Genomic DNA, 137,059 nt, shown 5'->3' with positions numbered 1-137,059 from the left:
TATCAGAGGAAAATAAATACTTCCAGTTCCTCCCGGTGTTTGCTTGTACGACCAGAGAAAGGATTTCTGAGACTTTGTGTTTTGTACCAAAAAGACAGATGTGTCCTTTTGTTAGCTGTCTTTGACACTTTGTCTTAGAGTGTCACATGGTTGTGGTAAATGTCCTTAAGACGGGGTGTGTGTGTGTGTGTATGTGTGTGACTGTCATCAGTGGGCACAAAATGAACTGATGCCTCAGCAGCAGATAAACATGAAGGGATATTTCAGGATTTTTGAAGTGAATTTCTGTTAAAAGGCCTGGAGAAGCTAATGCAGCGCTTCTACCCAGATTATTTGATCCCTGAGGCTGAATCTATAGCAGCTGGTTTGAGGGAAGCCATTTTGGTTAAAAGCTAAAACCTTCACGAATTATATAAAGTAACTTGATGACCTATGTAACTTTTTAATATACTTGCACCAAATGAAAAATGTACATGCCAACTTGAATCAGTGTTTTCTTTGGTTCTGGCCAGTGGTTTTCCACCTACGTTGCCCAACTTGCAAGTCTCATGAGGGTTTCTGCGTCACACCATCAAACTGGGTGCTGCCACACTAGCAGCGTAGACAATGTAAACGAATAGGCACTCCAGTTATCAGCAGAAGTCTGTCGTCTTGTGCCCAACAAATAATGCTAAATTAATTTGGTCAAAATCCTTCTGGTTGTGCAAAAACATTGACATTTAACAAACTACCAAAATAAAACAATATTTGGTGTTCTGCAAGCCGAGAGGAAAGGGAAAGGAGAAGTTTGTGGCTAGCTCAGCTGGATCAAAACGTCTCGGGGAAAAACTTAAATCTTTTGCCTTGTGTTTCGTACGTTTTGTGACCAGTAGGTGTAATTACTCACTACCCAGCAGTTTTGTTGATTATTATGTTATTATTTCATGGCTTTTTAAACCAGGACTCATGTTGCCATCTTGACTGCTCTGTTCGTTCTGCAGCACCCAGGTCTGCAATAAGGTCCTGATTCATAATGTGTCCTTCATGTTTTGTTTTTTTTTTCCTACTGCAGCACATGTTCAGGCGTTTATTAAAACAGTTTGTTTCTGTGCTCGTTTTCCTCGTATCTCCCTGTGCCGTGCTGGCTTCATGCATGCTCCCGAGTTTTACTCTGACGGCATCTTTGCGTTGCATTTCTGTTTTGCTTGTTTATAATTTATCTGATTTCCAAGCATTTAAAGGGCACCAGGTCCCCTGAGTTGCAGTGACTTGACAGGAAGAAGACCAAATAGTTAACCGGATAAGTAAGAAACATTACAATCAACGGCCTCTTTGTGACGGCCGCATATTATTGATTACATTTAGTTTTTTGTTTTTTCTTCACTCCTTCTTCCTTTTCTCAAACTGTCTCTATACATATCAGTATGAATGTATGCCCGTTATGGTCACAGATCCTGTACTTTCCGAATTTGATTTCGGTTGAAACGTAACAGGGTTTAACTAAATATTAAATATTCATTTATCCATGATCATGGCGCTTATAGAAGGTAAAGTAACCCAAGGATTGCGATTTTTAATTGACTAAACATAAAATGAGCCACGATTCTCTCACAGTTTGCGGGGAAGGATGCGCATCCAGGAATAAATGGCGTCCAACGGGGCTTTTTGCTACTGCGTAATAAAACCCCAATTCCAAAAACAAAACTATAAATCTAATGAAACTAATAAAACTGAAAACAAATCAAAATCAGTCACTGCAATTTAATGCCACTAGCTCGCTTCTGACAAACGAAACACCCCCCAAAGCAATAAATTAATCCTGAGACCTGGGATTTGACCAAATTATATTTAGTGTGTTAAATTGGCTTAATTTTCTAATTATTTTAGTGAATTTTATTTTGTTCCATCTTACTTTGCGTCAGACTCTGACCAGAAATGCTTTTTAACGTTCAGTTCTCTGTAAGCGTTTCTCACAGGAAGATCGTTCTTGAGAAACTCCCCTTTTTTCCTCCGTTTTCTGTGGAAATAATCTCCCATTTTGTAAATTACTGTGGATGCGAACGTGAAAATTGCACAAATGTTTGTAAAATGACTTGTGAAACGAAACCTGACTTATTTGAAACTGCTGCCGTTGAACACGCAAGAAGAATTGGATAATCTGTTGTTTTGTTTTTTTTATTCTACTAAATGTGGACTCCAGGAGTCTGTTGGTAAGAAATGAAAGGTTTATAACCTTCTAACAGAGCCTCACTTTTTTTAAAATCCCAAACTAGCCCTTTAAGTTCAGCTTATCAAAGTCCGTTTGTCATCTGCATTATTTAAAAGGACACCTTATCAGTGAGGACCAGCTTGTCTTAGCCTCCTGCGCCGCGTGCACAACACAATAATGTTCTATGCTGTTCCACATTAGCCCTGGTGTCTGTTTCAGCAGCTCTCTATCCATGTATTGATGCATGTCTTCCATCGATCCCAGCAATGATTTGCCATGCAATCCATTATCCATCTGTCTGCTTCGGCTGCCTCTTAAATGATCCATCAGCTTGAGCTATTAACAGGAGTAGTGGTGAAGTCCAAAGGTTGTTGGTGGCCCACATTTAAGGAGAGCCGCCTGTTTTGTGGCGGCTTGCATTTTAATTTGGAGGACATTCACGGAGCAACAGCACTCGGTGTTTATTTTAAATGCTGTAATTACGGTGGTAGAAATGCTGGTGTTCAGCCATTAGCGGCGGCGCTTGAGCCAACAAATTAAGCAATAAAATCATATTTTTGCAAATCCCACATCATTTAAAATGAAGCTTTAAGCCTTTTGGTAGCTGTCTGTTTTGCTTTTTATGTGCTATCATTACTGAATCAATCAGTCAACAACATGACTGGGCATTTTTTCTTTTTTTCCTTCTAGCTGGAATGAAAGTGCACTGATGACGGTCTCCAGCAGAGGCCAGAGATGGGACTAATGTGAGCATTCACAAACCCAGAACACTGATTCAGGCGAAAATGTGGGAAAAAATCTCAGATATCTACAACGCAGTTTAAAATGCTGTAAAAAGTATTTGCCCCTTTCACAAAGTTTTCTTTTTTTTTTTTCTCTCATTTTCATATAGCAGATTAACAAACATTTGTATATAACACAGAGACAGTGTAGGTAATTAAAAATTTGTTTAGATGGTTTCATTTAATGAGAAAAAGTAGTCCAAACCAACGTATGGGAAAAAAAACAAAATAAAAAAATTGTTCCCTAACCCTAATAACTAGCTGTGCCACTGCAGGAAGCAACATTAGCCACCAGACGTTTGTGATTATTTGTTCCCACTGCAGAAATTAAAATAAACATAGGTCCACCACAGTTTGCTACTGTTGATGCGAGGAGCGGCCATATTGAAACGCAGAGTCGACCTTCCAAGTCGTAACTGGGGGTAGTCGGAGTTGCATCCACTTTCCCAGTTCCAACTGCAACTGGGACGCAGCATGACGTTCCCTCAAAGTAAACTCGTTCGCTTATGCTAGCAGTAGCCTGTTGGCTGTTAAGTAGTTAGTGCAAGTTAGCAGGAGCTAGCTATGTTCAACAGTAAAACAGAGACTTGGTTATAAAGTAAATACAGACAGGATAGGGTTCACTCAGTGTAATTGGTTCTATTTTGGTGGGACCCAAATGTACACAGACCTGAAGTAGGTGAATGAGAGAAAAACTTTTTTTTTAAGACGAGCACAAACTTTGCAGAAATGACACGGAGGACAGGACGTCAAATCAGGGTGTTTTTACACCCTTTTTATCACAGAATGAAACTTCACACAAAAATCATTCATTTTATCCAAATATTACCATTTGAAATACTGGATCATAGACTGCTCTTTTCACCCCACTGTTTGGTATGTTCAGTGTCAGACCTTCTCCTTGTGAGGTCACCCACACAATCGACTCGCTGCTGTGGATGTCACAAGCATTCTACGATGTTTCTCCATATTTTGGGATCCATTTTGTTTCCCTTAAACAAGACGTCGACTTTAGGTTGTCCTCACTTGCTTCATTGGTGCATCGCTTTCCACTGCATGCTGCTGCTCTATGGTTTCTGCTAATATGCTTTTCTCCCTGCGTGGATAAGACGGTACGGATAATGGATGGATTGTACTCTTTGGACCGCATATTCAAAAAGTAATACGAATGATTTAGTAAATAGTCACCCTTTCACATTTGTCTTTGCTTTCTGTTTTCAAAGCCACAACAGTGAAAGAAGCAATTTTTGTATTTTCTTTCCCTGCATGTCATTCTCTGTCTTTACTCTATTTTCATTAACACTTCATACATGAGGAGGAAAAATAAATAAAGGTAAATAGTATCAATAGAAAAATAAGGCTGCTTTGTGGAGATTTGTTGCCGTGGTAAGTCCTTTATCCAGAGCCAGAGACTTCCTTTTAACTTCCTTTTGATGTTGATTTTGACACTACTGCCACCTACTGACGTAGGTATTACATCATTTCTGAATCCAGAGGCTGTGCAGAAGCACTTTTTTTTTCTCTGAAATTGAGAATAGCTGACAGTATCTCAGAGATCACAGTAAAATAGACGATATATGTAAATTCACAACAAAAAAAAAGATGAAAAATGCTTGGTCATCAATCTGAAACAAGTCGAGGTTCCTGTGACATTTTGCAGTTGTCACCTGACCACAGCAATAAACAGAGAAATCCACCACACACAACTTTACTATAAAATTTCTGAAATACATTTGAATTTTTTATTTTTTTTAATCCACACCAGCAAAAGTATGCAGAGATTTATTTATTTTTTTTAATGCTTCATTATTTGAGAAGCATGCGGGTTGGGCTTTTTTGGGGTAATGCTTGCGTCTTACTGTGAGAACACACTTTTGAAGAAACAAAGAAAATACCACCAGGCAAACACAGATGCGACACATTCAAGACGGGCGAGAAGGAGCGGAGGGAAGGAGGAGAAGAGGGGGAGTTCAGATTGAGATGCAAGATGGATTCATATGTATTCATGAATTCAGTCAGAAAAGTCAAACGGAAGCAGTATGATAATCTCGCAGTAATTGCATTTTCCCTCCAACAGTTTCTTTTCTTTCTTTCTTTCTGTTTTTGGGGAGGAAAGCTGAGAGCCACATCCTGAGACATGCGACGGGGGAAAAGAAGCGGCATAGAGGAAAAGTCGCAGCATGTAATGGCGGTCAATCCTCACCAGGGTCAAGTGGCGGTTCCACCAAATGCAGTGGCGTCACGGAACAGGATGATGGCTATCCTTAGTTATTGGGTGGCCACTTATATCTTTAATTGCAAAGCAGACAGCAGATAATGGCAGTATTGACTAACCACGCTGAGTCACAATCAATCAATCAATCAATCAATCAAATTTTATTTGTATAGCACATTTCAGCAGCAAGGCATTTCAAAGTGCTTTACATCATATCAAACACAGAAACACAATGCAACATAGAATCAATAATCAAAACACGACATTAAGTCAAGTTCCATCATTAAATTTGTAATTGATTACATTTCTAATACAATCCTAAACAGGTGGGTTTTTAGTCGAGTTTGCATCCATAGAAGGTTTACCTGTTACACTCCTACTGTGTTATATGGAACAAAATACCTGTTGCTATTTTTATTCCCACTCACACTCACAATCACACAGTTTAAAATGATGTAGACAGCATTTTACTGGGCTTCTGGCACCAGGCTCTGTACACCACTTTCATGGAATTTCGCTCTGGGACTCCGCCGTCCCTCACGGATTTTTATGCAATTTCAACATAGAATCAACAATCAAAACATGACATTAAGTCAAGTTCCATCATTAAATTTGTAATTGATTACATTTCAAATACAATTCTAAACAGGTGGGTTTTCAGTTGAGATTTAAAAGAAGTCAGTGTTTCAGCTGTTTTACAGTTTTCTGGAAGTTTGTTCCAAATTTGTGGTGCATAGATGCTGAAAGCTGCTTCTCCTCGTTTGGTTCTGGTTCTGGGGATGCAGAGCAGAACCAGAACCGGAAGACCTGAGAGGTCTGGAAGGTTGATACAACAACAGCAGATCTTTAATGTATTGTGGTGCTAAGCCGTTCAGTGATTTGTAAACTAACAACAGTATTTTAAAGTCTATTCTTTGAGCTACAGGGAGCCAGTGGAGGGACTTTAAAACTGGTGTTATGTGCTCTATCTTCCTGGTTTTAGTGAGAACACGAGCAGCAGCATTCTGGATCAGCTTTGATTGATTTGTTGGACAGACCTGTGAAGACGCTGTTGCAATAATCAATGCGACTGAAAATAAATGCATGGATGAGTTTCTCTAGATCTGGCTGAGACATTAGTCCACATTTATCTTCTGCTACAGTGAGGACAAAGAGGTAGATTTAGTAAGAGTTACTGTATAATATCCTGATGAGACAAGAAACATACACTCACCATCCAGTTTACTGGGTACACTTTGACTTCAGAACCGCATTAACTCTTCGTGGTGTAGACTTAACAAGTTTACGCCGAAATGTGTACGAAAACATTTTGGTTCATATTGACATGATGGCATCCCACTGAGGCCACAGATTTGGTGGCTGCACATCCGTGATGATGTTCCTGTTCCTGCACTGACAGGTCTAAAGAAGGTGTCCCCCAAAACCCTCGCACCACCAACAGCATCCTGAACGATTGATTTAAGACACGAGGGATCTATCTCGACATGTTTACCCCAAGTTCTGACATTACAATCTGAACAGTGTAGCTGAGGTCAAGACTCAAGGGCACATTCAACATTTTCCAAGCTGGCATCAGGGTTTTCTGCAGATTACACCGGCTCAAATTTCAGACTTTTTAAAACCGTTAAGAGTGCAATTTAAGACCTGCATCTCCACAGAAATGTACAAACCTTGTCCAGCCAACTGGCGATTAAATTTGGATATCCTAGCTATTTAGCTAGCAAAGGTATGCTAACATTGAGTTACAGGTAGTCAACCGCACAGAACCCAATGAAGATGTTTGTGTGTCATGCAAACTTTTGGCTGAGGGAAAGGTTCCACGAGAAAAAAAAAACATTGGATATACAAGATTAAATAGTCGTGTCAAGACAAAATGTAAAGGCCTGCACCTCTTTGACCTTTGACATCAACAGGGCATTTACAACTGGTTCTCGGTGGATATTTTCACTTTGTGAGACCACTTGATGTAACCCTAAAAGAAACCCCCAGCAAATACTCAGACCAGCTCATCCGTGTTAAACCGGTTTTTCTTCCACGACGCCTGGGCGCGCGCGTGTCGTGTGCAGCCGTGTGATTGGTCGATGCACTATTTAAGCTAACAAGCAAAACTTTCACTTATTCGACAGTTTGATCTCATGTCCAGACCTCTGACTTAAGCGAACATATTTTTTTTTTTGTAGAGTTTTCCGACTCTGCTCACGTTTCCCCCCCGCGGGGCTTTGAGGGACACCATTTTCAGTTTCCAGGGCTTCAAAAAAAAAAAAAAGAGAGAAACATCCAGAGGACCTTTTTTTTATTTAAAACATACTGTCAGGCCTGTGTCATACATGTCAGTCCACTGAATACATGTCAGCATCCTCTCGTCTGAAAAGTGCTGACACCGCTGCCCTGCTGTCCAGCGGCGCGCTTCAGCTGCGTGAACTTGGATTTAGCTCAAGGGTATAGCCACCCTGCTAATGCGATGTAGCCCGGAGAAGGAAACAAATTGGCCTGACGTCTCATACGCTGCCTTGTCTTGATTGTGTGATGGCTTCTGCTGCTAATGTGTTACGATGGGTAGACCTGTGCGTGGAGGGAGACAGATGTGTGTGTGTGTCTCTCTCTCTGTGTGTGTGTGTGTGTGTTAGAGAGGGGGAGATAGAGAAAGAGAGGGAGGATGGGGGGAAGGGGCTCAGTCTGCAAGATCAGCACAAGTGGAATTGCATTGATTCAGTTAACTGCAGAGTTGGAGCGTGATGTGGAATTCTGTTTATCAAGGGTGGAGTTTACACGCTCGCCTCCATTTTGATCCCATTTTCTTCACCGTATTCATAATCAGTCCCGGCTGTCTTACTCTAAGCACCAAAACAGTAGATCAGCTTTATGCATATCGCTTAGCTCCACCTGGAGGTTCAATAAAATTAGCAAAAAACAAAAAACAAACATGTTTCTTACTAATTTGACAGCTCGGATTAAACGTCTACTTAATATGATGCATTGTGTGTATGCATTACTCTGCTGTAAAGCAAATAAAAGGAGTGCTGGCACGAGTCGCCGTATATGTGATAGCACTGGCAGATCCACACTGCAAACATCATCATAATCTGTATTAATCTTCGAGATCAGAGGCAAACAAGCAACATGGCGCTCTGTAAATCACCGGGAAGTGCGCTGCAGCGCCGCTCCAAGTAAACACCGGCTCGTATTTCACATTCAAACCCAAGGCCAGAAACGACATCTGCTGAATCTTAACAAACCGCTAAAAACGCTGTATTGATTTAAAGGAACAAAGCTCAAAAAATCGCACTGCTAAGTGGCAGAAAACGTGGAGAGAGGGGGGGGGGAGAATGGAAAAAAAAAAAAAAAGGTGTGGGCCTGCTTCATTTGTTACACAGACGCTGAGTGATGTTCACATGTAATAATTCAAATCAGATCATAGTTTTTGTTTTTTCTTTTGGTTTATTTGAAAGACAAATCCTTCTGCTTGTTGTTGTTTTTTTTATATCTGTAGAAAAGTCGTGCAGGTGCAGCCTGCTCAGTTTTCTTTTTTTTTCTTTCTCGGCTCTGAGGGGATACATGTATTTTAAATTAATGAGTGTCTATTTTAAACATTCATTTAAACCGGGCACGCGAGGAGACGACGTATATTTTCTTTTCCCTCTGTTCCACCACCACCACCACCACCTTTCGCCGCCGCTCCTCATTTCTCCGTCTGTAGCTGTGGGGAATTTGTCTCCAAGGGTTTATCATGACTGCCTCATATCCCCCCCCTCCACCCAACCCCTTCCTCCACCCACCACCACCAGCACCTCCCCGAGTCCTGGTTTGTCATTTTGCTGATCCCGACGCTTTTTCATATTTCAGCATTCTTATCATCCACGGGCAGTAAGATGATCCATTTCACTTATTTCTCAGAAGTGTGACTGTAGCCTAAGTCAATATCTACAGAGCGAATTCGGAGAAAGACGACGCAGCCAGCTGAGGATGGGGGCGGCTAGTTAGTGGTGGACCCTCTTCGTCTTTTTTTTCTATCTAGTCAGCAAGGGTAAAATGTCAAGCATTTCTTAGGGAAGCGGCTCCATAGGATTCCATTCGAAGCTTTAATCTTAATTGAGAGCATCGCACATTGATATTCCATAGGCTTCTTTGCCCTTCGCCTCTCAGCTACTTTCATTTAGAGGACAGCCGTACTGCGCTACAGCATGGGGATTGCTTTGTCAGACAGCCAAGAGGCCAAAGGCAAGGTCACCCTCTCTTTGTGACGGTGGCTCACTGTGGACTGAAGGCGTCACCTCTTTTTGTGCTTGTCAGAGAGAAAAGAAAAAAAAGATACTTCAAGTTTTCTCTCAAAGTGAAATTCAGATTTCTCTCTGACTTTTCAGCCTAAAATTTCACTTTTGTGCGTTTCTACAGGTCGAGCATTCAGATTGTTTGGCACATTTACAAAAGTATTCAAACTCCATCTACCTTTTTGTTGAATTATGTGTGACGGAACGACGCAAGTAAAAGCATGTTGATGTTAAAAACTGCGGGCCGGGGGCCATTTGTGGCTCGCTGGAGGATTTTGCCCACAATTCACGAATGTAGCGAATTCGGGATTATTTCTAGATTTTCAGACACGATCTTCTTAAAAAGAAATACTTTGTGTTGTTTTGGCAATGTCTTTAAAAAAAACCCCAATTGGAATAATACTCCCCCCACCCCCATACACACACACAAACAAAAAAGTTGTAAAAACTTTTTATTATTTTGGACTGACAATAATTTACAGAACATTTTCTACAACAATTTGGCTACTTTGCTTTATTAAAATATCTATTTAGTATATTATTGTAGAGATGACAATTTGTCAGTTTTAATTAAGAAAAAAAAAAAAGTGGCCCTCGATTCCTCTCAGCTTGACATTTTTGGTCCTTATGGAAAAATGTCAAAAAATCAAACTACAGTTCTATGAAAGAACAAATCAGAGCTGCTCCAACAACAACTGTTTTACTGAACCAGTTTTAACATTTTACTTCGTTTGCTGGTTGGAGTCCCTCAGCCTGAAAAATATGAAAAATGAAAAGTCTTATAAGAACCATAAGTTATCCTTAATGACCCAAATTATCCCCTTTACTATAGTTACAGTTGGGATATTTTGTGATAAAGTGTAGTACAAAAAACTACAAATGTTCATTTGTCCCGGTTAGAGTCCCTCATTAATAATTGACCTGATTGGCCCAAATAGAGACTACAGTAGCTTACGACTGTATCCTGGTTGAATCATGTATGTTCTATCAATTGTAAAAAAAAACATTTCAGCTGCCTGCAAAACAAATTGCCCTTTGGGGGAGAATAAAGTTTTTCTTTATCTTGACCTGCTGTATTCCAAGGTTCGCTCTCTGTCTTAATTCTTGTTCTGCCTCTTAAGAGGTTTTCCTCCAGGACTGCTCTGTAATTAACTTCATCATTTCCTAACCCTGCTGAGAAAAAGCATTATCCTTCTTTCAAGGTGCGGATGTTGTGCTAATGACGATGTACGTTTCCCCCTCATTTGGTTTCCTACAGGCCAGATTTGTGGGAGGAATGTCTAATAGTTGCTCTCTTCTGGACCGATTAATCGGATTGATCGCGATTTAATTGATTATTTAAATAGTTGTAAACTAATTCAGTAATCGACTAATCGTTAACTGGAGTATTCGGACTCAAAAAGGGCCAGTTGCTGAGAGAACATATTCTGAGTAATTATTAACTCAAAACTGTACAAACATGTGCATTTTGCATTTAATATAAAAAAAACCTGCCTGTAAATATGCTTTACATATGATTCACCTGGTTCAAATTCTGTGGGGGAAAAAAACATCAACAAAAAAACCAACAAACAAAAAAAACCCTTTTATTAAGCACATTTTGTTATCCAATTATTAGTCAGTTAATCCAAAAAATAATAAACACATTCACTCTACACTTTATTGATGTCAAGCAGAAACATCTGAGCTTTTCACATGTCAATGTTAGGATTTTATTTAGCTGCAGATGTATCCCTTGCTACAAATTTTAGTCAATAAAATGATTGAATTATTTATTTATTTGCATCTCTTAATATATTTTTATTTTGTATAAAAGAGGCTTAAATGAAAAATCTGCAGAACGTGCCATTTTTTTGTCAAAATAACTGATAAAATAATCATTTATTGAAATAATCATTAGTTGCTGCTATAGTTCTTTTGAAAGTATTTGCCCACCTGAGCTGTAAGTCTTCTTACACTAACGTTGCACAAAGTTAAGAAAATACAAAACCACAATATTCTTATTCAATGTTGCGCTCTGATTGGGTTAATTCTAGTTGCTGAATACAGTGGGCCAAATACAAATTCATTCCACACCTTTCAGATTTATAGTTGCAAAATGCTCTGTAATACAAAATCTCAACTAAACACGGTAAGTTTGAGGTTGGTGGGTGAAAAAAGCTGAAGGGGTCTGAATACTTTTGTCAGACACTCCAGTTAAAAACGTAGCAGTCGGAGGTGAGTCGAGAAATTCAGCATTCTGCACTTTCCTGCACATGATGTAAAATAACGCCTCGATTCTAATTAAGTCACTTCATTGAGGAGGAAAACTGTGTCGGAGAGCTCCAAATTTAGCTCCCTGTGTCTCACAATGAGCGCACTTAATCCCTAAACAATGGAGGAGGGCGAAGGAGGGGGGGTGTAAGTGGCAGAGCAGATGCAGCGATAAGGCCCTCGTCATCAGGCATGGAGAGGAGGACGGTGCGGGACACCAGCGCTTCCAGCACTGCCACACCCCTGTGGGAAGACTCGTCATGCCACCTTTCCAGGGGAGACGAAAACGGACGAAACTGGAAACTTTCACAGAAACTGTTTACATCTGGGCACACGGCCCATATCCACGAAACTGAGGACCGAGCTCGCCCCCATTTCTCATGCTGCTGCTGCTGCTGACACAGACCGAATGCAAGCAAAGAGATGGCGGCGCAGATATGTGTGTGAGCGTGGCAGGGTAGCCGTAGGGGTGAAAGCACAACGAGCAAAAAGATGAAGGCTGATAAACCTGCTCTATTTCTCTCATCAGTCTGAAAACACTGCTGGGAGCTCCAAGGTTTTCTGGGACCCAGAGCTAACCATAAACTGACTTTGGGCAGAAATGCCGACTTCAGTTTGAGACAGAAACTCCAATCACACTTAAGTTGCGAGAATTAAAGATTTGAGACTTGACTTAAGGTGTTTAGTCCGGTAGACTCGGCTCGACTGCCAAAATTGCGATATTTGTTAGGTTTTCAGCTGCTGCCGTTTGCTTTCACACTGCATTATGCCAAATGAACCAAAGCCTTTGAAAAAGCTGTTGACCTCCCCGCCTGTGGTGGCGCTACAACAAGAATCACTGAAGCAGTTGTAGCAGGATTTCTCTAGTCTTTGGCTAAAAACCACAAGCTTTTTCTCCTGCTAGTGCTAGCATTAGCACACATGTTTGTCTAGGTTGTTTGACTAAACAGGACTGGTGTGAACGCACCTTTAGCCTCCAGGTCTGAGACTCGAGTCTTGGTGAATAGTGAAGGGAAGCCGGTACGTGAGCTGAAGATTCCTGTCTTTTTAAAAGAATGCGCTTCTTTATTAGCCAGTAACGTTAGCAAATTACGTTACTGGCTTCTTTATTAGCCAGTAACGTTAGCAAATTACGTTACTGGCTTCCTTATTAGCCAGTAACGTTAGCAAATTACGTTACTGGCTTCTTTATTAGCCAGTAACGTTAGCAAATGACGGTACTGGCTTCTTTATTAGCCAGTAACGTTAGCAAATGCCGGTACTGGCTTCTTTATTAGCCAGTAACGTTAGCAAATTATGTTATTGGCTTCTTTATTAGCCAGTAACGTTAGCAAATGACGGTACTGGCTTCTTTATTAGCCAGTAACGTTAGCAAATTATGTTACTGGCTTCCTTATTAGCCAGTAACGTTAGCAAATTATGTTATTGGCTTCTTTATTAGCCAGTAACGTTAGCAAATGACGGTACTGGCTTCTTTATTAGCCAGTAACATTAGCAAATGACGGTACTGGTTTCTTTATTAGCCAGTAACGTTAGCAAATGACGGTACTGGTTTCTTTATTAGCCAGTAATGTTAGCAAATTATAGGACGTTCACGTTAGCTGTAGCTTCATAACAATAAATTCATGAACGTCTCTTCAACTGGACGCTGCAATAAATGACTTTTGATCATTTAGGAAGTAAACGTAGCTTACCTTCAACATTCTCCTGCTGTTAAGCTAGCTACGACATTAGGGGGACACTTCCTGCTGAAAATCTAAAAATAAAAGCACGTCGTGTTCCACTCATCCAGAAGTCAACACATCGGTTTACTTGCCACACTTTGCCTGGTTCATTATGTTGTAAAGTAAGTATAGCTTTGGTTTGATATGAGTGGCTTTATGCTTTAGAAGTGAGAACAAAGGTTGTAAATGTGGATATTATTAAAATATCAGCGTGAGGAGAAAAAACCCCTCCAAATTATTTTTAGAGCACTATGTTATTGAGTGGAAATTTGATATTATTTGGTTTTAACGCCTTTCTTTTCTTAAAACATAAATGTTTTTTGTAAATATAATTAAGTATAACTACAATTAACCAATTTTCAAAAATAAAGAGCAATTTTTAGCAGATTTTTGGATAATAATTTTATTTACAGAGTTAGAGATGGACTAGGTGTCATGGATTTGATGTAAAAATGTTTATCTTCAGTCATTAGAGGCTTGAGATTATTGACTCTGAGATTTCACTTGGAGACAGAAATGACTTGTAAACGTGTCTGACGTCTTCTTATGGGAACAACCCACATACTAAACTTACAAATGCATCTTGCTTATAAATGTGGCCCATTTAAAGGGAAATAAACAGGCTTTGAAATGGTATATTTTGTGCCAGGACTCTATAACACAAACTTTCAGTTTTTTTGTTGTAACCCCTCCTAGCTTAGTTCACTAATGCTTTGGGCTGGCTAAAGAGTCATTTTAACCGTATTTTAGACAGTTTCCTGAAGGCCACATGTTTAGGTCCAACACCGCAGCTGAGCTTCTTCATCTCCACATGAAGACTCGGCACCACAATTAAAAGTTTAGTACTTCTTTTCTTTCTTTTTCTGTACAGAAGGTGCAACATCTGACAGGTTTTTCAGGTAATCAGTGTTTGACAAAGCTTCAGAGAAGCTGCTCCCGTTTCAAAGTCCTCTCCCCTGGTGGGAAAACTCAGTGCTCCTGCTTTCCACCGTCTCGTCCAATCAGAGCCCAGCCGGCGTCCGGATCCATCCAGACAACAAAGCTGCCGAAGTCCTCAGCAGGACTTTATAGAAGAATCTTTAAAGAAAGAGGTCACTTTTTTTAAACACGGATCAATAAAATCTATTCCCCCATGCGCAGCGATCCTCCTCTCCTTCCAATAAACCCGCTTTGTAACTTATCAGCAAAATTGGGCACACTATCCGAGTTATGATCCACTTTTTATATGTACATGTGGTCACATTTCCCTTTTCTTTCAATGATAAGTGCTTGCTAATCAGTAAAATTTCACAATGACTTTCTTAAAATAATTTGGTGTCATTAGGTCATAAGGATGCCTGGCAGTGTTTATTTAACTGTGGGAGGATCCAGAGTCTGTTCTGTTTTTTTTTTTTGTGGAAAAAACTGTAGCATCGCTGGTCTCGTGAGTCAAGGCTGCAGCTCGAGTCTTCAGGATTTAAATATAACCTCACTCCCCGTTAACGCCGTCACTCACAGGCTGACCGTAACTGTTTGACCTCTGCAGAGTCCTGCAAAAGTATTCACACCCACTCAACCTTTATTTTTTTTTAAAAAAACAACCTTTTATCACTTTACAACCACAAATTTAAATGCACCTTATTTGGATTGTAAGTAAGCCTGTCACAATAAGCAAACAATTAATCGCATAAGTTCAAATGAGCTCCATAATTTCCATTCTGATGAGGTTTTTTTTGTTTGTTTTTTTTTTTTTGTAGGACAGTTTTGTTGATTTAACATTTCTGGTTGGTGTTTTATTTTGGATATTTAAAATATCTTCAGTACAGTTTATTGGTCTTTGAAAGGGCAAACTTGCATTGTTACGCCTTTATCAACATATTACTTGAAAATGATCCTAAAACAACGACATTATCGTTTCTCGCTGTAACTTCTGGGACAATTTATCGACTAGCAAAATTCGCTCTCCTGACACGCCTGATTGTATGTGATAAGCCAGAGTAGTGTCTGCTTGTGAAGTGGAAGGCAAATTATACTTTAGAATTATCTATTTAAATTTTTTTTGGTCAAATGAAAATCTGAAAAGTGTGGTGTGGATTTGTATTCAGCTATCCTGAGCAAATGCTTTATAGAAGTACATTTCAAACGAGCCTGGACTGAAAGGTTCTGCCAATTTTTCTGCGCAAAACGTAACGAGGTCGGCTGCATGTTTAGTTTTCGTACTGCTTAAGTTGAACCAAGTTTCTGGTTTTTACTTCCATCTTCTACCAACCAGCCCCCTGTCTCAGCTGAAGTAAATAATCCCCTCAGCAGTACGCTGCCGCCACCGTGTTCCAATGTGAGGATGCCAGTGATGGACAGCGTTGCTTGTCTTCTGAATAAAATCAGAGACAGTTCAGGCTTGACTTTTATCTCATTAGTATACATATGTTCACTGTGCCCTTTACATATTTTGAGGCAAACTGAAAACAGTTTATTTAGTTTTCTATGGATTTCTTCCAATAGTAGTTTTCTTTGTTCCATTCTGTCAAGAAGGCCAGAGTAGTGGAGCGCACGGCTCATGATAGTTGTTCCTGTCCCTTTTTATGAAATATATGAATTCTTAAAGATCAATTATATTAAAAAAAGTTTTGGACTGTTGCCTTGTTTAAAAAAATAAAATAAAATAAAAACATTTCCTAATTTTTGAAGGTGCTTTATCATGTTTTACTTGTGGTCGAGTGCTGGAGGCACAAATGGCCCCAGGGTCACACTTTGGACACCCCTGGCTTAAGGGGTGTGAATGATTTTGCAACAGAGTAGCAAAAGTTTTACTAAAATATAATCATGCCCCCCCCCCCTTCCTCTCCGGAGATTATCTGGAAATTAGTCATGTTTTTTTTTTTTGTCTCTTGTTTGTCTGAGGTTTCATTTGCGCTCCAGAAGACGCCATGAAGAGCCAGAGCCGTAACCGACGGGGCGTTCCCGCCGCTAGTTAAACGGGTTAACCATTCCCAGCACACGATGGCTTCCAGGTGGGTTTGGTTGGAAGTCAGACGCGGCCCACTCCTGTTGGACGGAGTGGTTTCTGCAGACCTCTGCTCGGCCACGTGCGGGTCGTAAGGTTCTTTACACCCTTCGCTTACGATCTGCAATTTCACCTCACTGTGATCATATGAGCGGCACTATATTGGCCTGTAAAGTTATTTAACGGTCATCTGCAGCGCATGATGGACAGTAAAAGACGGTACAGTCCGGCGCACAGTCTCAGCCTTTAGAGGTTTTTGTCCGTGGTAAAGTTTTAATAACTGACTGGACTGGAACATGTCATCATGTTGGACTGATGATGATGTTACAGAGTCACGACTCGTCTTGTGTGAATGACGACGTTTGTCGTTTATTGTGTCTCGTTCAAATGAAACTGGACTAACTGGGAATCCCATGATGGTTCAGCTTTAACAGTGACGCCCAAAACAGAGTTGGAATAGTACACATATTTGATCAAAAGCCCGTGCTTCTGTATCTGCGGCACTGCTGCCGATTGAGTACCAGTAATGGCAACCTAAGAATAATTTTAGCGTCAACTATTGTTGGGTTTAAAAAAAGAAAAAGCTGAGTAGTTTGCGAAAATGGCCTCTGCTACAAACAGATATTACTCAAAGGGGAAGTGCAGCAGAGAATGTTGTGAGAACGCCCTCGCTGAAAGTGAAGGAGACGACGGTGAACCAGGAACATGTGCTGGTGCTGATGACGCAGTGACCTCTGAACTCTGAACCTGGATCTGGGAATGACGGGAAACCCAACCTAACCGTGTACTAGCTAGCTGCAAGTCAGAAAACCAGTAGTTTACTAATTGTTGTTCTCAACTACAAGCTGCTACTAGTGTCTGTCTGCAGGCATTTTAGACATTCAACAACCAACGCAGTGGTGCTCAGACTTTCTGCCACGAAAGCCAAAATTGTTGAGATGAAAGCAAACATATTTTTTAAGTTTACATTTGTTTGGCATTTGTAATTCAATCTGCTCAATAAACTAAAGTAAATGCGCAAGAGTTTATAGAAATGACAGGATCTGTAAGTCATTGTTGATCCAAAACATACAAAGTGTCTTGAACAAACATGTTATTAAAATGCAGGCATACTGCTTATTAATTTTTGGGGGATTGATTGTGGGATAGAATTTTTTTTTGTTTTTTTTGGCCTAGGTTCACTAACAACAATGGGACGTGGGTAACTCTTTCTTCTAAAGTGCTTGCTATTTTAACCAATGGACCTGGTTAATAAATTAGAAATGATTTTTGTTTTGTCCAGTATTGCAGTTAGGGGCCACACAATCATCCAGAGGACCACAAATAGGCCCCGAGCTGCACTTTGGACATCCCTGAACTAAGGGAACATGCTTACAATCCCAAAAGTGGAAAACGACAACAACAAAAAAGTATTATTGTTGTGGTACAGCAGCCATATTGGATTTTGATGTTAGATTTTATGTAGCATTTCAGGCTTTCTACACAGAGGATGTTTTCTTTTTTTTTTGTTAAATAAAAAATAAAACAGTGAAAGTTTAGCCATTTGTGTCTCACGTCCACATGGAAACTGTGTTTTTGGGGAGCCAGAATGTAAATTTTTTTTAAAGGGGTTCCAAAGTGAAACCTGGCCCCCGGGCCTCTGGTTTGACACATGTGGCTTACAGGATAGTGGTTTCTCTCTCTCTGTTTCACTTTTCATTGCTCAGAACTGTCTTACTGCTCGCTAGCCTCATAAGTGACAGACTGCGCTTGCTTGTTAACAGGGTAGTCGCCCCACATTTAACCACTATCCTTACTGCTGTTTCATTCGGTTTGGTCTTCTTTTATGTTTGACTGAAACGAGGCTTAGAAAATGTTTCCATTTCTATGGAAACACATTTCCTGTATGTCCAGACCGCCGGCCTGAGCGTCGGTACGTGCAGGTTGGGAGTCGGAACGGGTCGGACTCTGGGGACGGGCTTTAAAAGTGTTGCTTTCGCTTACTCACCAGCGTGGTGAGTAAGCGAAAGAAGGGCCTCTCTGGTGTGATTCAACTCTCATTCTGACTCCCCAACAAAACGTCTGGATTCTTCAAGTCGTTGCTTTGGTTTCCATGCAATCATGCGCTCGCTTGCAACATTTTCACATTACATGTTTCTGCTGCCACTTGTTCCACATGTTCCAAAAAGCAAGCAGATTTTAACGCGTCCCATGAGAAGAGCTTAATGAACAAACTGGTGCAAAAAAGGAAAAACACAATCATGTAGTCGCTGACATCATCAGTGGAAATGCATCCAGAACAGAGATACATGAAATTATATTTTGCTGTTGCGTAGTAATATTTTTTTGTCTTCCAAAAAAATAATGCATAAAATTACATCTGGCAAAGCAAAAGCAAGGTTATGATGGACCAATGAGGATTTCATTGATTGATTAATTTATTTTTAGGTCTGAGGGACGGATTCTGATTATTGTCCATCCCAAATTTCTCTCTCTAAGGACTGCAACAAACTCCAGGTCCTCTTTGTTGATTATTTTTCAAACACAAACCGACCACGAACGTAAAAATGAACGGCACATTTGTTTTGAATCAGACAGAAAATTACTATTTTTAAAAGATTTCCTCCATTTATGCTTCATATCAAATATCAACAACCTTTTATGAATTTATTTTATTTTATTTTATTTTTTTTAGGAAACTCAAAAAAGTACCTGGAAATTCTGTTTGTTGACGTGTTTGCTGACAAAAAAGGTAGACATTTTTAGTTTTGATGCTTTTAAGAAGAAAATATTTTTTATTTCAGAATTTTACTAAAAGATTGTTGGTCAGAATTACCGATTATTATTATTATTATTATTGGGCCGCAACAATAATTTAAAGCTACTGAAAGTCAGTGTAAATTATAGTTTTTAATGAAAAGCGACTACTGTTACTCCACTAAGTTTGGTTTTCCAGATATTTGAAGTCATCCAGAACATGTGATGTCTGAGTCAATTTTCCTTTACGGCCCTGCAGAGATATGCTGTGATTGATTTAAGCAATAAGACACTGAGTGAGTGGGGCTCTGAACTGACCAAAGGTTGAAGTCAAGCAAACATCTGTCCCTTTGTTTGAGGATTTGCTGTTTAAAAAAATTTAATTAAATAAAATACGAAGCAAGAGGCTCTTGAGTAGAAGGAAAAAGCAACGTTTGTATTTGTAGTCTTACAAATGACCCGAATCCTTAATTCAAATATCGGATATTGCGATGGCTCAAATTACAAGATGCAACTCTTTTTATATTTGTGGTGCCTGTAAGAAAAAATTTACTTTGCTAAACCACCTTGAGATTTTTATTATTATTATTATTATTATTATTATTATTATTAATAATAATAAAATCTTAACCAATTAAACTCTCCTGCCAGTCTTGGTCAGGATTCTTGCAACAAGAAATGTTTCATCTCAATGAGATTTTCCTGGTGTAATAAAGGTTAACAATAAATAATAATAATAATTTCATAATAATAATTAATAATAGTTTTTGCCTGTAAAGATAAGTTGAGTAGACAGGAATAATACGTTTTCAATCAGAACGCCATTGGGAGCAGAATGCAGAAGCATTCAGTGACTAAACTCACGCAGCAGTTTCCAGATTCCTGCAGCTTCACTTCTCTGATTGGAAATTAAAGAAAATGAAAGAACTACAAGGTGAACTGATGAACTTGATAGTTTTAAAAGCGACTGGTTTTAAATCAGTCGAGAAGCAAACGTGGCGCGCCAACCCATGTGGAGTGACCTCTGCTGATTTATTCATTTATTGTTAAATAAAAGCACCTTTCTTCTTAAGCTTTTACTACTGCATCTAATTTCCAGACTAAAAGCTGCAAAAATGTGTCTTAAAAACATTTGACGCCATACGCTTTCTTTGTAGCTTGTGCATAAGTGACTGTATGCTGGGACAGGGAGACAACTTGCTGTCAGGCTGCTGTGAATAAACTGCATGAAGCTGATTTATGAGAGTCTGAAACAACAGCCCGTCTGAAACTCAAAGCAAACCACCATCACACCCTCGATAAGCCCTTGTTTGTTTGCACGTAACCTTTCATTTAAATCTTTTTGAGAAGTCTCCTTTTTTTCCATTAAAGAAGCCAGAACAAAGTACTTCCTGTATCTCAGCCACAAGTAGAACAAACAAGTACTTGGGTTCACTATAGGATAAAGGCCTGCGTCCTCCTAAATAGATCCCTTTTGACAACCGCAGTCATCTGACCGCACCAAACACTGTTTTTTTTTCTCTCCCTTTTATTCCGTTCGCCGGTTATTTTAACGGAGGCTGCACACACGACGCGTAATCGCAGGGACCGGCGGACGGCAGGCGGCTGTGAGAGGCAGAGTGACAAAAGCCTCGAATCAGCCGGAGCCAGAGGCCTTCTGAGAAACCTCAAGAACGAGTTACGACACAAGATGGACGCCGGCATGACGCACAAGTGGGAGAGGGACACACCCGGTTCCAAGGAGGCCTCGCTAGACTTTGACCAAAACACATGACTCCGCTTCCATATTCGACTGTAAGCGACGCCCACCGAAAGTCAGCGGGCCGAGGGTTGCTGCCGTGCAAAAACTATTCGCACCCCTCAGGTTTTCACTCGCGTTTCGTCGCGTTGGGAAACTCGGGCCTTTTGGTGGATTTCGCCGAGATTACGTAACGGAGACTGCGGGCGATTATAAAGTGGCCCTTGTCAAAGTGCTTTCCTTGTAAACGTCTGAAAAAGTATTCGTACCTCTTCGTTTGATGCCCCAAAATAAAACTGAGATGCAGAGTGAGCAATAATCGCACCACGAATTAAAACGAGCTCAGTAATTTCCATTTGCACGATTGGTGCATGTCTTCGGTCTGGTGCTTCGGTCTCAGCTAGTCACTTTTTTTTTGAAGGACAATTTCGCTAAGGGAGACCTCAGTCTCCATTTTCTGTGTTGTTTTGGGTGTGTTCCTTATTCATTTTGCATATTTACAATGTCTTCCTGTTCCGATGTTACAATGGTCATGAAACAACGTCATCGTTTACTGCGATATCTTCTGAGACAATTTATCGTCCATCAAAATGAGTTAAATAGCCGTATATTATCCTCAGTAAAAGCAACTGTTCTGTTAACTACACCGAAAAACTGACACTGCACATCACCCATCTACACGGTGATGGCCGACTCATGCCGTGGGAATGCAAGAGGCTGCAAAAGCCTCAGTGATTGGGTTGTTGCTTCACTTTCCAGCTAAATGTAAAGCCAGAGCTACAATCGAGGCGTATTCATGTGGCAGGATGGGCCCAGTCAAAGTCCAGATCCGATCTGGACTTGAAAACTGAGGCGCGTCGATGCTCGTCGTCACACAATCTGACTGAGCCGCTGGAATTGTTGCAAAGAAGAAAAAGCAGAAATTTCACTCTTCACAAGTACAGCAGAACACTTGGAGGTGAAATTGCAGTAGAAGGTGATTGTACATGCAAGGTCTTCTCGATTTTCATTTTGAAAACCTTATTGGAAACATTTATAATTGTCACATGCATCCACGTCTCGGAACATTGAGCTGTTTATTTTCTCTGCCTCACTGTTCCCGAAAAACCAGAGAGCTTTCCTCTCCTTCCCCCCCCACCTTTTTTTTTTTTTACTTTTCCTGGACGAAAGCATGTTACAGATACAAACTGTCCCAGGGGAATTGGTCTTTTCCAGCTTTCCAGGTTTCGCCAGATCACACATGGTGACAGAGCTGACCCTTAATCAGCCGAGCTTTGTCAACAACAACTGAGAGCCACAATTATCTGCCCTATAGATAGGTAGGCTGCGCTACGGGATCCGGGGGCTGTGGAAAGGGAAGACGCTGTCAGATTGCAGTGGGGGTGGAGAGAGGAGAGAGAGTCTGCCTTAACCTCTGTGGCTCGTGTTTCTACTGCGTACTAATGGACCCCTGTCATCATTATGGACAGAAACAGGAGGGCGCCTGCCAGCTGTATGACCCCCATAAAACAGGACAGGAAATCCTCACTGGGAATGAAAGGGAAAAGACTCTCTTCTCTTCTCTTCTCTCACACTTATGAAATCAGAGAGCATCGCTTGCCCCCGTAGAATGAAGGAAAGCTGAAGGTGTTGACATTATTGGAATGTATTTTGCTACTTCAAAATCTGGCTTCTTGTCCTTCAGTCATTTTGTAGCTGATCTGGTGGTACGCTTAAAGTTTTGTTTTTTTTTTACCCGAGCATTACCTTTATGACTAGAATTGCTCCTTCAATTTTTCTTATTTTTTTTTAACGATGTCCTTTCCTCACAACCGTTTTGTGAAGTGCAACATCATAGTTGACATGGTGTTTGAGTTTCCCCCTTCTTCCTCCAAATGTAACCATGGTCATTACGGCCAAACGCTTCCATGTTTAGTTTCATCAAGCCTCGGTGGAAGTCTCTGAAAAATTGCTCCCGAGTCCATTTGCAAACTGCAACATGACATAATAGGTTTATTTTTGGTGTAGTGGATTCTTCGGCCATTTAGCCCAGAACTGATTTTACTTTGGGTAAAAACACTCTCCTAGCGTTTTCACGAGAGTTTTTGCTTTTCTTTGAAGACTGATGCCATTTTTGACCAAAACGCCTCTAGGCCACCGAGCCCGTCTTCTTTCTGAACTTTACGACGGCAGGGCAGTTTGTACGTAGCTTCGTGGCGCATTAAAGCGTCTGGAAATCGTAGTTGAAGATGAACCAGACTTGCGAAGGTCTGCAACTATCTTCTTGACTGACTTCTTTTGGTCTTTTCATTATGTTATACAAGGGTTTGTTTTAAAATACATCCACATTCAAATGATTTGTTTTTTAAAAAGCATGAAATTGACATCAGGCTCTCTCAAATTTCTTAAAAGCATACTAATCTCGGTGTGTGTAAATGTAATTTTTAAATAAAGTGTGACGCCTGAATTTCAGTCTAATCTAATGTTTATAAATCACTGAATGGTTTATCACCACAATACATTAATGACCTGTGTTTGTTGTACCAACCTTCCAGAACCTCTTAGGTGTTCTGGTTCTGGGAATGCAGAACCAGAACCAAACATGGAGAAGCAGCATTCAGCTTCTACTGTATGTACCACAAATCTGGAACAAACTTCCAGAAAACTGCAAAAAAAACAACAACCCGGAACACTGAGTTCCTTTAAATCCAGACTAAAGACTCAGCTGCTTAGAGTTGCTTTTGAAACCTAATCATGAAACACTGATCAATAATCTGATGTGCAAAATGTAATGTTGTCGACTTTGTAATTTTGTGTTTTTATGACGTCAAGCACTTTTTAAACAGTGCATGTACATTTCTGGTTCCAGGCGTGTGTTGAGACTGTGAAGCAGTTGCTCTTCCACACGGTGAGAACCCTGTATAATTATTACATACAGTGGATCACCCTTTGCTCTGTTACTAAAGTCCAACAGCCTGTAATGGGACAGGACTTTGTCACACTCCTCTTTAGCAGCGTCCACTGAAACGTGACAGCCTGTTTATCAAGAGGTCCTTCCTATCAGATCCTCAGGAGTTTGTCCGTGGAAAAAACAACAACCCGGAACATGTTGTCCCCAGGAAGTCAGGTTCCTTATTACAGCCAATAAGATAGTGAGCTTTATTGTAGTTTGGAGGCTACACATTAATCCACTTCGTTGAATCCTCCACAGCCCATCATGTGATTACTTTAGTCATTACCAGTAGTGCAGTCATAATTACTCTCTAGTCTGTCAGGGTTCGGTGACAGGGGAAAATATGGCATCATGATTTATGCAAGAGGTCCCAATTCCAGTCTCAACCAGAAAAGGAGATGCAAAAAACACACAAAAAAAATCACGATCACATGATTTTATATTAAAAAAAGAAACGCTGCACTCGCCTTGTTTCGTGAGCAAGCATGAAAGTGCACACGCGTGAAAGCTTGGGATTGCAAATGCATGTCTGAGTTCTCGTGTGTGTTCATCTGCGTGTGTGTGCATGTGTTTGTGCGAGCCGCGTCCATGGAGACGTCTGTGTGCGTGTGTGACGGCTGCATGATTCACAGTGTCACAACTGTGAGCAGAAAGGACTGGACATCCTGAGCGGAAACCACAGCGATCGAAGCTGCGTTTCCCTGCGACATCCCAACCTAACACTCTCAACAAGAGTCACTTGACTGGACCCGCATTTAGGAAGTGAAAGAGGAAGCCCCACTCGTCCATCCTGTCCTCCATCCCGGTCTCTGCTCTGCCGCTTCACGTGAAACGCGCTTGTAGGCCCGCCGCAGAGGGTGTGAGAGTCTTACGGTTGCAAAACAAGAGAGGAAGAACCGGCTGAGGCTGGAAACGGTTTGCTGCCGAGGGTCAAATGTCTGGTCAGTTGACTTTTAGCCACACAAAGAGAGAGGGAGAGAGAGTGAGGGGGTCAGTGTCTATCATTACTGTGAAAGCAGAATGTGGTGATTTGAATGTCAAATGGTAAAGGGTAAATGGACTTATGTAGCGCTTGATCAAGTCCAGAAGACCACAAACGCTTCACACTACATTCAGTCATTCACCCATTCACTTGCTGACGGTGGCAAGATACCGCCAGATTCTGCCCCAAGGTGCTTTGACAGAGGCGAGGCTGCCATGCACTGGCGCCACTGGGCCCTCTGACCATCATCAGCAGGCAAGACGGGTGAAGTGTATAACCCCAAGGACACAACGACAAACCGACTGATTCGGGCAACCCATCGATTGCTGGACAAACTCCTACCACAATCGCCACCGTCATCGGTAACGGCTGCTCAGCTCATCACATAACTCTGATTTCTAACAGAGCTCTTGAAGTTATGTCTTGCCCAAGGACACAATGACAGTGGCGGATGTAGTGGGGACTGAACCAGCAGCTCTCAGATTTCGAGACAAATTTCTACCATCTACCGTTTTTGATATATATGGTTGTCAACATCAAAAATGGCTACTCGGTTCATCAAATAACTCGTTTATGTATGACAGTCAAGTAAAGACCATGGAGCTTGTCCAAACCAGACATGGGAGGATTGATCCAAAATATTGATATTATATATATTAGATCAAAGTCAGTATCAGTTTCATATTTTTTGTTTGAATTCCATCTTGAAATGTAATTTTATTCTTGTATTGTAATTTCTGAACTAAAGATCTTGCTTTGAATTGTTCTCAAGATTTTTTTTTTTACACTTTAAGATGCAATACCTCAAGGTCAAAAGTTTGATGATATATCAAACGTAAATAATAAGTATTGGTATCGGCGATACTGGCCCTATTGTTAACTGGTATCGGGTCGACACTGAAACACGCCGTATCGCACACCTCCAGTCCAAACCCCCAGTGTTGAGGGGGCTGATAAAGCAGCTGGAGGTGGTGAGTGGTGGTTGGCTGTGGGGTCGTTTGGCCCCGGCTTTAGCCCCGGTGGCTCGTGGCCTCTGGCTGTGTTCATTGGTGTTAGTGTGCGTAGCCTGGCAGCCTGCATTCCTCTGCCTCTCCCCACACAATGGTGAGTATCTGCAGCATTCCTCTGTCTGTGTCCGCTGTCTGAGACGCGGCCGGGCCTCGGCGGACCGCCGCCGCCCAGCTGAGTGGCTGGCACCACGCTCTGCTCAAAACTGAACTTTCTGGCCAACACGCAAAAGTCCTGTGTGGCTGAAATCTAACACTGAATATCCCCCTAAACACACCGTCCGCAGTAAGAAACATGATCATGGTGCCATTGTGCAGGGAGGATGCTTTTCTCTGTCATGGATATGGAAGCTGGTCAGAGAGGATTGGAAAATGTATGCAGGTAAATACAAGGCAGATATGGAAGGAAAACCAGGTAAATGCGTGCTTTAGAAGGGCCCAGTCAAAGCCTAGACCTAAATCTGGATGAGATTCCTTGCGAAGACTTGAAGCACAGGAAATACGTCAAATCAGACTGAACTTGAGCCATTTTATTTCTGCGGACGTGGAAAGCTGGTGAAGAGATAACCTACGGTTGCAATGGAGGGGGCCGATTGCAAACGCCTGCCACACTTTTCGCATTTTTCACCTCAAAAAGGTTTGAAAGCCACCTATGATTTTCTTCCACTTCATGAATACGTGGCACTATGTCCTGGTCAACTTCAACAGTAAAGTCCATGGAAGTTGGTGCTTGCTTAAGGGACTAAAATGCGTAAAAGTCGAAGGGGTTTGAACACTTTTGAGAAGCACCGTAGTCTCGCCTTGTTTTGGTGCAGTTTTTTCCCTCCTCTCTTTGTCTCGTTCCTCTCCACAGAAGCATGTTTATCCTGGACCATTTTCCCCTGCTCTCCAGTCGCCTTTCTCTTGTTCTGATGCCACGGCCGTGCAGACACCTATCCCTCCTGCTGACTCAGTAGCCAGCCTGAGGCACTGTGGGCTCAGGGTGTTGGTGGCAGCGATGGAGGGAGGGTGGGAAGACGAGAAGGGAGGGAGGGGAGAGCGAGGCTCCCACATCAGGTCCCACCAGCCTATCACGTGAAAGAGAAAAGAGCTGGCTAATCGTTTCTACAATGGCAAACTGTCACACAGCGCCACAAAACCGCTCTCCTCGCCAACACTTCTACAGTATTATTCCACTGTTCCTTAGAAAGCCCCATGTGATGCGTTCGAGTGCGCAAGCACCCGGTGGAAGGGGGGGATGTGAGGGAAACGGCGTGTTCAGAAAACCGCAGAGATACACCAAAAGATGTGACTTTGTGCACAGAGGCTTGCAAATTAGTTTTGATTTTTCTCTACGTTGCAAACGTGAAACCTGGAGTTTTGTGCATGCGTGTCAAACTGTCACTTTTAGGCACAATGTAACAGAATTTAAAAAGCAATTATGTAATTCACAATCAACCGGACAAAATTCAGTTTATGGCCTCTCAGCAAACGGCTACCTGAGTGGCTTTACAGGCGATAAATAAGATTTAAAAGAGAGGCAGCAGGCGTTTGGTAGAACAGACGCAGGTTTATGAACCTTCCACTGGTCACGTTAAGATAAGGTTTCCTGGTGTGTTTTTTTTTTTTTCCTGCTACGTCACAGCAAGCAGACCTTAGCAGATCTGGCCAGTTTTTTTTTTGCTTTTGTTTTTCTTTTTCTAGAAAAGCAGAACTGCTTTCCGTTGAACGGACAGATGAGCTAAGCGCCGTCCACCGGGGTCATCCGTATTCCAGCAAATTCCTGTCAACTGAACCACCTCGCTCCCAGTTGGGCTCTCGCTGGCAGGAGAGGAGTTACAAAGTATCCTGTGACAGCCAAAAAAAAAAAAACCACTCTCTAAGATTCTCATAGAGGAGGTTATAAACTCCCTTTTACAATGTGACCACTTATCAACCATTATCACCCTGGCCTTGGGACTATTACGGTCATCCAAATATTGTTGTAGTGTTGCACTGGGAATGATCTTCAGTCCGGAACTTTGCTGTTAAGTTTTCACACACACACACACACACGCACATATGTTAAAAAAAGAGAGAGGGAAAAACAACAAAACGACGTATCGAGTGAGAAAATTCCTCCAGAGCGGGGCCAGCTGCGCCGTGTGCTGCTTGTTTCTCTCTTCCTCTGGCGATGAATGCAGAGGTGATGTGTTTGTCTGAGGAAGAGAGTCGAGGGGAAGCCTGATTTCCACTCTGTTTTATCTGTGCCCCGCAGCCCACCACCCCCGCCCGATACCCCGCCGCGCTTTCACAGGCCTAGGGGTCCCACAGGAAGCAGCACTGCGCAGAGGGCAAAGGTCAGGGAACGACCATTCGCCGATGCACAACGCCAAGCGGGTCCGCCGAACCGCTCCGGCTCAAAAATAAAAACTAAGAATTGAGTTTCGTTGCAGGGAATTATTTTAAAGTGGCAGAATATTGAGGAAGCGACGTCTGCGCCGGCACACATCTGTTTCCTTTTCGTGTTTATGTCCGTCGTGCTGCGCTTTCCTGCTGCAAGCTCATCTATGCAGTATGGCTGTGTCTTTCTCTCTCCTTTTTTCTTTGCTTTAGTCCAATTTGACATGATTAATATCACTAAGACAAAAGTGTTTGACAAGGTTCCTGTAAATGTAAAGCATTATCTAGAGATGCACCGATCAATCAGCCAGAACTTGAAAAGAGCCGATGAAAACACTGGAAAATCAGATTTTCAGCCATGTTCACCGAAGGCATCAGCGTTCAAACCTTCCCTACTTTCAGTCCATAAACGCATCCATTAACGCTATCGTCTTTAATTGCACCTTTAATAAAAAGATTAGAGGTGTAAAGATTTGATGCATGAATGGAGATAATCCTGTGACAAAACAAAACCCTAAAAAGAAATGTAACTGGCAGCTTTATTGCACCAAAACTAGAAACTCCCACCAGTTTTGGTCCATCAACACATCGATTAACAACGTGCTCTTGGACGAACTGCACTTGGGTTTATTAAAATCAGCATAAATAGGAGCTAATCTTGCAACTTGTTAGTCTTTTCATGCTATCAAAAAGGACTCCAATACATTTATTTTATGAGTAGTAGTTCTTAGTGGAAAATAATCAATAAGCAACAGCTGAAACACTAAAAAGAAACTACATCCTGCATCATTTCTGCTCCATAAAAGCATCGACCAGCAGCTTCTCTTTTCTTTCATGCACTTTTTGCGTGGAATAAAACTTACTCAGTCGTGTTGTAGCGGCCGGAGAGACTGCAATATTGGCAGATCAGACCTCAAAGGAAAACTGGAAGTTGGTATCGGCAAAAAAAAAAAAAAAAACACAAATCGGTGCATCTCTGTGACAAACTAATCTGACAAGATGACGAAGATGACGAAGAGTGTGAGGTGATGTTGCACGGTAGCGATGGTTCGTAGCAGGAAAATGATTTGTCTGCAGATAAGACTCAAAGTTAAACTGTCGGATTAGGTTTATTGATCCAAATAAATGCAAAAAAAACAAACAAACAAACAAAAAAAAAACAGCCAAAAAACAGATATTAGATGGAAAAAAAACTACATATATATTTTGTATAATTAGATATTTTTTGGAAGAAAGGCTGATGCTGTCCAGCAGAATCCAATTCACAAGGAGTGTGACTTGTTTAAGTAATTCATTCTCTCCCACCCAAACCCACTCACAAATAAAAAAAACAAGCATAAACACAAACCATGATTTGAGCAATAAAAAGAAAAGCAGAGTGGAAAAAAAAAATCACCTCAATAAAAATTAACCATTAACTAAATGATTACATGGATGCTAATAAAAGCAAATCTGATTTCAAGTATTTCCTTTCAGACAAAATACAGCTAAGCTATGGCAGTATAAAATAAAAACATCTCATACATGACCAGCATGCATGCATCACTGCAATCCGCCCCACTCATTTTCATTAGTTGTTTTTTTTTTGTTTTGTTTTGTTTTTTAAACTATTATTTCAGTCAATGATGGGGATGAATTTTGTTGCTGCTGTTGTTTTAAATGACTAACTCACATTAAATACTCTGGTGAGGAAGGGTTGTCGCTGGTGGAGCCGGTTTCGTGGTAGCAGTTCGCACCGGACAGCTTCTCGCATTTAAGTTTGTACGCGTCCCTCTCCCGGACCAGCCTGCTCAGTTCGTGCTTCAGCTGCTCCACCTGCGTCACCAGGCTCGTCTTCTCGTGCTCCAGGATGTGCTTCTGCTGCACGCGCTTGAAGCGGCACGACTGCGCGTAGCCCCTGTTCTTCAGGGTCCGGCGCTTCTGCTTCAGCCGCATCACCTCCTCCTTGCTCAGGCCCCGCAGCAGCCGGTTGAGCTCCCTGACGGACATGGAGACCAGCTGCTCGTCCGAGAAGTGCATCTCCGCGTTGGACCGCCGGTCGTGGCGGCCGTGCTGCGGCTGCTGGAGCTGGTGGTGAGCCCCGAGGACCTGCTGGGCCTCCGGCGACTCCGGGGACTCGCTCCCCATTTCGTCTTTCAGATAGGGGTCTTGGCAGTGGCTGCCCGGGATGCCCTGCATGTCGGGGTGACCCGGGAGTCCCGGGTAGTGCTGGACGGGGTCGCTCAGGGGGCCGTAGCCGTCGTAGTCCGGCTGGTAGGACTGCGGGTGGTGGCCGTGGGGCGCAGACGGGTGTCCCTGCTGCGTCGTGGTCCCTATTAGGGCCTCCATCGCGTCCTCGGGCGTCAGGCCGAAGGCTTGGGGGTACATCTGATGAGGGTACCCGCCGTTGTTGTTGGGTATCCAGAACTGGTCGCTCCCGGGGTTGGTTCTCAGCTCGTTCGGGTTGACGTTTGGCGACGAGGGGACCGAGTTGCAAGGCGTGCTGCCCGGGGTGGAAGAGACAGAGTCCGGTCTCTGCATCTGGCCGCACGGCCCGATGAAGGAGCGGTCCAGGCTCTGCATGGTCTCCTTCTTGACGCCGAACTTCATGAAGTCAAAGTCGTTGGCGAAATCCATGGGGAGTATTGTGCAGACCCCCCACCACCACCACCACCACTCCAAGTTAGGGTGTGATATAGAACAAGGTGGCCTCGTCACGCAGCTCCAAGCGGCCACATATATTTCATGCAGTGAGAGGAGGAAAAAAGGGGCCTCACTTGCAAAAAGAAAAATGGAAAGTACCTCCAAACTTTAAAATCAAATATTTAAAAAAAAAAAAAAAAAAAAAAAAAAAAAAAAGGAAAAAAAAAAAGTATCTTCCACACCTAATGAGCGCTGCCTGCCCGGGTGGAGAAACCTCCAATCTGAGAGTTGTGAGGACTCCTGAACGCTGGACGCACCTCTGTGAGCTCAGGAGAAGCGCACTTTCTTCATAAAGCAGAACTGACACGAAGTCACGCCTTCCAGACTACACCTCCACGCTGCTCTCCAATGGAAACATGCTGAACAGGCTGATTTGCATAAAAGCTATTCCGTGTCTCCCCCTCCTACAGTCCACGGGAGGTTTTTTTTTATTAAAAAAAAACAAAACATCAGTATGTAAAGATTATTGTTCTACCAATTTTAATTTAAATTTGCTTCTGACTCATAGTGGTGTGTGCTGTCAGACTGAAGAGAGCAGGGGGGCATTATTAATCCTTTACCACTGAATAAATCTAATCTAAATTGAGTCTGAAATACCCTACTTTTTCACATTATTTATTTATTTATTTATTTATCATGAAATAAAATAAAAAAATACTGAGACAAAAAGAGAGCAGCGAGTCAGGTCATTTAAAACAACACTGGTTTATGTTGTCTTCCGAGTTGTACTTTTGTGAATACTGACATCTTGTGGACAAAAGTTCACACTGCAGGTGCAAGATGAGGGATTTCCCAAACTTAAAACTGTGACGTGCCGAGACCACGTTCAGTGCAGCCTGTCTGCTTTTTTAAATCAACAATAAAACGGTGCTGATTTTAGATCAAGTCAAAAATTTAAAAAATACACTATGGAAAACATAATACTGACAAAATAAATGCTGGCAATAAGAATATTGACAATATTTTTGCATGTGCCTTCCTAGAAACTTCATTAGCAGTTTCTAATAAAGTTGCTGATTTGATTTGATTTATTAATTTTTTTTGAAACACATTCATGAGGCGGATGAAAAAGGACGTGGTTACAAAATTGTTCGGTTTTGCACGTTTGTTGTGTTCCAAACCGTTTTCCTGTTTGTAAGACAACAAGCTCGGCCAGGTTGGATAGATAAAGTCCGTGACCATCAGTTTTCAGGTTTTACCACTAATTCTCAATGTATTTTTGGTTTGGACTTTGACTGGGACACTTAATCACACACACACATGCATTGTTTTAAACCATTCTGCTGTAGTTCTGGCTATATGTTTGGACTGATTGTCCCGTGACCACCACCATGTTCCACAGTGGCAAAGTAGTAAAGTGAAGCCTGGTGGTCTGCCAGGTTTATGACACACTGGGGGAAACCCTGATGTCGACAACAAAACATTGTTTTGTGTTTTCTAGCCACAAGCTAATTTGCCAACCCAGTCCTTGGTTTGAACTTTTGGTTTTAAAAGACTTTTAATTAATACATTCCCCTCACACACACATACATTAAATTACTGTGACTATTAACAAGAAAAACACGAAAATGCACATTCGTGAATACTAATTCTCCTCATCAAAGTAAGCAAGACTTCTAACAATTTGCTTCATACCAGGTTTTCTATGTTCTTGACTATTAGGCGTCTTGACGTCAAATTAAGCAGTGGATCTTCTTCACCTCCTCCAGAGTTACCATGGAGATCTTAGCTGCTTCTCTTATTTGATGTCACCTTGTCCAGCCTGTCAGTTTAGGTGGAAGGCCGTGTCTAGGTTGTTTGTGGTCGAGCCGTGCTCTCTCCATTGTCAGATGATGGGGATAGTGTTTTCCTTTACGCTATCACAGCTTTAAACTTCTCCACTATGTCCGCCCTGGCCTGTCAGCTGTGTTCCTTGGCATTCATGATGCTGTTTGTTCACTAATGTCCTCTAGCCAGCCTCCACAGAAAGCCCCAAAAACAGACTAAAACCTGAGTGATTACACACACGTGTCAACATGTATTCCTATTGCAAAGGATCTCAAAGGGTTACGGAGCGCGCCCTGAGGTGACCCTCTGTCAACGCTTACTACCAGTGAAAATCTCACTGACAAAACCTAAAGGACTCGAGCCAAAACCAATAAAAATTACTGCAAAAGAATGGCCTGGCATTGTTTAAGCTAGTTTGATTTTCTGGGAATTGAGGAAAAAGAGGAGACAGTGTGACTGAGTAAGGATTTCTCAGGGACGCATACCAGGACATGTGCCAAGAGACCCGAGTGATTGTATAAGTTATGGGAAACATAGGACTATAAAAGCCAAACAGTGCATATAGTAATTACTATGCATGAAAACATGAAGCCCTCTGAAAACGTATTCCGAGCACGCAAAGCAAACCGCCAATTCCTAATATATCCATCCCGCTTTTGCACATTTTGTCACATTAGAACCACAAAACTTAGTGGAATTTATTGGGATTTTATACAAAAGAGCAACACAAAGTGGTACAAAATTGTGAAGGAAAATGATACATGGTTCCTATTTCTTTTCCCAAAAAGAATGCGGGATGCATTTATGTTCACGCCTCTGTACTATAATACCACCAAATCAAATCCAGTACACTCAACTGCCTTCAAAATCGTTAAATAAAATCACTTTGGGTGAAATGTCTTCTCAGTATTAATGGAGCTTTTCTGAGAAGGATCCAAACCTAGCAAGACTTTGGCCTAAACTAAAGAGAAGCAACCAAGTGACCCACAGGACACTTATGAGTCTTGCTCTCCACAAATCTGTTCATTATGGGAAGTCATATTCATAAGAAAGCCATAGAAAGTTATGTTTGCCACAAGTGAGGTAAAGGTCACAGCAAACACGTGGAAGAAGGCGCTCTGGTCAGATAACACCAAAATGTATCATGTTGGCCTACATCAAAAAAGGTTATTTAGCAGAAAACTATCGGTTCACATCACCCTGAATGAAAGAGGCCCTTAAAACATCACGGAGTGGAGCTGTCCCAGTTTTCAGCAGGGACAGAGAAGCTGATCAGAGTTGATGAGAAAGACCAGAGCAAAACAGGAAGAAAACCTGCAAAAATTTGAAATCCAGAAACCTAATCTCTACGCAGACATACTAAAGAAACCTGGCAGTTACCATCCATCCATCCATTTTCTAACACACTTGTCCCTTAGTGGGGTCGGGAGGTGCTGGTTCCTATCTCCAGCTAACGTTCCGGGCGAGAGGTGGGGTCACCCTAGACAGACTGCATGGAGTCTGTCGCAGGGCAACACAGAGGCAGACAGGACAAACAACCACACACACACTCACACCTAGGGAGAATTTAGAGAGACCAATTAACCTGACTGTCATGTTTTTGGATTGTGGGAGGAAGCCGGGGAACCTGGAGAAAACCCACCATGCACAGGGAGAACATGCAAACTCCATACAGAAAGACCCCGGGCCTGGAATCGAACCCAGGACCTTGCTGCAAGGCAACAGCTCTACCAACTGCGCTACTGTGCAGCCCCTGGCAGTTACTAAAGAGAGTAAATTATTAAACTGTCAGTATCATGTGAAATCAACTTTTATGAGCTTTACATCGTGTTATTCCCTCATCAAAAATATACCTAGAGTGTTGCCTTGATTCTTTCATGCATGTTTGAGAAATGCTTGAGTCTCCATGGCAACCACTCAGCTGTACAAAAGGCTTGGATGGACTTAGCGCCGCCTTGGAGACGCAGCTCCTCCTCCGCAGCTCCAGTTTCCAAGTTTCTGTCTCACAGAGCAGCCCTCCCCTGCAACTCCCAAACGCAGCTCCTTCAGACTAGCCAGCAGCAATTAGCAAAGACCTGGTGGAGCTGCTGAGCTCATTATAGGAGCTACTTCTCAGTGTAATGTTGTTAAAGACGATGTTAAAGGGTTAATAGAGGAGCGATGTTTTGATGACTTACTGAAGGTTTCAGAAAGAGCAGGAGCTTTTAAAGAAACACAGGCCCAATTTCAACAAGATCACATTTCATTTAAGTCATATTTGATATATACAGCATGTTTGTAACAACTGAAGGGAACACAGTTAATTGTGCTCTAAGATGATACTTTATGGCTGGGAAAATACTTAATACTGCTCCTTTAATCATCATTTCTTTTTTCTTTTTCATGAAAGCGCACATCAGAAATAGGGGTTATTGGCCAAATTTGAACACAAGCATGAATTTTCACTTTAGTCCTACTTTGCTCTCCATGTACAAATATTTTAAATATACATCTGTACATTTAGTGAAAAATAAAAAAGTTTTTTTTGTGTGTATTTTATTATAGATGTACAGTACAGACCAAAAGTTTGGACACACCTTTTAATTCAATGAGTTTCCTTTATTTTCATGACTATTTACATTGTAGATTCACACTGAAGGCATCAAAACTATGAATAACACATGTGGAAATATGCACTAAACAAAAAAGTGTAAAACAACTGAAAATACCCCTTATATTCTAGTTTCTTCAAAGTAGCAACCTTTTGCTGTGATTACTGCTTTGCACACACTCTGCATTTTCTTGATGAGCTTCAACAGGTAGTCACCTGAAATGGTTTTCACTTCATAGGTGAGCCCTGTCAGGTTAATAAGTGGGATTTCTTGCCTTATAAATAGTCATGAAAATAAAGAAAACCCATTGAATTAGAAGGTGTGGTCTGTACTATATATATATATATATATATATATATATATATATATATATATATATATATATATATATATATATAAGTTTATTTATTTATTTTTTTGACAAAAGAGCCTCATTACAAGGCATATTTTTATTTATTGAATATGACTGTACATGTTAGAATGGCCCAGTCAAAGTCTAGAACTACTGTAAATTCAATTGAGGATGTGTATCATTCTATGAAAACTACAAACCATTTCCATCCTATCTGACTGGGCTTGTGCTATTTTCACACTATTTACTAATTCGGCAGCGCCCGCAGGAACATATTTTCACTGCATTTCAATCTGAGGCCTCAGAATAGAAGCCCTTGAAGCCCTTGAAGACACCTTCAACACTATTCATGTCTTTATTTATAAAAAAAAATAATAATTCAAAAACCACTTATTGTTTCACCACTTCCCAAAATTGCACTATTTTGTGTTCAGTTTATTGCATAGTTCCAAATAAAACATATTAAATACATGTGAACGCTCTGCAAGGCTCTGCATGTTTATGAGTCACCATGGCGACGCCTTATCTGCATCTGCAGGCGTCTACAAGAAATGGGTCACAGCTCACTTCACTGGGTTGCTGCTTTACAGACGATGAGGCTTGAAGGATGAACACTTTCATTTTCCACGGACCGTGATTGGTCTTCCAGGACCTGGTGGCCCGTTTTTCAGGTTTTTGGGTTTCCAGACAACCATAAGACGACCTTTGAAATGTAGCTAGTTTAAACTCATCCCGTAACACCAGGACGGTGCATACCAGCATGTCTTCCAGCAAACGACAATAACCATCACAAAGTTCTTTTTTCCCCCTTCCTAGTTCATTGTTGAGTCATTGCTAAGTGATACTCTACGCTACATAGAAACAAGCTTGGACGAAAACACAGTGACAAGGTGGATAGAAGTACTTTTCTGTAAATATTGTTTCAGTTATTCGTTTCAAATTGAAGCCACAATTCATTTAAAATGTTTATCTGTTAACATCTGAGAATCTCTGTTTAAAAAAAAACAAGCAACACATTGGAGGATCATTTTAACACCTCAACGCCACGTCTTTGCCTTTCTGCCTTAACTGTACACACAACGTCTACGCCTCGGGGCAATGCTTCGTCTCTTCAGCTATTTTATAAACACAAAAGTCTATAATGAAAGGTGAGCTTCATTTACTGCTCAGTCCAGGTATAGCAAACATGGAGCGAACAAGCAGCATAAGGAGAAAGACCATAGTGAGACAACATAAGACGGAAGTCATGATTGCGGGAGAACAGCTCAGGTACGGTGGGAAGATGGGGGGGCGAGAGTACATTATGTGGGTTTACGGCTCAGATAAAGTTCAAAACTCATCGATGACTTGAACGTGGATTTAAGGTTGAGGCTTCACGACGGAAAACTGATCAAGGATCGGCGGTACCACCTGCGGACGTATCCGAATTGCTTTGTGGCGCAGGAGCTGATCGACTGGCTGGTGAGTCACAAGGAGGCTTTGGATCGGGCGACGGCTGTTTGTCTCATGCAGCACCTCATGGACCATGACATCGTTCATCACGGTGAGAGAGGTGTTGATCCTGGACACTTTATTGGTGGTACCCATGTCAACCATATAACCCAAATAGTGGATCAGCAAATCACGTCAGAAACTTAAAGGGGAATTATTATGTATTTTCCAGACCCATAGTGTCATTTTATAGTACAATCCAGTAACTATGTCACCCTCAGTTGTTGTACAAATGCTGCGTATGTCAAACATGACTTAAAGGAAATACGACTTGAAATTAGGCCTCTGTCTCTTTAAGATGCTCCTACTCTTTCCAACTTCCGACATCAAGACGTCGTCACAATCCTTCTCATTATGCTGTTTACAACTGTTCTTACGCGCCTTTCACTGAGAATTCATGTGATGAGCTCAGCAGACGTGCAGTTCCACCAGGTGTTTGTTAATTGCTGCTGCCGCTAGTCTGAAGGATAGTGGGAGTGGGGTGCTCTGTGAGGCGGAAGCTTGGAAACTGCAGCTTTGTGGAAGCAGGCGGAGCTTTGTGAGAGCAAGCTTTTAGGCAAAACATATGGTTGACATGGGAGATTAAAGGACTTTTTAAGAATCGAATCAACACTCCAGGTATGTTTTTTGATGAGGGAATAACATTATACCATGATATAAAACTAAAAAAAGTCAATTTTACACAATATCCTCCCTACCCTTTTAATGCATATGAACATCTGGATATGCTAATGTTCTAACCAAGGTTGGGTGAAGAGCGGGGATTTAAGGGACTGCAAACATGAGACAGTCGTTTGGATTTTCACACACAGTCATCTCCTGGGTTTACTGTGAACGATGTGAAAAGATTAAAATAAAAAAAAATCCATGTAGCAGCAGACGTGTGGACAAAAGTACCATGTTGGTGTCAAAGGTCAGAGGAGGGTGGGAGCTTCCAATCATGGTTGTTGCAGCAACAGCACCAAAATATCTGAGGATGTTTCTGACACTTTGATGAATCTGTATCACAAAGAATCAAGGCAGTCCTGAAGTAGGAAGGGGGTCCGACCTGTTACTAGCAATGTGCTTGTAATAAAGTGGCCAGTCAGGGTGAGCAAGTGTAATGTTAGTAGACATTAGATGTTTCTGAAGCACTCTCTGCGCATGTTAAACCGTGTGCTGCTTTTTCTCCTTAGTCTGTGACAAGAGACCTGAATTCAAGGACGCCAAACTGTTGTATCGTTTTCGCAAGGATGACGGCACATTTCCCTTCAACACTGAGGTGAAAATCTTCATGCGAGGACAAAGCCTGTATGAAAAGTAAGAACTCAATACAAAAAAAACAAAGTTTGTCGACTGAAAATAGCTTGGTCGTGTGACTGGGAGGAGTACCGAAGACAATGCAATGCTTTGCGAAAAATTTCAAATATCCACTATCATTTTTAAATAAAAGTTCTTGAATTTGATTCAAGTTGTTGTGGAAAAGTTGGCAAAGCGGCATGTTTACCACTGTGTTGCATCACCTCTTTTCCAACAATTCTTTGTAGACGTTTCTGAGGTAGAAAATTAGAAAAAGAAGAAGAAGAAGAAGATATGTTTCTGAAATCTCCATTCAGAGAACTCTTTCCTGTTACAGTTGGCTGCTTCGTTTGCATGGCACCACAACTCTAAATACAAATCCATGTAGACTTAGCTTTAAAATTAAGGAAGTTTGTACTTGGTTGGTTTCCTTTGCTGTGATGATGCCTCTGGTAATATATAGAGAAATATATATATTATAGAGAGAAATATATATATATTTGTGCCATGTTTGTTCAAAAATGCATTTGGTTGAGCAGCAGAGTTTAGTCCGTGAAAATCTTACAGAATGATGAAAGTATTCACAGTGCTTCACTTTTTTTGGACATTTTATCATGCTACAGCCTTCTTCCAAATTGTATTAAATCACTAGCAGAACTCCACTGGACACTGGCAGGGAAAACTATGGTAATTGTTTTATGGACATAAACCACATAATCTGCTTGCCACTCAACCAAATGCATCTTTGCCAGAGTTATGGCAAAATCAAAAGGGAACAAGCAGGGGTTGTTTTTTTTTTTGAAGATTTATTTTAAAACAGCACATTTTTAAATGTAATATTATGCCTCTGTCAAGGAAGATGAATTACTTTTAGCACATCTAAGGGGATAAATAACTGAATTATTATACAAACTAATGATCTACGTATTTCCTTTCTCAAATTTCCAGAACGTTGTTCTGAGAGAATTTGTTTTGTGATTTCAATCACCGGTTCGTTTCAGTCTCGTCGCCGACAAAAACTCCATCCTGCTGCAGCTGAGGGAGGAGCACGGGGTTTTGTATCAGCGCTCGTTTCCGGGCTACCAGCTGATTGACTGGCTCCTGCAGAACGGGGAGGTGGAGAGCAGGCGTCAGGGAGTGGAGTTGAGTCGGGCGTTGCAGGAGCATGGCATCATTCAACACGGTGAGCACAGAGCTCGTTTGTACTCTTGTAAAGGGTAAGCAGCGGCTGCCGGCGGTGAGTGGCCACTGGGGACTTTTGGCAATCAAAAGCAAACACACACACACACACCTTCGTTCTTAAAACATGTTCCAATGTTATTTAACGCATGCATTCCATTCCCATCACCAGTGACAAAGAAGCGTGACTTCTTCGACAGTGGGCTCCTCTATCAGTTTTGCATCAATTTCCGTCGCCGCCGGCGCCTATCTGAGCTGTTGAACGAAAGGGAGCAGGAGAATGATGGGGCTTCCATCCAAGAGGAAAACAATCTCGACAGTCCATGTTTTCTACGCAAAGACCCCATCCAGGAGCATAACAGTGCTTTTCAATCTAGTTAATATCACATTTTCTGTTTTCTAGTTGGAAAAATCCACTTTGATTCGAATGTTGGCTTCTGAATACACTTTTTTCCCCCTTGCAGTTGGGTCGAGTAAAGACATAAAACAGATCACAGGCGGCCGGAGATCCAGTCTGAATTCGCTTCAGCTTCATTCTGGCGGATTTCAAACTCTCGGTCAACTCTCTTCAAACTCAGTCGTGAGGTCCAATCCTAAATCAGGCAGGTGGAACAATTGCATTCAGAACCCAGATAAATGAAATGTGATGTTTTAGAGGTAGAAAGCCCAAAAGTCTTAAAAACATAGAAAGTTGGAAAAAAAAACAAAATCAGTTTCCCTGGTTTTTCAAAGAGATAGATAGATAGATAGATAGATAGATAGATAGATAGATAGATAGATAGATAGATAGATAGATAGATAGATAGATAGATAGATAGATAGATAGATAGATAGATAGATAGATAGATAGATAGATAGATAAAATTATTTAATCCTAAGAAAATTTATATTTTTTAAATTTATTTAAAGTAAAGATAGATTAAATATTTTAAATTTTTATCAGTTTTTGGACTTTTTAAACTTTGAAATTGTGGCACGTGTGGCTTTCCGTACATGCTTCTTCTTGTGTGACATGTTTACATTTGGCCGAGCTTTTCTTTTACAGTCGCGCCTGTGCAGCAGTATCTTCATTTCATTAATGGTTGCTCATCTCCACCGTCCAGCCCGTTTATAGCCGATAAGAACACGCCCGTTAATCTAATGATAATCTAGCGGAAGTCTTGAAACATCGAAGCCATTAGCATTTACCTATTTACCTATAGCATTTACCTGTTACCTATCGGGTGTGTTGTAGTTCTTACCTCCAGATACGCAACAGGTCTCTGACAGAAAGTGCTCAGTTTGCTAGTGCCATCAGATCAGAGGACACAGATGTGGTGCAGGGAAGCTTTACCTGCAGAATGAAAGGTGAAAGTCATGGTGACATTTTCTTTGGACCCTGCCCGGCCCAGAGTGGAGGGACAGTTTAAGGCTCCATATTGTAATAGAGCAGCTTAATCAACTCAAAGTGTCGCCCAAACCATTGTGTATTTGGGATGAGGGAATGGGGTTATTTTCATGGTAGGACAATTTGAAAGAAAAATAATAGAAAAGGTTTTTATAGAACTTAAATTTGTATTTTTCTTCAACAACAGGCCTATCTTTAAAACAACATTCTTGACCATAAATTGATAGTTCTGGGCCTCCTCCACCCTTCGATGTATATACACCATGTTTCAAATTATTATGTAAATTGGATTAAATTCTCATAAAGATTACATTTTTTGTTGTGCTATTAAATTTATAGATGGTATTGTGTGTCAGGGCTCTGAATCACTATAATTAATTTCAGAGAGCTGGGTTGATTAGTTTGTCTGGTGAGCTCAATTAAAGGAAATCTATTAAAGAAGGATGTTCCACATTATTAAACAGGCCACAGGTTTCAAGAAATATGGGAAAGAGAAAGGATCTCTGATGCTGAAAATCATCAGATAGTGTAGTGCTGTATGACAAGATATGAAAACATTAGATATTTAATAAAACTGAGGCGTTATTGTACTGTGAAGAGATTTGTGGCTGATTCAGAACAAAGAAGGTTTGTATAGATAAAGGCTTAATGAGGAAGGTTTCTGTTAGACAAATTCATCGGATTAAGAGAGCAGCTGTTAAAATGCCCTTACAAAGCAGCAAACGGTTATTTGAAGCTGCTGGTGCCTCTGGAACCTCAAGGTGACAGTGGGCCCAGCCGTACATGAAGATTAATTTTCAAACAGACTTGTTCACTGATGACTGCTGTGCAACCCTAGATGGTCCAGATGGACGCAGTCGTGGATTGATGGTGGACGGCCACCACGTCCCAACACGGCTGTGACGTCAGCAAGGAGGTGGTGGAGTCATATTTTGGGCAGAAATCATGGGGAGAGAATCATTGGTCGGCCCCTTCAGAGTCCATGAAGGTCTGAAAATGACCTCAGCAAAGCATATGGACTTTCTGACTGATCACTTTATTTCATGGTTCAAACAGAAGTGCATTCACTTCTTTCAGAAAGTGTATTCAAGCAGAAACTTTCCACAAACTCACAAGTTCAATGGATGTAAGAATTGTGCTGTGATATCAAAGAAGGGATTCTATGTTAACATGTAACTCTGTCTGTTAAGATGTTTCTGATTGAAATAGCTTCTGATTTTAGTACACGTGACCATTTAATGCTGCACATTCAAAGAAGGACTGTTTGCAGTTCTTTATAATCCATAAAATGTTTAGAAAATCTGCTGTGCATAATAATTTGGAACAGTGCATTTTGAGTTTTTTATTTTTGAAAAAAATACTGTTGTCCTGGGGAGCTTTGTTCAGTAAAATTTGATGTATGCTGTAATAGTTCATGACTTGAAAATTATACTGACCATCGTTTGCATTGACCATTTATGAAAATCTGAGAAAATATCACTAATAATTTGGAACACGGTGTATAAAGATACAGTTTTATATTTCTGCATATAGTGCTGCTCCCTTACTAGACAAAATTACACATACATTTTCATTTTATGAACTCGGATTCAAACTTCAGAGTCGTTATCACTACTTTCCTCATGGATGGCCATGGAAACCTTGTAAATGATGGTGTATGCCCTCTAGTATAGCATAGCATAGCATAGCGCCATATTCTTTTCAATAAAAACCTTATAAACCTAATCATCTTTTCTGGCTCTACAGTTTTAAAAAGACATGTCACATGTGAGGAGTTACTGGCCCCTGGAGCACCCTTCATCAAGAAAGTGCTTACGGTGAGTGATTGTATGTGAGAAATCATATTTAGTTTACATATCACACACATGATTGTAATGCTTGTAATATTGTGATTTTTTTTTTTTTATTATAACGCTTCTGGTGTGTGGACCAGAATAGTGGAATACTTTATGGTGGGGACTAATGGGTGTCCTTAAAGCTCAGTCATTTTTATGAAAAATATTTTTGAAACTGTCACCATGTCTTGACAGTATGTTATGAGACAAATATTCTGTGAAAAATATTGGTTGTTTCCAGTTAGCACTGGAAGAAGGCAATCAGAGCCAGGAGGCGGGTCAATCACAATCTCCCTCCCTTGCTCCCTGCTAGCAGAGAATATTGTGAATGCTAAGGCTAGTCAGCATGGATACCGATTACGGTGGATAAAGGGTTTTCCTGTAGCAGGGAGTTGTTTTTCTGCCATTAGCTCATTAAGCAGCATTGATTGGCAGCGCTAAGACCCGTCCCCTGGCTCTGATTGGTTGTTTTTGGTCGGGAGCGGTGCATTTCTTCACACAGCAGTAGTAGCTCAAGGAGGAGTTGGACGATTATTATTATTATATGTGTCTCATATAATAGTGTCAGGACATGGTGACAGTTTTAACAAATATAAAAAAAACCCCGCTGCCTATAAAAGTTACATTCTGCAGCTTTAAAATGAACTACACTGTGCCAGACTTGTTAGTCACCCTCAAGTCCGTCCTTGAAAAACAACGATTATAGCTCAGTGCTAACTGTAAGTTTGCATTTCCCCCAACTGTAAAATGTATTTTAATTCACCGTGACCCCAGGTGATCGGGGACGCCCTGGGTTGGGGCATCGTGGTCAGAGGCAGGGCTCCCTGCTACGTTCAAGCCGTGGATCCTGGCAGCCCTGCGGCAGCTGCTGGAGTTAAGGTGAGAGAGAAAAAAAAATGGACAAATAAATCACATGACACAGTAAAACGTTAAGTGTTTAGACAGAAGTGAGATCCATGAATGTAACCAATCTCCATAGATACGGCAGTTTGTGTGCCAGGTGAATGGCAGGTGTGTTCTTTACCTGGACTACAAGACAGTGACCAGGCTGGTGATGACTGGACCTCGTGTTGTTGTGCTGGAGGTTATGGAGCAACTGGAATGAAAACAACGTCTGAACAACAATAATAATAATAAATCTTGAATAGGAACAAAACAAATGATTGTGAATTTAAAAAAAAAAAAAAAAAAAAAACGGGGTTAGGAGGAGTACAAATACCTCGCTGTGCACCTGAACAACAGACGGGACTGGAGTGAAGCCTTCTACCAGAACGGACAGGGCAGAATGTGCTTCTTACGGAAGCTTATGTTCTCCAGAGTTTGCAACACGATGCTGCAGATCATCTATAAACAGTGATGGCATAGTTACTTTGGAAAAGTAACTTTAATTGGATTACTGATTACTCCTTGAAAAAGTAACTTGGTTAGATTACTGACTACTTGATTTGGAAAGTAACTAAGTTACATTAAAAGTAACTTTTTAGTTACTTTCAGCAGCTGCTAACAACAACGCTCTGCCTCCTGTGAAAATTACATTGATCTTTGCCAACACTCAATTATAAGCTATTTTATAATGGTAACATCAACAATGTGTCTCCACTTATAAGGTTGAACTGAAGAGGAGATTGTTTAATAGTTACAACAGTACAAATAAAAGACGTGATTAATTTGTTTTCCACTGTTGTCTGGAAAACTCTAAGAAGGATTTTAAAGCCCCCATGTTTCCCCCCAGCCTCCAGGTTCTGCGTTACGGCCCTGCGTTTGGTGTCAAAGCGCAGCGCACAGAGCTCCTCCTGCAGCTCCACAACTCAGATGGCTGCACAGATTTGTGACACTTATATTAATATTAATAGTTATAATGGCGTTAAGTTGCCATTATTATTGGCAACTACAGACACGTTTATTCGTGGCTGTTTTCACGTTTATTGCGCTGTTCAAATTAGTCTCGATGTTTGCAGTTTTCTGGAGCGCAACGCGAAGCTCGACGTCATTCAGAGGTAATATATTAACTTGACATTAACAAAGACACAGCGGGACGGATCATCCGGGAAATGATGGACAGGGAGAGCCTGACTAAAACTACCTTAATGACGGACCTATTTTTGATTTATTATGAGTCTCTGTTTATTTCCAAGCCCAAATGAGCAACTTCACGTTCAAAAACGAGCCCAAAAAGGCGCAACCCGCCACTCATTAAGTTTGCAAGCGACTTAAAAAACAAAAAAAAAAATCCCAAAGCGGCTTATAATAATTGGACTTGGCGACAGAAACTCAAAATAGTTCCAGATTTTCCACCAACAAAATGCGCATCTCCCTCCATTGTTTACATTTATGTAGCATAGAGAGATCGGTCACTCGACAAGACGCGTAGAGGAAATACGATTAAATAACAAAAGAAAATAGTAACGCACAGTAACGCAAAGTGATTTCGATGAGTAACTGTAGTCTGACTACTGGATTTGAAATAGCAACGCGTTAGATTACTCGTTACGTGGTCCGTCAGTAACGCGTTACTGACATCACTGTCTATAAATCTGTTTGGGACAGTGTAATATCTTCTGCCATCATCTGTTGGGGTAGCAAGTGACTGGAAAAAGGCTAAAGCCGAAAAAAATAAGGCTGGTTCTGTTCTGGGGACTCCTCTTGAACCTCGAGAGGTAATTGTGCAAAGGATTCTTCATAAAATAAAAAAAACATTATGGACAACCATGAGCATCCTCTGCATGACATTGTCATACAATAAAAGTGTCTTCAGTCAGAGGACTCTTCAGATTTGGTGTAACAGACTGCTACAGGACATCCTTCCTGCCCAAACCCATCAGCATTTACGACAATTCTTTGAAGTAAGCTTGCCACCCGTCCTGTAAAATACGGAACCGTCCCGTATTGAACCAATACCAGACGCGATTTGGTCCATATTTCTATAAATGTCTGATAAGAACCCAACTCCTTATTGTATAAATATTTTTGGTATTGGTCTTTAAAATACCAGAAGTTGCACAGAACTTACTTTTGGCTGTCTGAGATTAATTTAAAAAATATTAAATCACGCGCTATGATCAGTTACTCAGTACTTCAGTACTTTACTTTTTACCAAATACCTTTTGCACCTGTTTAATTAAAGCTTAATCTACTCTGCTTAACATGTTTAAGTTATACTACTCTGATTGGAGTCATGATTGCCCTCTGTAATGATTGGTCTATTGATACTTTAGTTTTACAAAAGACAGCCATAAAGTGAAGTGCACCACTTCTGTGGGCACCAAACCGTGGTGGGCGTCCCTTGTTTTCATTATTTCATATCTACTTTGAAGATAATATGAGTTTATAAAGCATTCTGAATTGAATTGAAAAATAATATTTTTCTGAAAGTCTACAAAACATATTTGATTGACATTTAAACTGTGAAGCTGTTAATAAAAATCATTGGAGCCTTTTACGCCATCAATAAAACCACATCAAACAGTCTCTTCTCAACACTAAAACGCCACTTCCGTCTTTTCCTGGTCGCCATTTTGGATTTTATGTAAAGCACTTGAAATATAGAATGCTGCTAACAGGCTAGCCTCGGGACTGAAACGAGCTAAAGAGATAGCGAGGGGGAATGTTGGGCCTGGGGGACGTACGTAGTGTGCTAGACTATTAAAACGAACACTGTCATATTTAGTGCGTTGTCTAAGCCGCTTGTTGCTGCAGATGCGGCAGCTAACTAGATAGCTAGCGTTTAGCCAGTTAACGGTGAAGGAGCTAATAGCATTAGCATTTCGGCGTCAGAACAGAGTGAGAACATCACCAGTCAATTCGTCCCGATTCACAGAGTTTACTCCTTTGTTACCAGTTTATGTCAGTGAGGCGAACTGTATAGTCCGGAAACACATTGTGAGGTAAGTCACCCTCCGTTTTCATATTACCACAAAATTATAAAAAGTCTGGCTAAATGACCCCAGTTTTTAGATGTGGACCCTGCTGCAAGAAGCAGCTAGCAGTGCTAACGGAACAAAGCTAACGCCATTTAGCGGGTTTCAGGGTAAAAAGCATCATTAGGCCTGTCTGATGAGGCGATCTCTCATGCATGGGGTCAGTCAGTTTGTAGCATATTCACAACAACACAAGCTAGCTGCAGCAGTGCTATTGTATTGAGATATCCATCCATGTTGCATGTTGTCCACTGAGATGAGTTAAGGGGTCGCGCCCTCCCATGTCAAATCTGTCCGGTTTAGTCGTTGCACTGATTATTAATACTCGTTTAAAAGTTTTTGCAATTCAAAGTGTCTGTTGTGATTTGTCTGAAATCAAAGGCTGAATCAGGGATTTTCTTTTTCAAAAGTGCTACACTGCTGTATTATCCAGCGGTGTAGAACTAGCCAAGGAGAATCCCTGCAGATGCACTTTAACCAGCTTCAAGGACTCTTAGTATTTCTCTTTTCTCCCAGGAGTTAACCAGATTCAAGGACTCTTAGTATTTCTCTTTTCTCCCAGGAGTTAACCAGATTTAAGGACTCTTAGTATTTCTCTTTTCTCCCAGGAGCCATGTACCAGCTCCCTGTGAACAATCTGACAAGAATCCGGAAAGCTAGAAAACAAGTGAAGAAAAACCTAGAAGACATAGGACTCGAGCTCTGCAAGGAGGTAGCAGAGGTGAGTGGGGTTTTTTAGTTGTATTGTATTTGTCTACGTTTTTTTTAAATAAGTGGTATCAGAATATCGACTCGACTTCAGCTCAGCTGCCTATGTCAGTGGGTGAAATGTTGAAAACATAATTAGCTTACACACAAGAAGAACAGATTTGTAGCATATTGTCAAAAACAATAATGGCTAGCAGCCTAGCATGCATCTACAACACTGGACAATCAGTTGGAATGTTAACTTTTTATTTTTACCTTTAAATGGCAGTAAACAGCATATCTTGACAAACGCTGTCCTCTTCAGGTCCATGTCAATAGATTAAAATATTATCAAAGTTTAGCTTTTTTAATAAATCATTTAAAATAAATATTGCTAAAGAAACTGTATCCCCAATTATATTACCGTATTTTCCGCACTATTAGACGCACCTAAAAACCTTCAATTTTCTCAAAAGCCGAGAGTGCGCCTTATAATCCCGTGCGCCTTATATATGGACCAATATTGAGCCACAACAGATCTCGCAACTACGGTAAGCAGCCGCCGACTTCATTTTCCCCCGTAGAAGAAGAAGCACGCGGTGCACGCTGGGTTTTGTGTAAAGACCCCAAAATGGCTCCTATCAAGAGACACGCTTACAACGCAGAGTTTAAGCTCAAGGTGATCAGTCACGCAGTAGAACACGGGAACAGAGCAGCAGCGGGAGAATTTAACATGAACGAATCAATGGTGCGGAAGTGGATATATATTGTGATTGCACTAACGTTTGATTTACCGTAACAGCATCAGACTGTTTTTTACGTGTTTATTGAATCGAGGAAAAGTTCCCCTCCACTATATGTTATGCCTTGCTGTTGTTAAAAGATAAACTGTGTCACGAAAATACCACGTCACTTACTTTACCTCGGGGAAAATAATAAAACAGCTGTTCATTCATTTTGGGGATGAACGGAGTTTTCAGAACGCTGGTTTGTAATCTATTAATAAAGTTTGACTGACCTATCTGACTGTTTTGTTGACATTCCCTTTAGCACAGCTCCATCTAATGGACGCATAACGTAACCCCACCCTCTACTGTAGCGTCTATTCTATGTGTCTTATAGTGTGGTGCGCCTTATAGTGCGGAAAATACGGTAATAGAACATTGAGTGGAAGAAAAAACTCAAGTAGGACGGAAGTACACAAAGATAGGGACGACTGCAGCCCTGCGGATTGTGAAGAAAACAACACTCAAGTGTTTAAGGGAACTTTATGAACCAGGAGTCCCAACACAGATTTGTTCTGGACATGGACTCCAATTTTCTAATTTCTTGTGGTAAACAACTTCTGGGACAGAGGCGAGGTCAGGAATATTTTGTCTCGACTCAGGAGAAAAAGGTCTGCACTGCTGCTCAGTGATGGAAAGTAATGTTTTTTGCATTAAAGTAAATTTTATATGGAATTTCCACATTTATTCCACTCGGACCGTAATGTGGAAATTAAGGTCTGTGGGGAGAGTGGAGAGGCATGTAGCGGAAGAATGGAATGCCACACTGAAACAAACGTTTCAGTAGCTGGTAAATTTATTGACCATTGTGTCACTGTGCCCGATTTGCTAGCAAACTGACCATATTCTGGCCTTACCAGAATAGGGAATGTATGTAGAGTATCAGTGAGGTATAGATGAGCAATGTAGACCATAGTCATTTAAATTGACAGAACTAAAACCTTGAAATTTAACACTTTTTGTGTAATCATTTTTTGTAAATAATTTTTTGTATTTAATTACTGAAACATTTTTTGATTTTTTTTGTATTTATTTTTATTTAGCAACCTTCTGTATCTTATTTTCCTATTTTCAACTGCTTTTGATCTTAATCTGTCTTGTAATACGAAGCTTTTTGGAGCTAAGTTAGACACTTCAGAGAAATCAAGACCTTTGGTAATGCATAATTAATTTGGTATCAACACTGTCGATCAAAACTGAGACCCGAGTAAAGAATATAAAGCTCTCACCAATGTCCAATCTGTCTTATATCTGTTAAGAATGTATAAATTTGATGCTGTGCTTACTTAATTATGCTTAGTTGTCTTCTTAATTGTCCCATTAACTCTACAGGAGTTTAAGGAGTTTTGCCCAGATGAACAAACTGTAAAGGAGACTGCAGGCTATGACATCTGCACATGGGATCCGTCTCACTCTAAAACACAGGTAAATTCTCTTCCAGCTCGAACTTTTATGAATAAATCACCTCATTTTCTAAGACCACTGTTTCTTTCCTGGGTGTTTTTATTTTAAATTTTTTTTTTAGGGGTACCGATCGAAGCAGTTTTGCTGTACAGAGTGCCGATTTTCTTCCAAATACTACTCTGGCTACAAAAATCACTTCCGCAATGTGCACCGGAAAACATTGGAGAGTCAACTTCTGCTCAACTGTCCCTACTGTGCTTTCAGTGCAAACAGGAGGACCCTGGAGACGCATGTCAAAATATTCCACATAACCAACTCATTCCAGCTGAACTATGGCAACCCACGTGCTTCCGTTTTGGGAAACAGCGCCGTACAGGGAAACAGACTGGAGAAACCAATGTACTTCTGCAAGAAGTGCAAATTCCGAGACGCACTCTACAATGTTGTCAGGAGGCATATTTATAGAGAACATTTCCAGCATATTGTTTCACCGTATCATGGCAGGGTCACTGGATCTGTTAAAAACGGTGCGTGTTCCCTCAGCGGCAACAACATTTACTGCAAACAGTGTCCGTTTTCCACACGGAGCTACGAGGCTTTGGTGCAGCATGTTGTCGAGTACCACGAACGCATCGGTTCCCAAGTTACAACCATGATTGGACATGCTAATGTCATGATGTCAAAGCCTCAACCAACCATGAACGAGAAAGCTGCTCTGATTATTAACAGGGGAAAAGCTCCTAGACCTGAGCCAACAACGCAACCGGTAATTGGCTACCTGAAGCCCACTGTTAAGAGTCCGCTCAGTGTCCCGGTCAATCCGAAGCAGGTCAAGGTTAATGCCAATGGTGCTGTGGCTGAAAATAATCAAACTGGTGTAAACACGGCCCAAACACAGAAGTGGAAGATATGCACCGTTTGCAATGAGCTCTTTCCTGAAAACCTGTACAGTGCTCATTTCGAGTGTGCTCACAAGGCTAAAAAGGTCTGGGCACTGGCCAAGTACATCATGAAAATCCACAACTTCACCAGCAAGTGTTTGCTTTGCAACCGCTATCTTCCCAGCAGCACATTATTGAACCACATGCTGATTCATGGCTTAACCTGTCCACAGTGCCACTCTGCTTTCCACAGTATTGAGAAAATCATGGAGCACACAGCCAAGACCCACCCAGATGAGTTTGTTGGACCCTCTGGTGCATCCCCTCTAACCTTTGATCTGACTATTAAACAAACCAAACCCACTAACATTCAGCTCGCTGTCCTCACTTTCAACATGAAGGAGTCGCCCAATGGTCAAGATCAATCTCCACCGCCGCTGCAGTACGTTCAGCTGCCTGGAAAATTACAGCCGGTTAGAATTGTGGAAAAGCAAAACGAACCAAGAAATGTAGCTTCACTTATCCAGAACAGTGACGTTGGAAAGACTGTTTGTCCGCTGTGCTTCTCCATCCTCAAAGGCCCCATCTCTGACGCCTTGTCCATGCACCTGAGACAACGACATCAAGTGATCCAAACCATGCATCCTGTCGAAAATAAGATGACATACAAGTGCATTCATTGTTTAGGGGTGTACACTAGTAACATGGTAGCTTCCACAATCACGCTGCACCTTGTGCAATGCAGAGCCGTTGGTAGGAGTCAGTCGAGTCAGGGCTTCAAATCCGCCTTGACTCTCAACTCGGCAGGTGCCGGTATTCTCAAGAGACAGTTGCCAACACAATCTCCTTCAAGTCCCAAGAAAATCAAAATGAGCAAAAAAACAGATCCCTTCCGCGGAAGCACCGCTCCATTTGACGGCCTGGTTCTGGATCCGTCGGGTTGCGAGCACAAGACACACGAGGCCAGGAAAGAGTTCTTGACAGCATACTTCAATCGACGGCCATACCCAACTTCTCAAGAAGTGGAGAAGCTGGCCGCGAGTCTGTGGCTGTGGAAATCTGAAGTTGCTAGTCACTTTGCGTTGAAGCGAAAGCTGTGTTTAAAGGCTTGTGAAACCAAGAAGGTTTTGGTCCAAGTTGGCCTTGACATGAACGCTGTGCGCAAGCTGAAACATTACCTGATCTTTGATAAGGGGAGGTTGGTCGGCACCACCTCTGGTAGGTCTACAGGCTTAAAGTCACATGTGCCACACTCAAAACCAAAACGACGTCCACACACACCCAACCACACAGTGGAACAGACTGGTTTGCACATAGAAATCATTTCAATAGACTCAGACAACGAAGAAGAAACAGAGGATCCTGTCCAGATTGAAGAAGTTGACACAAACCTAGGCAAAAAGGTTGACACAAACCCTGGAGACGATGCAGACTACAAGTGCCTGGAGAACCTGACAGAAGAGAGAGAACGTGTGGAAGCGACTGATCGTTCAGAAGAAAAGAGCAGTAGCCCAGATGGCAAAGAAGATGACCTGATCCAAGACGTGTCTGTCTTATCTGAAAATGAAAAAGTTGAGCCAAACCAAAAAGAGGAAGTCTTGTCAGAGAATGAAAAAGTTGGTATAGAAGTAAAGGTTTTGCCAGAGAACGACACGTCTGATGTACAACAAGAAGGGGAGGTCTTGGAGAATGAAAAAGCTGACCCCAAACAAGAAGAAGAGGTCTTTACAGAGAATGAAAAGGCTGAGCAAAACCAAGAAGAGGTCTTGGAGAATGAAAACGAAAAGGTGGAGTCCAAGTCCCCACAGAACCTGACAAAAGAGGGAAACCATGAGGGCATGGATGAGCCTTCCATGGAAACCAGCTCTATTGTCGATGGGAAAGAAAATGCTGACATGCCCTCATGTTAGTGTTCTTTTGTTCTGGTTGAAAATTAGCGGAGTTTCACAAGTGAACGAGTTGTGCTGCTCCAAAAGTGGTTGTATCTCGAAGGGCTGTTATTAACTTGGCCTGGGGTACATGAGTTCATCCATTTTTAATGTGTTACTCTTAACCAGACCTGGACAAAGGAAAAACTGTTACCTTAACCTGCATTGTATAATTACCGATGCATTTAATATATATAGACGGTTCTTCTTTGCCTACATTGTGGTTCTGTTTCAAACTGTATTACTTTTCCTAGCTGCCACGACACATAAAATGTTTTTTTCAAGTTTCCCTACTTTTTGTTTACTTCTGTCTTAGTTGTTTCTGTGTACCCTCTTCATCTTATCCCAGACTTAGACGATTTAAGATGCATTTAAAGTTTATGTACCTGTTTCAATAAAAATGTTAATTAAAAGGTTTGTTGGGATTCAGTCTACCTGTTCATAAAAAACTTTCAAAAACAGCCAAAAATGAAAGCAGTTTAAAGATAAAATATGAAGTAAAATACACACATTGCAGCATTTTCATAATGTTAATTATTGTGAATTATTTAGATAAAAGGTTCAGCTATAAAGGTATTTTTCTAGGAAGAGGCTTTCATTCAAATATCATCTTATAAATATGCATTTATAGAGTGTTGGAGTAATAGAATAGACTAGAATATACTTTATTGATCCCAAGGGGAAATTGCTTATTCGCTGGTAATCGACTCCATCCAAGGTGTAAATACTAGCAAGCGCAAATATAAACGATGTACAAATTATGAAAATGACTAAATATAAAATTAAAATAAGAATGCGCGTGGAAATATATTGGTCTATACTAAACGCTACGGATCAGATCTCTAAGTTTCCGGGGTGTCTCGATTGTTGATTGGCGCAGGAGCGTGAAAAGGCGGGACTTTTCACGGCATCAGCGACGCAATTGGCCAACAGCCTGCATACGTCACTGAACGGGCCCCTGTCAGTTGCAAAAATGTTGTCTGCAATTCCATCCACTTTTACCTTCAAACCTGCTTTCTTAGCGGAATAATTAGACTTCCGGGAGCTGTAAGTATAACTGCCAGACACAACTGACTATTAAAAGCACATCGTATGTACTTTTTTGCTCTTCCCTCCCGCCCCCCCTTCTTTTCTGGAGCGTATCTTGTAGGCAGTTTAGCAGCTAGTTAGCATGCAAGGCTAACCCAGTTATTTCCAAACTACGTGACTTGATGGAGCTGTCAGAGATGGCTCGTTTTCTCTGAGAGAGACGCTTAGGTTAGTCAGCAATTCACATCGATGTGGTTCCGTGAACGGCGATCACGACGAGTTGTGCCGTGTTGTGGCTAAATCTAGATCCCGTTAATTCGTATTTATACTGATGATCTGCACTGCTGCAATATGTGTCTCCAATCAACGCAGTTGAACATGTCAAGTAACCTGTCTAAAAATAATGCAGGCTGCCAAGCATTGCACCCGCTATTTAATTGGGATTTTATGTGACAAAAAGTAGTGCATAGTTGTGAGGTGGAAGAAAACTGATACACGATTTTCATTTTTGCTTCTAGCAAAACAAAACATTTATCTAAGCAGTGTAGCTTTAATGTGTGTCCAGCAGAAAAGGAAAGACACAATATAACCGATTTTCAAAGAAATTACAGCTGTATATTATTTTGAGACATGTCTGTACCTGCGTTACGTGTCTAGACACTGATTTTTTTTTTTTAAGTTTTGATGTGCAGCATTGGTTTTGTACTGCACAGAGAGTTGCATATGTAGTTCAGTTTCGGTCTTCAACCTCTTTCAGTCTCCACAAAATGAGTTTTTGCAAACTACAAACAGGACTTCTTATGGTTTTCCTCCAGCAATTGCTTATTCCCGAAGGCATGTTTGGACAGCTGCAGATGTAGCTGGAAGAATTTATTGCTCTGTTTTACGCATTTATTCCTGTTACTTTTGCACAGTTGCTGTGATGCACAAACATGCTGTGCGCAACTGGGAGCAGCTGGTTAACATCTCAAAAACTCAAATAATTACCAGAACTAAAACCCCGAATCCCAGAGGAGTTGAAGAGGAAACTTTCGTGGATGCAGGAGGAAGTTCAAAGTGTGTCTTCCATCGATTGCGATGCCCGCAGCCAGACAGAAATTTAAAAATGAGCAGTAAAAGCAGTTGAGGTTGATTGGCAGAGCTTCCCAAAAAACTGATGGTATCATGTAGGACAATGCTACTGTGAAATATCGTCTCTGCTGCCCCGATTATTGAACCGTTTTTGTTTTTTTTTTGTTGTTTTTAATTCCCCAATTAGTGCATACAAAAAGAATCCGGTCTAAGAAACAACGGCACTGATCTGTAAAATAACAAATAACCAATTAGTTAAGAGAACAAATGACAACAAAACATTAAAATAACCAAGCAAACGAAAAAGAAGGAGGCATTCAGGACAAAGCAGAGAACATAGCCAAGTGATGTCACAACAAAAAAAAAGACATTTTTAAAAATTCAAAAATACTTTATTGACCCCAAAGGGCAGGTTGGTTGTTTTTGTTGTTCTTTTTTTGGGGGGGCAGTTTTGTAGCTGTTAGCAAGTCATGAGACACTCATAAAGCAACTTTCTTTTGTCAAACCAACATGTATCACAAACAAATCATTACTTTGTATTCATCTATCACATGAAAGAAAGCTCATTAAATACATTTCCGTTTGTGTGTAACATGACAAGATGTGTACGAGGTAAAGTGATGTGCATGTATTACCGTTTCCCTAAAAAAAGGCACACCGCCGCATCGTGATTGTCCTTTTGGTTCCAGGTTGCTGTTGCCGGCTGCGGCGTTGGCCACGGAAGCTCCAATGTGACATCTGGCGGCCTGGGAGAAATGAAAGCGTCATGGCGTCTCGCTAGGTCGACTGCGTGTTGTGAATAATGGCCTACAGCAACAGAGAACTGGTGGAGTTCTACATAAGCTACAAATTGTCTCAGAGAAACTATTCAAGCTCTCTGCTGAGGTCCGAGGTTGCCGGGGGCAGGACCAATTTTGAAGGGGACAGCCGGGTCCCTAGCAATGGCCCGCTGGTCAACAGCCAGGCCGGGCCCCCGGGGAAGCCCAGGGGCCCAATGGCCGGCGTCGAGGTCGTCAAATCGGTTCTGAAGGACGCGGCGGAGGAGTTTGAGCGCCTCTACACCCAAAGCTTTAAGCACCTCTCCTTGCAGCTGGACATCACCCCCGACACGGCCTACCACAGCTTCAAGACCGTGCTGGACGAGTTGTTCAAGGGCGGGGTCAACTGGGGGCGGGTGGTGGCCATGTTTACCTTCGGGGGGATTCTGTGTGTGGACTGCGTCCAGAAGAATATGAGTGAGCTGGTCTCCCGCATTGCCGAATGGATGACCACTTACCTGGACGAGCAGCTCAGTTCCTGGATCCAGAGCCAGGGAGGATGGGTACGTCTCCACAGCGACACGCCTCTTCAATGAGTTTAGAATATTATTTAAACTAAAATCTCATTTAGTTCAGGAACACCAAGTGAAACTCATTATATAGATTAACTAGACAAAGGCTGATGGTTTAGCTTTTAAAATTAGAATATTACATCAGACCAATAAAAAAGTCTTAGTTTTTAAACAGAAATGTGAGCTTAATGGAAGAACGATATTTAATAGCTGCTTAAACGTTGTTGTTTTTGACAGATACTTTTAAAGGGGCAGTTTTATGTAAAATTGACTTTTTCGTTTTAGTTTTACATCATGTTTTAATGTTATTCCCTCATCAAAAAACATACCTGGAGTGTTTCTTTTGTTCTTTCATGCATGTTTAAGAAATCTTTTAATCTCCCAACCATTCAGCTGTGCAAAACGGCTATTTGTATCGGGCGCCGCCTTCGAGATGCGGATCGTCTTCGGAGCTTCAGTTTCTAAGCTTCCTCGTTACAGACCCTCCTCCACCTGCAGCTCCCCCACTTGGCTCCTTCAGACTAGCCAGCAGCAATTAGCAAACACCTGCTGAGCTCATTATAGGAGCTACTTCTCAGGGAAACGCTGGTAAAATCGTTGTTAGAGCAGCAGTGTTGTGATGACTTCCAGGAAGCAGAGTTTCAGAAAGAACAGGAATTTTTAAAGAGACCGAGGCCCAATTTCAAGGTGTTAGTCATATTTGATATATATGGCATTTTGATAACAACTGAAGGTAACATAGTTACTTGATTATGCTATAAAATGGCGCTATTTGCCCAGAAAACACGATATTGCCCCCTTAAAATGAGGATCTTATATTTTAATGTATTGAACGATGAATCTATATACAGAAAAATTTGTATTTGCTCCCCTTTAGATTCAAGGTTTTTTTTTCCTTTTCATTTTTTTGTCTCACTTAAACATTTCAGATCAGTAAGAAAAAAACTATATCAAATATATCCTGAGTTAATACAAAAAAACAACAACTCAGTTTTGTTTTAGCTAACCCATCCAAACCAACCTGGCATTAAGGAAAATAAAAGCCAAATTTTGTTGATCATGATTGATTTTTAAAAGCAATAAAAGAGCAAATTAAGAAAATTATGAACTACCCTGAATATCCTCTTTCAGCGTCTTCAGTCAGAAGCTTTGTCAGGGCCGCAGCAATATGGACTGCTACAGAAAATCCTTCCAGCCCACAGGAATTGGACCGTCTACAACAAATTACAACAACCTTTAACTTCCCTTTGGGATTTTTAAATATAATTTAATGTAATTGAACTGAAAAAGGCACTTTTTATAGGCTCTGTAAGGACGACCAAGAGAAAGAAAAGCAGAGAAAACTCTTTTTCTCAGCGCTGTATTCTCTACCAAAGTAAAAACCAACACGTTGTAACTCTCTGTCTGCTGTGTGTGTGTGTGGGTGTGTGTGTGTGTGTGTTTCGTAGGACCGCTTTGCTAACCTGTACGGCCAGGACGCCGCTGCAGAGGGCCGGAGGTTTCGGGAGACCTTGAACAAATGGCTGCTAGTTGGTGTGGCTCTGCTGACCGGAGCTCTGCTCGTCGTGTTCGTCGCTAAGAAACGATGAGCGCTCTGCATGTCCGTCATCATGGCACACCGTGTGTAATGCTATGCCAACGCAAGTTAAAATAAAGTAGTTATTGTTTACATTAAAGAAAAGAGAAAAAAAACAACAACATAAAGCCCGATCTGCTTGTGCACTGAATGTTAGGCTGCAGTCAAGCAAATGGTAGAAGTATCCACGACTAATGTAGCTTCAGTGAGCTGTCATACTTCTCACTCTGCTTTTCTGGTTTCTTTTAACATGCAGCAGTGCATTTTTAGTTGTTTAAGGGTCTTAATGTTCAGACTTGAAGTGCTTTAAATGAACATAAGCTATAAAAAAGACTGAGAAACATGCAGCTGGTTTGTTTTTTTTGTTTGTTTTCTTTCATATTGCCTTCTGTGCGTTATCCAAGGACCAATTCTCATGTCTCTCAAACTGACAGCCGACAGTTTATATTCCCTCCACCCCACTGTGTAACATTGGAGTCTGTTTGTTGCCTGTACTGGAGTCTTAGGCATGCTTCAAAAATAAATATATTTATGTTTTTCTTGTGGTGTCGTTTTTGTGTGCCTGTGTTGTTTGTCGGTGAGATTTCCTGAAGCACTATATGTTAAACGCCCTCAGTCAGGGGTGCAATTAACAATTACTTTAGATTGCAATCAATCTATTGATTGCTCTGACAGTTCATCAAAAATGGCATATTCTACAGGTTTTTCAGTGAATCACCTGACTTTTTTTTTGTACAAAAACAGAAATACAACAAAAGATGCAAAGAATTCCTTTAAAACAAAACAGAAAATAAATATTTCATTGCCTTAGATGCAATTACATGACAATCAGAACCAGTTGAAGCTAAAACTAAAAAAGTTTTGGCTAAAACATATTTATAAAGGTCTTTTATATGAAAGGTAAAATGTGTAAATGTTTAGGTATAATCACTGCTCTGAATATGTTGAATTTTTTCAGCATGCGCCCAGCTAATGATTAATTGATAACTAAATTAGTTGATTATTTCATTAATCTGTTAATCCGATTTATATCTGGAAAGAGTAAGTTATTTGGTCAGAAAAACCACATAACCTACTTATAACCTTTTAGCAACATTTTGCTTGCTTTATATCTGCCTTTATATCACTGGGTAGATTTGGTTACAGTGAAATGAGTCAACTTTCTGCTCATTTGACATAGACACACAATAAATATAAATATGACACGATTAAGAGTGACTATTTGAGCTACAGTTGAGGTGTTTTTAACTTTCCAGATGCAGCAGAGGGAATGCATGCCGTACTTTCCAGATTTGTATTTGTAAATTTAAAAAAATCAAGATTATTATTTTTTCTTCTTCCATTTTCTATTCATGTGCTTGTTTGTGTTGGATAAACACCAAATAAGATACTTTGAATACAAGTTGCGTAAGAAATTAGTGAATACTTGAATACTTTTATACGTCGCCTGCTTTGAGTTTGTGGTCCGTCGAGCTTCAGCTGTAGGAGTAGTGTTGCATACGAGCCGCCAGAGGGCGCCGGCGCACCACGCGGTCTGAGCGCGACATTCTTTAACCGCTCTCCCGCTGCTGTTGATCGAAGTTCACTTTTTCACCGTAGGTGAACCAATTTGTTTTTATTTATTTATTTATTTTTACATCGTATACTGTCGGAATTTATAAAAAAAAAATTAATTCACACCTACAAAAAGCCAACCTGGAGTCACTGACGGCATATTTGGCTGCCGTGAAGTTTTACAGGAAACACAACTTTTAACCGAATAGTCACAGCCAGAATGAAGACATCTCTGCAGGTCCTCCCAGTCTGCTCTGGAAATTAAAGCGCAGTGTACAGCAGCAGCAGGAGAGAGAAGCTTTTCGCCACTAACGGATGGTTCTGTGAGTGAACTGGAGCGGGCCTGTGGTTGCTAATCTATCCCTGTCATTTGCTGCCATTTCCCCAGAGCAGGGCCGACAGCTGCTGCAGATAAACAGCAGATAGAGACAGTTGAGGAAAGGATATAAATTATGGATGTGACTTTTTCTTCACATCTCGTGCCTCTCCCCCACCACCACCACCCTCCCTTTCAGTCGTTTCCTTGTGCTTTTTATTAATATGTTGTTTTTTTTTATCATTATTATTTTTAACTTTTCAATATATTTCCAGGGAAGGTAATCCTTGCAGGTGTCTACGCCTCAGGGTGGTTTTAGAGGAAACAATAAAATAAAAATAATCACTAGACCGAGAAGGTCATCTAACTTTATGCAACGGTTCCTGTCTCAACGGAGAATGAAACGGTTTGTTTGTAACGGTTGACTGGCATTTGCCAGCTCTGAATCAACAACCAAACAAATTTTTACAACTTTCTTGGCGAAGAGTGTGGTCTGTGTGTGTGTGTGTGTGTGTGGGTGTGTGTTTGTTTGTTTGTAATACCTTGTAGGGACCATTTTCCTGACTCATCCTATGTTGGGGAAATGCTGTTTTTGGGTCAGGGGTTAGATTTATTACTAAGGTGTGAATTGAGTTTTGGTTAGGGTCAGGATTAAGAATAGGGCAAGGGTAAGCTTTAGGCTGTAGAAATGAATGGAAGTCAATGGAAAATCCCCATAAAGATCGCCACGCAAACGTGTGTGTGTGTGGGGGGGTGGATGGTGTTGCCAGATGTTCGCTGATCTATGTTCAACAAGATGAAACCAAATGCATAAATGAAAGTATTATTTCTCCTTGACGCCTGCAATGAGGCGTGAAGCAAATGTTTTAGCCACACAGATTATGAGAGCTGCCAGGATCCAATCACACCAGATTCAACCAATTATTTAAAAAAACAAAAATAACCCCCCCCTCCCCCCTCCCCCAAACTCTTTGATAGCGATAGTCTTTTTTCACGGACAATTGCAGCAAAGTGTGTGTTTGTGTTTGTCACGTATAAAGCCACCCAGAGAGGCTCTGGCCGACTAACTGACAGGGAGGATGAGAGTGGCGGAGCCGGCAGCAGGTGGATGCTCTGGGTCTGTGGCCTCAGTGATAACTTATCAGTCATCTTGCAGTCCTTACTGAGCAACCCCAGCCCTGCTGCTCAGCATGAAAAAAAATACATACATCACACTTCCTTGCCTCAGTGCTGTGTTTGTTACTAGCCGCTTTAAAAGGCGTTGTTAAAGTCCATATATTCGAAGGTGGAGGGACGTTTTCGTGGCGATGTGAAACCATTTTTTGTTTTTGTTTCTCCTGCCACAAAATTCAGCCAGAAACTTTGCCTCAATACTCTAATCTAATCTTCTGAGACATGACCACAAGTGTGATCAACATGAAACAGCTTTATCTGCCTTATTGAGCAGGATTCCTCTATAGAAACAATCACAGTGTAGCCGCGAGTTTTCTTCTTGTAAAACAACCATATAAATAAATGGAATAAAACTGCATGTTTTTGGGACGTAAAAAGAAAATAAGGCTGCACTTATTAGTTAACGTGCATTCTGTATGTTCAAGGGAAAAAGTTGGCCTTAAAAACATGAATCACAGATCTGAAATTTTATCACTGCAGAACTGATATGTTTTTTTTTTTTTCTTGTGTGTCTTTTCTGTCAGGCAAAAGTTTTAGACACCTGCAGACACCTTAATCATGTTATTGAGGGGGTTTAAGCCATAGACGTAAATATGTATATATGGTTGAAGCTACCGCTAACTTGTTGCTAATATAACAAGGATGTAAAAAGTCTATTTAGGTAGCTTTTTTTGTGTCTGATAAGTACAAATTCATTGTAAATTGTCTGGAAAACGTTTAGTTTCATAACTTTTGTTGCCAGCCTGTAGGAGGCTACATGCATATTGTGGAAAAAGAAAAAAAAAAAGATGCTTGACACTGTGGTGTTTGTGTCTGTAAAGAGTCGGCAACACAAAGCTGATACCAAGAGCCCAGAGATTTCGCAGTTTTTGCTGTCTTTGATTATGAAACAGCAAGATCCTCTAGCCATCCTCTATCTTTATGTTTTATCTATCTTTTTGGTCTTAAATTTAATTAGAGGTGGCATTAGAAAGTCTTAAAATTGACTTGCTGAAACCTGCAGATGCCTTGGGTGCATCCAACCCATTTGAATAAGTGATGCAGGCCCAGACTAAAACTTTATCAGAGCAACTTACTAGTAGACAGCTGATGGGTTAGGACTCAGTCATCCTTCACTTTCTCTCTGTTCCATGGAAAGAAAAGCAACTCCACATCATCCAGTCTGACTGAGGTCTGCATGAAATTTATTCCACGCCACTCACGTTTTGGATTTTATTTGTGATAAAGAGGAAAGAAAACACACAACCTCCTTTCTCCTTCACAGTTATGCATCCCTTTACTGTATGTTAGCCTATCGCAAGTGCAAAAGTAAAACAAAATTGAATAGATTCAGGTTTGTGGCTGTCCCAAATGTAAAAAGTTGGTTAAGGGGTATGAATAGTCAGATTGATCTGGAAAACGTCACAATTAGAGTGTCACGTGTCAGAGTCCCCGGGGGGAGCAAAAACATTAGTTATCAAAACAATCTTGAAAAAATGTTTGCTGTGAAGTTCAAAAGGTCACATCCAGGGTCGGATTTACAAGGACGAGGCCCCCAGGAGCCAGTTTTGGTACCTTTATCCACTGGAGAAAAAATCCACTACTAGTTCAAATTACAACACAAGGTAGTCCTATACATGACTTAATGCATGTTGTTCCTAAAAAATGACTATAGCTTCTCAATTTTCAAACACTTGAGTATTGTTTATTTTCATAAAAATCATTTTCATACAATTTAATTTATATGGTCCTATACGTTTTATATAAAGTACAAAGCAAAACATATATTCGCTGGAAAAAAAAGAGGGTAAAAAATAAGTCTTGATACCCCCCTCCCCCCCCCCAAAATAAAAAAATTGGGGCCCTGGGCTACCGCCCCTTTAAGGCCTTTCTTCGGGGATTTTGGAGGTTATTCCCCCCCAGAAGTCAGAAAACAACAAACAGCTGAAGACAGATGTGTTCATTTGGTCTACGCAGCAAGAATGTGCTGATATTTGCTTACCTGCTAAGTGTGTGAAAATCAGAATGAGGAAGAAAGAAGTAGAAAATCCCTGGACTGGAACGCTGACACAGCGTGACTCAAGAATACCCTGGTTATTTCTCTAAAATGCTTTCATTACTCAGCACTTTCAGCTTGACACAATAGTATTACCTCTTATTACCATCATGTCTGATCTTTGGATACAAGCAGGGCAAATAAGAATGGAAAATGGAAAAAGGTTTCACACGAGTTAGTGAACATAAAAACATGGCCTTCAATGCGTGTCAGTGAGACAGACGCCCAGTTGTTCTTCAACGGGCAAAAACTGGCAGAAGCATCAAACCAGGTGTAAGTGTTGCACTTTAGTTGAGTGTTTGTCACTTCTGCGGAAAAGGTAGGTGTGGGGCAGGGGGTATTTGCATAGCGACTTTGTACAATTACACTGTCAAAGTGGATCAGTGGCCGCACAAAGGCACCACTATGTCTGCGTGGAGGAGGACAATGCCTGCACACAGGAGGCAGCACTTTGGCCAGGCCACAGAGCTGCTGCGGATTCAAATGACCTAAAACAAAACCCCTCGCCAGTCAAGCATATAAAGTCAAACATTTTATTCTTCTCTCTGCAGCTTTAGTGCGGTTAGATCATGTATGCAAATACATAACAGAGAGCCGTGAACATTAAAACTCCTGTGTAACTTCATATTATTTAGCCCGAAGCAGACGCTGGCAGTAAATCAGACGCTTGTTTTGTATTTACAGAAGGAGCAAATCTGTCATCAGTGTGTTTACATGTGCAGCAAGCTCTGTGGAGGGATTTTTATCTGGCCTCGCACGTCAAAATATGTCAACGACAGATGCAATAAAAAACATTTAAAAAAAAAATACAGTGGAAAAAATAATAAACAAATCATCATTTATGTACAAATCCTACATTAGACGAAGGAGGAAGCACGCGCTGCAGCTGCTGCAGGGTCACACCAGAGTGGGCACCATGCCGGAGTTGAGGTGGTGCGCGTAGGGCAGGCCGGCGGAAGGGTGCAGCGGGGTCGGGGTGGGCAGGAGGTGCGGCGTGTGGCTGTAGGTCAGCAGAGTCCCGGGGCCGAGGGAAAAGGGCCCGCCGTTGTCGTCCAGGGGAGGCGGCTGGACCGCGTCCAAGTACGGCTCCAACATGGCGGCCTTCTTGCTCTTCTTGTTCTTGTTGGAGACTTTCCGGTTGCGGGTCTGGATGCCTTCCTTCTTCATGGTGAGCGGTCGGTTGACCTGGGGAGTAAACGAGAGGAGTTATGTCACAAATGTCCCCCGATGCGTCGGGTTGGAAATGTTGCTTTGACCTCGTGTGAGGCCTCAACAGGGCCGGCCCGAGTCTTTCTGGGGCCCTAAGAAGATTTTTTTTGGAGGCCCCTCGTACCAACATCTCCACACCAGGTGCTTCATCATTCCTACGCCTTTGTGTGTAACCTATCTTTAGCGTCATTCGTAATTAGCTTACGTCATGCTAGTGTTATTAAAGCTATTGCCTTAATTAACTGAATTAATTTGAATTTTGAAATGGAGAGAGATATTAAAGTGTGGCAGTAAGGTTGGACAATATTGCTGAGGAACGTATCACACTATTAGCATGTCACATCAGTCGATATTGATATTTATTGATTAGTTTTTTGTTTTAAATATCTGAAATACTGCTAAACTACTGCCATGACCTTTCTTCTTTTTTCCACACTTTTCACACATTGTTTTTTATTTTAAAAATTGCTGCTACACAAGTTACCCAACAGGTTGTTGCCAGGTAACCAAGGAGAGAGCCACTCTAGCTAAGCTAGCCATGAGAGATTGAGTAGCTACAGCCTTTCCTCTGCCTACATCCCCCAGAATGCTATGCGGTTCTGGATCGGAAATCAGTAAAATTATTGAATTCTATCAGACGTATGATCTACTGATATTGATCACGTCTATCGCGATTATTGATTTATTGTCAAGGCTTATATGGCATATCATCAATTTGACAGTAACAGTGAATTTAGAATAAACGATTCAACAAGTTTATTATCTTGTTTTTTAAAAAAATTTTAAAAACTGCAAAAATACAAAGTCTTACCAAGTATTTTTGTCTAGTTTCTATTGCAAATATCTTAGTATACTTAAGGAAGGACAAAACTAGCTTACAAGTAACATTTCAGGAGTTTAAGTCAATAATTCCTTAATATTCATGAAAAAAATATGAGTTACTTTGGCAGATTATTTTTCTTATAACGCGACAATTTCCCATGTGATAATTAAAGTACTCTGCCAATAGAATAAGTATTTTTTCATCAATATTATGGAATTATTGACTTAAAACAAGCTCATACACCTTTCAGAAATGTTACTTGTCAGTTAGTTCTGCCTTATCTCAAGTCTACTCATTTGTTTTCACTCGAAACTAAACAAAAATACTTGGTAAGATTTTGTGTTTTTGCAGTGTGTGCAATTTATCACCGCAAAATTGAAAGAAAGAACCTTCATCATGTCTTCTTATATAAAAATAAAACAGATGCCATTTTAAAAAAAAATGAATAAAACTGATGTAATGGCCCAAAGCAGCCGCATAACTCGCTTCTGCCTCGGGCCGTCCCTGGGCCTCACATTGTGCAGTTTGAAGTAGAGTCCGCAGGCGTTGCACACGGGCTCCCCGCTGGCGTTGCGCCGCCACAGCGTCGTCGTGCTGGTGTGACAGTTGGCGCACACGGTGCCCGCGCGCTTGCTCACGATCTGAAACACGCGCGAGGAAAAAAACAACAACAACAACAACACGACAATTAAGGTTTCCGCGGCAGCAGGTTGCGCTTAGCATCTCCGAGAAGGAGCGAGTCCCACCAGTCTCTTCTTGGGCCGGATCAGAGGTCGGTTCTGGCCGTTCATCTTGTGGTACAGTCCGCAGGCGTTGCACAGGTAGTGTCCGGTACCGTCCCGGCGCCACAGGGGCGTCGCGGTGGCTCCGCAGTTCACACACTCTCGGGCCTCTGAAGAAAAGGAACAAAATGTGTGTAAATGTATATATATACAGTACAGACCAAAAGTTTGGACACACCTTTTAATTCAATGAGTTTCCTTTATTTTCATGACTATTGACATTGTAGATTCACACTGAAGGCATCAAAACTATAAATAACACATGTGGAAATATGCACTAAACAAAAAAGTGTAAAACAACTGAAAATACCCCTTATATTCTAGTTTCTTCAAAGTAGCAACCTTTTGCTATGATTACTGCTTTGCACACACTCTGCATTTTCTTGATGAGCTTCAAGAGGTAGTCACCTGAAATGGTTTTCACTTCATAGGTCAACCTGCCCTGTCAGGTTAATAAGTGGGATTTCTTGCCTTATAAATAGTCATGAAAATAAAGAAAACCCATTAAATTAGAAAGGTGTGTCCAAACTTATGGTCTGTACTGTATACACATATATATATATATATATATATATATATATATATATATATATATATATATATATATATATATATATAAAATAAAGGAATAGTCCTTCCTTGTCATTTCCCTTGCTTTCTCTGGCAGATGTTTGGGTTAGCTTACATTTCATGACAACGCGTTTTATTGACATCCTGAAGAAAGTGTAGGAGTGACTTGAGTTTATTAAGGCTCCTATCTCTCACTCACACTTCCCCATCAACTTGATGCAATCACCTTGGCTTCAGTAAGTAAATAGCTTTTTTTTAATTATTATTACCAAATGGTAAGTTTACTATCCTAACTAGGATTGAGTTAAAAAATATTTAAGTGGATTAGAATTTTTCTGTATGACTGAATTGGATAGGTTTATTTATATGTTGTTGTTTTTTTATAACTGGATATGAATTAGATCTGTTTGTCTTTTAAAATTCTTTGAGATGACATTTGTTAGAAATTTGCACCACACAAATAAACTGAATTAAATTGCCGCTGTGCACTGTCAAGTCAGCTGGCTGTAAGGAGGCGTTTGTTGTACTACTGACAAAAAAAGACAAGGCTGTTTAGAAAATATCTCTAGTTGCAAAAAAAACAACAACCCTTATTTCTATATATGTGTTTGAATTTGTGTATTAAAATCATATTAAAAATACTGAATTAACATAATTTTAACTGAAATAACTTTTTCCTTCAAAAATCTAAAATAATTGTTGTCTTTCATCGAGTTTAACATTCTGTTTTAAATATCATGAAACTGGTATTTTTACACAAGGAAGTTTTCATACCAATCCAACAGTGGTGTTCCTAAGAGGTGGCCAAGAGGGGGGCAGCAACCAGGAGAAAATTGACAACCGCTAAGCAGGTATGAAACATACTTCAATTAAACTCACTATTCCGTACTAAACTTTTTTTTTATTATTGATTTGATGCAATATTTCACTTTTAAGTGTCGCATTTTCATTAAGTGAAAAGGAGAAATTATCATAATTAACAGAAATTTAGGCTTACAAACAATATATTCATATGTACTCAGTTTTCTGTGCCGAGTCTCACCTGGAGTGGTCGGCCTCAGCTTGTTGCGGAGCTTCGGGGAGTAGGACGGGCTGATCCAGGCGCCGGCGCTGGAGTAGAAGGCCGGCGAGCCGTAGTCCTGCGGCCCGCTCATGTACGAGCTGTACGGGCTCAGCATGTGGGGGTGCGAGTGCGACGAGGGGGTGTACATGCTCCCGGCAGCGGGGGTCAGGTTCAGGAAGTTGCTGCTGGCACCCGAGCCGCCCAGGGGGCTCAGACGCTCCGCTTTGAGGGCCTCCTGGAGACGGGGGCTCTCCCGGCCCTCCCTTCCGGGGGAAGGGTATCCGTCCCTGGAGGCGGTGAAGGAGGAGGCCATCCCGGGGGAGTAGAGGGAGGTCGGGGTGTGCGAGTGCAGCGGCGTCTTGGTGAGCGGGCTGCCGCTCCAGGTGGAGGCCGCGGGGCTGTAGGGCGAGCTCAGCGGGTGGCTCGGGGGCCCGTCCAGGAGCTGGAGGTTACTGAGGAGGCCTGGGGAGGTGTACACCTGCCGGACTTTAGACCACACAGAGAAACAGGAATGAAATCACCAAGTCTGGGTTTCAGATCACTGGGCTTTTAAATAAGTTCATGTGGGCCGCAGCTCAACAAAGGAATAAATTTGGCTGCTTAGTGAATTAGACTTTACTGAAAAAAGAGAATGGAGCTCCAGCTTAAAGAAAAGTAGTTCATTTGTTACATTTAATCAAATTTAGTTTGTCAAACTTACTTTATTTACGTTTGCTTAACATAAACTTAATATATTTACTTAAGCTGATTACTTGTAACAAATTAACTCAATTTCTTTTAAGTTGAATCTCCTGTTTTGTTTTTTCAGACGGGGTCTATTTTAGGAAGAGGATTTCATTTACATCTCAAAGGGAAAATATTAAGCATAACCCAAATGTTTTTTTCTTTCACCAGCCATATTTTTTTTTATATCATGGCAAATATTAGAGAAAACATAAAGGGACTGTTTACTCCAAAACAGACTTGAACACACGCACTCATTTACTTGGCTTAACACAGCGAGATTTTTAAAGGAACTTCTTATTTTTTTTGTTGCTAGGAATAGATTAAAATATTTTAATAACCAAAAAAAAGGTATCAGGCCCCAAAGTAAACTGAACATATTTCTTTGGTAACACTTTATTTGACTGACATTAAACTGTCATAAACATGACAAAGTCTTGATGAATGTTTACGACCGTTGTCGTTTTGTGTAATTCAGTAAACAGACACTTTTAGTGCAACTTTGCATTAAAAGTGTCACCGTTTACTGAATAATGGTGTTATCATTCAGTAAATAACAGAGTCATTATTATATACTGAATAATAATGGATCTTATTATTCAGTGGATTGTATTAATCTACTGAAAGAATGTTTAGTATTAATTTTCTAAATCAAATTATTATTTAATCCAGTAAATTAAACATTAATTTGCTGAATGAAATGTTATTCAGTAAATATTAATATACTGAATTCAAGTAATGTTAAATGATACTAATTAAGTTAATATTAACTTAATTCAGTGGATTAACTAAATGTCAAACAATGGAAAGCAACCTGCATTGTTCAATGGAAAAACCATTTTGTTTTTGTATTCAACAAAAACGTTTAATGCAACTTCGTTGCATTAAGCAGTTGCCATTTTTAAAGTGTCATTCTTGACCAAATGACACTTGACGACCTCTGTCATGAACATTCATGAAGACTCCAGGTTTATGTCTAAAAACCCTTCCAGTAAATGTCAGCATTTCTTTTATAAAGACAAACATCTCAGACTTTTTCTTCACACTCACAATAATTTGTTGTTGTTTATTTATTTACTTTTTTTCCATTAAATATTGCATGTGTAATTTATTGCTGGGTAAGAAAAAAGCACTTGTACCAAAAATATTTTTGCATTTTTAAAATGGGGGACGGCCGCTGAGTATTTGCCCTTGGGGCAAACTGTTGGGACGCCCCCCGGTTCAGAGGATGGCGAGGGATCGCTGGCGCTCACCGGAGCTGTGTCTGTAGCTGGACGGCGCTCGGCTGTGGCTCGGGTTGGGGAAGAACGAGGACAGCCCGGCGTAATCGGCGTCTGCGGCTGAGAAAAAGGCCTCTCCTTCTTCCCCGGCGGTCAACAGGCCCGGGTCAGAGGGGAAGCCGGCGAGGGGGTCGGAGCTGAGCAAGGTGGGAGACGCCCAATGGGACTGGTCTGACGAATCCTCCATGATCACTTTCACCCTGAAATAAAAACACAGATCCATCACTCGTCCCAACACTCCGCTCTGCCAACGCAGGCGGCTCTGATCGAGGCAGATAGGGCGTCATCGCCGGGCCCCGTCGTTTGCTAACACAACAAACAAGTGCAACTTAAAGTTATCAGGGACGAGATCTCTCGACAGCAGGCTTTTTCAAACTTCCTTTTCTAGGATCCTCATTTGACTGTGGCTGAAAGTAACAACTAAAAATAACCGGCTCTTTAAAAGTAGTGATGCGGCCAGTGACCGAACGGTTACTAGGTGGCCTTAAAATATAATAGGTGTGCCGGTTGGAGGTAGGTTGAAGAAATGCCCGAGGGGATGATAAACGAAAAAAAAGGGTTCTGTTTCTTTTTCGTCTTCTTCTTTTCATAAACAGAACGCCTTAGAGAGTGACAGAAAATCTTCCCCAAAACATTTATTTTCAAGAATACAAAAAGTGGTTAAAGTAAGAAATATCACAGTCGTGGTAAAAGTCAGTGTCAATCTCGCTCAGGATCTTTACAGGAAAGAGAAGAGGGAAGAGAAGTGGCTGATAGCGTGAGATAAAGTCAGAAAATCTGATAAGGCCCCGTTATTATAATTCTGAATATGTCCATCTGTGATGATGAAGTCAGAAACACGCAGGACGAAAAGAAAAATCTGATCTGATTCATAGAAATCTGAAAACAAAAGTGTGAAGACAAATCAAGGTAGAAGCCAGGAAGAAGTTTCGCATGAATACATTTAAATGCAACTTCATAATTACAAACGCACAACTCGTCCTAAACGGAGCATTAAGTGCTTAAAATGTTTCTTTTTTTGTTTTGTTTTGTTAAAATTATTTAAGCCATTTTTCCTAACTCGATTTAGAACCAATGTGGAGGAAAACATATTTGAAAAAAGTCTATAAAATAGATTGCTTTGATTAAGTGGAAACGCCAATACTCACCGTTTCATTAAAAAGTTTCCGCCTCAAAATGAACTTTAACCGCGATGCCAAAAGTGGCCAATCAGAAACACTCGAATTTTTAAAAATATTTCTTTTAATAAAAAAAAAGAGCAAAACAATTAACGAGAGACAACTGGAGAACATCAGTCCAACATGAGATGAAGTGGTCACCTACCAGAGTGGATGCTCACAGAATTTCTACAACCCAGCGGAAAGAGGTCCAGTTCAAGTCGATGGACTGACTGACTGACTGACTGACTGACTGACTGACTGACTGACTGACTGACTGACTGACTGACTGTCTCGCCGCAGGCTGATGGCTACAAGAGCAACTTCTTCAACCAGCAGCAAAGTTTAGGGCTTACGAGACAGTTCGTGGGAGGGGTTGGAGACAACTTTTTTTTTTTTTTTTTGACAAGACACACCTCTCTGGTCCACAGAGACAGAGCCTGCAAGATGGTAGATGTTACATTTTTACAGCTACAAGAGAGAGAGAGAGAAATCATCTTTGACCGTGTCATTTATTTATGAAATACAAATATCGCCGGTGGGTTTGTGGCCCTGGAAGGCCGTTTTAAATCTTAGTTCCTCTGCTCTTCCTTTATGTCCCTGCGCGCTGCTTGCGTCACATTGATAACGGCCGAGTATCTCGGATGATTTCCACCACGAATTTAAAAAAAAAGCGCCAAACCACGGCTGTTATCAAGGCGCTCCAGGTGATGGACGGAAACGTCGGATGAGACGGGGTTTATTTAGGTGTGGGAGTCAGACGCGCCGAGGAGCAAGGCCATCTCCAGGGCCCTTCAGGGAGCACACGCGCCAAGGAGAGGCCCTCCTTTTCTTTTCTTGTCTTCTTTAGTGTCTGTTGATGAAATGTGCATACAGCCCCAGATAAGAGCAAGCCCACATGGAAAAAGAGTTTGAGAGGCATTTGAACAAAGCGGAGGGAAAAATGCAAAGACGCAATTTCTTTGTGGTCCGGCAAAGCTTGGAGTGGAAGCGCAGTAATGCAAATCGGGGGAAAAGCAGCAATCATACAGGAGAGATATGGTATGGACACGGCCTGGCGGCGCACAAGCCCGACAGTGTGCCCGGTCATTTGATAGTCAAAACAGCTCCCCAAATTTCCTCTCTCTTTGTTCATTTACGGTTTTCAGGGAAATCAGGGGAGAGAAACAGTTAGGCAGAAATGAGATGAAAGCGGATCTTTTCCCCAGCTTTGTAAGAAACCACAGCGGTTATAGAGGATTGATTCCTGATAACCTGCATCAGTTTGCCCAGGTGCAAATCGAAACATGGAGGTCATGGCGGCTGCGGGGTGAAAAAGTGTTTAATTAACTCAACCATGTCTGTGAATTTTCCATTCCTGGGAACAATCGTTCAAGTAGGAAACGCTGGCCAAGAAGCCAACAGAAATAAACGGATGAGAATAGCAAAGGTCAGCGAGGTCAACCTTGGCAAACGTTTTATGAAACGGATGATCGGCAAACCGGAACCGGGCCGACTTTACCTTTTTAATAGGACGCTCAGGTGAAGTACTTGCTTTTTTTTGTGGAAGCCTTGATTGGATTTAATAGAGTTGGAAGCTAAATGTTTATTCATTTTACTAGAAAAGTAAAAATATCACCAACGTAAAGCGAGGCATAACATCAATGTAAAAGTACAGCTGGTTCTTATAGGGGGACTTTTAGTTTGTTTTAACCATTTACAAGGTAAATACACAGGTAATTAGTGTGACGTAGAGCCATTAAGCCATAGAATATACAGACTAAAAGAATAGTTGATCAGGAAACTAGCATTTATGTATGGGGCCCATTTGGATAGGAACCGACCTGAAAAATGAGCACAAAATGGATGGAGCGCAGGTTAATGATGACCTCAAGGTAACATGGAAAAGAGCCCGATAACACATATCATGCCTATACAGATGTGATCAAAAATGTCACCCAATGTAAGACAGTGGCTAATTTGACTTACAATTGGTGAGACAATGTAAAACAATCCTGGAAATATCATTGGACAGTCCCTATCCTTAATCCAGGATCTGTTTCAGAGGTTTTGTAAGGACAGACTTCTAAACATTGTCAAAACCTTTGAGCAGTCGTCATCAGGCAAATTACACCACATCATCAAATGCCGAAACCCTGACTGTTCCCCAGCTTTCTGTCTTCGTCTGTTTGAGATTTTATCACTGGTGTTGCTCATGAGGTTTGTATTTAGTCAACCAAATAGGTCCAATACAGGAAGCCCATTGGAAGCTAATTCAAATGGCCCCGATATACACACGTTTTATGTGTAAGGAGCGCAATAAAGATTATAAAGAATAACAACCCAAAGTCTGGTACCTCCTCATCTAGGAATAACATTAAATCCAACTTTATTCTGTTTCACTTTCAAAAGAAAGAAAAAACAGCAAGAAATGCAAACTGCTGCTCCCAGTCACAAGCTAACTGTTAGCAATGCGGGCTAATAACAGGCTTTGTTGCATTTCATGTATTTAACCCTAAACAAACAAATCACAATCAAAGGTTTTACAGTACTGAGTGTGTGAAATACTGAAAGAGATACAACCGTCATGAGGGCTAAACAACAGTTTATTGTAGCGGCTATCGCTAGCTTAAACACGTGGTGAAATCTCAGCCTTCCTGTTTATTCATCCATCTTAGAACTTGCAGTGGAGAATATTTCAAGAACTCAAAGTCTAACCTGAAGAACCAAAAGCAAATGCTGGTAGGTATCCATATTACCACTGATGTTGGAACACAATCGTTGTGAGGGGTAAATAATTTAATGTAGCAGCTATTGCTAGCTTAAGCACATCGCTGCTGAGAAATCTCAGACCTTCCTGTTTATTTGTCTAACTTGTAACTTGAAAATGTCGACTTTTGAGCAGAAATGGAAGCTGTAGTTAATCTATATCCTTCAACCACAGCACAGTAGAACAGTTTTATTTTCCTCCTTTATTTTTTATCTATGAGGAAAAACAAAAGAAACAGAAAAAGTCCCGCATTGATAGTTTTTAAACACTTCCACTTGAAGGATGTTAAACATGGGAGGATGAGAACGTTCTTAATTGCCTGCACGCTTGCCTAATCGAGATGTTGCTTGTCCTGATTATTCAAATTATTGTCCAAAATTAGCATCTTCAGAGCTTGCAGGTAAGATGAGATGCATGCTGGGTAGGCTTGATAGGCACTGCCCAGTGTTTTCTATAGACGTCTTCCTTATTTATCGACTGGATTTGGTCAGCTTTCCCTCTAAGGACCGCTGTGTCAAAATGAAATGGGACTGAGCCGAGCTGCTCTCTGAGCACATCGGCTTACTTGGCTGTTATGAGGAGGAGTGACGGCGCTGGAGCCTGCGCCGCAAGCGAGGACAGCTGGGCAGGGACGCGGTGGCCTGCGACGCCCTGATAAGCGCTTATCAAGATGAACGGAGGAGGAGGCCGGGAATTACAAGCAGCGCAGCAGCAGGCCCACAGGACCCTGCAGCCTCGGCCTGGTCGTGCTGTGTAAGTCGGACTCACAGTGAGAGTGGCACATGTGCAGCGTAGCCCGTCAGATGTCAGTGTTTCCTGCTTGCACTCTGAAGTGACACTACAGTGTGAAGTACAGGACAGTTGGGGGCGAGGGGGCTGTTTGAGCCGGTCGTAACCCGGGTGACGGATGGCGTTGTCTGTCACCACTGGACTTTGATGGCAGCCTTCAAATTCCCAAGAAACGGGCTTCTGTGAAGGCGGTGCTCTTATCTCTTTGGTGCAGGACTGCAGCAGCAGTGCTATACTCAGGAGAGCACCCTCTCTCTCTCTCTCTCTCTCTCTGTCTGTCTCACACACACACACACACTAACACACACAAACACTTTCAGAGATGAGTTGCCTCCTCCATGCTGATCTTGGCATGTGAGGTGACGTTTTTAGCAGCAGAGGAGCGTGAAAGTGCTGCTCTGACTAATAAAGTTAGCTTGTCACTTAGCTATTGTAACTCTTTCCACTGTTGAGTTCATGTAATCTCACCATACACAGATGTGTAAATGTGAAACTATTACCACTTGTAACTTTTCCCTCCTAAATGTTCATGTTGTTTGGAGTTAATTTTTGTTCCTGTAAAGATCTGGTGAGAATTTTTGTTGTTGTTGCACGGATGCTGGTGAAATCTTTTTTTTTTCCTCTTTGCTTTGGGTTATTATAGAGTTCCTTGCTAAAGTATTTATCCCTGTTTAACTTTAAATAAATGTCACATTGCAGTCACAAACCTCTGTTTCTTTGATATTTTCTGTCAGAGCAGCATAAAGTCAGATGAGTTCCTGCAGATGACTGTGAAGCTCATGGACCAGTGATACTGTAGTCATTTAGAAGGCTGGGTTTTACCAAATAAGATGATTTCAGTTTTGCTTTCGTTCAGATTAATAGCCATATTTGAACATCTGTAAGGCGCATCTGTAAGGGCTGAATAGCAGTGTGGCCAAAATAGATAAATAAATTTGGATAACATCCGCAAAGCAGTGAAAGGCGGTGTTATGTTGCATAAATGTTGTGTTAAGAGTGGAAAAGAAGTGGAACTAGAATGGATCCCTGAGGAACCCCGAAGTCAAGATGGGACAGGACTGAACTGTGGGTCAGTTAGCTGCCCAGAGCTTAGGACACTGTTTGAAACCATAAATCTGGCTCAAAGTTTTCCACAACCTTCTCCATGGTCTCCAAATTGTTTGTTGTCTAATGTTCACTAACAAACCTTTGAGGCTTTCACAGAGCAGCTGCATTCACACAGTGATTGAATTAGCACAGATGGACTTTATTTACCATTCTGGTGGTTCTAAAGATACTGCGTTGCACTTAATTTTATTTAAGGGTATCAAAGTAAAGGTGGATGAACATAAGTGGACATTATATATTTTCTCATTTTTATTTAGATAACCATTTTCCTTCCCTGTTTACAATACGTAGTACTTTGTGTTGTCATGAAATCACAAGAACATATGTTGAAATGAAGTCAATTTAACTAAAGAGCAGGGAGTTTAGTTACATTTGCAATAGAATTATTATAATAAATATATATATATTGTTTTTACCTTTAAAAAATCTATTTTCTTCTATTATTGCTGCAGTATTTTTAAATTAGCTGGACTCGCTAGCACCGGTTAGCTTGACCTGCTGCATGGCGTTTGATTGAGAAAATTGCGACAAAAGGCTAAATTATTGTACAATGTTGGTTTAGTTGCGGGGATGTATTGACTATTAGTGTCAGTAAAATTAAACTGAAACATAAAACTACTCATTCTAAATGCAGCAACTTAACGTGGTGTCCAATACGCTAGAGAAACACACCTGACGCAGTTAGCAGTGATGGAGACCTGCTGGCTTAACGGAAGCATCTGCTGCCCCCTGGTGGCGAGTCGAAGTGGTTTACTGTCATTCCGCAGGGAGTTTCTGATGAGGTTCTGTGTTCCTGTACTCGCTCCGAAGCAGTGGGGACACGGTGCACAGTTCCTGATCAGATATATAAAAGCATTATGGTTTTCTAACACATCGAACATGGCCTTTTGGTAAGATAAATAAATAAATATATATATTTTTGATCCAGATTTTCTTTGGGCACAACACAATTCATTTCAATATTATGGATTTAAAAAAATTATACAAACACGAAATTCATGCGCATTTGTTTGTGTTGCTAATTATAGTTACCAGATAATTAAATCGTAAACTTCTTTTGCTCAGACAGGTCATACAAAAGACCAAAAAAATAAATAAATCAAAGTTTTAATGTTATGTTGTTGCTCAGCAGACAGTCACTGAAACCAGGAGGAGAGAAAGTTACAAAACAATTTAACTTCCCTTTGGCATCGGGTCTCTGCTCAGCGGTCCAAAGTCGTCTTCTTCAGAGGAAGGTAAGTTTTGCTTTTCTGAAAGCATTCAAGGTCCCCGTCTCCAGTGATGATTTGGGTTGCCATGGCGTCTGCTTGTGTCGGTCCGCTGGGTTTTATCAAGACCAAAGTGACTCCAGCCGTCTACCAGGAAATTAGAGCGGTGTCACTCTGCTTGATTGTCAAAAGTAATATGAGAGGCAGAGTAGTGAAAAATGCAGAAAAGCACATTCACATGCACGTGTTTCTTAAAAATCCATTTTAATTAGCAAAAGAATTAAATGATCTGAGACCTATAACCATCAAAATGAAGAGAAACATACATAAAAATAGTTTTTCAACCTCTGTTTACTAAATCTGCATTCAAATTAGTTGCATTTCTAACCAAATTACTGATATACAACGCATTTTCAATATTCAGATCTACTCAAGTGGATCTGTGAGGGGAAAACCCACAGTGTCCACCATCGCTTTCTTTGATACCATTTCATAAGATTTTGTATTTTCTGCCAAAAAAAAAAGCCATTTAAAGGTCAAAGGTGAGCCATGAGTCAGCCACACAGATGTTTATCAAATGATGCCTTCAGAAGCGTAGGCCACAGCGTCGCCACACTATAGTCATTTAATAAACGTGCAGAAATCAAGACAATAAACAATTATGGTAATTGATTAAGTAAGTTTATATTGCAGTGGTTCAACGAGGACTACGTTGCTGCTCCTGGGACAGTGTAAATATCATAATTAATAATATGTAAAAATTATTATTATTATTAGTGCTAAGGTTTTTGGTTCGTTCCCTAATCTACAAAATATGTTGTTTATGAAAATACGTCATCATACCATCAACATTTGAATAAAAGTGCTGCATTTTTTCCCTCCTTTTGTTCCTGTACTTTGCATATCATCGCTTCGTTCCTTAACGTGTTTCAAATTCCGATAAGATATTTTGGAGAAAAAAAAAAATAAAAGGTTTGATGAATGTCACTTAGGTTTGATAAATGACAACTAACCCATTGCGAATTTCCGAGCAGCACCCTGAAGGCGTCACCGTCCGCCGCAGCTGCAGTCAATCTGGTCGCAGCCTCCGTTCAACATGGGTGAGGAAAAAACTCCCGTGACTCTGAAGACGATCCTCATAGGAAACTCCGGGTAACTTCTGGTCGTTTTGTTTTCACTCTGAAATGTTCGGACTCGGTTCAGTTTAAAGCTCAAATGTTTCACTTTCACTTGCCGCGACTCTTTAAAGTAAAGGTGTAACATTTATGTGTATAGCAGGCAGATGTTTAAACAACTTCATTCACTTTTTAACCATTTTACACGTCGCGTGACACACACAGGTGGAGTTAAATGTGTCTTGTGACGAAGAAAGAGTTCAGTTTGAGGTTATTTCTAATTTATCTTCTGTGTGTGTGTGTGTGCGCGCGCGCGTGTTTACACAGGGTGGGAAAATCGTCCGTCATGAACAGATATGTGGATAACCGCTTCACCAACATGTACAGAGCCACTATAGGGACGGACTTTTTCTCCAAAGCAGTCAGGATCAATGGGAACACGGTGACCCTGCAGGTTGGTGTATCACAGTGAAATGCATCAACCTTCATGGCTGGTAGAGGCTCTGCAGCCTTGTGTTTCCCCCTCTCTCTCTTTGTGTGTGTGTGTTTAGATCTGGGACACAGCGGGCACAGAGAGGTTCCAGTCTCTGGGCACGCCTCTGTACAGAGGGAGCCAGTGCTGCATGCTGGTGTTTGACGTCACGTCCTCGACCAGCTTCAGCGCCTTGGAGATGTGGAGGAAGGAGTTCCTGTTCCAGGGAGAGCCTCAGGATCCGGAAGACTTTCCCTTCGTTGTCCTGGGCAACAAGACGGACCTGAGCAACCGGGAGGTCGGTCTCGACTCGTTTGCAGACTTCCTCCGTTGTGCATCTGCTGGCAAGTTGAGTAGGATTTTATTTAGGGGTAGCACATTGAAAGGGGCTCAACATTAGAGGCGGCGTATCGATTCCAGCTTGGTGTCGATGTTGAGATCGATACCTTAGCTTCAAATTCCCTCTTGAAATTTGTGCACTGTAGTTCCTCAACTCTATGGTAACATTTCTTTTTGCCTTTTTATTCTCTAAATTCTGTCCCATGTTTTAGCAAAAATAATTCAAAGGAAAACAATAAAACAATACCTAAGGGCTGTAAGTTTGATACGTCAGACTTAAAATATAAGTGCTGTCGATACTGGCCCTGTGTTTTCTTAATATCTGCTCAATACCAGAATATCCAGTATCGCACGCCACACTTTTCAACTTTGCTTTGAAAATACATGTTGAATTTTTGACACTTCATCACATAAAATCCTAATACAGTTTTTGTAGGAACTTTAGAGTATTGAGAGGAGAATTGATCCTAATTGGTTCTACTCTTAACTTTCTGAGTACCCAGTCCAAATATGAAAGACGTATAATAAGCTCTATAATCTCTACTGCATTATAGATTGTGAAATACTTCATCTGCTGTCTAGGTGTCTCGCAGAAAGGCAATGCGGTGGTGTGAAGAAATCGGGGCGGAGTACTTTGAAGGAAGCGCCAAAGAGGACCTGGACATGGAGAAGCCATTTTTAAGAGCCGCAGAGCTCGGCCTCCAGCAGGTAAATTCAGTCCTAAAAAAAAAAAAAAGCAGACCCGAGACAATCTCTGTTTAACATGTTTATTTTTGATGATAAAAGATACATTACTCCCTACAGTACAAAAAACACACATTGGAAAATACAGGACATTTCCAGATAACCTGCGAACAGCCGAGAGAAACTCGCAACACCTGCGAGTGCTGATAAGAGAGCACTCGTCCCGGCGCGGGAAGGAAAGTTCGGAGACCTCGGCACTGCTGATGATGACCTATCTAACAAGGGTGCAAAAATAAGTGACCCGGCAAAGGTACTGTGGAAGGAAAGGACACAATTGTATACCACATGGAGAGAGGAACAAACTCATTAAATGTTTTTTTTTTTTGTTTCCATTTTTTTTTTCTTTTTTTTTTGAGAACCTTCAGCTTTATGGTCTAACTTAAGGCATCACTACTAAAATACACTGCTTTTTTTTTTTGCATGCATGTCTAGTTTCGTTTAACAGACACACCGACACGCACAAAAATTATGAATGCATATGAAGAGAAAGTTTCTAGAAAGAAATCAGGAGAAAATCCCAACCTGAAGCCACGGCGGCAAGCGGAGAGGCCCTGACTTTGACGTTCGGAGCCTTTTTGTTTATTTTTATTCTTTTAAATTACCGTCACAAACTGGATCTGCCCTTTTACACAGAAGATCTCCACTCATGCCCCCCAGCCAGACCAATCCCCCCTGTACACGTTTGGATTGATGGACCTAGTAGGATTTCACTCCCTACAGTGAATCAGCGGCAAAAAAAAAAAAAAATTAAAAAAATCAGAACAATCAGGGAGACTATATATATTTATATATATATTTATATATTTGTTTCTTTTATAAGTAAAGACACAAAAGGCAATCAAGAGATGACCCAACATGTAAAAACAGTTTGTTACAGGTAATTATATAAAAGGCCAAGATGTTTGTTTTGTTGTGTTTTTTTTCTGTGTGTGTGTGTGTTTTGTTTTATTCTTCCTCTATGAACGAACTAATTTACAAGTGAGTAACACTCCGGCTGTAAGCGGCCTTCCCATTCAAAGACAAGAAACAGGTAGCTTAGCACACCATCTGTGGTCTGAAATACAGAGCCTTGGAGAAGGGGAAAAAACAAATTAAAATTTATTCAGTTGATTCACAGACATTAATAAAGGTGTCGCGGGTTGGGAGGGGGATGGGTCTACGGAATATATGTAGCCATTCTACAAAATTAAAGATTCATGAGCAGAAGAAGCAACAACCGACCGGGCATGGGGAGGAAAAGTCGGGAAAGATGGGACACCGATTTTTTTTTTTCCCCCCTCCCTTCCAACCTGGGAAAATTTATGTTTGGCAAACAAAGCAACACAAGCATCAAGAGTAAACAAAGTAAAAAATAAAATAACTCCTCTCTCTGGGTCCACTTCAAGGTTCCCTTCAGTCCTACAACCTCTGCGGTTCTACTTGGAACAAATACAAAAGTCTCGTCTTTCATCGTCGTCCGTCAACAGGAACGACACGAACCACCTGAATGGTTTTTAAAAATATAGTGGCAACCTGAACGCAGCCAGCCATCTTCCCACGAACACAAACTACAAGAGGGGAGGGGGGGGAGCGGGGTCGAACAGTTTTTAAAAAAAAGCGATGTGTTTTTTTTCTCTCTTAAAATGCACACAATTACACATACACACAGGAGGAAAAAGAAGCTTAAAAATACAAAAATAAACTACACAAGAGTTTTTTTTTTTTCTGCATCATTGCTAATTTTTTGGGAAAAGGTTTTTTTTTTCTTTTGTTTTTTTGGAAGTTTTTCTTGAAACGTGTGTGTGTGTGTGTGCTGCCAGTCTCTGTCCTAGCAAAGTCCATCATTCCTTTTCTACAAATCTCTTCCTTTGCCGTTTTTTTTTTTTTTTTTCCTTTTTCCTTCGTCCGTTCCAACGTGCCGGTCACCACTCCTCGTATCTCGGGGGGGGGGGACAGGGAGGGAGGGAGGAAAGGGGGGATAAAAAGCGCACAGTGATGATATTTACCAGGAGGCTGGAGTCCAGTACGATGACTGGACAGACTTGGTTCTCTATGAAGCAAATTGTGTTGAAGCCAAAAACAGAAAAAGATGTCCTCGTTTGTGGAGGACAAGTGCTTTATTTGTTTCCATACCGATTTTTTCCTTTCGTCTAAACTGAATGCCTCCACAAACATTTTTTTTTTTTCTTCCAAACACTGTACAACATTTTATGTAGTCTCTTTCTACACCTCCCCCCCCAGAATTCACAAAACACAGAAGAAAAAAAATATTAGGTAACATAGCGCTCAGCCTGGCTCCCAGTTTGTGAAAAGGTGTAAATGTTTCTATAATGTTCAACTATTTGGGAAAAAAAAAAGAAGCAAAAATAGATGTTAAAACGAAGGAAGGGGATGTGGCTGAAAAAAGAGAATGTGCTTCTAGGTTTGAGTTGCTCTAAAAATATTACGACCAACTGAACAAGGAGGAGGAGTAAAGGGGGCAGAGGGTTTATCTACAGAAATGTGTCTCAGATTGACTTTCATCTGGGCTTCTGCCACCATTTTGATCTGAGACGGGGTTGGGGGAGATGAGGAGGAGGATGAGTGAATGTCAGTCTTCCTGATAAAAAGGACAGTGGGAAAAAAAAAAAAGACAAAAAGACTGGGAGGGGACTCTGGGCAACCTCACTGGTCCGTCCTTGCTTTCTTTGGACCAGTAGTCTTGCTGTGGAGGGACACAAAACCAGAATGAGTCGCATGAATCGCTGATCGGGTTCAACCTGAAGCGGGTAGGAGAAGATACTTACGTATCAGGAGAGGTGCCGGGTCTTTTGGGGGCAGGTTTTGCAGAAGTGGCGTCTTTACCAGATTCTGTGGATTACAACAATTATTGGTTAGAATTCATCTGCTAGTTTGGCTCCTTTAGTCATGCTAAACTGGAGCGACTGTGTAGCGTGAGCTATTTGTGTTTCCACCTTCAGTGTGACTTTTTATTGTCGTCACTTTCTCTGTATGTCCGTTTTACAATGAATGAGTGAAATGAAAGGTCTCTGCTACACGTCACGCAAATCAGTTTGTTGCTTCTCTTGCGCAAAAATGCAGTTATTAACTCAAATGAAGCTAATTAAGGCTTAAGGTAAATCTAGTTCTTTCCCTACCAATCTTAGCACCTGACATTCATGAACTAAAAGTAGATAGAAAAATTTAAATACATTTTCACTGGTAGTGGGTGTTTTCAGGACACAGACTGCTTAATTTCAGTGTTTTAGGCTCCTCAATAGAAGGGCACATCATATTAGCATAGCACACGCAAAGCATTGCTGCCCAAAAATATGCCTGACGGGGAAGGAGGGGGGAGAGCCCCTAAAAACTGAACTTGTTTAGTCAAGTTAAACAAACAAATAGAAAGCAATAATACTAAAAAGGCTGAATACGTGTCTGTTGGTTTGTAGACCAATAAAATTATTTGGCCTGTTTATCAGCAACCTGGCACTGATAAACAGGTGCTGTGTCAGCTCTGACTCTGTGCCACACGTGAGGGAAAAACCCTTCACAGGAGCTGGAGGCAGGGTTATAGACGACAACAACCAGCAATTCAACTTACCCTGAGTGCTGTGTTTAGGAGTTAGTTTTGTTCCTAATCTGACCAAAGAAACAAAATAAACAAAAACATAACTAACTATAACCTAAAGTTAGATTAACTGTGGAGCAGCAAGCTCACCGCCACTCACCAGCTTTGATTTTTATATCATTTTATATAAAACTTGTATGTCCAAATCAGGTGAGTTGTATTAAAATTTGGGGATTTTTATGAACATGAACAAAATTCAAGTGTTTGAAAATTATGAAGCTCTGGTTGATTTCTTTGGGGAGAAACATGGCGCCATTGACTAGGGGACGCATTAAATCTACTGTGTATTAGTTCCTACCTGATGTACAGGACGACCTATTCATTTGCACTAGCAAAATAATTTCACTTTAGAGTATAGGGCACCAAAACAGGCCAGGGGCCCACATCGTCATAAATCCGGCCCTGGTAGCTAGTACTGAAAACAGAACTGTACTGGTCGGTGTTATGAAGCGTTCACAAACAGCATTTTGTTTGCTAATAAACGTTGATAAATTAGGCTGGTTAGCTTAGCATGTGTGTTTGTAGGGAAGCTAATAATATTAATTTGATTTGTGTAATTAAATTGTTCTCTGATACTTTACAAAAACCATAGAATACAACAGAAGAAAAAGTCAAACTTTAACCGGACAATACTTTTGTGATAACACGACCGAGTTGCGTCTTTTACAGAGTCAGCTTCAGCTCCAGTCAGATGGAAAAAGCCCAATTCGTTGATAATTCTCCGTTCTTACCCTGTAGCCATCGAACTTGAGTGGCGGGACCGTAGCCCTTCTCGTTGCGGGCGGCGATGCGGAAGATGATGGCTGGTTTAGTCGTGTAGTCGATGTGAGCGTTTGAGAGGCTGGACGACTGCACCAAGCACGAGGGGTTGGGTCCGCAGTACACTCGCATGAAGGCTAGCTGGGCCGGGGTGGAGGCCTTGGCCTCAGCCGTCTGGCTGCTCTGGATGGCCAGGTACACAGAGTACTCTATGATTTTCCCTGACGTGACCGAAGGCGGCTCCCAGGTCAGGTGGGCGCCATCTGGGCTCTGCGGGGGACAGTGATTATATAATGCTTAGTACTTTGCAGCTTCAGCAGGAGGTCGCATTCAGCTTTACAGGTTGCAACGAAATGTTTACCTTGCTAATTTTGATGGCACACGGGGCTCCTGGGAATCCGGGTAGGCAGGTCTTGAAAGCAGAAATCTCAGAGAACGTTCCACGCCCGCAGGCGTTGATCCCCGCCACGCGGAACTTATACGCCGTGCCGGGCTGCAGCTCCATCTTCTTCATCTGACCGTAGTCCGGTACGGCGCCAGAGTCGTCCTACCCAGAGGAACAACACAATGTTAGAGGAAAAGTCTCGGGGAACGGCGCATCGTTTCTGTCACACTTACATCTCCTTGAGAATCATCCCCTGGCACATGGAAGTGAGTGACGACCATATTCGTCACTTTTACGATCCCGACATCAAACCACTGGTTCTCCTTTTTAACAACAGGCTTCACTGGAGCGGGCTGAGGGGCTTGTTTCTGGACAAACCACAAAATCAAAACAAAATCAGTTAAAACTTGTTTTCTCGCTCCCTCAAAGCTGACCCATCAGGTGTCGCTCAAGCCTCACCTCTCCCTCGATGCCATTGGCCACCTCTGCGAGAGTGGCTGCCGCCTGCAGCTTGGCCGGACTTGCTACTGATATAGACGCCGCAAACGTACTTGATGGAGCCAGAGCTGGGTTGTGGAAAGAGCAACAAAAATTAGACAAATACAGTAATGGCTCAAATTTAAGACTTTTTAGGGTCATTATGAATGAAACTTAAGATCTGTATCACAACAGAAATGTACAAAAGAAAATTACATATTTTATATATTTGTAGTGCTACAAAACTAGTTAGCGGCTAGTTAGCGGTAGCTCTCAGAACGAGACACAGAGCACAATGACAATATCTGATGAAACGTTTTCCTGACCGGAAAGATCCATGTCAAAAATAGACTACATACAAAACACAAAATAAAATAGTTCTGTGATTAACGTATTAAAGGCTAACTTACATTTTTTTTGTAGTGAATTTAAGACATTTTAAGGCCTTCATTTTAGATGCACAAAAGACTACAGAATGTAGCAAGACTTACTCTCAGCAGTGGTACGTGGTAGAAGGGATGCCACGGCGCTGGTGACCGAGGCAGCCATTTCGTTGTGCCCATTGCTTTCGACTGACGGGTCGTTGAGGCTGTCGGCGGGGGCGAGGCCCTCGGTAGGCATGCTGGTGTCCACGGAGGCCTGCTGCGCGGCGGCCTGAGCTTCCTGTAGTTGCTGCTGCTGCTGAACCAGTGCGGCTAGCTCCTGCTGGGTCAGCATGATGGGGATGTTGGTGGGCTGCTGGCTTTCCCCAGAACCGTCGCCTTCATCTGGAAACACAACACGTAATATTTACAGCCTTAAGCCAGGGCTGTCAAGGTCATTTGTATTTTGGCCCTCAAGGTCTCATGGATGATCTCAAGGGTCAGTTGTGGCAGAATGTATTGATAAAACCAATTACCAAACTGTCAAAATATTACTAGCCAACTTTGCATTTGATAAGTTCTTCTTAAAGCTAAATAATATTGAACATATTTTCATACTGATCAGTTCCTATAGGGTTTTGCAATTGTTTTTATGATTTTTTTTTTTGCAATCCAAGTCACAGATGAAACTAATTTAGAAAGATTTGAAAGGAAGTTTGAAATATATGTAACTTTGTTACTCCCCATGTCATATTCCGTGATATGGCATCAAGTGAGGCTGAGGCAGCAGAAATATGAGAAATACTGCCACCCTCAGGTGGGCGTTGGCAATCACAACACATTTTTTGACAATTTTTTGCAGAGAAATTGAGATGAACTCACAGATGCAGGGATCTGTTAATTTTGTGTGAATTTCTGCAATTGCAAAAAAACGGAAATGGATGTAATTTGGCACCTGGAGTTGAGAGGTTAAAAAATAATAAATCTTTGGCTGGATTTGGTCCCGGGTCTCCAGTTTGACATGTGCTGAGGTTTCCTCCAGAAAATCTGCCAAGCCTGGTAGTAAGGGCGCTAGGGAAGTCCAACTGTCTTTTTGGGTTAAAGAATGTTAAAAGCTACAAAACTTCGGAGGTGTGTGTGCAGGCATTATTGCTTGGAAATAATTGTGTGAGATCAATGGAAAGGTGCAGAGTCGGTGCAATCGGTGCGCACACCTCGCACTAGTTCAATGAGTCAGCTATAAACATAGCTTAATCTGTTTTCACTGTCACTGTGAATGGTGTATGAAAAACCCTATTTAAAATAAACAAACACCACTTAGCCTGGTGCAAAGCCTGGTGGCCCGCCAGGCTCATGATACCCTGGTGTGCATTAAGCTATTAATAATTACGATGCAGTCTGTGATCCCTACATACCTAACGTGGCCGTTGAGGGGACGGCGTGTACTCACTCATTACGGCTTGCTGCGCTGCCTGCAGGACAGCCTGGATGGCGAGGGCCTGGGCCTCCTCTGTGGCTGCAGCCTGGGCAGCAGCCTCGGCGGCGGCGGTCACGGCCAGCTCTTCGTCCGACAGCCCCGTCACCATCAGCGTGGTCCCCTGGGCCTCAGACATCAGCTCCGAGGGCAGGTTCAAGGCCGTTGCAGTTGCTGCTTCTCCCTGAAAGAACAAATTCATAAAATAAATAAATAAATTAGCTGTGATGATAAATTTAGCCATGCTGCTGCTGACTGTGCGTATAATGTGCTTTACTTACTTCTGCTTGTGTCTCCATGGCTGCAGCAGGCTCCTCAGCAGGTGCAGCTTCTGCTGATGCAGGTTCTTCAGTCTGCATCGGCTCCTCCGTGCTGCTGGCTGCAGTGCTTACTCCTTCTGTGATTGAGGAAATTGACTGGAGGGAAACAAAAGTAGTAGTTTTGTTTTAACACTCAGGCCTGCAGTTTTTAAACACACAATTGCAGATGTCATACAACAGACTGTTAAAATAAGCTGCTAATTTAGAGAAGCGCGTCGTTTCCTTACCGGTACTGAGGGCCCAGGGGCCGGTGTGGACTGAGTGACCGTGGTGATGGCTCTGCCTTGGGTGGTTGTAGCTACGCTAGTAGCTGCAGTGGTAGCAGCTTCCTCTGTGGTGCTTGTTCCTTCTGCTCCTTCCTCTGTCTGCTGGGCGGCTGAAAAGAGTGAAAAACAACATTTTACTTATGCAACTCAACCATCAATTGTGTTTAAATCAGAAGATGTGGGGGACACAGTGAATTTGCTGTGTGAAGAGTGAAAATAAATGTGGGACAGTTTACGAGTTTCCACAAAGCTCGTTAATGCTCTGATCTGAAAGGCTAAGTTAGCAGGCAGCATGTGCTTGTATTTAGTATCTACAAACATCAAGGAGTTTTGCCAGGGGCAAATAAAGCATCACAGAGCTACTCTGCTAATGAGAAGGTCAAACGAGTTACTGCAGTCAGGAGGTTACAGGCAAATAGCTGGAAGATTATTGGCTACAGAAACCTCCCTATTCACAAAGTAGCTTCATTAAAACTCATCTGATAAGACTGACTTTCTTCCTTCAAACATCTATTCTAGTTACTGTTCGATGAACAGGATCAGCCCTACACATAACACAGGGTTCCAACATTTTAACTTTCAGAATTTCACACTTTTTAAATTAAAATTTTAAGTTTTTTTTCCCTTAGGTTTTTCCAACACTCTAAACATTTTAGTATAAAATATTCTCACTTCACTGCTAAAATGCAGAAGCCGAAAGTGGCTTTTGATTTTGTGAAGTTGGTGAAAAGCTCTTTAAAGGCATCTGGAATAATTTAGACCGGCAATGTTTCAAAAATCAGCAACTGTTGTGTTTGAAGAAGCATTGAAAGAGAATATATTTAAAATTGAAAATAGGCCACTGTGAGAGACGGCCGACAGACCCACCAGGTCACGTCTGCAAAATATGTGGCTAACAATAGTCAGAACAGTCACAGTGGCAGGTCAGATCAGGCTTTTTAAAGATCTACTTTAAAACACATTTTATCAACTTTATTTCATTCATAACATTCAGCCATCCCTGACCCAAAGCACAGAACATAGGTCCATTTTAATTTCCATATTAAAATGGATTTAAGACATTTTAAAACCTTATTTTTAGATACATGGATTTGAGTCTTATTAAGGATGAGTGGACACCTTGGTATTTAGTCAACAAGTCAAAAACAGAACCCTGATGGGAAAAATGGTCAATTCAACATATAATATAGCAAATCAAATATAAATACAACAGTTTCTATTTCGGTAAAAATCAAAACAAAACCCAGCACATTTAGTTTCTCTGTTTACTTAATGCTGGCTTTGACATACCTGTGCCTTCACCGGTCTCCATGTTGCAGGTAGCAGTAGTGGCGGTGTTGGTGGTCCCAGTCTCATGCGTTTCATACGGCGGGTTGGAGCAGACCCTCTGGATCTGGCCCGTTGCTGTGCTGCTCTGGTCCTCCCCTACGCTGGAGGTGGATGCGGACGGACTGTCGCTGGTCCCTGATTCGTGAGTTTCGCTGGGTGGATTTGATTGAGAGCTCTGCACGGTGCCCGTCTCGCCGGCGTTCATGCTGGAGGAAGCTTGTGTTGCTGTGTTGGTGGTGCCCGTCACGTGGGTCTCGCAGGGGGGATTTGAACACACCTGTTGGGTCCCTCCCATGTTGGAGGTCGCTGTTGTGGCCGTGTTTGTCGTCCCCGTTTCATGGGTCTCGCAGGGCGGGTTGGAGCACATGCGTAATGTGGACATGTTCGAAGACGCCGTCGTGGCCGTGTTGGTGGTTCCAGTCTCGTGGGTCTCGCAGGGTGGGTTGGAGCAGACCTGTCCGGCTCCGATTGTAGCAGAGGAAGTCGTTGCCGTGTTGGTGGTTCCTGTCTCGTGGGTCTCGCAGGGCGGGTTGGAGCAGACCTGTCCGGCTCCGATTGTAGCGGAGGAAGTGGTGGCAGTGTTGGTAGTTCCTGTATCGTGGGTCTCGCAGGGCGGGTTGGAGCAGACCAGGGTGACTGTACCAGAACCGTCTCCAGTTGCTCCTGCCTCAGTGGAGCTGGGCTGTTCAGAGGTCGGAGAAGCCAGAATGGACACAGGAAGATCCTGGACTGGCTGGGCTTCAACACCACTGGGGGTTGTGATCAGGGTAACCTGGGTGGGCTGGTTCTGAGGCAAAACCAGTATCATCATTACATACAAGTATTGCATCATTTCCGGCTCAAACTTTGCTGCTAGAGTACTTTTCATTGTAAGTTTTAAAAAGCTATTAGAAACGTGGGACACAGGAGTCTCACCTGCACTGTCATTGTAGAGGAGGGCAGAGTCGAAGTAGAAGTCAGACTGGTCTGAGCAGCCGAGACCGTGATGGCGCCTGTGTTGATCACCTGGCTGGACAGTGTAGCGATGTTCGCCAGCGTGGTGATCGGCGTCACCAGGGAGGCACTGGAGCTGTCAGCCGTGGCTCCTGCCAAGCTTGTGGACACCGTCCCAGTGACGGTCCCAAGAGTGGTGACTCCTACAGGAAGCACAGATGGAGAGATTAAAGGGAAGTTCAGAGGATCCTTTAAAATGGGGATGCACTGATATGAAACTTTGCGCCGATATCGATGGGCCGATATTTACCAATATTATTTTTATATATATTGCCATTTCAGCACTGGAAAAAACATCCACCCTATCTTCGTAGATTCTCTTCCTCAGTTAAAACAAGCTGCAAATCTGCACAGCATCATCACTATCCAAGGTTTCCCCAGAAAACTTGCTAAGCCTGGTGGTTGGGTGACGGGCAGGGCATTCATCCAGCAGCCCGTCGTGTTTTTGAGTTAAAAAATGTTTAAAGTTGACAGGAAATTTGAAAATATCACTTGATAGTTATGTGTTATTGAAAGATTAATACCTGAACTATAAAGTCTTAAAAAATGCAAACATTTTAAAAATACTATAAATAAATAAGAAATGCTTAGCCTGTTGGGGGCACAAGTAAAGCCTGGTGGCCAGGCTTATAAAACACTGGGGGAAAACCAAGCATAAAACCATAAAAATATCTCGTTAAAAATTCTTTTGTAACCCAACAACAACTCAGTGGTTACAAAAGACACGGGTATCCTTACCAGTAGTTCCTTTGACAACCAGCGTAGTAACCGTGGGCTTAACAGAGGAGACCGTCACTGGCGTAACGAGACGAACACCGCCTACTGTGCTCATGGGCAAGGTACGCAAAATAGTGCCCGGCTGTCCTGGAGCGCCCTTTAATACCACCTACAAAAAGAAAAATTTGATCTCATCTTTGAAAAAAATTCTGTTTAAAAAAACCCTCAATAGAGACAAAAAGCAGTTGAGAAAAGCCAGCTTACCTGCGTCAGTCCCTGCTGTCCAGCTGCAGTGGACAGTTTGGGCACAGCAGTAATAATTTTACCAGGCGTTCCAGTGGTCATTACCTTGGTGGTAAGGATCGTTATTGGTGTTTTCATGCCTGCACTGCTCGTCACGCCTGCATAGATAAGACAAGTTTGAGCTTTAGACAGTGATTTATACCACCAAATAGCATTTCCTATAGCTTAAGATACACTCAAGGTCGAGGGCTGGACAATAAATCAATGACAATATATATAGTTATTGCAACAGAAACATAATCAGTATCAATAGAAACTACCACTGATAGGATATTCAATATATAGAATATTCACTGAACTCTGATCTAGAACCACTCAGCATTCTGGGGGATGTAGGCTCAGGAAAGACTTTAGCAGGTCAACCTCTCACAGCAAGTTAAGCAACATGGGTGACATCAACTATCTAACTCACTCTTTGGTCACGTAGCAGCAACCTGTTGAGTAAACATGTAAACATCCCTCATAACTTCTTGTAAAGTGAAAATGGGGATAAAGCAGGAAATGTCATCTCGCCAGTTTGGCAGTATTACAGGTATTTAAAATAAAAACCAATCAATAACTATCAATATCAACTGATATGAACACTTAGATCGCGATATGTTATTCAGCCATATCATCCAGCCGTATAAACATTCTTCCCACCGCCCGGCTACTAGTTTACTGTAGATAGTAAAATCAATCAGATGAGTTCAAACCTGTGGCTCCAGGCTGGGTCATGATGGCCGACATGGGGATGGTTTTAATGATGGTGGTTCCCTGCTTGGTAGTAGTAGGTGAGACGCCACTTATGTTGAGGATCGTGGGCTTGTTTCCTGTGACTCCGGCCTGGGACGTTGTGATGATTGTTGTGGGCTTGCCGTCTGCAGAAGTCACCAGTTTCAGGATGGTACCGGCTGGGAGGGGACCCTTTGTCTGAGAGGATAGCACATGTTCAACGACTGCTTACAGAAGAAGACTAGGTGTCTAACTCAGCAGTTTTAAGCTATTTCTAGTTGTTTCTTTTTCTCTTTTTTTTGTTCGTTTGTTTTCTGCACTCATGCAGATAGCTGACCTGTATGATCTGTGTGAGAGGGTTAGTGGAAGCCTGGCCTGTGACAGCTGATGTCTGCACTGGCTTGGTTTGCACCACAGACATCATCTTGCCAAGGTTGGAGATCTGCCAACATAGGAGAGAGATTCAAGTTCACGAGTCACTAGAAAGCATCGGAGAGCACAGGGAGGTCAGGGGCAAGGCGGTCTACTGAACTCGTGGCTCTGACTTGCTGCTTTAAACTGACAGTCATGCAAACGAATAACATTGCACTCCCTGTTTTCTTAGTCCAGCTGTCCAACAGTCCCCCCCCATGACAAATTTCACATTGTCACAGTGAAATTTGTGGAAGAAGGCAATTTACAGCATGCAAGAGAAAGCACCATACGGTGCTTTGCAGATTTAAATCGCAGGAGATAATGTGGTAAAATACACAGTTTCTTACCAAAGTACCGCTGCTGCCCATGGTGAGAGGACTCTTGACCAGGGTGATGGTCTTGGTGACTCCTCCCACCACAGTGGTGACCACCTGGGCCTGCTGAGCCACTGTGACAGCCCCGGACTTGTGCACAGTGATGATCGGTCTGGTGGTGGTGGGAGAGGACGCGGTTGCCGTGCCCACCTGGGCCGCGGCCGTCTTCAGCATGCGGGTGGCTGGGTTACTGACCTGTGAAAACAAAATTACCTTTAAGCGATAGGGACTTTTGAAGAGAGCTTAAAGCTAACAGCTAGTCCAGAAAAGGCCAAGAAAAAGGTGAGTTTTTGATTTGGTATAAAAAAGTACAGCAGTTTATGCAAATAGTACTTTATGAACCTTCAAATTGTTTACATTTAGCAGTTAGAACAATATGAGGGAACTCTTGTTTCCTTGTAAATGTACCATTTACTTATTTACACAAAAAATAGAGGCAGGAAGTGGTGCACATCTAATGATCTTCCAGAGTCAAACATACTGAGAATGGAACATGTTTTCAGTGATCAGTCATCTGATAAAAAAGACAATGTGAAATAAAATTATTCCTCTTTTTTTTTAAGCATAGACAATTTTCTTGACAGCAAAACACTTTCCATGTTCTGCTCCTCCAGTATGCATTTCACACAGGTATATCATCGCAGGTGTATAAAATAACCAATAATCAATCATTATATGTAAAAAAAAAAAAAAAGCCCCAATGAAAATATAACAATAGCTTAAAGGGTTCATAAAACAGTGTTTGCATAAATTGCTATGACATTTTGAGACCAGAGGGTTTTTGAGGTAGCACAAGTTGTACAACTAACCTGGATTTATACTAAATCAATTATCTACAGCAGGTAATTCAATTCAAATAACTTTATATGTTCCAGAGGGTCAATTTCAAGGCACATTAGTAGGACAAATAGACTCAAAAGTGATAGAGAAAATTCACACATCATACTAAATATAAGTAAATAGTAAAAAGTCCAATGTGATTTGTGACTGTGTGCAGTGTGGTAAAGACACTCCCTATTTATATTCTTTTAAGAGAACATCACTTCAAAACTTGCACTAAGATAATTATTAACAAAAGCTAAGCTGTTTTGATGTCCTGAACGAGGGTATTTATTGAGAGGTTTACCATTACAGGAGAAGCCACTTTCACTGTGGTGGTGCCTGGGGAGACAGCCACTGTTTTGAGGATGGTGGCACCGGCGGGAACATTGAGAACGGTGCCTCCTGAAGAGGGTGGGATCTTCTGTGTGGCTGCAGCTGCAGCAGCTAAAGCTGCCATGCCACTCATCTGAGGGCTGCTTCCAATTGGCTGAAAACAGAAGTGTTTTTTATAATGCTAAATATATTAAGGTTTAAGATGTTAATACACTTAAATCAGGAAGTTGGAGTGTGAAATGGCTCGTACCGATCCTTGGGTGGTTTGAGTAGGCACTACCATTCGAACACCTGGAGGAAGGGACGTCACGGTGACGGGGGATTTCCCTGGCTGGCTCGGGCGAACTGTGACAACAGATGCGCCTGTGGCAGCCTGCTGAGCTGCAACCTTTAAAACAGCTGTGAACCAGCAGAAGGCATGGAGTTGAGACTTAATTTTTTGTTACCCAGCAGAGCTTCTTTACTTTGCAAGGTGAGCGTTGGTCACCTGTCTGTTGTAAACTCTGCGCGGAGGGTGCTGCAGCAGCCAGTGCAGGGCTCTTTGGAGAGTTGACAGGTTGCGAAGGCGTTGCACTCGTGGCTGGCGAGGCTACTGCCGGGGTCGCGGGGATGTCGTACTTCTGCAGCTGCAGCAGGTACGTGTCGGCGGTGGACACTGCACCCCAGCTCACCTCCAGAGAGTTTGTGTTGGCACGGACTAACTGGACCCTGGCGGGAGCGTGGGGTCGCTCTGCAGGACGAACAGCAATAGTAAGACGTTTACCGACTTCCCACGCAAGCCACAAATATAATTTGTTACAACATCCTCACCTGTTTCCAGGTACCAAAGGTCTTTACAGCACACTTGGTTGTTCCACGCTTTCCGATAACCGTCACGACCGCTCCAGACATACAGTCTGGAATTGATGGCCACGGCACAGTGGCCAGCACGGGCCCTGGGGATGTTATCCTCCAGGGTATCCATCAACACTGTTTCCCAACACATGGAGTCTGCAGAGACACAACACCTTCAGCACTAAAACAACTTCTACTCAATCTCTTTACAATGGGAAATCTTACGGAGGGAGACAAACCGAGATTTAGGCAAGCGAGTGTGTTTGTGCATTTCCATTCTTTCTCATGCGTGGCCACTTTGACGTCATCCATTACCAATGGAACCCATCCGCCAAAAACGTACATCCTGCAAAGTGAGAAAATCCAACCGGCGTGAGACAGTTCTATTAGCAAAAATGTAACGTTCTACGTTTTAAGGAGAACAGATGTGGCCTTCATACTTGTTTGTGATTGTGGTGGCAGAGTGAAGACTTCGTGGAAGAGGTGCCGTACCGCCTACTGAAGGTTTGTTCCAAGTCAGGGTGTCTGGGAACAGAAAATGAAAATTCAATGAATTTAAGTAAATATTGCAACCTGTTTACAGTTAAAGTTGAGTGTTAACTGAGTCATCTCGCCCATTCAGAAATTTACATCTTTATAGTTTTGAATGTTTTATAACAGACTGTTGTTTGGTACTAAACAAAGCCATCGACTGCTGATTAGTTTTTATTGATCCTGCATCAATTTGTACTCAAAGGTGTCAATTTGGACCTACTTTAATATCAGATCATTTTGCATAATTCTGTACTGTATAACAAAATGTGGTTTTACAGCTCAGTGAATTATATATTTACAGGATGGAACAGTTATTTTAGACTTAATTGGGGACTCTCTGCTCAAATGAAAACGTTAACAGATCCAAACAGAGATCAGAAACAAAATAAATGGAAATTGGAATAGAAATGAACTGCAATAGAAATTTGAAAAATTAGAAATATAAAAATGATAGGGAACAAAACATCTCATTTACAGGTATGTAATGAAAGTAAAAACCAATAAAGTGATTTTGAGCAGGTACAAAACGGGGAGTAAACCTGTCGACTTGACCAGAAGCATTTTTTATCTTTGTTTATTAAATTATGAGGCAGACCCCTACCTATGTCAAGCGTCCACAGATCTCCAAGGCGACAACCGCTCATTCCTCCATAGATTATCAAGCGTGACTTCCTGGTCATCTTTTCTGTGTACACCACAGCGGTGTGACTTTCACGAGGCGGAGGCAGGACGCCATACGTGATTGGAATATCCCACCCGACCACGCTAGAACCAGGACGAAGCTCGAGTGTGTACAAATCATTTAGGTATCTGGAGAGGGGAAGACAGATATTCAAAAGGTAATTTAGTTGTCTAAAATAGACTCCTGTGTCAGTAGATTGTAGATGCTTCTAATGCAATGCTTCCTTACCGGGGAATGTTGTTTTTGGGGTCTTCACTATCATTGGCCAGTCCACCAAACAAGTAGCATTTGTTGCCAACGAGCGAAAAGCTGTGGCCGAGTCGAGGACAAGGCGGTGGGCCGTTTTTTGGATTTTTGGCTTTCAGTTTTTTCCATTCCCATCTGCTGGCCTGTTACAAAAATTGTGGTTTTACCGTGATTATTCTTTTACATTAAATTAAAAATATAAGTTATAAAACATAATTTAGTTTCTTTTTCTGAGACCACATGTTTTGGATTTTTTTTTTTTTAAACAGAGAGATTACCTGTAGTTCATAGAGATCATTGCTGTATTTCCCATATTCCACCATCCCACCAAAAACCAGCAACCGTGTTCCATCACATACAAAACCATATGCAGCACAACCTGGAGGGATATCACCACGGACTGCTGGGATAAACCACTGGTTTGTCGCTGAAATAAAACAGATTTTTTTTTTTACCATTTTCATAAATCTATACATACATACACATACATATAAATATATACACACACACTGTAAGTAAGACCCTAAATAGGATTGGAATGTAAACTCTAATCAGGCTTTAGGGATGTCAACACATACACACCAACAGTAACGGATAAATTTATTTAACTCTGTTTTATGAACAGGAAAGTGGGACACAGGATGTGCCTAAGCCAACCAGCATCATCCATTTTATTTTAGCCCGCCTTTTTTGAATGTGCAATAACCCGATTTCCCCAACAGAGGGAGACCATATTATTCAAACAAGGGTTTGTTTGGCCTGGTGAGGCCTGCTCACAACTCAACTTTACACATCCCAAATTTGAATTAAACTTCAGGGTTCAAAGCAGAAGTTGTGCGAAACTGCTGTGAATATCATTGCTGGTGAAATAAACTAAACTTTACACCTGCTGCAGAAACTAGTAGACGAAGTTCAACATGCAAGCCAAAACTTACCTGTGTTGTATACATGTAATTCGTCAACAATTCCTTCGTTTCCACCTCCAAAAACAACCATCAGTTCCTTTATAGCCACAGCTCTGTGTCCGTGCCTGGGCCGAGGGACCGGACCGGACCATCCGAGGACCCGCTTCCATCGCGGCTGCAGAACCGACGGAGTGGTCCCAGACACCGCGGAACCAGGGGCAGACATGACTTCTGCCGCAAAGAAAAATAAAACAACACGGACTTCAATGGCTTGCAGCTACTGCACCATCTTCATAACAACAACCCCATAAAACGCATCGGCCGTATATTAATGCACAGTATCGAACCACTCGCGACTGTTGTTTCGGTCAAAGCAGCTGGAGCGCTAAATAGTTAGCTGTTAGCTTCGCCTCGGATGAACTCAAAACCAAAAACAAGTGCAAAATGTTTCCAGACACTGCTTACTTATATTCCTGGATGTAGACTCGATGCTTCAGATTTCTCCAGAAAGGCATAACCCCTTTACACAAAGTTATTTGCAACCATTGATTTCAATTTATGGAAGCAGCCATCTTGCAAACAAACAGCCGCCGCTAACTCTGCTACCCGACTGAAAAATGGCGGAAGCGAATTAACAAGCAAAATATATGTAAACTAACACACTGCACAACCACATAAACGCGAAACAAGCAAAACTAAACTCACTTATTGAAAACCGGCTGAACAAACAGAACAATACAGAGCGGCAATAAGTATTTAATTCAATTTTTTATCGTTAGCAGCAGTTGGCTATTTTCATGCCTCTCTGGGAGTCGCCATATTGTAGCTAGACAAATTAGCATTTTTGCAACGGCTTTAACGCACTTATTATTGAAAAGAAGACGCCACGACATTAAAGAATGATACGTATTAGTCAGAAAAGGTAACTTCTCAACTGCCTGTAAGGGATTTGCTCAAATAAACAAAGATATACATGCTATGGGTATAGCATTCAAACTGACTGTTAGCCATTGCTCCGTTGCTTTTGCCGCTAGCTGCTCAACCTAATTTAGCAATGCTAGCAGGGTTAGCTTTGCGGCTAGCATCTGTCAAAGCGTCGCCAAAAGTCACAATTAAATTCGACGCAACTTTCACCAAAACTCATATGCATTACTTACCCAGTAAAAATATAGTTTCGGCAACACTCTCAAAACCTAGCTAAATCTAGTCTAACAGCACAAACACAGTGTTATTATGTTTCACGCCGTCTCTGGAAGCAGCCATTTTTTCGACAGTCGGCCTACTTCAGCGGCTCCCTCAAGAAAAATGGCCGGGCGCTTTGCCACAACAAAACACAACAAACCGGGAAAAGGCGCAAACATTAATCAGTCTTACTCACTTAATCTGATGCAGTAGATGCAAAAACACTAGTATGTGCTCTTATCTTGAGGCAATAATCCAAATTCATTCGATTTGTGAAGAAGTATTTCCTCTCATGCCTGCCTGGAAGCTGCCATCTTCTTGACAACCAGAGGCGGAGGAAAATGGAAGCGAGCTAGCGTCACCCAAAGTAAACATGGCGACAAAAACTCGCCCGATAAGCATTTCACATTCTAACAAATATATCGTTATTTGTTATATGTATTATATGTTAGGAGAGGGTTTTCTGTACGCGTATATTTTACTTCTGTTTCTAGGAACTCTCTTAGACTTTGTTATTTAAACACTTTAAGAGTTTGAGCAAATGATAGCAAGTTCTGTTACAACTGTAGGGTTATTGTCCCTTACTAAAGATGGCGACATCCGTACTGAAACCCTTTTTTGATTTTCCCATTTTGGGCGGTGTGGAGTTTATTAGTGTCAAAACCCCCTAGGTAAAGCTCATACATGAGAAACAATAGTGAATACGAGCGAGTTTACTAAATTACCGCTCTCAAATTTTAATGTTGACACGCCCACGTATAGCCTTCGGTTAGTGCGCCCTCCACTGACACATATTCACTGCACCACGGAAACGTATCTAGGAATAATTAATTAGAGTATGCGCTCTGGCACAGCTTGTTGGTGATATGCAAATATCTATAGAAAACTTTTAAACACGTATTAAACAGACTTTGTTTTTTTCTTAACCCCATATTTCTGTACTAAAAATGTTTATTTTTTTTAAATTACTTGAGCTAATATTAAATATAATGCTTGGACAAGTTTATGTGCGTGACCCAAAGCAACTTATAAGCTTGGTAGTGGCTCTGTCTATCTTTTGACATTTACCATTACAATAAATGTGTTTATTTTTAAAACTTATTTATTTAATTGTTGTCTTACTGCTACCCATTTGTTTGTTGTTCATCTGTTAACCTATCAAAGGCCATTTTTTTTCTGTCTTATTTCAAAAAGAATGGCATTTTATTCACTTGTTTCACTATCACACAGTTCATTAGTTTGTTTACTTTCTCGGTGACCTAGCAATTCATTTATTCCTTTGTCAGATATTTTATTTGGGATTTTACTTTCTTGCTTACTACTTAACTTTGTTTATTTAATAATGTTATATAAGGGTGAAGCCTAGCAATGTATGTGAAAAGTAGTAGCTGTAATTGTATTTTTGCTATAATGGCTATTTATTCATTTGTTTATTTATTTATTTATTAGTATCTTATCAAATAAAAATATTTGCCTGCTTGCTTAAATGCTTACATCCCAGTTCTAATACAATACAATACAATACAATACAATACAATACAATATAATGGTGAAACCTGTCAACTAATTTGTAAAGAATCAGCTAGGACTGTATTGATGTATTTATTGTTTACCTAAGAAATAACTAATTTACTTGTTAATTAGTTATTCAGGTGGACTTTGACATTTTTGGTTACATGTGCATTTTCTATGGCAGCATACTGTTTAGGTTTTAAAACTGGTCAACTAAATTATTCCTACTAAGAAACTTCCTGATCCAAAGTGATGCCACGGGCGCGGTGAAAATATTGCAACTGTACCCGATTAAGACATTGGTTAATTGGTTCTTTCAAAACAACAGATGAAGCTTTATGGGTCATGTGTCACAAAAGTCCGTGGATTTTTCTAGTGAGTAACCATCTTCCCATTCCTCTTATTTTCTATATTTACTAATCATTGCAGGGAGTGCTGGAGGTTACGTGGTCACTGGGGAAGAAGCGGAAACAACGTGTGGCTACTGTAATATTGAAGCATTTGGAGTAGGATAAATGTTTCTAGACGTCATCTTTAGTCATATATTTATAATCTGCATTTTTTTAAGCATAGAAAAGAAAACGAACACATTAAAAGTGACAGCATGTAAGAGATCATCCTAAAAAGGTACTGTTCTTAGTTGCAATGCATTTCCGTGCCACTAGATGGCAGATTTTCGCAAGTCAACACATCTCAGTGAAAAAGCGAGATCAGCACAGTGACAGGAACAAGTCCAGGCGAAACAACAGACGTTTTGATTGATTTATTTATTTGATTTTTTTTTTAAAAAAAGAAGCTTTTTTATGTTGTGAAAAAAAAAATGTTTTGAAATCAGATAGTTAACATCCTGTTGGAATTTGATCATTTTCACTCTTTTTTTAATTTTGTTTAACCCTCTTTTAAAGGTGCTCCACTCTGACCTCAAGAGCAGGAAGCTGATTAACAGTACATAAGACCATCAACCCAAAACAAAGTGAATAAATACACATGTTTTCCAGGTCAAAGAAGTAAAATGTTCCATCATTCCTTTGATGGTCAACCTAACGGGTTTCTTTTGTTCAGTAAAACAAATGCTTAGATCTTTTTCTGCAACAGATCACGTATTGCAGCCTGCATGCCACATCACTTTTCCTCTGGAGGATGAATTGCTTTATTCACTGAGCATGTCTACCGTCAAGTTGTAGAAACCAACTGTCTAAGTTTTCATTTGCTTCGTTGCCATCAGAAAGGATGTAGTGGAGAAAATACGAAACAGATCACGTAAAAGCGGCCAAGGTGCTTCTTACGCACGTTACAGGAGAAGGATAAGGCCAGATAATAACAGACTAAAGGTTGACGTCATCGGAATAATGATTGGTTAAATGGATGAGAAACTTCGCAGAACCTTTTGAGTGTGCCTAGCATGAGGAAGATTGAAAATAGCAAAGATATTCAAAAAATACTCCTCAAAAATGATTTGTCTATTTCTTTTATTAAAAAAAGGGCACAAAGGAAATAGCTATGCATAATTTGCACATTTACATTTGCTCCAAGACAATTCTGTTCTCATTTAAACTACTGTCATTTATTATTTTCTAGGTGTTTCCCACAGCCATGCTTGTTTAGATCTGTTATTGTGCAGAAATTAATTGCAGTCAATTTACAACAGCTCTCTAGAATGTTTGCGAGAAATATCAGAACACTGAAACAGAAAAACATGAAGTTTTACTTTCTTCAACCGTGTTCGTCATTTCTTTGAGCTTGAAATCAGTTACTGTAAAATAAAGTGTTCTATGAAGATGTGAAAGCAGACCTTTGCCAGACATTTGAATCTTATGCATATGAGATTATGCATAAGATTATGCATTATGCATAAGATTATGCATAATCTCATGCATAATCTTTAGAATTTTAGAATTCTAAAATTCTACATTTTAGAATTTTCTAAAAATTCAATTTTAAAAAAGAAAAGACAACTTGAAAAATGTTTCTCTAACAAGTGAAGGTGACAGAGTAGAATTAGGATGGTGTGATTAGATTTACATCTTGATCTTAACTCACTGATTTGTTTTTACGGCAGTGTGTTAAGAGACGTTCTCCTCCTGGAAAGCAAACCTCTGTCTGCAGGTGTTCTTCCGGAATTTCCCAGTTTTTACCCGCATCTGTCTTCCCGTTAACTCTCACGAAGCTTTTTGAGTGTTCCTTGTTTTTTATGACTCTCGTTGTTCGCTAATGTTCTCCAACAACCCTCTGAGGCCCTCACAGAGCAACCGGAGAAAATAATTTGACACACAAGTAGATTCTTTTTCGGCAATTGGGCGACTTCGGGAGATAATAAACGGTCCTGAATTTTATTTATGGGGGAACCAGAGTAGCAGATAACAATCCTAACACCAATTCTCTGTCAGAAGTCTCAGTTTTTCCGCACCACAGTCAACCTTCTTACACTTTAAGGAATTCAAATTCAGACATTTTGAACTTGGGTATTTCCACCATATCAAGTTAACTGTTTCGAACAGAAACAGTTGTTGCATTCGTATCCAATTTACCTCTGAGCACAATCTGATCAGCAGAACGAATGCCTGCTTTCACGTGACGCATGAGCAGCAGATGGGCCACTGCTGTGGATCTTCAAGTTGTTTTGTGCTGCTGCTGCTGTTGCTGGTGGTGGATTGCTTTTCCTAAAATTAACCCTCTAATGAGATGCCAACGATCTTGTTACTTTGGCAGCCCTGAACAACGAGGCTCCCGTCTCTGCATTCTCCCACCTGCGCTGCTGCTTGACGAGTCCTTCTTCTGCTCTCTGCTGAGTCCAGACACTTCATCCTTCAAGAAATTCATTTTGGCAACATACATTGCAGTATTTATCTGTATTTTATACTTTGTTTCAATGACATTTCATAAATTGAGCCCTACGGCTGCATATGCGTTGTGTACAAGTATTTTACAGTAGGATTAATTTAACTCCAAAAGCTGAAACTGAAGGGAGTGACTGGCAAAGAAAAAAAAAAGAAAAGAAAAAGTTGGCTTCAGGTGCAGCCGCTAGCTCAGAGGTTAGCACCAGTTTGGCTGATGCGAGTTCATCAGGCTCCGCCCAGTGCTTATCCCACATTCTATTGACCTCGGAAGTCGGATCTTGGAATGACGTCACGTCCAACTTAACCGTGTTACAAGTCGGAAAACCTGTGGGATCTGCTAATCGGTGTGCTAGGTAACCAGGCTAACAACAACTACCAATAGGGACAAGAAAATCTGGAACAAACGTCCAGAAAAATGAAAAACAGCTGAAACATTGAGTTCCTTAAAATCAAGGCTAAAACCTGTCTTGCTTAGAGTTGCTTTTGACCCATAATAAGTGGAATGTAGACCAACATAGTCGATGTGTATTGACGATATTGATGGTGGCACTTGGAAAAAAGTGTGACCGCTGTTACTGGTTTCACGATTGGTGACTGTAGGATGCATCTATCATGTTTCTATGTTTTCATGATGCAAAGCTGTTTCAACTGCCTTGTTGCTGAAATGTACTATACAAATAAACTTGATTGATTGATTAACATGTTCAGCATTCAAGCACTCTAGCAACACGATTTAATAAAATACAAACCACCAGAAATGCAAATTAAATGTTAATTGCGTCACTTTTCACTACGTTTTTATATGCGCTGCAGCCATGTTGGATTTTGAAGTCAGGGTTGGTAAGAAACTCATGACTTTCCGAGCCAGAATTCACAATTACTCGTTTTAATTTGTCACAACAGACTTAAACAGAATATTACTCCCTTTTTAAAATCAGCTTATTGTTGGGAGGCGTCTGTCTCCGCTAAAGCAACCCTTTTGTACAACATTCTGCCAACAGCGTTTGGACTGTAATTAGCAAAAATGCAACAATCATGTTCCGTGTGGAAATCCACACAGCACATGGCGTTATCCGTTCTTGATCCAGATAAAACAACACAGGCAGAGATCATCCACCCTAATGCTAACAGAAAGGAGGTTAACTGAGAGTAGGCTGACATGTGATTAGCAATCCTAATAGTATTGGGGATTGACTTAGCTGACTTCGAAGTCTTTCCTCCATAAGGAGCTAATTTAATCACTCTGTGCACTGCGAGTGTCAGCAAAGGTCATTAGATGCAACTAAACTACTGCATGAAATTAAAAAAAACTAGGTGTAAAAATATTGGCAGGAGTTGGAGGGAGGGGGGAAAAAAAATCTCCCAAATCCTCAATGGATGTATGCTGATGAGAATGTGAAATAATGATAACGGGCAAAGGTAAAAAATATACTGACAGGCAAAAACTGCTGGATTGAAACTAAAATTCTGCATGGTAACCCATTTAAGCAACCAACTCTTCTCCAAACAAAACAACCAAACAACACGGAATGAATGTTGTGTCGATAGGAAATCTGTCTGATCGTCTGTCGAACGTTTCCGCAAAGCAGTGTCACTGATTACGCTGGATCCACAATTTCGGATGGGTGTTGGTTATTTTACTGCGTAAAGTAGTGGTAAAATTAATCTTTAAGTTTCCATGTTTTTCTGATATGAAACAGAGATACCTATAAACTTTTCATAACCATTTTAGTTGTCAAAGTGGGTACGGCAAGTCAACAGCAGGCTCCATTTTATACCTGCTTTGACATATAAAGTAAAGTCATTTTCTACAATCCGAATAACATCTAACGCCAGGAGTTTATCATATTTAATTCGGTTTGATGAAGAGTCATATTTAGTCATTTTTTTAAAGAAAAAATCAATCAATAATAGCAAACAGTAACCGGAATAACAAATAATAAAATAGACTAATCTAATCATATTTTTCACTGTAGCTAAAAATATTATAAAATGACACAAATTGTATGGGAGATTTTTCAGTTTTTAATGCTTAGCACCAAAATTCATTAAAAATACATAACTGCAAAATAAATAATCAACTAATCCACAATGGTTAACCTACATGTGAAAATGGAGGCAGGAAAGCATTCAATTCACTTGAATTGAATGCTTTCCTGCCTCCATGTATCCCATCATATGGGATACAAACAGGCAAACTGGACATCTGGACTCTGGTGACCAGTCCAGAGTGCAATCAACACAAAAACACCAAATTGGACCAAATGTATAACTTTTTCCACTGAAACCCACACATGGAGAGAGATCAGGTAAACTCCACGCATCAAGGCAAAAACAAGTAATTCCAACTCAAATGAATTCAGTAGATCCTTTTCAGTCAAACACCATATCAGAACTTTTCATAGAGAGAAAAGACTCTAGAACTTATACTTATCAAAGTCTGTAACGGCACATTACAGTCCAGTCAGCCCAAAACACTTAAATACATTTTAATCCGTCTGATTTCTTTCAGAAATGTTCAAATCTAACAATTTTTTAGGTATTCCAGCTTTAGATTTCAAAAGTATTGTTATTCTTTTCTAATTAACCCAAAATAGTGCTTTTCTCCCTGCGATGGACTGGCGACCCGTACAGGGTGACCCCACCTCTCGCCCGTAGACAGCTGGAGATTGACACCAGCACCCCTGCTGACCCCAATGGGATTAGGGTTAAGAAAATGGATGGATGGATGGATGGATGGATGGATGGATGGATGGATGGATGGATGGATGGATGGATGGTGCTTTTCTCATCTTCTAAGCTGGACATATCTTCACACCACTAACATAGGTTGAAATGAAATGGGTCTTCATTCTACACCTCAGGCAATATTTGTAACTGTAAGTCAGTTTCAATAAATATCACTGACTTTTGATTTTCTTTTCAAATTTCCTTGTATCAGCTTTACACCGAGCTCTATAATCAAGACAGATTAATGTTTTGATAGTCTTCAATGGTTCAAATTCGTTCAATAACTTTTAGTCATAATAGTACAATTTTGTTTCCAGAATTCTTTTTTTAATATTTTGTATATTTGACGTACATTTTCATTTAGGGCTTCGCATCAGAACTTTGTTGGCAGAACTGATGGTTTAGTCATCATGTAATGTTTGAACTTATATAGACTATTGTGATTGACTGTATCAAAAGCAGGACTGGGATCTCACAGGGTGAGTACATTAAAGGTGTTCATAGGGCTTTTTGAGCACTTTGTGTTCAAACAACAACATTGTTCCAAAGTAAAATAATTTTAAAAAATCCACTTCTGAGCAGGCCTGTGTGTGGTCCGTCTTCACAACACATTCAGTTCAATTTAGTTCAATTCAAAAACTGCAATGAAAGTCCTGTATCAAGTCCATGAAGAAGAACATTTTATTTGCAGAACATTGAAATTGATTTTCATTAGCAATCGTTTTTTTCTGAGTGAACGGAACCATTTAGCTGCCCACACTGAAAACAATGTTTCTTTGAAAAACAAAAAAATATATGTAAAAGAAAAACTCTTAATTTGTTACAGCTAATTTTATTAGTTTTGCTCAAACTATAGTTCTGATTTGATTTTCAAATGTGATTTGTTGTCAATTCACGAATAGAGTTAATTTTATAAGTTTTGCTCAAGCTACAATTCTCATTCGATTAAAATTCTAATAAAATTAGGTGAAACAAATTCTAATCATTATTTTGGGCTGAAGTTGGCTCAAAGAACCATTTTTCAGGGCACAAATTCAGTCTTTTAAAATGTTAGTGTTTTTTTATTTTATTATTATATATTTTTTTATTTTACAACAACTTTTCTCATTTAAAACCAAAGTGTGCCAAGAACTCAGAGTCGTAATCCAGCAGCAAGCTGGTGTGACCTCTGGATCCTCACTATGTTTAACAGTGTTTCTTTCTGTTGCTGTTTATGGAAAAACCCAGGTCCACCAAGGCAAAGTATATGCATACTTATAGTTTTGTATTTAAAGTTTCACATTAGTATTTGGACTAAAAAAACTTTAATTCTTTCTATAAACCATCTATGGACAACCAGAATGCTAAAGGTTTATGACAATACTCTGAGGTTGGATGCAATTCAAGCACACCGCAAAACGTAAATTCTTATTTATTTATTTGTTCGTTTTACCTCATATATTTTAAATTTATGACATTCCAGGCACAGGGAGAGTGCTCTTGGTTTTCTCAAAGCCCGGGTTATTTCTGAGGTTGTTTTCATAAGGACGTTTTAAGTTCATAAAAAAAAAAAAAAAAAAAAAAAATGAAGATCTCAAACACTTTTGAACAAGCTTTGATCACTGAATGCATTACAGAGCATTTATATAGGTCAAATATAAATAGAAAAGGGACCAAGTCTTTGTGCTGGTTGTTGGGGATAATCCTAATCCCGCTCAGTCTTCACCCTGGAAGTTCCACTCCTGAAAGATGAAGGTGACTGGAGAGGAAGTCGGAGAATAGAAAAACTGGACGGCTGTCTTGCTGACATCCATTTGTCCATTTTATTTTATTTTTCTAAATCTAATACATTCATAATAACAAAGTCAGGCATGATGTGAGTACATATTTTTGAAAATGGACACAGGAGGATTTAAAAAAATTATGGTTGGCAACATTTTATGCTGAATAACAATTCTGTAGAACTGTTTTTTATACAGAATCTAACACAAGCACAACTGCAATTTGTGAAAGATGCGCAGCGGTTCCGCCTGCGTTTGTCTGTTTTCATGCATTCCTCGTCTGAAACACTAAAACTCACCGTCTCTTTTGTACGGCATTGTTGGACAGAGACTTCCATGATTACACCGTCAGGAAGAATCCTTTAAGCTCTGCGACGAAGGCTAATTGCCAAAGAGTTAACACAAACAGCTAAAGTAGCGGGATGGATTATCCTGTTCTTTGCATGGGATTATGAGACATGATGTTACAGGCAAACAGATTAACAGGCAACGGCCCGCTGAGCTTTTCCCCCAGAAAGTGGGATTAACCTGTTTTAACCAGGTTTTGACATTATGAACAAACTTCTCAATAGAAAGCACTTGCACACCGGTGACAGCTTTCTGTAGGCGCATGCATGCTGGTGTGCTCTCATATGTTCGACGTTCCGGTTGGCAGAATTGGAAAAATTTGGCAAAAATTTACGCAAAATTTTAGATCACATCCTGAAGAAAATGTATATGTTTGACAACCAGCAACACTAAAATAGCAGATTTATTCTGAGATCATCAGCCAGACCCCGTTGTCTCTTTGAGCACATCTTCAGAGCACATGCAAATTGTGTTTTCTGCAAAACAGTAGGGGGGTCCCTAAATGACTTAGATCGGTTAATGAAAAAACCCAATCAATTAGTCAATTATCAAATTAATTTGTTATGAGGTACAGTGCTGTCTGAGGTGGGGGAGTATTTATAAATATCTGGAGGGGAAGAAAGAGGCATGTTTTAGATTTGGACTTGGTGTCATTTATGACTTCTCTCTCCATCGTTATTGTGTTTAAAATTTAAGTTCTTCATCCCAAGTTTCACGGCTCAGAAAGGAAGCGAAATGAGGTTCAACCGAGTTGTAGAGTTTCCAGAAGACTTCTGGATCCCAATCCCGTTGGACACAGACAACATCTCATCCCTCAGCCCTTTCTCGGTTCCTCAGGACCACTTGGGGAATTCGGGAATGTTCTACGCCATGGCCGGATTCACGTTCTTTCTTTTTGTCGTCGGCACTTCCATCAACACCCTCACCATCGCGTGCACCATGCAGTACAAGAAGCTTCGCTCCCATCTCAACTACATCCTGGTGAACTTGGCCGTGGCAAACCTTCTTGTGTCTGTGGTCGGCTCCTTCACCGCCTGCTGCTCCTTCACATTCAGATATTTCATCTTTGGGCCGCTAGCGTGCAAGATCGAAGGGTTTGTCGCAACGCTAGGGGGTAAGAGCTAATCGACCTGTCTTCTTCATGCTACATCGCAGTATATTGATGTTCAAAGTGGTTGAGACTTCTTCTTGGTTCTTCCAGGTATGGTAAGCCTTTGGTCTTTGGCAGTGGTAGCTTTTGAAAGATGGCTGGTCATCTGCAAACCTCTTGGCAATGTTGCTTTCAAGCCTGAACATGCGATGGCTTGCTGCGTGTTCACCTGGATCTTCGCGTTGACAGCCTCAGTCCCGCCCTTGCTGGGATGGAGCAGGTAAGAAAGGCACGCAGAAAATAAGTCACCTGCTTAAGCAAAGCTGTTAGACCAGCAAAGCAAACTCTTGTTATTTCCCCTAGGTACATCCCAGAAGGCCTCCAGTGCTCCTGCGGTCCAGACTGGTACACAACCAACAACAAATACAACAACGAGTCCTATGTCATGTTCCTTTTCTGCTTCTGCTTTGCCGTTCCATTCACCACCATTATTTTTTGTTATTCTCAGCTACTCATAACACTTAAAATGGTGGGAAAGCAGTAAAATTGCTGTTTCATGATCTTATTCAGTGAGTGCAGTGATCAGAGTGAAATGCACGGCCTTTTCAACAGGTAGCAAAGGCCCAAGCTGAGTCGGCCTCCACCCAGAAGGCTGAAAAGGAGGTGACCAGGATGGTGGTCGTCATGGTGCTGGGCTTTTTGGTATGCTGGATGCCCTACGCCTCCTTCGCTCTTTGGGTCGTCAACAACCGTGGGCAAACGTTCGACCTGAGATTAGCAACCCTACCATCCTGCCTGTCGAAGGCCTCCACCGTCTACAATCCCGTCATCTACGTATTCCTAAATAAGCAGGTGCGAAAAACAACAAAGTGTTTTCCAATAAAGGAAGCCAGGCATCATGACCAGTAGCTATGTAATTTTGGAAAGGATAGCCAGGGTAAAAGAAGGACTTAGAGAAGCATCAGTTTGTTGTATTATCACTTCACTCCAGACATTTTAGATTATCTTTAAATGCCACTTGGCTGTTCCTGGCAATTTCCAGCAAATAACAAGGATAAACGAGAACCTAAGTCTGATGCTTCCCAACAACTCAATAATTCTTTTGTTCTTTTCTCACTCTCAGTTTCGAACATGCATGTTATCCATGCTGGGGATGGGGGATGGAGAGGAGGAAGTCTCTACAACTCAGTCAGTGACTGAAGTCTCCAAAGTTGGCCCGGCTTAGTCTGACCGTAATCCTCTGTTAATTGTAAATCGTAAATGCTATGTCCAAACATTTCACAATCCAACAACAGCAAAAATAATTAGAACAACTTAGCAACATTCTGCTAAATATGTCAACGAAAAAGACAATTTATGAAATCATGCTTTTTTTAATTGCATTTTGAAGAATTTCCAGTGTTTGCATTTTTTATTAATATTATATTTATTTTATTAGGGGCATGCTACAGTTTAAACAGCCTCCAAGTTAATTTTTATTCAATCGTTGCCATTTTGTTCCTTCCTACGTCCACAAAGAGTTCCTCACCATTGCTTTTCAGTTGAGCTCTCTTTGTAGTTTAAGTGTTTTCATGAGTTATGCGCATGAGTAGAAATAAATACGCTCAAATCTCGCATGTCATTTTATTGTATGCTGCGATATTTCTGGAGACTTTCAGAAACCCTGGTTCCATTTGCTATGGTTCTGATCTGTTTGGGCTAATCCACAGTTACAAAATATAGCAGATTGTGACCCTTGATCAGATCAAAAATAACAAAGTCATCTACTGTTGTTAGATATTGCTTATTGGCATCAGTAAATCATATTTTCTTACAATCATGGGGGAGTTATTAGAGTTTATGGTGGTGATGTGATGCGGATCTCAGCTTATTTCCTGATCGTGTACCAGCACAAAATTAAGATTTAAAAATTAAAATAAAAAAAAAAACTAATATGTTTATGCATTTTATATTCTATTCATGATGGGTGGTTAAAGTTAAATGAGGAAATAGTTTTTTTGCTAACCGGAGCAAAGACAGCTTCAACTTTTAAGCGTGGGAGTAGTGCAGTAGGAGGGTAACCGCTGCTAATTTACTGACATGTAAAGATGGATTCAGTTGAATATTTTCCAGTTCTGGGAGAAAGAATCACAGCATCCACTTCAAATTGCAGAAGCAAGGAATAAAACCTTAACTCCAAGATAACTAAAGATTCACCCTGCCCAATCTCGACATCAAACATCGAGAGCCGATAAATGAATCCTATGATCCCGGTAGAAACAGAGAGGAAAATGTGGGTTCAGACCACTGAAGTTCGGCACAAATTGAAATGGTAGGCATGTAAAAATAATAATTTCTTTGGGAGAAAAAAAAAACAAATAAACAATCTTTGTTTTAAAAGTCTTTACAAGATGTGTACTCGTTTATGTAGTCAGTAATATCAGTACTTTCATGGTTAAAAACAAGTTTTTTGACAAAAATTTACAGAAAATTTTTTTTTCCGCTAAAATTGTATATGAACTTATGCTACGAGCATATTAGGTCATGTTCTCCAGTTTTTACAGTTTCATGTTTTATACAGAACAGTAAAGCAAATTTTCTTTCAAGGTATTGCTTTAAAAACACAGTCAGACTCTTGAGCAATCAAAACCAGAAATAAATCTGACATTAAAGAGACCAAACAACAATAGGCTACAAGCTAGGTAATATGCGTGCTAGAGGACTAGCTAATCTTTTAGCCTCCGGCAAACGGATTAGCCAATTCCCGGGGTTCAGACACAGGCAAGCAGTGAGAAGATACTGGCCAACTCTGAACTCCGACACTAAGACTCTAATCTTGGCATTAGCTAAAAGGTGGTGTAAGTTGTCACGGGAATACATGTAAAGCTTTAAATCCCATCCTTGAGCCAATTAAGTTGAGCCGGAGTAACGTTTAAAGTTCCTATAAATGCCGCTTTTCAGTAAGTCGGCATCAGACAGAGAGAAGCCCGCCTCACTTAGACGACAGGAAAAACATGAAGTATCACACCACTGTCTAAGTGTAGATTTAAAATTATACCGCATCCAGCTCTTATTTAATCATCCAGTCTAGTTGAACGTGTTATTCAAAAACCATCCCAATGAAGATGAGGACAAGTCGTCAAGAGGAGACTCCAGATGACTTCTGGATCCCAATCCCACTGGAAACCGACAACATCACAGCCCTCAGCCCGTACCTAGTCCCCCAGGACCATTTAGGGAGCCTGGGGCTTTTTTATTCAATGTCAGCGTTAATGTTCTTCTTGTTTGCGGCCGGCACGGCCATCAATGTCCTCACAATCGCATGTACTATTCAATACAAGAAGCTCCGCTCCCATCTGAACTACATCCTGGTCAACATGGCTGTGGCGAACCTCATCGTCTCGTCCGTGGGCTCTTTTACCTGCTTCTACTGTTTTGCCTTCCGATACATGGCTCTTGGTCCTCTCGGCTGCAAGATCGAAGGATTTACGGCATCTCTTGGTGGTAAGAACAGGAAAATATTAGAACAATCCCAGTCTGTGAAAGCTGGTTTCATGATTTACCAACTGAGTTAGAATTTAAGAGAGATGTAAGATATTGTGTAGAAGTTAGTAACTAACTGTAACCCTGTCTATATGACAAGTCTTGATGTTGATATACAGTATGCCAATCATCATCTGAATTCTGTCTTGTTTTCCCTCAGGCATGGTCAGCCTTTGGTCTCTTGCGGTGATTGCATTTGAAAGATGGCTGGTTATCTGCAAGCCACTCGGGAACTTTGCCTTCAAGTCAGAGCATGCTTTATTCTTCTGTGCACTTACCTGGTTCTTTGCTTTGTGCGCTGCAGTTCCTCCACTAGTGGGATGGAGTAGGTGAGGATAACACTTTAAATGTGGATTAAACTAACACAGTCCTGGAATCATATTGCTACATGTATCGTCTGCTTTGACAGGTATATCCCTGAGGGAATGCAGTGTTCATGTGGACCAGACTGGTACACAACGGGCAACAAGTACAACACCGAATCCTTTGTGCTGTTCCTCTTCTGCTTCTGCTTTTCCGTCCCTTTCACTTGCATCGTCTTCTGCTACTCGCAGCTGCTCTTCACACTGAAATCAGTAAGTAGGATGTTGTGAGCTACCCGGATTTGAATGGTCGACGTGTGTTTGGTGTGGCTTTTTGGCTCGGATTCTGACTCAACCTGTGAAATCTGTAGGCGGCAAAGGCCCAGGCAGAGTCTGCCTCCACCCAGAAGGCAGAGAAAGAGGTGACCAGGATGGTGGTCGTCATGGTGCTGGGCTTCTTGGTGTGCTACATGCCATACGCCTCCTTTGCGCTTTGGGTCGTGAACCATCGTGGACAGACGTTTGACCTGAGACTTGCTACCATACCGTCCTGTGTCTCAAAAGCCTCCACGGTCTACAATCCTGTCATCTACGTTCTCCTCAATAAGCAGGTAGGCTTATGGGGGGGTGGGCTTAAAAGACTGACGGTGGTACTATACTGTAAAGCTGAAGGAGAGACCAACTATAGACCTTTTCTAACTTGAACATGGCTGATAAAGACCGTTAATGTCCTCAAATGGAGGATTTTAAATATAATCAACAGCTCAAACTGCTTTCTTAAAATATACATTTCACCTTAAATAGGTGTTCAGTGTTACATCTTTTGAACTTTTTTTGCTAGTAAAAAAAAAGTGACTCTTGGATCTCAGCAATATCCGAACCCCAACTATGTCGCCGCATGGCAAAATCAACTAATCCTAACAAGATTGCATTTGATCCACGCTGAACGAGGGAAAGCATCTGAAGTGTCCATCTTTGCCTTTGCTTTCAGTTCCGCTCTTGCATGAGGAAGATGCTGGGGATGAGTGGAGGCGACGAGGAGGAGTCATCTGCAAGTCAGTCGGTCACCGAAGTCTCAAAAGTTGGACCCTCTTAAGTTCTTGGCCTGTCTTGATTTGGATGACATGGAAATGACCAACATTGATGTGTTTTTATTGTTGTTATATCTTAGGGTTTTCAAAGAAAAATGTAAAAAAAAAAAAAAAAAACAGACAAAGAAAGAGAAAAAAGATTCATCTGATGAAGCTGATATTTTTCTGTGCATTTTACCATGGACCTAAAGCAAAAACACATTCTAGAATTGCATTCTGACGTGAAAACATGGGGATTGCTTTTCTTCCAAAAAAAAAAAATGACTGAGGTCTCTGAAAACCCATAAACTACAAAATAAATGCATGTAGCACATCTGCCGCGTGTGTGGATAAGTTGTTCTACATGCCATGACTTGTAAGTATTTACTTGTATATAAGTAGCAACAGAATTAATAAAGAGAAGCTCATATCCACTCGGGAAAGAAATTATTTGTTCACAAAGAAAGAGCACTGCCTGAAGTGTGCTGGACCTGTTGCATGAATGCTATATACTCACATAGTATAGTATTATTACTGGTATTGTTATAAACCAAAGCTTCACAACCGTATGGGTTTTATTGTTGTTTCATATCATTTTTAATTCAAACGTCTTCACACAAGAAGCATCAAATCTACAATTTTTATTTGACATGCATTAAGCATTTCAACACAAATTATTTTAATGTAAATAATGTAAAATAAGTATTTATGAATTTTAGAGAGGTGTAGTGTGGAAAAGAGAAGTCGTCACTGACCTGGCTACACAGCAGACAAAGCTGGTTGCTGTTTCTTCCAGGCTTCACAGCAGCATTCAAAATGGCCGCCCTTCATCAGTCTCTGCTAGTAGTTATATACAAACTCACAACTCAAATTTAAATTGGCCAATAACCTCACCTTCCCAGTGGGGAAAAAAAAACCTTTCACATAAATAATGTAAACAATATCAGTAAATCTCAAGCAAAAATGCTAAGTATACTGTTAGAATTATTGGGCCGGAGCAGCGAAGCGCTGGCGAAGGCCTAATTTATGTATTTGCAAGATTTCTCGATTACTTTATTTTATTTATTTTTTCCGCCACTTTACGCGGCCTTTAGGAGGCTTTATCATATTCAAAAACTCACCAAACTTGACCCAAAATTGTCCCCCGAAGAAAATTTTGGGATTCCAGTGGAATCGCAAGTGGGCGCGACCAAACTGCTCTAAAGTGAGTTGGGGGAAACCGTAGGTCGTAGAGAGCTGAACCTTGGTGCGCAGTTAGATCCCCCTCAATCAAGAAAAAACGTCTCTTGGAGGTACCCCCTAAATTGCACAGGGAGGCGGCCATTTTGGGTCAAAGGTCAAATTTTGGCCATTTTTCACTTTTACTTACGTCGAACTTTAACTAACTCCTCATAGAGATTTTGACCTATCGGCTTCATTCTTGGTCAGAATGCAGTTAAGGTTTTAAAAGTTATCAAAAAAATGGACTTTTCGTATATGTTCAGGGGGCGTGGCAGAGCGGCAAACTTGTCGTACTCGCCAAAACAAACGAAACGCTGTAACTGTCACATAAAAAGGTCAATTGGCACCAAGCTTGGCATGAGTGATCCTGGTTGGATCCCTGAAGATCCTATATCATAACTGTCTGATGTCATCTAAGCCCCGCCGCCTCAGAACAGGAAGTGTCCCTGATTGTTATGTACCAACAATTCTGTGGAGCCCAACACAGATTGTCTGGCCATTTGTCTATTGTTAAGGAACGGAGGTTGTTCTCTGATGCTAAAGAGGGCAGATAAGTTCTATGTTGAGGAAGTAACACTGAGTCTCCAGGATCAAGGAGCTCCTGCTGTTATACGGCACTGTAGAAGTCTATAGGAGAGCAGCTTGACCAATCTCATGATGAGATAATGCAGACACAATCTAATGCACAAGAGGGGTGAGGGGCACATTATAAAATTTTCCATTATAGTACTTGGACTGTTTCTAAAACTAATAAAGACCCAAGTGGAAGTACAACAACGTGCAAAAAGTAAGTTTTGCATAATAGGTCCCCTTTTGACCTTAAACCAGGGTATGTGCTGAATCAGGATTTTAGCGCACATTTACACTCTTAGAAAATATCCCAAAGAAAATAACTATATTACACATTGAATAAAAACGTACAATCACTTATTTCATCAATTACATATTTATTTGACAAATGTTTGTTGTTCTGGCCTTCTTGGTCTCTTGTAGTTTGGTGAAAAACCTGGAACACAAAAAACCCAACACATGTAGACACACGCAGACAGTGATTTCTTTACACTCGTCACACAAATTGTACAGAGACAAATCAAACGAGTAATTAAAATGTTACTGCCGAAAAAGTAAACAGGTCCCAACATAACATTATGTCCATCTGCTTGGAACAGCCATTTTGTTTCACATCAAAATCTCTACACTCCACGGATGATGATAAAACCTCTGTGTGTGTCTGTGAAGTTGTGATATTCGCTAAAGAGCCGTACTCTTTTGAATTCTCTGTGATTTGGGTTTAGTTTCCAGCAATGCAGAAAATACAAAACAGTTGGGGATAAAGAGATTAGTTGAACTCGTGGCCCTAAATATGTTGTAATTTTTCTAAACGTTGTTGTTTGTGACATATGAAAAGTTGTATATCACATTTGCCACCTATGGAGGTTGCCATTTTTCACCTGCACAATGCGTACCGGGCGATGACTTGAGTAGGTTAGAGTGGACACAAGACTGTAAACAAAACACAGGAAACCAAGGCTAACACTACGTGATTTGTTTGAAATGTCCAAGCTCTGCTATACGAGTTATGTGTTAAAACAGCCAAATGTGGTTGACTAGACACTATACTAGCAAGAGCTAACGCCGTTAGCAGGCGCTAACACAAAATCAGTTCAAATTGGAAGATAATGCAATTTGGCTGTTTAAAGTGACAACAAAGCATCTTTAAGTCTTTGTGAAGGTGCTTACAAAGGCTGTTATGCTGTTTATGGTAGCATTCTGACCATTTCTATCTCAAGCTACTACCATAAACAGCTTGAAATAGAAATTGTAGCTCTTTCCAGAAAACACTCTCCTTTAGGGTCGACGACCCTTCTGTGCATCAGCAGCACAGGTCCCAGGTTTGTGGCTGAGTATCTCCTCTTTCTTTCTTCATTTTGACTTCCTCTTGTCATTTCTGCACTGCATTCAATTTCAATGTGCTTCATTTCAAACTGAAAGGGCTGAACGTTGAGCATACAAAGATCACTGTTCAGTTTTTTTTTTTTACGGAGCTAGCACCGTAGCACCTCATACATCATCTACCCAGGATGCATTGCAGCGTAAACAACATGGCGACGTCCATGTGACAATATTTATTTAACTTTATAAAAACTAGTCTACAAATTTTTTGATATATTTTTTTTATGTCTGAAATGAATGCTTCTTAAATAAATTCTATTCTAATCCTATTAGAACTAAATGTGGATCCCTTTTAAGAGACTGAAAGCTGACTGAGAACTTGAAAAAGATTCTTGAGTATCCAGGCTGAAGTCAGCTTTAAAGCAGATAAAATAAAAATTAAATCATCCAAAACGCCACATCAGCACAGAGGTTTTCCCAGAAGAACGCGGTGTTGTAACAAGATTACAGGTTTCACTCACCTTACCTGTCAGTGGTCATAATGTTATGGCTAGTTGTTGTTTTCACTCGTAAGCTTTTCTAACTCTTTAATGCAATAGAGTTAAGGCAGTTTGCTGGATAGGATTACCTTTTGGAATAAATGAAGGCAGTGGTCACCTAAAGAGAAAATAAAACAACAGATATTCACATTGTAGCATGTTTGTTTAAATGGCATTTTAAAAAAATGAAATACATTTCATCACAAAAGTCAAATACAAAGTTATATTTTCACTCTGAAGAAATGGGAGTTAATCAGTCCAACTAAAACATCACAGCGCTGGAACTGACCCAGGAACTTCTTACTGCAAAAGCAGGAAAAGGGGAAGATCAGAAAAATCTGGTTATTAAAGGTTAAAAAAAAAAGAAAACAAAAACACTTTATGAAGTGATTAAGAAAAACCCTGAGAGAATATTACCTGATGTTAAGTGAACTCAGAACCATGAGATCAGCAGTGGCCGATTTGGCTCACTTGGCACCAGAGTAATTTTCTGTCCACCTTAACGATCACTTCACCACACATGTGAACCACCTGTTGCTCAACACAGCAGCTGAAGACCTTTACCGCCAGTCATTCCTGTCGGTTGTCGGGAGCAAATCCGAGTTCTGCTAGTAGTGAACTTTTGCCAAACATGAATAGTTCAGAACTAGCGGAATTCCAGACTTACCCTCGAAATATCCCAGCATCCCATGGAAAGTTAGGACGGTATCAAAAAAAAAAAAGAGTTACAAGTTTCAACCTTATGCTAAATGGAGATTTTTGTTACAGTAAAAATGCTAATGCTTCTAACAGTTTTTCATATTTAACAGTTCAACATAAATGCTAACATGAATACAGACATGCAAAAATGTTAGAAATATTTACAAAAGTCCTGAGTTCCAGGTCCATCCTCTTCTTGAAGTGAAAGAAGTCCTTATGCCACACGGAGAACTTATTAAATGTGTGAGCAAGCTACGTCCACATGGTCTAGATCCAATAAGAAAGAAAAAAAACAAAACAAAACGCACATGCAAGGATTAAAGTAAACCACTACAGAGGCTTTGATTAGGCTGAGGGTGCTCCTGACGTGACCTGTTATTCCGGAGCGATTACCGTCTTACGGAGTGAGCATGCCAAAAGTAATTACTCTATGCTAAGCAGTTTTGTGGAGCAGCCTGAGTTGTCCGTATAATCTGATTTGGTCTATTGGGGAATGAGATATCCTCACTTGTGTTTCATTAGGTCAAATGAAGACACTGTTGGTTTAGTGCTACGCACTAAATAATACAGTACGTCAGTTCACATCAATTTTGAAACCACCGTAAAACTTCTAAAATACGTACAAGAAAGTTTGAATGCATTCCACTATTATTATACAGTAAAGACATAGGCCTGGGTGTGCTGTGGTGGCGCAGGGGTTAAGCACAACCCACATAAGGAGGCCTTAGTCCTAGACGCAGCTGTCGCAGGTTCAATTCCCAGCCTGGCAACCTTTGTTAGGCAGTGGTTACCTAAAGAGAAAAGAAAACAACAGTCTTCCCCTTCTCTCATTACCCGCTTTCCTGTCAATTAACTATCAAATAAAGGCCACTAGAGCCAATAAAACAAATTAAAAAAGGACGTAGCTCTATTGGAAAAACTAATAACAGCATTAGGTTCCCAAATAATGCAAAGTACTAAATTTAAACTGCAACAGCAAAGAGATGCTTGAGAAATGATCAGTTTCTCTGAAATTCCATTATGTTATGTTTCTTAAAGTTTTTTGGAAGCAGCAGTTTTTATCCATAAATTGCTGAACAGGAGGTACATCAAATAGAGAAGGGGAAGACATTCAATAAATGGCCCTAGATTGGGAATCAAGTCACATGACACCACTAAATTTAATGTTTCAAACAATAGACAGATTAAAGCCTTTTTTAAAAAACAGTTTTAATCAAATTGTCAAATAAATGAATGGCAAAGCTTAGGTTAGATTTTCAACCAACAAAGGTCAAATGGGCAATATTTAACACTGGCTACTAAAGAGTTGGTTGTTGCTAAGATCCATTTGCTAAGGACAGTTGTAAACCATAGGTGCCATGCACACAGAGACAATCTTCATTGTTTCGCTAAAGGTCTTAGCTCGCACAAATTTGCCATTTTGGAAGACCAGAAACAATCGTTTCTCAGACAGGGCTCCAGAATGGGCACATTTTGGTTTCATTTGTACATCTGAGTCACGTCTTGTTTTGAAATGATGACCTTATTTATTTATTTTTGTCTCTATTGCAGATGCGCCGCACTTTCTCAACTGGTCTGTGTTTTTCGGTGTCTCGTTCTGTGGCAGTGTTACAGCGCTACCGATTGGCCCTTCATACCTATCACTGTGTTTTTACTGGTGCTGCTTCCTGTCACGTGGATGCATTTTTCTCTTGATTGTGTAAAAAATATATATATATATATATTTTTTGCGTGCTTGCCTCTGTGTGGACAGGGCCTTAACTGCCTCCATGGGTCTATTTTGCTTCAGAGGTATTTTGTCCATGATGAACAACCTGCTGCTGCTACGTAAAATATGAGACACACCTACAAACCGTAGGTCATATTATTACCAGACTCTGCATTATTAAATATTTCAACTTCCTCTGTTTCATTTCAATAATTGTAACCAGCAGGTTTGTTGGCAATAATAACTTTGAAGCTTTCCTTAGTGTTTTACCTAGGACACTGAACAACTCGTATATTGGGACAATAAAATTCATACTTAAAAAATGACATCATATAAAATATTGCCTATTATTATTAATATCTACATTCACAGCATCACCAACTCTTTGGCCAATGTGTGAATACTGAATATAGAGCTATATTCACAAACTACAGCTAGCGCTAGCTGTAGTTTGTGCTAACGACTTAGCAACTAAAAGGCTAATTTATAATGTAATTCGTAGCAGTGGGATTCATGTACAAGCTGTGACAGCTGTTCCAAAAGGTTTTTCTCCAGACACTGTGACAACATTGCATTTTATGAAAGTTACACTGTCACATAAATAGACAGGTGCTGCTACGTATTAAACTAGACATATTTTAAGACGTGCTAGGAACGCAAAACAGATTAGCAATAGCATGACAAAAGAAATAAATCACGGTTAGCTTGGACACACACAGGAGTGCTTCCAGGCAGAGTTGTACAGAGTTATAAAATACTGGAATGTCAAACTTAGTAAATATCTTGATGTCAGTTGCGATATGAATCTGTTTTCTCCTTTAAGAAGTTCATCTGTTTTTCCATTGCCCTGTGACCGATGGGTCAAAGCTATTTGTGTTCTATCTGCTGCCACAATACTTTGTTCAAGCGGCTAAATATTACATTAGCCTGTAAGATGACAAATATTAGGCAACAACTATTGCAGTCCAAACAATCCTTCCGACAGGAACATTGCACACAATGATCTTGTTATGTAGACATAGTTGCAATATTTTGTAGAGCCTAATCCAAACTCTCTGCTTAAGGCTTAGAATATAAAATGTTCAATTAACTTAGTATGTTGTTTTTTTTTTTACATGAGAGCAACTGGAATATCCTGATAATAACTTGCAATATGCAATAGAACAAGCCCAAATTACATAGAATGGGAATAAAATATCCTTTCCAAATTCCTATCCAAAATGTCTCTATTGTGTCCATGTAACAAATGCATTTTGCAAGATGGCAGAACTTTGGCACTCTTGCGTTCCATAGGTGAGAAACACAAACAGTAATTATTTTGCTTGTGACAGATGTATAACCTCCTCTAAAAAAGCAGAAATATCTGTAATTATAGATTATTAGCCTTAGAAATCATTAAATGAGGAACTCCAAAACTCAACTACTGGTTTAACTGATTGCACAGAAATGAGACTCAAAACAGAATCACCCAGTTTAACAAGTGGGTCAGTGACATCAAGTCTTACTTCTGTAAAGTCGACGAGAGGCGGGGTGCACACTGGACCCGTAGCACAGAGACACAAATCCCTACAGTACACGTAATTTTAAACCACCAATCAGCATGATATGTATGTCCTTTGAGCAGAAGGAATAAAAAAAAAACCTTGCAATTAAGAGTGTGCTGCTGGACTACAAATTCCTGCTTAATTGCTTGCCTAGTCCTAACCTAAGATGACCCTCATCATATTAAGGGCTAATGATGGTAAAACATTAACAGTTGAAAACACAAAATAAGAATAAAGAAACCCTCTTCAAACAGAATTAAAAGTGTTTAAAAACCTTAGAAAGCAGATTAGAAAGCAAAGTGTTCATAAAGTGGATTTTCTGGAACGGATGTCGTGGCCCAATAATGCAATTACGGGCAATGACGTGAAGAGTAGCCTAGTAGGCGGGTAAAAAAAAAAAATCCAATGTTCTGGGGTGAATCTTCTTTCCGGATGGATTAAAGGTGTCTGACTTGCTCCACATGTCAGCATTTACAACAGTCACGGTAACAGTGCCACAGATCTCTTCTTATCCTCAGAATCAGCCTTAAGAGGTGTCTGTCCTTTCTAACCAACCAGACAGTTAAAGCAAATGTAAAAGTGTATTTGTTTCCTATATAAAGCAGCATTTATTTAAAAAGCACAGGGTTACCTGCAGGCGTAAGAAGTATTTGTTACTAGGTTCCTGGAAATGTCATACATAAAACAGTGAAAACTCTGAATTTAATCCACATATTAGGTGAGAGTACGGAAATCCACTCAGTGTCTTAACCTCGTTAGACCTTTTAAGTGTACTTAAAAAAAAAGTGTTTTACTTTGTCTGGTAAGATCCGTGCCAAACGGCACACGGTGGTTGTAATATGATTGTGAAGTAATCCGCTCAGAGGTCACTGAATGCAACGGTATAAAAGCTAAAGTGTGATGTGAAGTGCAGATCACCTCGGGAGGTTACAAGTGAGAGGAAGGTCTGAGAGCTGAGAAACCTTCTTCCCAGATCAGGATGGCAGAGGAATGGGGAAAACAGGTGTTTGCTGCCAGGCGGCACGAAGATACAACAAGAGGCTCCGCATTCACATACACAAACAGTAATCATACCAAAGGTAGGTTTTTTTGATTTGAATTATTTTGTGTTTAGACCTGCTGTTGTTTAGAGACTGATTTTTGTACAGTTCCACAACCTGACATATCATCGGACTGAGACGAGCTGTAGTTTATGAACCACTATTTGAACTAATGCTGACAAGCACAACATAAACTACAGTGTTTTTGAAAATTTAGATTTTTGCTTCATTTTTATTTAAACACCGACCGATTAGTCTGCAGTTACATACAACATTCTTATAACAGAAGTCAAGATAGCAACATGTGACATTTAAAAAAAGACGATGCTCCTGAATTAGAACAAAGTTTGACTGCGTGCGATTCTAAGACGCAGACCTTTGCTTGCAGATCCTTTTGAAGGACCAAACTACCACATCGCTCCTCGATGGGTTTACAACCTCTCCACGTTCTGGATGTTTATTGTGGTCATTTTATCAGTCTTCACCAACGGCCTCGTCTTGGTGGCCACAGCAAAGTTCAAGAAACTTCGTCATCCTCTCAACTGGATCTTGGTCAACCTTGCCATTGCTGATCTTGGAGAGACAGTCTTTGCCAGCACTATCAGTGTGTGCAACCAGTTCTTTGGATATTTCATTCTGGGACACCCGATGTGTGTCTTCGAAGGCTATGTTGTCTCAACTTGTGGTAAGTTGTCACAGTGGTAAGTTATGTTACAGACTTGCAAATTCATTTTAATCAAACCTAAAGATGAATCGTGTTTGTAGACTGTAAAACTGCATGTGTGCACCCTTATTCTTTACAGGAATTGCTGCTCTTTGGTCCCTGACTATCATCTCTTGGGAGAGATGGATAGTTGTGTGCAAACCCTTTGGAAATGTCAAGTTCGATGCCAAGTGGGCCACAGCTGGAATAGTTTTCTCCTGGGTCTGGTCTGCAGTGTGGTGTGCTCCTCCCATCTTTGGATGGAGCAGGTAATTTAGATAATCTCCTGCTTTTGTGGTTTTTATATCCTCGATAATCAGCAGAGCAAGAACTGATTGTTTCCTTGTATCAGGTATTGGCCTCATGGACTGAAAACGTCCTGCGGGCCTGATGTGTTCAGTGGAAGTGAAGACCCTGGAGTCCAGTCCTACATGGTTGTCCTCATGATTACATGCTGCATCATTCCTCTGGCTATCATCATCTTGTGCTACCTGGCTGTGTGGTTGGCCATCCATGCTGTAAGTTTTATCCCTCACTGCTTTTTGTCACTTTAGTTTTATGGTAGCCCTAAACAAAGCCTGATCAAATCTGATCTCATGTTTTGTTGGCTACAGGTTGCTATGCAGCAGAAGGAATCTGAGTCGACCCAGAAGGCTGAGAAAGAAGTGTCCAGGATGGTTGTAGTCATGATCATAGCTTACTGTGTCTGCTGGGGACCCTACACCTTTTTTGCCTGCTTTGCCGCAGCCAACCCCGGATACGCCTTCCATCCTTTGGCCGCTGCCATGCCTGCATACTTTGCCAAAAGCGCCACCATCTACAACCCTGTTATCTACGTCTTCATGAACCGACAGGTGGGCATAGCTATACAACTGTCACATTTTTTTTATCATAACAAATATGTTTTTGTTTTATATTTAACTTTCACTTTGTTCTTTCATTTGCAGTTCCGCACATGCATCATGCAGCTCTTTGGCAAACAGGTGGATGATGGTTCTGAAGTGTCCACATCCAAGACAGAAGTCTCCTCTGTGGCTCCTGCATAAACCTTCATGTTCTCTGTTTATGAAGAAAAAAACTACTGTGACCTGTACAGAAACTATTTATTTTATGCTTGTTTTCTTTTAATGAACATAGTTGTATTGCAAAAAAAAAAAAAAAAAAAAAGAGTGAATGCATCATGCATAAATGTGTAACTGAACTTTTTTGAAATGAATATGAAATATAAGGCATTCTTTAAATTTTGCTTTCTGTGTATTTTTGATTAATTGATGTCTTTTACAGTATGGAAGATAAAAAATGAAAATTAATACCATAAGCGCAGGTGCAAATAACTTTATTAAGGCTGGGAGAAAGCAAATCCTAAATCTCTACTAATTGGATAAAAAATTAGGCATAATAGGAGCTTGTCGCGTAACCCAGTGGGTTGCATCTGTCTCCATCGTTGCATCCTTGGGGCAAGACACTTCCCCTGCTGGTGGTGGTCAAAGGACCCGGTGGTGCTGATGGATGGCGGCCTCTGTCCGCGTGTGCATAAACTGGTGATTGTAGTGCGGAGCCCTGGGCTTGATAAAGAGCTATAGAATACATACTCTTAATCGATTCACACTTAAGTCGCAAAAATAAAAGACTTCTAACTCAACTTAGACTGAACTTGAACTCTGGATCCAAGACTTAAGACTGTCATGATGCACAAATGTTTGGTTTTGCTTCCCCGTATACAGTAGTGTTTGTTTTCTGAGAATTTCTGGGGGTTTGTGTGTCATTTTATTCCTTCCAGATCTTGTGTTATTTGTATTTAACGTCGAACTGTCATTTTAGTTCACTTCTTTGTGCTTAGCATCTTGCGTATTTCTGATATTCTCTATGTGCATTTTGTTGTGGGAGATACATTTGTGGACTTTGCAGCTCTGTTACTAGATCAGGCACCCGTCTTGAAGTCTGCACCTCCTTCTGAGGTTCTCCTCGCCTGACCAAGTTTGGGAAGTTTCTCTGTTTTGTTTTTGTTTGTTGCCCTACGGCCAAGACACCCTCAGTCTTTCTAGTTTTGGTGGTTTTGGTTTTGTTTCCGAGGTCTCCTGGCCTGACTGTGAAAGAAAAGTACATTTTGTTGATCCGTGATCCTGGTAGTTCTTTTTATTTTTACATTCTCTGCCCTCAGAGCTGGATTACTTTAAATTCAACAGCTCTGGGGATTTTCATTTTCTGGAGGAGAATGTACAGCTGACCCTATAACAAAGTTCCACTTTGTTAAAATGGCTGCTGCCCGCTGAGATAACAGTGTGTGCTTCTTCCCCCCCAACACATCCCACTGATCTCTCCCCTATCCCAGAAATCCCCTCTCCCCAAGCCTCTGAAGACACCATCAGGACAACCAGATCTTTTAGCCTTCCACCACATCTTACCTACCTCCCTGTTAAGTTGTTGCCAGGCTCCCTCTTCTGATTTTACAGACTTTCCTTTTCACTAATGTAAATTTGGGAACACAACTCATACCACAACGAGATCATGCATTTTATCTTCAAGCCCCTGAGACAAAAACAATAAATTCCACTAAAAGTCGCCATGGCCTAAGTGGAGGAAAGACTCTTTTGAAAACATTCCCCTGTTGAGTTGAAAGTGCTTCCTCTCTCCCTGCATACTCAAACTGCGTCTGTCCTTTTCTGCGTCTCCTCAACTGTCTCTGCAATCTCACAATTTTCTCTGAAATCCTCAAGATATTTTGTTGCTGTCAACATCTCTCTTCTTACTGTCTCAGTGGACACACTGGGGCTCTGCAAGGTCTTACTGGCTGTTCATGTTCTACAGCACATTATAGCAAACTATTGTACTCACCAAGAAGAGAATTTTGTCATGTCCTTGGAAAGGCTGTCAGCATTTGACACACATTCTCCTTTCTTCTTTCTACTCCTTCTGAGTAGTTAGAATGTTGACAATGTCAGGCAGCTGGTAATGAATCGCTTTCACAGTCTACACCCAACAGGATCTTGTTGTGGACAAAGACCTGATGGAGAAGTCTTTCACATGTCCCTGGAAAATTGTCCAAAGATGGGCACAGCAACATCTGTGAACAGACCTACTATGCAAAGTGTCTTTGTATCAATCAATCAATCAATCAATCAATCAATCAATCAATCAATCAATCAATCAATCAATCAATCAATCAATCAATCAATCAATACGTTTTATTCAGACACATACATGGTCCATAATAAACAAAAACAGACTAATAAACAACAAGAAGACACAATAAAACTGGGATGTTCATCCATTGCTGTAAAGCCGCCGGTGATTCCACAGGCTAGAAAACAATATAACTGAGCTTTGTACGGTTAATGCTGTTTACAGTCTGTTAGCCTACAAATACATCTGTCCACAAGGTTTCAAAGCACAACAACACAAGTTGGTACATTGGCATTTATGAACATCTGAGTGGCACTACTCCATTGCCACTCATAAGCAATGAGTGGCAATGCTTATGCAATAAGCAGCATCCTCATGCCATCATTGTACGTCACCTGAAGTTTATACATTCTGCTTTTTATGTAGTTCTGCTACAGGTGGACAGTATACATTGGAGTACAATCGTGCTATGAAGAAGTTGAGTGATATAACAGAAAACTTGGTAGCATCTCCAACAACTAAGTTTAGTGTGTGATTTCCACATGGCACACGTAGGGCTTTGTTGTTAACTTCTAGGACTCTCTTCCTACAGCATTTAACACAGCATTTACCATTGCTGTGATCATACAACTGTTTTTGTGCTCTTTAAAAGCAATATTCTGCTCTTCAATCAAGTCACGATAGCCACTAATCTTTTAAAATTTCCTTCCATTTAGTAACTTCAGCATTTCTTAGATCTTTTCTTGCCTGATCGAGTCTGTCTTTCAAAGTGTGCCATTTCTTCATGACGGCGATTTATTTGCCACACTTGTGATTTTAAAAATGGGCATAGATATTTTTCCAGTGGCTAAAACCACTGGAGCTCAGGTTCTCCATTTACACTCTTAAGGTAAGAGCCTACAACTGAGATGTGTGCTTTACTGTAGACAAGGCAGGAATTTTCTCCACGTTCTTCATTACTGTGTGATAATAATTTCAAGTAACCATCACTCTGTCTTTAAGTCTGGTGGCCAAAGTGCCAGATCATCTGCTATAGCATGAACATCAGACTACAAGGGCTCTTCCTGACTCACAACATCACAAGGCTAAAGAAACAAAAGGGCATCGTTACATTTCTTACATTTCTGTGAAGATCTGTAGTTATTCATGTTTCTTTAATCAAGTCTGAAAGCTTTGACTTGCTTTTTTAAGCCTTTGGAATAGTGCTACACTAAATGGCTCAAATATTGTTAGCTTTTCATGTCTAACATGTTAGATAAAAAATGAGTAAATGTATTAATTCTAGTCTTTTGATTTAGTTTTGTGAAACCGACATTTATTCCAAAGCAAACAAGTCAATACCGAAAGATGCTATTTTTGGGTGACATTTAACATTAACATTGTAATTTGTAAAGCGACTAATCAGAGGACTTTAGGAATACAGTATAAGAAAGTTAGTTGAGGTTTCACCAGCCAAATATGCAATCATTTTTTAGAAAAATGATTAAGACAAAACATTTCCAAGGGTAATAATGTGTAAACATTTTAGATCCATTCATTAAAAATGTATTATCCTAACTTTTAAACATTAAAATTTCAAAAATGTAAGAAATGATTAAATTTTACTATTTGACACTAAAAAAATGTGTTACAGGAGTTAGGAAAGATATTTTGTTTGGTTTTAATGAACCATGGAAAAAAACATTTCCAAGTAAAAAAAGCTTGTAAAATTTCTTTAGGTTGGGGTATTTTGGCTTTTTTCCATATTCCTCACACACAATCTGTAGTCTCCTTTGCATGACAAAAATGTAATTCGTTAATAAAACGTTAATCCATCCATCATCCATACCCAGTCATCCTTGCAGGATCGCAATGAACTTGGTGCTTATCTTCACATTTGATCATCTCTGCCAAGTCACACCTACAGTTGTGATGCGATTTTCAGAATGAGAACTGGTTTTATTGAACAAGTTTGTCACACAAACAATGAGTTTGACTATAGATATACTGTGGATATTTAATGTACAGACATTTTAAACATAAGCATGGGAAATGAAATAAAATTAAGATACATTTCTACAATATTGTTACAAAACAAGAAGACAACGTTCAGTTAGTGGAAATGTACACAGTTTTGATTCCCAGAATTCCTACTTTTGCACATCAGAAAGACGGCCAGTGGTCAGATACTAAAAATAGGATGGAAATACCCTTTATTGTCCCAGAGTGGGGAAATTCAGGTGCAGCCACAGCCAGGTGACAGACAGTCGAAACCTGCCTAAATCGTTTGTGTGCAGAATGTGTGTGGTCTGTAAAAATGTTAGACGTCCTCCTCTTGTCCCTAGACCTGTATAAGTCATGAATAAAGGAAAAGTCAGCTCTTTGGTCCTGTTTTGCGACTAACCCAAACCATCGGACAAACTGAATAATGGCTGTGTAGATGGTTGGCAGCTCCTGCCGCAGATTGTCCTGCTGTGAGGAGGATTTCAGGTCTAGAGAAAGTTCCTAGTGCGAATGGGAAGGATCTCACAGCAGACCGTGTCTTGGAGGATGGTGTGGGATTGATCTCAACGGTCTTGAGTGAGTTAAGCTCCAGGTTGCTGACCTGTACACAGACTCATCATTGTCCTGAATCAGAACAATGGCATCTGTGAACATTAGTAGCTTCACAGACAGATCCGCCATCCGTGTAAAGAAAGAAGAGGAGCAAACACAGACCTCTGAGTCCCGGTGGTTCTTGTGCAGAAGAAGATGCTGCCTGACCTCACCTGCTGCTGCCAGTCAGTGAGGAAACTGTTGATCTACTGACAGGTGGAGGCTGGCTCTGTGAGCTGGATAAACTTCTGATGGTAGGTGGTGTTGAACAGAGAGCTGAAGTCCTGAAACAGGATCACGGAGTATGTCCCTGGATAGTCGAGATAGGGCAGGGGGAAGTGTAGTCCTAGGTTGGCTGCATCGTCCAAACTGTTTGCCCAGGTGAGGGTTCTGCTCAGGGAAGGGGGGAAGGGCTCCTGTAGTTGGTTTTAAAGTAATCCCATCAGAGTTCTGTGAAGCGTAGGTATATAAGCTGACGTCTGATGTGAGGCACCCAGCAAAACTCTCAAGGTTATAAACGACAACTAAGTACCTCTTTCGAAGAGCAAGATGGCAGATGATTGGAGAAAACAGACGCTTGCTGCCAGGCGGCACAATGAAGATACAACGAGGGGCTCTGCATTCACATACACAAACAGCAATCAAACAAGAGGTATGCTTTTTATTTTTGAACCAGTTAGTGTGTAGACGTGGTGTTATTAGAGATTTATTTATTCAAGCCAAATTTCTAGATACAATTGTAGAGTTTTACAATCTGAAATATAAGAGTAGTGAAAAGAACTGTTTATGAAATGACAAACTAGAGTGAAGTTTTGGAAAATTTCATAAATGTTTAATTGTTTTGGTTGTATTTAAATACAGTCTTATTAGTATGCATATGTACTAGGACATCTGAAAATAATTTTTTATTGCATAAAAGTGCAATATTTCTTGCCAGTCCTTTCAGAAAGTGAAACAGTCATTTTATAAAGATTACTTACACAAATAGTTAGATGTTTTGAGCAGCTTCTATTTTATTTTTTTCAATTTTCAATGTGAGGCTTCTCAAAAGTGTGTGCATTTTTATGCACTCAACACTTGGTTGGACCTCTTCTTGCATGAATTACTGCATCAATGTGGCATAGCATAGAGACGATCAGCCTGTGCTGATGCTTAGGTGTGATAAAAGCCCAGATTGCTTTGATAGCTGCCTTCAGGTCATCACCCTTGTTGGCTCCGATGTCTCTCATCTTCCTTTTGACAACAGCCCATTGATTTCCTATGGCGTTAAAGGTCAGGGAGTTTGTTGACCAATCAAGAACAGAACCACCATGGTTACTCAACCAGCTTATGGTACCTTTGGCAGTGTGGGCAGGTGAAAAAAACCCAGCATCTCCATAAGGAAGAATGCTGTTCTCTAAAAAGTCCTTGTAGGCTGTTGCCTTGACTATGGACTTCATGAAATCCAGTGACCAGAACCAGAAGATAAGATGGCACCCCAAAACATCACTGACTGTGAAAACTTCACACTACACTTCAATCAATCACTCTTCACTTCACAATGAAATGCAAGATGAAAAAATGACTTTTGACCATTGCACAACAGTCCACTTCCTGTTCTCCATAGCCCAAGGAAGATGACTCTGGCATTGTCTCTGGTTCAGGAGTGGCTTGACATGGAGAATGCAACATTTGTAGCCCATGTGTAGTATTGGTCTGTGTGTTGTGGCTCTTTTAGATTGGATTTAACTTGACAATCCTCTCAAGGCTGTAGTTCCCCCTGCTGTTGGTGCACACTTTTCTACCAAGCTACATCCTCTGTTAATATGTTTGGATACAGAGCTCTGTGAACAACTAGCTTATTCAGCAATGGATTTTTGTGGATTAGCCTTCTCATGCAGGGTGTCCATGACTGTCTTCTGGACATCTATCCAGTCAGCAGTCTTCTCCTTAAAAGTGGGAGATCATTTAAAGCATTGTTTTCAAACTCCAGTCCTCAAGAGCCAATGTCCACCTTTAGATGTGTGCCTTGTGCTACACAATTGTATTAAATGGCTAAACTGCTTCACTAGCATGCAGGCAAGCTCCACAGAGCTCTGCTAATGAGCTAATATTGGAACATGGTGTGCTGAAGCAGAGAGACATCTAAAAGTTACAGGACATCAGCCCCTGAGGACTGGAGTTTGAGACCACTGGTTTAAAGGCACGGGAAATCTTTGCAGGTATTTTGAGTTAGTTAGCCAATTAAGGTGTGACACCATGAGTTTTCATTAATGTGCTGTTTCACTATATATTCTTATTATATGTGGTTTGTGGTAAAACTTTGTGATTTTCATTATCATTACCTGTAAGCCATAACAATCAAAATTACAAAAAACAAAGAGTTGGAATATATATCATTCTATGTGTAATAATTCTACAAAATATGAATTTCACTTTTTGAGATGACTGGCAAGAAATATTGCAGTTTCATGCAAGAAAATTATTTTTTGACATATACCAGTATACAACATATTTGTAATATTAGTCATAGAAACACATTGCTTTAAAAAGGCAAATGCCTCTGAATTGCAAAGTCGTTTGCATAAAATTCTAAGATGTGGACTTTTCTCACAGATCCTTTCGAAGGACCAAACTACCACATCGCTCCTCGATGGGTTTACAACATCGCAACACTCTGGATGTTTATTGTGGTCATTTTATCAGTCTTCACCAACGGCCTCGTCTTGGTGGCCACAGCAAAGTTCAAGAAACTTCGTCATCCTCTCAACTGGATCTTGGTCAACCTTGCCGTTGCTGATCTTGGAGAGACAGTCTTTGCCAGCACCATCAGTGTGTGCAACCAGTTCTTTGGATATTTCATTCTGGGACACCCGATGTGTGTCTTCGAAGGCTATGTTGTCTCAATTTGTGGTAAGTTGTCACAGTGGTAAGTTATGTTACAGACTTGTAAATTAATTTTAATCAAACCTAAAGATGAATCCTGGTTGTACACTGTTAAGCTGAATATCATCATTCTTTTTTCTGTGCACAGGAATTGCTGGGCTTTGGTCCCTAACTATCATCTCTTGGGAGAGATGGATAGTTGTGTGCAAACCCTTTGGAAATATCAAGTTTGATGCCATGTGGGCCACAGCTGGAATAGTTTTCTCCTGGGTCTGGCCTGCAGTGTGGTGTGCTCCTCCCATCTTTGGATGGAGCAGGTAATCAATCAATCAATCAATCAATCAATCAATCAATCAATCAATCAATCAACCAACCAACCAACCAACCAACCAATCAATCAATTTTACTTATAAAGCACCCTTCATACTAAAACCAGCTCAAAGTGCTGTTCAGATCAATAAATACAATTACCCACCCCAACCCCACATGGTAATCTACTGGATCTTCTGGTTATGAAGTGTTTATACCCTCAATAATCAGCAGAGCAAGCTTTGTTTAATGCGAAGCAAATGCTAAATTGTTTCCTTGTATCAGGTATTGGCCTCATGGACTGAAAACGTCCTGCGGGCCTGATGTGTTCAGTGGAAGTGAAGACCCTGGAGTCCAGTCCTACATGGTTGTCCTCATAGTTACATGCTGCCTCATTCCTCTGTCTATCATCATCTTGTGCTACCTGGCTGTGTGGTTGGCCATCCATGCTGTAAGTTTTACCCCTCGCAGATTTCTGTTACTTTAGTTTTATCGTAGCATTAAAGAAAGCCTGATCAAATCTGACCTCATGTTTTGTTGGCTACAGGTTGCTATGCAGCAGCTAGATAGTGAAACAACCCAGAAGGCTGAGAGAGAAGTGACCAGGATGGTTGTAGTCATGATCCTGGCTTTCTGTCTCTGCTGGGGACCATATGCTACTTTTGCCTGCTTTGCCGCGGCCAACCCCGGATACGCCTTCCATCCTTTGGCCGCTGCCATACCTGCATATTTAGCCAAAAGCGCCACCATCTACAACCCTGTTATCTACGTCTTCATGAACCGACAGGTGGGCACAACAGTCAAGTTGTCACATCTATTTAACTGAGCGTATCAAATATTTTTAATGTATTTAACTTCGTCCCATTCCTCCGTTCAAAGTTCCGCACATGCATCATGAAACTCCTTGGCAAAGAGACGGATGATGATTCCGAAGTGTCCACATCAAAGACAGAGGTCTCGTCTGTTGCACCTGAATAAACAGTCAGTGTTCTCGGTTTTGAAAAAACGACTTTTACCTGTACAGAAACTGCTTATTGTTTGTTTGTTATTAGCGCCAGGACTGTAACTAGTTAATTATGAATAATTAATTACATAGATTTTAACATGTTAAAAATTTGAATGCAGTTAATTACCTTTCTTTTTCTTTTTTTTTCCTTTCTTTTTTTTTTTTTTTTTTACATAGAAATGGTTTAGATGGAACCTTTGCATTGTATTTCCAGTACAACATATAAAGCCGATGCACAAGCGACATCTGCAAACAACTATGGATAGCAATGTCGCTTCTCTTGGACCACTGGGGGTTAATTTCTGATTCATAAAACCAATCTGGATGGAAAAGACTATTGTTGTTTGCACATTGTCCAAAAGTGATCTGACCTATCACTGAAGCTATTCAAGCCTAAAATACCATTTCAATTCAAAATGCGTTGCAATAAACAAACAGTAACAAACACAGACATCCCCAACTTTAATGTCAGTGTCCACATTTCTAAAGAAAAAATTATTTCAGAGAAGTTACCTGAATAAGGGGATCCCGAAACACTTAAAATCTGAATGCACATAATTGCACTTTGCACCACTCTGATGGTTTAATAACCAAAATAAGAGATTAAAAACAATAAATGTTGTTGTTGAGTGTCCATTTATTTAATTATTCGGTATCAAAAAGGGTTTTTAAATGTAATTTTTTTCTTATGTTTCAATATAACATTTTCCTTTAATAGGTAATGATTTGCTATGAATTAATTACAGACCTTGCAATTTACTCAATTAAAAATGTTTATCCAGGCCCACCACTACTTGCTGTATGTTGACAAACTATTTTTTCCTTTTACAACGTAAAAAGTTTTAAACTTAAACAATAAAGTCTATTTTGACTTTATTGTTGATGACTTCCTCACTCTTTTTTTGTTTGTTTTTTTTCCTTGTATTGTTTTTGCGTTAAAATGAGAAATAAATAACTTTTTTTTTTAAAGTGACCCTTCTTTACGAACTTTTTAAACTTCTGACAGCTGATTTCTGAATTTTAGCTGAACTACGCCCCCCATTGGTTGGAAAAAGTCATGTCAACGGTAACGTGGAAATCTGTACTGCATTGCTTCCGTATTTGGTGCTACTTCAATACTCTGTACAAGACTTCTGTTAACATACCAGAATGCTTTCTTTCTCTAAACACAGCAAAATGTTTTGATTGTGTAGAATGTACCTCTTTGCTTTGTTAGAAAGCTCAGTTTTAAAATCAAATATTAAAATTGTAATATTTGTTGTCTTGCATTTACTTTTTTGTCTCCTGTTTTATTAACCGGGTTTGTGGCATTTATGCCACTGTTTTTGTGTGCTTGCATATTGGTCATTAAGAGCACTTTCTACTGTTTTGTATGGTCAGGTGCTTTGTGAAGACCCTGTGAGAGACACATTTTTTATTGTTTTTTTTTTTTTTTGCTCCTTTGAATTTAATAATATTTTGACAGTGTGAACATTTGACAGTACTTCTCGTTTCTTAAATATGCAGTTTTGGGTGCTTTGAAGATAATTTATTTTCCATGGGCTGTTTGGTTTGGCACAGTTAAAGCAGTCATTCTGACACTTACCAGTTTTTTTTTTTTTTTAAGAGAGCTAATTTCTGTCCAGTTAATGAACCCGAATTACAGTTGTGAGTGATCGACAGCAGTAAAATGTCATAATAAAAACTTAAAGAAACACTTATCAGATTGTTTATTTTGTTAAATTGGGAATGCATTTTTTTAGATTCTCAGGTAACCACAATTTGTCAACATTATCAACATTTATCTTCAAAGCCATAAATGACGCAACGAATAATGTTTCTTTCTCAATTTACAGTTTTCTCATTTTAAAGCAGGAGAATTGAACCCCAAGTCCAGACAATTCAACTATAAGGTCTGTACCTGCCATTATGTTCTACACCGTAGTCCTCATTGTATTAATCCTAATAATATTCAAAAAATATATTAGTCCTCTCTGGACTTGTGGGCTCATGGCTGTGCTTGGTGCTACATATTTCTTCTGACAAGACAGTCATGGCTTTGCAGCATAAAAAATTGCACAACGCCACACAACTGTGTGACTTGATTTAACAGTGATTTCCTTTACACTTACTTGTTTCATCGTCCTCGTTTGACGTTAACCGTGAGCTCGTTCTGGAAAAAGTTGATATTTTTGGCTAATTTATTTTCTAACTCGCAGCACAGTAACAGTGTTCAAGTAAGCGCTGCACCTCCTAGTGGTCACAGTCATTACAACATGTTGGAACATGTAATGACAAACAACATGTTACTTTGCAACATAAAAACAGGGAGCTGCTACTTACATATCCCGATAAATATACATAGACTATGTATATTTTACTTTTACTTGAGTACTGTTTGAATAAAATATTTTAATCAGTTACATTTAAAGTCATATCCATTAATAATAAAAAAATAGACTCTCTCTCTCTATATACATTGCATAAATACGGGTGGATGGGTGGATGGATGGATGGATGGATGGATGGATACCCACTAACGGATATGACTTTAAATGTAACTTGTTGTATTGTATTCAAACAGTACTCAAGTAAATGTAAAAAGTTAAGGTTTTGTAAACTTAAGGTGCAAAGTACAAACAAATAAACTTGGGTAATCGTATCTGGTAGGTGTTAAGGAGTCATCAGATATCATTCCCCATGTTTATTAAAGGGAAAACTGTGTCTGATGGGCTGTATGGAGCGACCATCCATCCATCCGTCCATCCTTAAACGGACACAGTGTTTCTGATGACACGAGCAGAAACGTGGGTCAGCTTCCCTTGCGGCTCGAATTTGAGACAACACTACACTGTCGTAGCACTGCGCCCTCCCTAGAGGGAGCACACCACACTTTCAAATAAAGTTCGGCCAACATTTATCAGGGTTGCACAGTGACGCAATTGGCAGCACTGTTGCCTTGCAGCAGTGCTGCAAGGGTTCGAATCCCTTTCTGCCTGGAGATTGCATGTTCTCTCTGTGTGGGTTTTCTCCCACAGTCCAAAAACATGACTGGGTTGATTGATCACACTCACACCTAAGGAGAGTGATTGTTTGCTGTCTGTGTCTCACTGTGTTGCCTTGCGATGGATTGCCTATGTCAGCCTTTGACCACTGAAGATAAGCACCAGCACCCCTGGCGACCCCACTGGGGATAAGTGCGTACGGTAATGGCTGTATGGATAACATTTAACTACTAGTCATTAGATAAGAAGATTCAAGAGGAGTCAGATATTGGGGCAGCTCTGCTCACAGGTGATGCTGTGAGACATTTTACCCTCTGTATGTTCAATGAAATGTAAACCCCCACGTTTTACCATTTTTCTATGATTCGTGTAAAAGAATGAAGACAAAACTTGCAGTCATGCTTTCAGTTTTATATTCAACTGAAAAGGTTACATGCATGATAAGACAACATCTAGAAAAATGTGGACTTTTTTTTTTTTTTTTTACTTTGCCAGAATGCTATTTAGGTGAAAAAAAAGATATTATACAATTGTTATTTAGCGTAGCACTCAAAATACCTTTCAGTACTTATTTTTTTCAAAACGTACAACATTTCCATTTGCCAAAAAATTTTGTTTATCAAAAAAATAAACAATAGTTTCTGTACAGGTCACAGTAGTTTTTTTTCTTCCAAAACAGAGAACATGAAGGTTTATGCAGGAGCCACAGAGGAGACTTCTGTCTTGGATGTGGACACTTCAGAACCATCATCCACCTGTTTGCCAAAGAGCTGCATGATGCATGTGCGGAACTGCAAATGAAAGAACAAAGTGAAAGTTAAATATAAAACAAAAACATATTTGCTTGATAAAAAAAATGCGACAGTTGTATAGCTATGCCCACCTGTCGGTTCATGAAGACGTAGATAACAGGGTTGTAGATGGTGGCGCTTTTGGCAAAGTATGCAGGCATGGCAGCGGCCAAAGGATGGAAGGCGTATCCGGGGTTGGCTGCGGCAAAGCAGGCAAAAAAGGTGTAGGGTCCCCAGCAGACACAGTAAGCTATGATCATGACTACAACCATCCTGGACACTTCTTTCTCAGCCTTCTGGGTCGACTCAGATTCCTTCTGCTGCATAGCAACCTGTAGCCAACAAAACATGAGATCAGATTTGATCAGGCTTTGTTTAGGGCTACCATAAAACTAAAGTGACAAAAAGCAGTGAGGGATAAAACTTACAGCATGGATGGCCAACCACACAGCCAGGTAGCACAAGATGATGATAGCCAGAGGAATGATGCAGCATGTAATCATGAGGACAACCATGTAGGACTGGACTCCAGGGTCTTCACTTCCACTGAACACATCAGGCCCGCAGGACGTTTTCAGTCCATGAGGCCAATACCTGATACAAGGAAACAATCAGTTCTTGCTCTGCTGATTATCGAGGATATAAAAACCACAAAAGCAGGAGATTATCTAAATTACCTGCTCCATCCAAAGATGGGAGGAGCACACCACACTGCAGACCAGACCCAGGAGAAAACTATTCCAGCTGTGGCCCACTTGGCATCGAACTTGACATTTCCAAAGGGTTTGCACACAACTATCCATCTCTCCCAAGAGATGATAGTCAGGGACCAAAGAGCAGCAATTCCTGTAAAGAATAAGGGTGCACACATGCAGTTTTACAGTCTACAAACACGATTCATCTTTAGGTTTGATTAAAATGAATTTGCAAGTCTGTAACATAACTTACCACTGTGACAACTTACCACAAGTTGAGACAACATAGCCTTCGAAGACACACATCGGGTGTCCCAGAATGAAATATCCAAAGAACTGGTTGCACACACTGATAGTGCTGGCAAAGACTGTCTCTCCAAGATCAGCAATGGCAAGGTTGACCAAGATCCAGTTGAGAGGATGACGAAGTTTCTTGAACTTTGCTGTGGCCACCAAGACGAGGCCGTTGGTGAAGACTGATAAAATGACCACAATAAACATCCAGAACGTGGAGAGGTTGTAAACCCATCGAGGAGCGATGTGGTAGTTTGGTCCTTCAAAAGGATCTGCAAGCAAAGGTCTGCGTCTTAGAATCGCACGCAGTCAAACTTTGTTCTAATTCAGGAGCATCGTCTTTTTTTAAATATCACATGTTGCTATCTTGACTTCTGTTATAAGAATGTTGTATGTAACTGCAGACTAATCGGTCGGTGTTTAAATAAAAATGAAGCAAAAATCTAAATTTTCAAAAACACTGTAGTTTATGTTGTGCTTGTCAGCATTAGTTCAAATAGTGGTTCATAAACTACAGCTCGTCTCAGTCCGGTGATATGTCAGGTTGTGGAACTGTACAAAAATCAGTCTCTAAACAACAGCAGGTCTAAACACAAAATAATTCAAATCAAAAAAACCTACCTTTGGTATGATTACTGTTTGTGTATGTGAATGCGGAGCCTCTTGTTGTATCTTCGTGCCGCCTGGCAGCAAACACCTGTTTTCCCCATTCCTCTGCCATCCTGATCTCTTGAGATCTTCTCTCGGCTGTCAAACCTTCCTCTGGCTTATAACCTTCTGCGTTTGCTGGGTGCTTCACCTCACACTTCTCCTTATATACCAACGCTTATCTGACCTCTGATGGGATTACTGTAAAATCATATTACACCTGCAGTGTTCCACTTGGCAGAGATGCTCAAACGTAAACCAATACACTGGTTATCAACTGTAATTAAATCAATCTGCTAATAAGGTTAAGACACCCGGTGGATTTCTACACTCTCACTTCATATAATAATTGCATTTCGGATCTTGAAATTACACATTTAAGTCCATTAAAAGCCCTCTTTGGGTATTTCTGTAAATTATAGCTGCTAAAAATAATGAGTACACAATAACAATTGTCTTGCCAAACGTTTCCTCAACATGTAGAGGGAATTATTCCACTTCAATAAGTTTCTCTAATAAATAAAATAAAATAAAAGTTTGAATTTGAAAGAGTTGCAAAGAAACATGTTTTCAGATTGTGTGTTACGAAGGAGGCTGAGGTTTATAGGAGAGGAGGCAAGTCTTACACCAGATTTAGAGGACAAGAAGAGATCCGCACTCTAATAGAAGCAGGTTCACATAATGACATGAA

At 40.8% G+C, this 137,059-nt stretch overlaps 12 protein-coding genes across 13 annotated transcripts; 8 read left to right on the top strand and 4 right to left on the bottom strand.

Annotated features, from left to right (window-relative positions):
• Positions 1-26,494: 26,494 nt before the first annotated feature.
• LOC116710418 (DEP domain-containing mTOR-interacting protein) lies at positions 26,495-44,081 on the top strand. Its single transcript, XM_075074314.1, is given in 14 exon segments — positions 26,495-26,530; positions 26,662-26,816; positions 27,492-27,630; positions 28,090-28,210; positions 33,167-33,173; positions 36,732-36,830; positions 36,926-37,104; positions 38,228-38,351; positions 39,332-39,513; positions 39,682-39,885; positions 39,974-40,111; positions 42,643-42,713; positions 43,506-43,610; positions 43,711-44,081. Coding segments are annotated over 14 exon segments (1,686 nt in total). The 3' UTR covers positions 43,837-44,081.
• On the bottom strand, positions 29,260-31,450 carry LOC116711124 (transcription factor MafB-like). Its single transcript, XM_032550508.1, has one exon. The coding sequence runs from the start codon at positions 30,783-30,785 to the stop codon at positions 29,838-29,840; it is 948 nt and encodes a 315-aa protein (XP_032406399.1). The 5' UTR covers positions 30,786-31,450; the 3' UTR covers positions 29,260-29,837.
• Positions 44,082-46,239: 2,158 nt separating the features above from the next.
• On the top strand, positions 46,240-52,750 carry adnpa (activity-dependent neuroprotector homeobox a). Its single transcript, XM_032549383.1, has 4 exons — positions 46,240-46,615; positions 47,257-47,369; positions 49,453-49,545; positions 49,646-52,750. Exons 2-4 carry the CDS (start codon positions 47,262-47,264, stop codon positions 52,313-52,315), a joined length of 2,871 nt encoding a protein of 956 aa, XP_032405274.1. The 5' UTR covers positions 46,240-46,615; positions 47,257-47,261; the 3' UTR covers positions 52,316-52,750.
• Positions 52,751-53,241: 491 nt separating this feature from the next.
• LOC116710362 (bcl-2-like protein 1) lies at positions 53,242-57,878 on the top strand. Its single transcript, XM_032549384.1, has 3 exons — positions 53,242-53,380; positions 55,123-55,754; positions 57,212-57,878. Exons 2-3 carry the CDS (start codon positions 55,236-55,238, stop codon positions 57,350-57,352), a joined length of 660 nt encoding a protein of 219 aa, XP_032405275.1. The 5' UTR covers positions 53,242-53,380; positions 55,123-55,235; the 3' UTR covers positions 57,353-57,878.
• A 5,058-nt stretch (positions 57,879-62,936) lies between these two features.
• Positions 62,937-76,990, bottom strand: gata1a (GATA binding protein 1a). 2 transcript variants are annotated; one of them, XM_032548849.1, is made up of 7 exons: positions 76,891-76,990; positions 75,342-76,024; positions 68,841-69,067; positions 66,844-67,350; positions 65,196-65,341; positions 64,965-65,090; positions 62,937-63,602 (listed from the first exon to the last, which is right to left on the bottom strand). In XM_032548849.1, the coding sequence occupies exons 2-7, from the start codon at positions 75,548-75,550 to the stop codon at positions 63,315-63,317; spliced, it is 1,503 nt and encodes a 500-aa protein (XP_032404740.1). In that variant the 5' UTR covers positions 75,551-76,024; positions 76,891-76,990; the 3' UTR covers positions 62,937-63,314. The 2 variants fall into 2 exon arrangements, with proteins under 2 accessions (XP_032404740.1, XP_032404741.1); XM_032548850.1 differs by lacking the exons at positions 75,342-76,024; positions 76,891-76,990 and adding an exon at positions 70,191-70,274.
• On the top strand, positions 76,923-79,294 carry LOC116710055 (ras-related protein rab7). Its single transcript, XM_032548852.1, has 5 exons — positions 76,923-77,029; positions 77,320-77,446; positions 77,544-77,762; positions 78,386-78,511; positions 78,608-79,294. Exons 1-5 carry the CDS (start codon positions 76,974-76,976, stop codon positions 78,692-78,694), a joined length of 615 nt encoding a protein of 204 aa, XP_032404743.1. The 5' UTR covers positions 76,923-76,973; the 3' UTR covers positions 78,695-79,294.
• A 181-nt stretch (positions 79,295-79,475) lies between these two features.
• hcfc1a (host cell factor C1a) lies at positions 79,476-96,909 on the bottom strand. Its single transcript, XM_032548848.1, has 28 exons — positions 96,758-96,909; positions 95,410-95,610; positions 94,753-94,901; positions 94,457-94,617; positions 94,148-94,356; positions 93,453-93,537; positions 93,252-93,358; positions 92,989-93,168; positions 92,666-92,908; positions 92,429-92,577; positions 92,150-92,332; positions 90,997-91,218; positions 90,573-90,677; positions 90,217-90,433; positions 89,483-89,619; positions 89,240-89,387; positions 88,424-88,644; positions 87,470-88,295; positions 86,141-86,289; positions 85,875-86,009; positions 85,570-85,777; positions 84,249-84,524; positions 83,740-83,846; positions 83,514-83,648; positions 83,257-83,442; positions 82,868-83,165; positions 81,313-81,376; positions 79,476-81,230 (listed from the first exon to the last, which is right to left on the bottom strand). The coding sequence occupies exons 2-28, from the start codon at positions 95,603-95,605 to the stop codon at positions 81,191-81,193; spliced, it is 5,136 nt and encodes a 1,711-aa protein (XP_032404739.1). The 5' UTR covers positions 95,606-95,610; positions 96,758-96,909; the 3' UTR covers positions 79,476-81,190.
• Positions 96,910-106,427: 9,518 nt separating this feature from the next.
• On the top strand, positions 106,428-108,134 carry opn1sw2 (opsin 1 (cone pigments), short-wave-sensitive 2). The gene is made up of 5 exons (XM_032550461.1): positions 106,428-106,862; positions 106,950-107,118; positions 107,202-107,367; positions 107,451-107,690; positions 107,962-108,134. Exons 1-5 carry the CDS (start codon positions 106,484-106,486, stop codon positions 108,061-108,063), a joined length of 1,056 nt encoding a protein of 351 aa, XP_032406352.1. The 5' UTR covers positions 106,428-106,483; the 3' UTR covers positions 108,064-108,134.
• A 1,658-nt stretch (positions 108,135-109,792) lies between these two features.
• Positions 109,793-112,166, top strand: LOC116711085 (blue-sensitive opsin). The gene is made up of 5 exons (XM_032550460.1): positions 109,793-110,321; positions 110,521-110,689; positions 110,770-110,935; positions 111,034-111,273; positions 111,654-112,166. Exons 1-5 carry the CDS (start codon positions 109,937-109,939, stop codon positions 111,756-111,758), a joined length of 1,065 nt encoding a protein of 354 aa, XP_032406351.1. The 5' UTR covers positions 109,793-109,936; the 3' UTR covers positions 111,759-112,166.
• Positions 112,167-120,259: 8,093 nt separating this feature from the next.
• Positions 120,260-122,320, top strand: opn1lw1 (opsin 1 (cone pigments), long-wave-sensitive, 1). Its single transcript, XM_032550590.1, has 6 exons — positions 120,260-120,415; positions 120,765-121,061; positions 121,180-121,348; positions 121,432-121,597; positions 121,694-121,933; positions 122,027-122,320. Exons 1-6 carry the CDS (start codon positions 120,316-120,318, stop codon positions 122,123-122,125), a joined length of 1,071 nt encoding a protein of 356 aa, XP_032406481.1. The 5' UTR covers positions 120,260-120,315; the 3' UTR covers positions 122,126-122,320.
• A 7,032-nt stretch (positions 122,321-129,352) lies between these two features.
• Positions 129,353-130,943, top strand: LOC116710417 (red-sensitive opsin-like). Its single transcript, XM_032549440.1, has 5 exons — positions 129,353-129,668; positions 129,790-129,958; positions 130,236-130,401; positions 130,498-130,737; positions 130,830-130,943. The coding sequence occupies exons 1-5, from the start codon at positions 129,353-129,355 to the stop codon at positions 130,926-130,928; spliced, it is 990 nt and encodes a 329-aa protein (XP_032405331.1). The 3' UTR covers positions 130,929-130,943.
• A 3,393-nt stretch (positions 130,944-134,336) lies between these two features.
• Positions 134,337-136,503, bottom strand: LOC116709731 (red-sensitive opsin). Its single transcript, XM_032548381.1, has 6 exons — positions 136,342-136,503; positions 135,696-135,992; positions 135,409-135,577; positions 135,160-135,325; positions 134,824-135,063; positions 134,337-134,731 (listed from the first exon to the last, which is right to left on the bottom strand). The coding sequence occupies exons 1-6, from the start codon at positions 136,439-136,441 to the stop codon at positions 134,633-134,635; spliced, it is 1,071 nt and encodes a 356-aa protein (XP_032404272.1). The 5' UTR covers positions 136,442-136,503; the 3' UTR covers positions 134,337-134,632.
• Positions 136,504-137,059: the final 556 nt, after the last annotated feature.

This window comes from Xiphophorus hellerii, chromosome 20, assembly GCF_003331165.1.
Source record: "Xiphophorus hellerii strain 12219 chromosome 20, Xiphophorus_hellerii-4.1, whole genome shotgun sequence".
Lineage (NCBI taxonomy): Eukaryota > Metazoa > Chordata > Actinopteri > Cyprinodontiformes > Poeciliidae > Xiphophorus > Xiphophorus hellerii.
Note: the sequence above shows the minus strand (reverse complement) of the source record. Positions and strands in the feature narration are given on the sequence as shown.

Coding starts and splice junctions, on each gene's coding strand:
- LOC116711124 (XM_032550508.1), bottom strand. CDS start 30,785: ATGGATTTCGCCAACGACTTTGACTTCATGAAGTTCGGCGTCAAGAAG.
- adnpa (XM_032549383.1), top strand. CDS start 47,262: ATGTACCAGCTCCCTGTGAACAATCTGACAAGAATCCGGAAAGCTAGA. Junction 47,370..49,452: donor TCTGCAAGGAGGTAGCAGAG/GTGAGTGGGGTT, acceptor TTAACTCTACAG/GAGTTTAAGGAGTTTTGCCC. Junction 49,546..49,645: donor CGTCTCACTCTAAAACACAG/GTAAATTCTCTT, acceptor TTTTTTTTTTAG/GGGTACCGATCGAAGCAGTT.
- LOC116710362 (XM_032549384.1), top strand. CDS start 55,236: ATGGCCTACAGCAACAGAGAACTGGTGGAGTTCTACATAAGCTACAAA. Junction 55,755..57,211: donor TCCAGAGCCAGGGAGGATGG/GTACGTCTCCAC, acceptor TGTGTTTCGTAG/GACCGCTTTGCTAACCTGTA.
- gata1a (XM_032548849.1), bottom strand. CDS start 75,550: ATGTTCGATGTGTTAGAAAACCATAATGCTTTTATATATCTGATCAGG. Junction 65,342..66,843: donor GCTGAGGCCGACCACTCCAG/GTGAGACTCGGC, acceptor CCTTTTCTTCAG/AGGCCCGAGAGTGTGTGAAC. Junction 65,091..65,195: donor TCCGGCCCAAGAAGAGACTG/GTGGGACTCGCT, acceptor CGCGTGTTTCAG/ATCGTGAGCAAGCGCGCGGG.
- LOC116710055 (XM_032548852.1), top strand. CDS start 76,974: ATGGGTGAGGAAAAAACTCCCGTGACTCTGAAGACGATCCTCATAGGA. Junction 77,447..77,543: donor GGAACACGGTGACCCTGCAG/GTTGGTGTATCA, acceptor GTGTGTGTTTAG/ATCTGGGACACAGCGGGCAC. Junction 77,763..78,385: donor CGGACCTGAGCAACCGGGAG/GTCGGTCTCGAC, acceptor TCTGCTGTCTAG/GTGTCTCGCAGAAAGGCAAT.
- hcfc1a (XM_032548848.1), bottom strand. CDS start 95,605: ATGTCTGCCCCTGGTTCCGCGGTGTCTGGGACCACTCCGTCGGTTCTG. Junction 89,388..89,482: donor GACAGCAGGGACTGACGCAG/GTAAGCTGGCTT, acceptor TTCTTTTTGTAG/GTGGTATTAAAGGGCGCTCC. Junction 83,847..84,248: donor ACCACGTACCACTGCTGAGA/GTAAGTCTTGCT, acceptor TCCACAACCCAG/CTCTGGCTCCATCAAGTACG.
- opn1sw2 (XM_032550461.1), top strand. CDS start 106,484: ATGAGGTTCAACCGAGTTGTAGAGTTTCCAGAAGACTTCTGGATCCCA. Junction 107,119..107,201: donor CCCTTGCTGGGATGGAGCAG/GTAAGAAAGGCA, acceptor TATTTCCCCTAG/GTACATCCCAGAAGGCCTCC. Junction 107,691..107,961: donor ACGTATTCCTAAATAAGCAG/GTGCGAAAAACA, acceptor TCTCACTCTCAG/TTTCGAACATGCATGTTATC.
- LOC116711085 (XM_032550460.1), top strand. CDS start 109,937: ATGAAGATGAGGACAAGTCGTCAAGAGGAGACTCCAGATGACTTCTGG. Junction 110,322..110,520: donor ATTTACGGCATCTCTTGGTG/GTAAGAACAGGA, acceptor GTTTTCCCTCAG/GCATGGTCAGCCTTTGGTCT. Junction 110,936..111,033: donor TGCTCTTCACACTGAAATCA/GTAAGTAGGATG, acceptor TGAAATCTGTAG/GCGGCAAAGGCCCAGGCAGA.
- opn1lw1 (XM_032550590.1), top strand. CDS start 120,316: ATGGCAGAGGAATGGGGAAAACAGGTGTTTGCTGCCAGGCGGCACGAA. Junction 120,416..120,764: donor AAACAGTAATCATACCAAAG/GTAGGTTTTTTT, acceptor CTTTGCTTGCAG/ATCCTTTTGAAGGACCAAAC. Junction 121,349..121,431: donor CCCATCTTTGGATGGAGCAG/GTAATTTAGATA, acceptor TCCTTGTATCAG/GTATTGGCCTCATGGACTGA.
- LOC116710417 (XM_032549440.1), top strand. CDS start 129,353: ATGTGGACTTTTCTCACAGATCCTTTCGAAGGACCAAACTACCACATC. Junction 129,669..129,789: donor CTATGTTGTCTCAATTTGTG/GTAAGTTGTCAC, acceptor TTCTGTGCACAG/GAATTGCTGGGCTTTGGTCC. Junction 130,402..130,497: donor TGTGGTTGGCCATCCATGCT/GTAAGTTTTACC, acceptor TGTTGGCTACAG/GTTGCTATGCAGCAGCTAGA.
- LOC116709731 (XM_032548381.1), bottom strand. CDS start 136,441: ATGGCAGAGGAATGGGGAAAACAGGTGTTTGCTGCCAGGCGGCACGAA. Junction 135,993..136,341: donor AAACAGTAATCATACCAAAG/GTAGGTTTTTTT, acceptor CTTTGCTTGCAG/ATCCTTTTGAAGGACCAAAC. Junction 135,578..135,695: donor CTATGTTGTCTCAACTTGTG/GTAAGTTGTCAC, acceptor TATTCTTTACAG/GAATTGCTGCTCTTTGGTCC.